The sequence below is a fragment of the Delphinapterus leucas genome, chromosome 10, assembly GCF_059928025.1.
Source record: "Delphinapterus leucas isolate spDelLeu-1000000601 "Yukka" chromosome 10, BTC_Dleu_Yukka2, whole genome shotgun sequence".
Lineage (NCBI taxonomy): Eukaryota > Metazoa > Chordata > Mammalia > Artiodactyla > Monodontidae > Delphinapterus > Delphinapterus leucas.
Genome location: NC_143138.1, coordinates 61454376 through 61597582, shown reverse-complemented (window position 1 = coordinate 61597582; position 143207 = coordinate 61454376). Strand labels below are relative to the sequence as shown.

Below are 143207 nucleotides of genomic sequence, written 5' to 3'. Positions count from 1 at the left end.
GGGATCTTGGAGGGAGGAAGCTAGTCAAGCTGAGGCAGCTTCACAGGAAGGAATCCAGAGGATTAAATACCTGATGTGGTCCAAATAGATCCAAATAGGCAGAGCAGGCTGGAAAAGGGTTTACTCTAGAGGGGTAAACTGAAGCTCTCTGGCATCACCATAGGTAAAATTCCAAGTAATACGAGTTCACAATCAAAAATCAAAACACACATGGAACTGAGCCAGCATGGATCAGAATTAACCAAAAACATCAAACCTCAAGACCGGACCCATGAGGACTTTGGATACAGAAATTGTAAATAAAGACTATAAAATGAGTATATTAATATATTTAAAGAAATAAAGAAAGATAGTGGGATATGATGAAGAAATACAAGGCCATGGAAAGCAGTTTGTGTGATATAAAAACCAGTAGATGTTCTGGAAATAAAAAATACAAAATGACTGAAAATATATAAAATGCAACAGATGAGTTAAGGTTAAACTCAGGAGAAGAAGAATTTGTGAACTTTAAGAAAGATCTGAAGATACTACCAGAATGCACTGCAGAAGGACAAAAGGGGAGAAAATATGAAGGAAGGTTAGGAGGCGTTAAACACAGAATGAGGAAGTGTGAGCCTGTGTCTAACAAAAGTCTCAGAAGACTGTGGTGGGTAGACTCGAATATGGTCCAATTATCCCCCCTCCTGCTATTCACACCCTTGTGTGATCCCTTTCTCTTGAGCTGGGCAAGACCTGCAACTGGATTCTAACCATGGAATATGGATGTGGCAAAGGTGATGGGATATCATTTCTGTGAGTTTTGTCACAGTAGATCGTACTGTCTGTCTTGCTAGCAGACTCTCTCAATAAACTCTTTCCCCACAGGGTCTGATCAGGAATGGCAGCTGGTGCATCTTGGAAGCTTGTCATAGTCTATGCTTGAAAGTTCAAGGACAGAAGAAGGTGAAAATCACCTCAATTTCAAGGTGTGATGAGCAGCTGTTTCTCAGTGGGGAGGGGAGAGGACAACACAAGACATGGGTAAGATGTCCAGTGCCATCTCTATGTTTAGGAACCACGAAACAAACAAAAGATTGAAAAGGATGAAACAGTCATACTTTGAAAGAGGGTCTGAAGAGCAGCAGGATGGGGTGCTAAGCCTGAGATTTCCAACGCCAGGTGCACACACAAACTTTCACTCTCTGGTATAAAAAATGAATCATAGCAATGAGTTGACAGCTTATTAACAGGTGGGATTCCACTCCATCCACGGGCCATTGTTAATATCATTATGGCAGAGTGCCATTTTTGAGGTGTTAGCGAACCAAACTTGGGTCCCCTAGCTCCTGTGCAGTAAAGCCAATCTACTGACACTGGGTTGTGGTGAAGGAAAGTGCAGTGTTTATCGTAAGATGCCAGACAAGGAGTCTGGGGCAGCTAGTGCTCAAAAAACCTGAACTCCATGATGGGTTTCAGGGAGGCATTTCTAAAGGCCAGGTGAGGGAGAGGGTGTTGAGGGGTGTGTGATCAGCTCGTGCACAATTCTGTGATTGGCTGATGGTGAGGTAACAGGTGGTGTCACAGGAGTTAACATTATCAATCCTCAGGCTCCAGTAAGTCTGGGGCCTACGTTTTCATGGTCATCAAGTAGTTAACTTTTTCCATTTGGTGGTGGTTTTAGCATCGTAAAACCACTCAGGAAATGTGCAGCAAATACTGTTATCTAGGTACTTCAGAGGGGAACTAAAGCAGAGGACTTGCGGGGAGGGGTCTGTCCTGGGAAGGCCCCACAGGGTCCTGCTCAGTTACAGAGAGAATATAGTTTACAAAAGCAAAATCTTCTCCCAACCCAGAAAACTTCTCCACAAAGGTAGCAGAGGAAGAAAGCAATTTTATTATTGAATATACTATATTAAACCAGAATGTGATCGCATAACAGACAATCCGCAAAGAGACTGCAAAGATGGAAAGTAATCGCACCCCCCTACATAGCCAAGCAGATACAGCCCATTACACACACTTTCTCAAGGTGAACAATAACTAGTCCCCTAGTAAGAGGAGCAGTACCTTTTGTCACAGGTAGTTGGTTCCAAATTTACCTAAGTAATCGGGGAGACCCCTTGTGTTGGCTTTAATCAGAAGAGAAACGAACTTCTCATTGCAAATTGGAACAGAGACTACCAAAGTTAGGTTCTTATCCTCCCACAGAAACTGGGAGATGGTTTGCATTTCAGAAAGATGGCTCCCAGGTCCTCAGGAAATGATCCTCAGTTATGAGGTCATTATAAAGATTTATGTACATTTGAAAAGGAAAAGAAATTCTGAAACAAAAGGGAGGGGGAGAAAAGTCTCCTCCCTTATTTGCAACAAGGAGAGTTAACCCTCTATTTTTATTCTGTATTTGATCTTAACACCATCCAGTGTATTTTCTGTGGCCATTTTCCCCCTCATAGTTGACAACATATATGTACTTTGATTCGTTAATTCCACATTTAAGAATCCCCAGGAGATGTTGAAACATGTTTTTAAAATGTATGTTCAAGTGTACTTTTACAACATTATTTACGATAGAAAAAAATTGAAATCAACGCAAATCCCAAATTCCAAAATAAGGAAGCAGTTGAAAAAAGTTAGAGACTTCTGTATGATGAGGTATTATGCATTAAAATGGCATTTATGAGGAAGTTTTCAATGACATGAAAAAACCCCTAGGACCTAGAAGTCCGTATACACTGTGTTGTCAACTATGAGGACCTGGGAGCCATCTTTCTGAAATGTTATATGAGCTTAAAGGAGGTGGGAAGGGAAAGAGAACTAAATCCTTAACTTCCTCAACAGCAAATCAACAGAAAATAAAAGTTATGAACTGAGAAGTAGCAAGATAAGCCTACTATTTAGAAATTTTGATGGTAAATACCAGAGGGGGAAAAACAACTAAAAGTATCTTTGGTGATCTTTTTTGTAGTGGGGGGCTGGTGTGTGTGGGGGACAAGGGACAGCTATGTTTTGTTATGAACTTTGAATACTGTTTAAATTTTTTGCATATATTATAGGGCTAAAAGTAAAAATTAAGTACAATTTTAAAATCCCCTGCCTACCACTGTTCCCCCCGACCCTAGAAAAAACATATGAACTTTTCCGTATTTCATAGGTCAGAAAGCTATTTTTATTTCTGTTCTGCTGTTTATCTGGAAATGAAACTATTTTGATGTTCTCAGTGAACCCTGTGACTCATACCTGGAGAGGTATTAGCATTTACGACCTCAGAGATTTCTCCATCTCTCCTGCTCATGTGAAGGACTCTGTGGTCCTCCTCTCCCTTCTTTGAATTTCCCACCTCCTGGCAGTTATCAGGGGCTGAAGAGAAAGCCTATTCCTCACCAGATGGTGGGCAGTGTTTTGGTAAGAGTGCTGAGATATGACTTAGTTATAAAGGGGTTGGTTAGGGTAGGGTTGTGATCTGTAGCAGGTTCCCTGGTGTTCCCTGAAACCTAACATTTTCACAGAGCTTTGGTGCCTGGGTTTAAGCTGATCTTGCCATTTATTAGCTCTGTGACTTTGGACAAGTTACTTAGCTGATTTAAGCTTCTGCTTCCTCATTAACAAAGTGGGAATAATAGTAGAAACCCATCCTCCTTAGAGTTTTGATGATAATTAAATGGAACACTATATGTGACCATGTATGTAGTGTACCAAGTTGGAGTGTTCAATACATTGGCTGTGATCAGTATTATCTATTAGAACAATGTTGATCCTCTGCAAATCATGCCGTTAGCCTGAATCGTACTGAAAATAACTCAATTCAGTGTGTGTGTGTGTGTGTGTGTGTGTGTGTGTGTGTGTGTGTGTGTGTGTGTAATTTCCCTTGAGACTTTCTCTTTGACCCATGGGTTATTCAGAAGTGTGTTGTTTACTTTCCAAGTGTTTGGAAATTTTTCTGTTACTGATTTCTAGTTAAGTTCCATTATGGTCAGAGAATACACTCTGTATGATTTAAATTCTTTTAAATTTGTTGAGGTTTATTTTATGGCCCAAGATATGGTCTCTATTAGTATTTGGTCTTTGAACACTTAAAAAGAATGTGTATTCTGCTGTTGTTGGGTATTCTATAAATGTCAGTTAGATCCTGTTAGTCAACAGTAGAGTTGAGTTCTTCTGGATCCTGATTTTCTGTCTAGTTGCTTTATCTATTGTTTAGGAAGGGTTGTTAAAGTCCACAATATCATTGTTGCTGTGTCTTTTTCTCCTTTAGTTTATCAGGTTTTGCTTCATATATTTTTCAGCTCTGTTGACTGGTGCATACACATTTACAGATGCTATATCTTCTTAGTGGATTGACCCTTTTATCATAGCATCTGTAAATGTGTATGCACCAGTCAACAGAGCTGAAAAATATATGAAGCAAAACCTGATGGAACTAAAGGAGAAGAAGGCACATCAACAATGGTAATTGTGGACTTAACAACCCTCCCTCAACAGTAGGTAAAGCAACTAGACAGAAAATCAGGATCTAGAAGAACTCAACTCTTTTGTAATAGCAGGAAGAAGATCCTAAAGAACAAGCAGCATGGTTAATAAGCAGTGGGTGCTTTTTCTGCACCCAACAGCCTAAGGCATATCTATGAACTCATTTTACAGGTGAGAAACTTGTGTACTGGGTCACAAGATCCCACAGGTGGAATGTGGCTGAGCTGGGATTCAAGCTCAGGTTGAGAGCACCTGAAGGCATGATTCTTCATTCCCATCTCTTTTCTTATCCATTTGTCTCTTGCCAGTCACTCATTTCTGGTGAAACCTGTGTCCTTTCATGTCTGTCCCCTGGCAGCTGTTTCACAGCAAGGCCTTGTAAGGTGGAGGTTAGAGGGACCCACACTGGAGCCACGCTGCCTGATTCACATTCCTGTCTGGATTAGCCAGGTGACCTCAGCAAGTTACTCAACCTCCGCTCCCTCATGTTCTTCGCTTATAAAACAGGCATAATAACGGACTTGCTTCATAGAGCTGTTAGAAAATTAAGTAAAATGATATTTGTAAAGCTCCTAGAACAATGCCTGGCACAGTCAGTATTCATTAAGTCCTTGCTGTTATTCCTTCCACAACACTACACAATCGGTCCCTTTTCCTGGAACCGTCTTTCTCCATTGTCAACCATATTCAAGATTTTTTTTTTTTTACATTTATTTTGTGGCTTAGAGTGCCTCTGGCCCACTGTCACTTGTCACCAGGTATATGTGTATCCAGTTTGAGAAACGAGAATGTGTACTGGGCTGAGCAGGAAGCCTGGACTCTCACAGGTGCTTAGTAAATGATTACAATTTTGAGCCATTAGGGAAGAGGACTCCCTTTAATTCTCATAAGAGTTCTATGAGGGAAATCCATATTTGTTATTCCCATTACAAGTGAGGAATGTGAGGAAGAAAGAGGTTGAATAATTTTGCCCAAGGGCGTATGGCTAATCATAGATAGGGTTTTGAATTAGGCCATCTGGCTCCCGTGTGTGTCCCCTCACCCCTGCCTTACACTACCTCCCCAGGAAATAGCCTGTGCAGAACGGACCAGAAAGTAGACGGTGTCACCCGGGTGAGGGTTGTCAAGGAATGAGTGACTGGGGAGAGTGAGGACGCTATCACAGCAGTTCCAGTAAGAGATGCTGTGGATTCAGATATATTTTGAAGGTGGAAGCAACAAGACATGCTAATGGATCGGAAGTACGGGGTGAGGCAAAGAGAGGAGTTAGTGGATTATGTTTTTGGCTTGAGCAACTGGGGATGTAGATGTCATTCATCCAGAGGCAAATTCCACCAGGTTTGTGGAAGGTGAATCAAGAGTTTTATGTGGGATACGTTTCACTTAGATGCATCAAATGGAACTGTTGAGTAGGCTACTACATGTACAAATCAAGTTCAAGAAAGAAATACAGGCTAGACTAGAGAAATTAATGTGGGCATGACCAGCCTGTTGATGGTATGAAAGCCATGGGAATGAGTGACTGCACCTAGTTGGGTGGACAGAGAGGAGGAGAGGTCCACGGGCTGAGCCTCCTGACACAGACTGAACTTGAGTAAGGGGTGGCAGTGTGTGAAACAGCTGTTTTGACTGATTCTAGTTTTTCAGTGAAATCAGAAGCAAGACCATTGATTGGCTGAGGATAGGGACAGAGTATCGGGGTGAAATGGCTGTTTGGGAGGCTGGGAGGCTGAGTTGATCAGGGACATTGAGTAGAATCGCCCGGCAATGAGGAAAGCCTGCTTGAGGCTTGTTGTCAGAAACTAAGTGCAACTAGGCAGGAGGTAATGTGTGTTTCCACCAGGAGCTGCTGAGTGGAGCAGACAGACGGTGGGCTTAGGAGAGCTGAGGTTCAGGTGGGTGAGTGTGAGAGAGAGAGATGGCGGGAGGTTCCCTGAATCAGCCTCCTTTCTGCTCCCTGAGACCTTGGTCCTATTTTCAATGCTGGTTGAGTTTTCTCTGGTGCCTTCCTCGTCTCTTTGCCCCCTGTGCCTCTCCCTGCCCTGCTCACCCACTTCACCCCTCCAGGCCTCAGCCATCCTCCTCCACTTCCTCTCCTGCCCCCTCCTTCAGTTTCTCATCCTGAGGAAATCGAGCCCACAAGCCAGCTCAACCAGAGCAACTGGAACCAGTCCTTCAGAAGGGCTCAGTAATAGTGACTTTCTCTATTTAACAAAGATTCCTACCTGCATGCCAACACCAGGGCTGTTTTTCTTAGAACCCATGCTCATTGAAGTCAGAGGAAGCAGCTTGTCCACCCATCAACAAATGTGGCCCAAGGCATACTCGTTGTTAGGTCCATTGTGAGATGTGAAGGTGGTCTCTGAGCCGTTCCCTCTGCCGTCCTCCTTAAGGAGCTTGGTGGCCGGCGGCAGAGACTGACCCAGGTGGAAAGGACTGCAGTGGACATTGGGATGTGCCCCTGGTCTCCCTTCAGACTGAAGGACTTATTCCCCCAGCTTCTGGGGGTGCTGCGGGCAGGTGGTCCCCTGCTGTCAGCCATCTCAGGAATTGTTTTGGTTGAAGAAAGCCCCCTAGCCAAAGGTCTAGCCTGCATCAAATGACTGATCTACACCAGGTTATAAAGACCCAACTTTCTCAACCCAAATTCGAGGCATCTCAGAAGGGTCATTCCAGTTTCAGAGCTCCCTGGGAGGGTGAGCTGAGGCCTTCAGAGCTTCACCTCTCTGTCTCCCCAGTTCTTGCCTCCCTCTACTCCCTCTCACAGATGTTGACCCCTTAATCAACTCCCAGCACCCTCATCTCCCTCTCAGAGTCTGCTTCTGGAGAACTCAACTTGCAACATTTGGTGCCGGGAGTGACCCAAGAAAGCAGCCACTAAGATGGAATTGGTTTTCTTGGTGTAGCAGTAACACCACACCAGGACTCTAAAATAATCCCTTCCCTGAATTCCTCATTTTCTACAAAATCATAATCGCATGTGTCACCCTCTGGGCCCAAAGCCCACGTCCTTCCTCTAGTGTAAATTGTACCCACACTTTCTCCTCTGCTCCTCCAGTCTCCAGGCCACAGCCCTGTTTCATGGGTAGGCATGATGACACGGGGGTTTGTGCCTACTTCTGTCATGCTGGCATCTTGTGTTCTGGGCTGAGAGGTCAGAACTCAGGGCTTCCAGAGCAACTGGAAGCTGTGGGAGCAGGAATGCCAGGAAGGAGGGAGCTAAAGGCAGAGCACTGAAATCTATGTGAAAACTACCCTCCTGGTCTCAGCCCATCTCTCCTCTATGGGCTTCTTTCTTTCTTTTTTTTAATCTTTGTATCATTTAATGTTATGAAAATTCATCAGGATCAGTAAGAATAGAGGTACAATATCGTTTTGAATGTCCATGTATTCCATTGTATGGATATACTATAATTTAACTAATCCTCTACTGTTGGGCATTTGGAGTGTTTCCATTTGTTGTTAAGGTTAATTTTTGTGTATGTGGGCTTATTTCTTAAAACTGAAGGAAGACCATTTATGATGTAATTCTGTTCCCAGTGGGAAGCAGGGCTCCAGTGTTGCCAGGACTATCCCATCTGTTGGGTTTGTTTGTGCTGCTGGCAGCATGACAGGCTCAGGGCCACAGGGGAAGGGAGGGCTGCCGCCAGGGGGGAGCCAGTTTATGATCAGGGAGACTGATGCCTAAAGGCAGGATTGACTAAAATACCCAATCCTGTGAACTTCACTCCCACCACCTCAATGGTAGATGAGGTGACAGTTGATAAGGAGACACGGGAAATGGTCTTGGGTTCCCAAGAACCAGACCTGAGACAAGGACTAGGGTGTAGGTAGTTTATTGGGAGGTGGTTCTGATTTTGGTGGTGAAAAGCTGGGAGAAGGACCTCGGTTCTTGTCTTCTTTGAAGAAAGAATTCAGCAAAGAGACCAAGACTGTGAAAAAGATATAAGTGTTTATTAGAAGCATGTGAAGGAACACACAGGTGAACTCGGAGTGAGTTTTGTGCAATGGGACAGCTTAGGTTGCTTAAATAGGGGCAGTCTTCAGGTTTTTTTCTGGCCAATCATCTCCATATCTGGTTCTGGTGTGGGCACGCATCTCTCAGCCAAGATGGATTCCAGCTGGCGTCTTCTCCCTCCTTTTGTCCTTCCCCTAGACTGAGGACCTTCTCTGAGCATGTGTCAGGCCAGGAAATCCATGAGAATGCACCCAATCAGGGCCCAATGCTCCCGCTGGTATCCCAACTGAAGCATCAGCAGGAGACCAGCTGCAGCTGCTCAGCCTGAGGCCTATATATCCCCTGCCTCAGTTCCAGGCAGCAGGGATGAAGAAGTCAGGACGTGAAACAAGGGAAAGAAACTGACCCAATGTTACTGAGTAGCTTCTGCTGTGAGGACCTGAGGCCTAATCCCACTGGGGACCCTCTGAGACAGGGCCAGGACTCGGGTGACGCACTCAGCATGCCAAATTAAGGAGAGACCCACTCTCGCATGACCCTGGTAGGTGCCGTCTAAAATTTTACACCCTGGTGCCTCTCTTGCCTTGTCCTAGTCCCTGCCCTACTCTGAGAGACTGTGCAGAACTAACATCACAATCGTCCCACCAACAACTGGGAGCTGAGGCATCTCGGCGCTGACCCCATTCTCCATTGATTAAGCGTTGCCCCTGGGTTGTTAAATCCTGGCACTTCCAGCCCTGAGGCAGAGAGTTAGAGGGAGGAAGCTTCTGGTCCTCCAGGAACTGCCCACCGTAGGTGAGATGAACTCAGGTTGGCTGAGAGCACACAGGCCTGGGCACCCATAGCACCTGCAGTGGACGGAGAGGATGTGTTTAGAAACAGTTCAGGGAGCCTGGAGTATTTCCCTTCTCTCCCTGGGGCCCACCCCCTTCTGCTTCTTTGACGTTTGAATCCATTAAAGGAAAATTTCAAGAGAATCCCTTAGAGAACTAGACTATGTCTCCTGGAATCCGAAGGTGCCAGAACTGGTAGCCTCCTTATGTCTGTGAAGTCCTCAAGGTGAGGCGTCTCTGTGGCAGAGCAAGAGGTGGGTAACCTGGGAAGGTATCACCCAGGTCAGTGGTGGGAGTTTCTAAAACAATCCACAGAAACACTCCATGGGAAAGAGGCAGCCTCAGGCACTGCCACACGGAGGGCATCAGTGCCAGGCTGTGACCAGAGCAGCCCTGATATACCCACTCTGCTCTCCACCTTTCCTCCCCATCTGAACCCAGCCCTGGAGGAAGAAGGGCAGCAGAGTGAGTGGTGAGGGGGGAAGGGAAGGATGAGGAGGAGAAGCCACCCACTCCCCTCCCCCAGGACAGTTTCCTCAGCCTGAGGAGGCCCAGGTTGGAGGACCAGGAAGCGTTAAGTGGATAAGAGGTCGATGCTTTGATATTTTATTGGGCTGAACTTTTTAAATACGTTCAGAAAAAAGAGTATTAACAGCCAAGTGTGCCTCAGAAAGATGTGGGGTTTCCACGTAGGGAAGAATGAGTCAACAGTCAGCAGTACGGGTTTGCAGGGGCAGTGGTGGGAGAGAAAAACGTCATTTTCTGGTGTTGTCCTCCTGGGTTCATTCATTTGTTAAACCTATGTCCTCTATTCTAGCTTTGCCCAAATGTGCTAAAATGGTGCTATTTAAAAATTCTGTCTGTATTTCTAGAATTTGTTCAGAATTTGGAAGAGAGTTGTGGTTAATTGGCACACCCCCTGCCCCCACCAGCCAGTGAGGGCCCGGCCCCTGTGTGCTGATGCTGTTTCCAAAGCAAGGGGACTGTTGGGAGCCAAGAAGCCACCCCAGTCGTGCCTGTTGCAGCCTCTCCCCCCAGAAAGGCCCCAGAGGTTAAGATATTGATACAATCACAGTAGCCAAGACAGGAAGCTCTAAGAACTAGAATATTAATAGTAAGACCAGAATTGACATTCATCCAGGACTCAGTGTTACTGCTGTCCCAGCTGCCTATGGCCAGCATTGTTATTAAATAGCTTGAACATCATCTCCGAGAAAAGCTGGACACCGCCCCCCCCTCCCCGCCATGCTTGCTGATGGCTCCGTGTTGGATACCAAAGGGATTCTCCTTCTCACCCGAGGCGATAGAAGGAAGGGTCAGTCTTGATGTAATGTGCACACAGATCACCTGGGCTCTTGTCAAAATGCAGTCGGATCCGGAGTAGGGCCAGGATTATGCATTTCTAACTAGCTCCCAGGTGGTGTCAATGCTTTGGTGCATGACCACATTTCCAGCAGCAAAGATCCAGAACAGTGGTTCTTCACCTTAGCTGCATATTAGGATCACATGGGGGAATTTGCAAAAAACTCAGATTCAGATTTCATTGGTCTGGAGTGGGATTCTGACCCTGATGTTTTTTAAATTTCCCTTTAACTCTATAAACTGCTAAGGTTGAGAAATACTGATTTAGAATAAGAATCATAACTGTTATTTGCTTATTTCATAACTGTTATTTATTTATGGACGATAAATGTGGTTGAGGAGTTAATGCCTGCATGGACAAAGGATGATGATTCTTCTAATTCTCTCCAGGTGAGGGTGAAAATGCCGAGGAAGTGTCACCCCATCTGCACCCTGATACCTCAGTGTGCAGGAAATGGCTGCTGATAAAATCACCCTTCCACCCCAACCTCACCCAGAAAGGCTAGGACAGCCCCATTGAGTGGATTGTAGTTGCTCTGAATTGTCTGTGCAGAAAGGAGGGGAGGGAGGGTACATGTGAGTGCGCGTGCTCGAGAGACATCGATGCATCTGTGATGGAAGTTCAGCATGAGCACGTAGACCCAAATGTCCCTTGGTGCGTAAAGCCTTCCTCCCTCAAGTCCCACAGTTTAAAAGTAGTTTTTTTCATTTGATGCGAGGCGATGATGACAATGCCTTGAGACCAGTCACTCTGTAAAATTCTTTATATATGTGTATATATATATTTTAAAAACTTTTTTGGCCGTGCCACATGGCTTGCAGGATCTTAGTTCCCCAACCAGGGATTGAACCCAGGCCCTGGCATTGGAAGATTGGAGCCCTAACCACTGGACCACCAGGGAATTCCCTCTGTAAAATTCCTAAGTGCTTTTTGTATTAACTTCCCAGGACTGCCATGACAAATTACCAAAGACTGGGTGGCTTAAACAACAGAACTGTATTCTCTCACAGTTCTGGAGACCAAAGTCCAATATCAAGGTGTAGGCAGGGCCATGCTGTCTCATCATTCCAATCTCTGCCTCCGTCATCCCATGGATTTCCCCCTGTATCTATTCTCTTATTCTAAGGACACCAGTCATATTGGATTAAAGGCTCACCCTACTCAAGTGTGACCTCATCTTAACGAATAACATCTGCAATGATCCTATTTCTAAATAAAGTCACATTCTGGGATTCTGGGAGGAACATGAATTTGGGGGAGGATACTATCCAACCCAGTACACTCTTCTTACCTAAAGATGGAAAGATTCCTAAGGCCATCACAGGTACATATTAGAAATACCTTACCCAAATACCTTGCAAGTGGGAGTTCTCTGTTTTACACCAGAGCCCAGCCTGTTCCATTTCCAGCAACTTATCAGGCAGTGCAGCATAATGGAAAGAATGCAGAACATGGAGCCTGGTGGACCTGAGGTCGAATCTCCACTTAGCTGTGTGACTTTGGTTAAGTTGCTTATACCCTCTTGGGTTGCATGATTTGTAACACGGGGCAATAGGGCAGATAACCAAACATCTGTGGGCACTTTCTTCTGCGTGATACACCATATAAGAAGCTTTATAGATGTTATTTGATTAACAGAAATATCCTCATGAAGCTGTGAGGATAAATTAGTTAACAGAGCCTGTACCTGATACACCGTAGGTGATGAACAATTAGTTCTCTTTACGTTACTCCCCACTTCAGGGGCTGGCAATTTCTGAGATTCCCTAAGCAGAGCCACCCAGATAACCCTCCCTTGCATTTCTGATAGGCAGCCTGGAGCAGGAGACTTGGGAGTCAGCTCTGCCAGGAGCTGCACCGTGACTTGGGCAAGCCACTTAAACTCTTTCCATCCAGTGGTTCACACTGCTGCCTACTCAAGAATGAGCAGCATCTGAGAGCAGCGTGCCAGTGTGGGAAGTGGAGCCCAGGGCCCGGCCGGTGAGAAGGTTCATGGGCTGTGGAGCTTTCCTGTCCTGAGTTGGTCCTGAGCTCACCTGCTCCATCCCGCCATCTGTCCCTCCGTGCACCTGCCCTAATCTTTACTGGGCTGTGTTCTAAGCTCTCTGTGGATCTGCCAAGGGTTAATTGGCTTCTGGCCTTTAAAGAAAATGTGAAACTAACAGAAGAGCCCCTCCCTGGGTTTGGATAATATGTGTGTGTGTGTGTGTGTGTGTGTGTGTGTTTCCTTGCTCTCTTGCAGGACTTCCTGTTTCTGCAGATTCTTCCCTCACCCCATTAGCTCTGGAAGTGGCAGGGCACTCGTGCAAATCTGTCAGCTACCACATCACGTCCTTGATTTGCTGTCTTCTTCTCCAGGGACCTCTCTGTTGAGGGCTGGTGTGTCCTCCTGGCACAGCTGACACTTCCGTTGGGCTCAGCTGCCAAATTGCTGGGTGTGATTATTGTTTTAGGTGTCAAGTGGTGACAGGGGATCCCACTCCCAGTTTATTGGGCAAGCCTTGGAACATCCCAGCTCCACAGTAATAACAACCCATCATATTCTTTTTTTTTTTAACAACCATAGAAGTATTATTTATAATAGTAAAATATTGGCAACTTCCAGCATCCATACAGAGGAGAAATAAATTGTCATACCTATAATGGAATTCACATAGCAGTGAAAAGGAATGAACTCGAGCTACATGAATCAATATGGATTAATTCCACAAATATAAGATTGATCAAAAGAAAGCAAGTTGCAAATGAATTTTTGCAGTATGATATCCACAAGAAAGTTCAATACACACAACAATTCTATTAATTGAACAGGGAGAAATATATATGGAAAGGAAAAAAGAAATGCAAATAAATGAAAAACCTCCAAAATCTGGACAGATTTCCTCCTGGGTAGAAAGAAGGAAGAGAAGGAACCTTGGAGGACACTGTAAGGGGGATTTAACTATGTTGGCAATGTTATATTTTTAAGCTGGGTGATGAGTTGTTGTTCTTTGTTTTTTTGGGGGGGTATAGTTGTTTTACAATGTTGTGTTAGCTTCTACTGTACAGCAAAGTGAAGGAGAGTTCCCTGTGCTATATAGCAGGTAGTCATTAGTTATCTATTTTATACATATTAGTGTATATATGTCAATCCAAATCTCCCAATTCATCCCACCACCCCCTTCCCACCTTGGTGTCAATACCTTTGTTCTCTACATCTGTGTCTCTATTTCTGCCTTGCAAACCGGTTCATCTGTACCATTTTTCTAGATTCCGCATATATGTGTTAATATGCGATATTTATTTTTCTATTTCTGACTTACTTCACTCTGTATGACAGTCTCTAGAGGTCCATCTACATCTCTACAAATGACCCAATTTGGTTTCTTTTTATGGCTGAGTAATATTCCATTGTATATATGTACCACATCTTCTTTATCCATTCGACTGTCGATGGACATTTAGGCTGCTTCCATGACCTGGCTATTGAAAACAGTGCTGCAATGAACATTGGGGTGCATTGTGTCTTTTTAAATTATGGTTTTCTCTGGGTGTATGCCCAGTAGTGGTATTGCTGGGTCATATGGTAATTCTATTTTTAGTTTTTTAAGGAACCTCCATACTGTTCTCCACACAGGCTGTATCAATTTACATTCCCACCAACAGTGCAAGAGGATCCCATTTTCTCCACACCCACTCCAGCATTTATTGTTTGTAGATTTTCTGATGATGCCCATTTTAACCAGTGTGAGTTTATACCTCACTGTAGTTTGATTTGCATTTGTCTGATAATTAGTGATGTTGAGCACCTTTTCATGTGCCTCTTGGCCCTCGGTATGTCATCTTTGGAGAAATGTCTTTTTAGGTCTTCTGCCCATTTTTCGATTGGGTTGTTTGTTTTTTTTGATATTGAGCTGCATGAAATGTTTGTATATTTTGGAGATTAATCCTTTGTCCGCTGATTTATTTGCACATATTTTCTCCCACTCTGAGGGCTGTCTTTTCATCTTTATGATTTCCTTTGCTGTGCAAAAGCGTTTAAGTTTCATTAGGTCCCATTTGTTTATTTTTGTTTTTATTTTCATTACTCTAGGAGATGGGTCAAAAAAGATCTTGCTGTGATTTATGCCAAAGAGTGTTCTTCCTGTGTTTTCCTCTAAGAGTTTAATAGTGTCCGGTCTTACATTTAGGTCTATAATCCATTTTGAGTTTATTTTTGTGCATGGTGTTAGGGAGTGTTCTAATTTCATTCTTTTACATGTAGCTGTCCAGTTTTCCCAGCACCACTTATTGAAGAGGCTGTCTTTTCTCCATTATATATTCTTGCCTCCTTTCTCATAGATTAGTTGACCATAGGTGTGTTGGTTTATCTCTCGGCTTTCTATCCTGTTCCATTGACCAATATTTCTGTTTCTATGCCAGTACCATATAGTCTTGATAACTGTAGCTTTGTAGTATAGTCTCAAGTCAGGGAGTCTGATTCCTCCAGCTCCGTTTTTTTTCCTCAAGATTGCTTTGGCTATTCAGGGTCTTTTGTGTTTCCATACAAATTTTAATATATTTTTGTTCTAGTTCTTTGAAAAATGCCATTGGTAATTTGATAGGGATTGCGTTGAATCTGTAGATTGCTTTGGGTAGTATAGTCATTTTCACAATATTGATTCTTCCGATCCAAGAACATGGTATATCTCTCCAACTCTTTCTGTCATCCTTGACTTCTTTCATCAGTGTCTTATAGTTTTCTGCATACAGGTCTTTTGCCTCCTTAGGTAGGTTTACTCCTAGGTATTTTATTCTTTTGTTGCAGTGGTGAATGGGATTGTTTCCTTAATTTCTCTTTCTGATCTTTTGTTGTTAGTGTATAGGAATGCAAGAGATTTCTGTGCATTAATTTTGTATCCTACAACTTTACCAAATTCATTGATTAGCTCTAGTAGTTTTCTGGTGGCGTCTTTAGGATTTCCTATGTATAGTGTCATGTCATCTGCAAACAGTGACAGTTCTACTTCTTCTTTTCCAATTTGGATTCCTTTTATTTCTTTTTCTTCTCTGATTGCCGTGGCTAGGACTTCCAAAACTGTGTTGAATAGTAGTGGTGAGAGTGGACATCCTTGTCTTGTTCCTGATCTTAGAGGAAATGCTTTCAGTTTTTCACCATTGAGGATGATGCTTGCTGTGGGTTTGTTATATATGGCCTTTATTATGTTGAGGTAGGTTCCACCTATGTCCATTATCTGGAGAGTTTTATCATAAATCAGTGTTGTATTTTGTCAACAGCTTTTGCTGCATCTATTGAGATGATCATATGGTTTTTATTCTTCAATTTGTTAATATGGTGTATCACACTGATTGATTTGCATATATTGAAGAATCCTTGCATCCCCGGGATAAATCCCACTTGATCATGGTGTATGATCGTTTTAATGTGCTGTTGGATTCTGTTTGCTAGTATTTTGTTGAGGATTTTTACATCTATATTCATCAGTGATATTGGCCTGTAGTTTTCTTTTTATGTGATATCCTTTTCTGGTTTGGGTATCAGGGTGATGGTGGCCTTGTAGAATGAGTTTCGGTGTGTTCCTTCCTCTGCAATTTTTTGGAAGTTTGAGAAAGATAGGTGTTAACTCTTGTCTAAATGTTTGATAGAATTCACCTCTGAAGCCATCTGGCCCTGGACTTTTGTTTGTTGGAAGATTTTTAATTGCAGTTTCAGTTTCATTACTTATGCTTGGTCTGTTTATATTTTCTATTTCTTCCTGCTTCAGTGTTGGAAGCTTGTACATTTCTAAGAATTTGTCCATTTCTTCCAGGTTGTCCATTTTATTGGCACAGTGTTGCTTGTAATAGTCTCTTATGATCCTTTGTGTTTCTGTGGTGTCAGTTGTAACTTTTCCTCTTTCATTTCTGATTTTATTCATGTGAGTCCTTTCCCTCTTTTTCTTGATGAGTCTGGCTAAAGGTTTATCAATTTTGTTTATCTTCTCAAAGAACCAGCTTTTAGTTTTATTGATCTTTGCTATTTTCTTTGTTTCTATTTCTCTTATTTCTGCTCTGATCTTTATGATTTCTTTCCTTCTACTATCTTTGGAGGATTTTTTTTTGTTCTTCTTTCTCTAGTTGCTTTAGGTGTAAGGTTAGATTGTTTATTTGATATATTTCTTGTTTCTTGAGGTAAGATTGTGTTGCTATAAACTTCCGTCTTGGAACGGTTTTTGCTGCATCCCATAGGTTTTGGGTCGTCATGTTTTCGTTGTCATTTGTCTCTAGGTATTTTTTGATTTCCTCTTTGATTTCTTCAGTGATCTCTTGGTTGGTTACTTAGTAGTGTACTGTTTAGCCTCTATGTGTTTGTATTTTTTACATAGTTTTCTCCTGTAATTGACTTATAATCTCATAGCATTGTGGTCAGAAAAGATGCTTGATACAATTTCAATTTTCTTAAATTTACCAAGGCTTGATTTGTGAATGAAGATGTGATCTATCCTGGAGAATGTTCTGTGTGCACGTGAGAAGAAAGTGTAATCTACTGTTTTTGGATGGAATGTCCTATAAATCAGCGGTCCTGATCCTTTTCAGCACCAGGGACCGGTTTTGTGGAAGACAGTTTCTCCTTGAATGGGGGGTGGGGGTATGGATGGTTCAGGCAGTAACATGAGCAATGGGGAGCAACAGATGAAGCTTCACTCGCTCACTTGCTGCACACCTCGTGCTGTGCAGCTAGGTTCCTAACAGGCCACAGACCATTACCAGTGGTTGGGGATCCCTGCTATAAATATCAATTAAATTTATCTGGTCTATTGTGTCATTTAAAGCTTGTGTTTCCTTATTAATCTTCTGTCCTGATGATCTGTCCATTGGTGTAAGTGGGGTGTTAAAACCCCCACCATTTTTGTGTTACTCTCGATTTCCCCTTTTATAGCTGTTTGCATTTGCCTTATGTATTGAGGTGCTCATATGTTGGGTGCATAAATATTTATAATTGTTATATCTTCTTCTTGGATTGATCCCTTGATATTATGTAATGTCCTCCCTTGTCCCTTATAAAAGTCTTTATTTATTTACTTATTTAAAAATTTTTAACATCTTTATTGGAGTATAATTGCGTTACAATGGTGTGTTAGTTTCTGCTTTATAACAAAGTGAATCAGTTATACATATACATATGTTCCCATATCTCTTCCCTCTTGCATCTCCCTCCCTCCCACCCTCCCTATCCCACCCCTCTAGGTGGTCACAAAGCACCAAGCTGATCTCCCTGTGCTATGCGGCTGCTTCCCACTAGCTATCTACCTTACCTTTGGTAGTGTATATATATATGTCCATGCCACTCTCTTACTTTGTCACAGCTTACCCTTCCCCCTCCCCATATCCTCAAGTCCATTCTCTAGTAAGTCTGTGTCTTTATTCCCGTCTTGCCCCTAGGTTCTTCATGACCTTTTTTTTTTCTTAGATTCCATATATATGTGTTAGCATACAATATTTGTTTTTCTCTTTCTGACTTACTTCACTCTATGACAGACTCTAGGTCCATCCACCTTACTACAAATAACTCAGTTTCGTTCCTTTTTATGGCTGAGTAATATTCCATTGTATATATGTGCCACATCTTCTTTATCCATTCATCTGTTGATGGACACTTAGGTTGCTTCCATGTCCTGGCTGTTGTAAATAGAGCTGCAATAAACATTGTGGCACATGACTCTTTTTGAATTATGGTTTTCTCTGGGTATATGCCCAGTAGTGGGATTGCTGGGTCGTATGGTAGTTCTATTTTTAGTTTTTTAAGGAACCTCCATACTGTTCTGCATAGTGGTTGTATCAATTTACATTGCCACCAACAGTGCAAGAGGGTTCCCTTTTCTGCACACACTCTCCAGCATTTTTGTTTGTAGATTTTTTTTCACACACACACACTGTATTTTATTTTTACAAGAGATAAAGAAACTGACACCAAGCATTGTAAAGGGATGACCACAACAAAAGCAACAATGATTGCAATTACCAAACACAAAACACACTCATACTATGTCATAATACTGACATTCAGTCCAGTAATCCTCCACTGTAACAGCTTCTTTACTTTGCAGTGAAAATTGATTTGTATATTTTTTTGCCTCAGAGTCCTTGTGGGATTTTTTATTTTTATTCAAACAGAAGGTCACAAAAATTATAATCATCCTCATCAGTTCACTCAGTCCCATGTAATTAATTTTTTTATCTTGATCTTTTGTTAGAACTTTTATGAATTCATCAGTTTTCCATTAGAGTTCTGAAAATGCTTATTCATTCAGTTCAGCAGTATAGTCAGTTACCAGAAACCTGTATTTGTCAGAGTCTTTTCCATGAACTCCTTGAAGATGAAACCCTTTTATAGAAACATTTTTGCAAAAGCATCAGAGTACACCCAGAACTGCCTGTAAATGACAGAAGACTTAAAAATGACCACAGTTAAAGATTTGATGAAAGTTCATAATAATGCAATTGACAAGGAAATTTAGTTATTTCTGAGATATACATTTTAAAGTAATAACTAGAATTATGACTTATAACATTATACCAGAACATATAAGATTTTTAGAAATTTCATGTAATGTCTGAAACATTTATATTAACATATTTCCATACAAATAACCCAAGGAAGGTTTAGTATTAGTTGTTTTTTGTTTGTTTCTTTGTTTTATTATACTGCAGGTTCTTGTTAGTAATCAGTTTTATACACATCAGTGTATACATGTCAATCCCAATCGCCCAGTTCAGCATACCACCATCCCCACCCCACCACGGTTTTCCCCCCTTGGTGTCCATACGTTTGTTCTCTACATCTGTGTCTCAACTTCTGACCTGAAAACCGGTTCATCTGTACCATTTTTCTAGGTTCCACATACATGCATTAATATACGATATTTGTTTTTCTCTTTCTGACTTACTTCACTGTGTATCACAGTCTCTAGATCTATCCAGTTCTCTACAAATGACCCAATTTCATTCCTTTTTATGGCTGAGTAATATTCTATTGTATATATGTACCACAACTTCTTTATCCATTCGTCTGTCGATGGACATTTAGGTTGCTTCCATGACCTGACTATTGTAAATAGTGCTGCAGTGAACATTGGGTTGCATGTGTCTTTTTGAATTATGGCTTTCTCTGGGTATATGCCCAGTAGTGGAATTGCTGGATCAATATGTAATTCTATTTTTAGTTTATTAAGGAACCTCCATTCTGTTCTCCATAGTGGCTGTACTAATTCACATTCCCACCAACAGCACAAGAGGGTTCCCTTTTCTCCACACCCTCTCCAGCATTTGTTGTTTGTAGATTTTCTGATGATGCCCATTCTAACTGGTGTGAGGTGATACCTCATTGTAGTTTTGATTTGCATTTCTCTAATAAATAGTGATGTTGATCAGCTTCTCATGTGCTTCTTGGCCATCTGTATGTCATCTTTGGAGAAATGTCTATTTAGGTCTTCTGCCCATTTTTGGATTGGGTTTGTTTCTTTAATATTGAGCTGCATGAGCTGTTTATATATTTTGGAGATTAATCCTTTGTCCGTTGATTCGTTTGCAAATATTTCTCCCATTCTGAGGGTTGTCTTTTCATCTTGTTTATGGTTTCCTTTGCTGTGCAAAAGCTTTGAAGTTTCATTAGGTCCCATTTGTTTATTTTTGTTTTCATTTCCATTACTCTAGGAGGTGGATCAAGAAAGATCTTGCAGGCTTCCCTGGTGGCGCAGTGGTTGAGAGTCTGCCTGCCGATGCAGGGGACGTGGGTTCGTGCCCTGATCCGGGAGGATCCTACATACCACGGAGCGGCTGGGCCTGTGAGCCATGGCCACTGAGCCTGCGCGTCTGGAGCCTATGCTCCGCAATGGGAGAGGCTGCAACAGTGAGAGGCCAGTGTACCGCAAAAAAAAAAAAAAAGATCTTACATTTCGGTCTCGAATCCATTTTGAGTTTATTTTTGTGTATGGTGTTAAGGAGTGTTCTAATTTCATTCTTTTACATGTAGCTGTCCAGTTTTCCCAGCACCACTTATTGAAGAGACTGTCTTTTCTCCATCGTATATCTTTGCCTCCTCTGTCATAGATCAGTTGACCATAGGTGCGTGGGTTTATCTCTGGGCTTTCTATCGTGTTCCATTGATCTATGTTTCTGTTTTTGTGCCAGTACCATATTGTCTTGATTACTGTAGCTTTGTAGTATAGTCTGAAGTCAGGGAGTCTGATTCCTCCAGCTCCGTTTTTTCCCCTCAAGACTGCTTTCGCTATTCAGGGTCTTTTGTGTCTCCATACAAATTTTAAGATGATTTGTTTTAGTTTCGTAAAAAATGCCATTGGTAATTTGATAGGGATTGCATTGAATCTGTAGATTGCTTTGGGTAGTATAGTCATTTTCACAATATTGATTCTTCCAATCCAAGAACACGGTATATCTCTCCATCTGTTGGTATCATCTTTAATTTCTTTCATCAGTGTCTTATAGTTTTCTGCATATAGGTCTTTTGTCTTCCTAGGTAGGTTTATTCCTAGGTATTTTATTCTTTTTGTTGCAATGGTAAATGGGAGTGTTTCTATAATTTCTCTTTCAGATTGTTCATCATTATTGTATAGGAATGCAAGAGATTTCTGTGCATTAATTTTGTATGCTGCAACTTTGCCAAATTCATTGATTAGCTCTAGTAGTTTTCTGGTGGCATTGTTAGGATTCTGTATGTATAGTATCATGTCATCTGCAAACAGTGACAGTTTTACTTCTTCTTTTCCAATTTGGATTCCTTTTTCTTCTCTGATTGCCGTGGCTAGGACTTCCAAAACTATGTTGAATAATAGTGGTGAGAGTGGACATCCTTGTCTCATTCCTGATCTTAGAGGAAATGCTTTCAGTTTTTCACCATTGAGAATGATGTTTGCTGTGGGTTTGTCATATATGGCGTTTATTATGTTGAGGTAGGTTCCCTCTATGACCACTTTCTGGAGAGTTTTTATCATAAATGAGTGTTGAATTTTGTCAAAAGCTTTTTCTGCATCTATTGAGATGATCATATGGTTTTTATTCTTCAGTTTGTTAATATGGTGTATCACATTGATTGATTTACGTATATTGGAGAATACTTGCATCCCTGGGATAAATCCCACTTGATCATGGTGTATGATCACTTTAATGTGTTGTTGAATTCTGTTTGCTACTATTTTGTTGAGGATTTTTGCATCTATATTCATCAGTGATATTGGTCTGTAATTTTCTTTTTTTGTAGGATCTTTGTCTGGTTTTGGTATCAGGGTGATGGTGGCCTCATAGAATGAGTTTGGGAGTGATCCTTCCTCTGCAATTTTTTGGGAGAGTTTGACAAGGATGGGTGTTCACTCTTCTCTAAATGTTTGATAGAATTCACCTGTGAAGCCATCTGGTTCTGGACTTTTGTTTGTTGGAAGATTTTTAATCACAGTTTCAATTTCATTACTTGTGATTGGTCTGTTCATATTTTCTGTTTCTTCCTGTTTCAGTCTTGGAAGCTTATACCTTTCTAAGAATTTGTCCATTTCTTCCAGGTTGTCCATTTTATTGGCATGGAGTTGCTTGTAGTAGTCTCTTAGGATGCTTTGTATTTCTGCGGTGTCTGTTGTAACTTCTCCTTTTTCATTTCTAATTTTATTGATTTCAGTCCTCTCCCTCTTTTTCTTGATGAATCTGGCTAATGGTTTATCAATTTTGTTTATCTTCTCAAAGAACCAGCTTTTAGTTTTATTGATCTTTGCTATTGTTTTCTTTCTTTCTATTTCATTTATTTCTGCTCTGATATTTATGATTTCTTTCCTTTTGCTAACTTTGGGTTTTGTTTGTTCTTCTTTCTCTGTTTCCTTTAGGTGTAAGGCTAGATTGTTTAAAGGTGTGATGTTAGATTGTTTATTTGAGATTTTTCTTGTTTCTTGAGGTAGGCTTGTATAGCTATAAACTTTCCTCTTAGAACTGCTTTTGCTGCATCCCATCCCATAGGTTTTGGATCATCGTGTTTTCATTGTCATTTGTCTCTAGGTATTTTTTGATTGCCTCTTTGATTTCTTCAGTGATCTCTTGGTTATTTAGTAACGTATTGTTTAGCCTCCATGTGTTTGTGTTTTTTACGTTTTTTTCCCTGTAATTCATTTCTAATCTCATAGCGTTGTGGTTTGATTTGTGACGCAAGATGTGGTCTATCCTGGAGAATGTTCGATGCGCACTTGAGAAGAAAGTGTAATCTGCTGTTTTTGGATAGAATGTCCTATAAATATCAATTAAATCTATCTGGTCTATTGTGTCATTTAAAGTTTCTGTTTCCTTATTTATTTTCATTTTGGATGATCTGTCCATTGGTGTAAGTGAGGTGTTAAACTCCCCCACTGTTATTGTGTTACTGTCGATTTCCTCTTTTATAGGTGTTAGCAGTTGCCTTATGTATTGTGGTGCCCTTATGTGGGTGCATATATATTTATAATTGTTATATCTTCTTCTTGGATTGATCCCTTGATCATTATGTAGTGTCCTTCCTTGTCTCTTGTAACATTCTTTATTTTAAAGTCTTTTATCTGATATGAGTATAGCTAGTCCAGCTTTCTTTTGATTTCCATTGGCATGGAATATCTTTTTCCATCCCCTCACTCTCATTCTGTATATGTCCCTAGGTGTGAAGTGGGTCTCTTGTAGACAACATATTTACAGGTCTTGTTTTTGTATCCATTCAGCCAGTCTATGTCTTTTGGTTGGAGCATTTAATCCATTCACGTTTAAGGTAATTATCGACATGTATGTTCCTATTACCGTTTTCTTAATTGTTTTGGGTTTGTTTTTGTAGGTCCTTTTCTTCTCTTGTGTTTCCTGCTTAGAGAAGTTCCTTTAGCATTTGCTGTAAAGCTGGTTTGGTGGTGCTGAATCCACTTGGCTTTTGCTTGTCTCTAAAGATTTTGATTTCTCCATCAAATCTGAATGAGATCCTTTCTGGTTAGAGTAATCTTGGTTGTAGGTTTTTCCATTTCATTACTTTAAATATATCCTGCCACTCCCTTCTTGCCTGCAGAGTTTCTGCTGAAAAATCTGCTGATAACCTTATGGGGATTCCCTAATATATTATTTGTTGCTTTTCCCTTTCTGCTTTTAATATTTTTCTGTGAATTTAATTTTTGATAATTTGATTAATATGTGTCTCAGCATGTTTCTCCTTGGATTTATCCTGTATGGGTCTCTCTGCGTTTCCTGGACTTGGGTGGCTATTTCTTTCCCATGTTAGGGAAGTTTTTGACTTTAATCTCTTCAAATATTTTCTTAGACTCTTTCTCTTTCGCTTCTTCTGGGACCCATGTAATTCGAATGTTGATGCATTTAATGTTGTCCCAGAGGTCTCTGAGACTGTCTTCAATTCTTTTCATTCTTTTTTCTTTATTCTGCTCTGTGGCAGTTATTTCTACCATTCTATATTCCAGCTCACTTATCCGTTCTTCTGCCTTAGTTATTCTGCTATTGATTCCTTCTAGAGTATTTTTAATTTCAGTTATTGTTTTGTTAATCACTGTTTGTTTGCTCTTGGTCCTTGTTAAACGTTTCTTGTGTTTTCTCCATTCTATTTCCGAGATTTTGGATCATCTTTACCATCATTACTCTGAATTGTTTTTCAGGTAGACTGCCTATTTCCTCCTCATTTTTTTGGTCTTGTGGGTTTTTACCTTGCCCCTTAACCTGCTGCATAGTTCTCTGTCTTCTCATTTTGTTTAGCTTACTGTGTTTGGGGTCTTCTTTCCATAGGCTGCAGGGTGGTATTTCCTCCTACTTCTGGTGTCTGCCCACAGTGGATGAGGCTGGTCCAGTGGCTTGTGTAGTCTTCCTGGTAGGGGGGGACTGGTGCCTGTGTTCTGGTGGGTGGAGCTGGATCTTGTCCCTCTCATGGGCAGGGCCATATCTGCTGGTGTGCTTTGAGGGGTCTGTGAGATTAGTATGACTTTAAGCAGCCTTTCTGCTTATGGGTGGGGTTGTGTTCCTGTCTTGCTACTTGTTTGCGGTGAGGTGTCCAGCACTGGAGCTTGCTGACTGTTGGGTGGAGCCGGGTCTTAGTGAGTTGTTTTTTTTTTTGTCTTTTATTTAAACATCTTTATTGGAGTATAATTGCTTTACAATGGTGTGTTAGTTTCTGCTGTATAACAATCAGCTATATGTATACCTATATCCCCATATCCCCTCCCTCTTGCATCTCCCTCCCACCAACCCTATCCCACCCCTCTAGGTGGTCACAAAGCACTGAGCTGATCTCCCTGTGCTATGCGGCTGCTTCCCACTAGCTATCTATTTTACATTTGGTAGTGCATATGTGTCCATGCCACTCTCTCACTTCATCCCAGCTTACCCTTCCCACTCCCCATGTCCTCAAGTCCATTCTGTATGTCTGTGTCTTTTTTCCTGTCTTGCCCCTAGGTTCTACAGAAACTTTTTTTTTTTTTTTTTAGATTTCATATATATGTGTTAGCATACGGTATTTGTTTTTCTCTTTCTGACTTACTTCACTCTGTATGACAGTCGACAGTCTCTAGGTTCATCCACCTCACTACAAATAACTCACTTTCGTTTCCTTTTATGGACGAGTACTATTCTATTGTATACATGTGCCACATCTTCTTTATCCATTCATCTGTCAGTGGACACTTGGATTGCTTCCATGTCCCGGCTGTTGTAAATAGAGCTGCAATGAACATTGTGGTACATGACTCTTTTTGAATTATGGTTTTCTCTGGGTATATGCCCAGTAGTGGGATTGCTGGGTCGTATGGTAGTTCTATTTTTAGTTTTTTGAGGAACCTCCATACTGTTCTCCATAGTGGCTGTATCAGTTTACATTCCCACCAACAGTGCAGGAGGGTTCCCTTTTCTCCACACACTCTCCAGAACTGTTTGTAGATATTTTGATGATGGTCATTCTGACAGATGTAAGGTGATACCTCATTGTAGTTTTGATTTGCATTTCTCTAATGATTAGTGACATTGAGCATCCTTTCATGTGTTTGTTGGCAATCTGTATATCTTCTTTGGAGAAATGTCTATTTAGGTCTTCTGTCCATTTTTGGATTGGGTTGTTTGTGTTTTTTTGATATTGAGCTGTATGAGCTGCTTGTAAAATTTGGAGATTAATCCTTTGTCAGTTGCTTCGTTTACAAATATTTTCTCCCATTCTGAGGGTTGTATTTTCATCTTGTGTATGGTTTCCTTTGCTGTGCAAAAGCTTTTAAGTTTCATTAGGTCCCATTTATTTATTTTTGTTTTTATTTCCATTTCTCTAGGAGGTGGGCCAAAAAGGATCTTGCTGGGATTTATGTCATAGAGTGTCCTGCCTATGTTTTCCTCTAAGAGTTTTATAGTGTCTGGCCTTACATTTAAGTCTCTAATCCATTTTGAGTTTATTTTTCTGTATGGTGTTAGAAAGTGTTCTAATTTCATTCTTTTACATGTAGCTGTCCAATTTTCCCAGCACCACTTATTGAAGAGGCTGTATTTTCTCCATTGTATATTCTTGCCTCCTTTATCAAAGATAAGGTGACCATATGTGCATGAATTTATCTCTGGGCTTTCTATCCTGTTCTCTTGATCTATATTTCTATTTTTGTGCCAGTACCATACTGTCTTGATTACTGTAGCTTTATAGTATAGTCTGAAGTCTGGGAGCCTGATTCCTCCAGCTCCATTTTTCTTTCTTAAGATTGCTTTGGCTATTCGGGTTCTTTCGTGTTTTCATACAAATTATGAAGTTTTTTGTTCTAGTTCTGTTAAAAATGCCCTTGGTAGTTTGATAGGGATTGCATTGAATCTGTAGATTGCTTTGGCTAGTATACTCATTTTCACAACGTTGATTCTTCCAATCTAAGATCATGGTATATCTTTCCATCTGTTTGTATGTATCATCTTTAATTTCTTTTATCAGTGTCTTATAGTTTTCTGCATACAGGTCTTTTGTCTCCTTAGGGAGGTTTATGCCTAGGTATTTTATTCTTTTTGTTGCAATGGTAAATGGGAGTGTTTCCTTGATTTCTCTTTCAGATTTTTCATCCTTAGTGTATAGGAATGCAAGAGATTTCTGTGCAGTAATTTTGTATCCTGCTGCTTTACCAAATTCATTGATTAGCTCTAGTACTTTTCTGGTAGCATCTTTAGGATTCTCTATGTATAGTATCGTGTCATCTGCCAACAGTGACAAATTTACTTCTTCTTTTCCAATTTGGATTCCGTTTATTTCTTTTTCTTCCCTGATTGCTGTGGCAAAAACTTCCAAAACTATGTTGAATAATAGTGGTGAGAGTAGACAACCTTGTCTTGTTCCTGATCTTAGAGGAACGAGACAGTTTCAGTTTTCACCATTCAGAACGATGTTGGCTGTGGGTTTGTCATATATGGCCTTTATTATATTGAGGTAAGTTCCCTCTATGCCTACTTTCTGGAGGGTTTTTAATCATAAGTAAGTGTTAAATTTGTCGAAAGCTTTTTCTGCATCTATTGAGATGATCATATGGTTTTTCTCCTTCAATTTGTTAATATGGTGTATCACATTGATTGATTTGCATACATTGAAGAATCATTGCATTCCTGGGATAAACCCCACTTGATCATCATGTATGATCCTTTTAATGTGCTGTTGGATTCTGTTTGCTGGTATTTTGTTGAGGATTTTTGCATCTATGTTCATCAGTGATATTGGCCTGTAGTTTTCTTTCTTTGTGACATCTTTGTCTGGTTTAGGTATCAGGGTGATGGTGGCCTCGTAGAATGAGTTGGGGAGTGTTCCTCCCTTTTTTGGGAAGAGTTTGAGAAAGACAGGTGTTAGCTCTTCTCTAAATATTTGATAGAATTCACCTGTGAAGCCATCTGGTCCTGGACTTTTGTTTGTTGGAAGGTATTTAATCACAATCTCAATTTCAGTGCTTGTGATTGGTCTGTTTCTATTTCTTCCTGGTTCAGTCTCAGAAGGTTGTGCTTTTCTAAGAATTTGTCCATTTCTTCCAGGTTGTCCATTTTATTGGCATAGAGTTGCTTGTAGTAATCTCTCATGCTCTTTTGTATTTCTGCAGTGTCAGTTGTTACTTCTCCATTTTCATTTCTAAATCTATTGATTTGAGTCTTCTCCCTTTTTTTCTTGATGAGTCTGGCTAATGGTTTATCAGTTTTGTTTATCTTCTCAAAGAACCAGCTTTTAGTTTTATTGATCTTTGCTATTGTTTTCTTTGTTTCTATTTCATGTATTTCTGCTGTGGTCTTTATGATTTCTTTCCTTCTGCTAGCTTTGGGGTTTTTTTAGTTCTTCTTTCTCTAATTGCTTTAGGTGTAAGGTTAATTTGTTTATTTGAGATGTTTCTTATTTCTTCAGGTAGGATTGTATTGCTATAAACTTCCATCTTAGAACTGCTTTTGCTGCATCTCTTAGGTTTTAGGTCATTGTGTTTTCATTGTCATTTATTTCTAGGTATTTTTTGATCTCCTCTTCGATTTCTTCAGTGATCTCTTGGTTAATAGTGTATTGTTTAGCCTCCATGTGTTTATATTTTTTACAGATTTTTTCCTGTAATTGATATCTAGTCTCATAGCGTTGTGGTCAGAAAAGATACTTGATACAATTTCAGTTTTCTTAAATTTACCAGGCTTGATTTGTGACCCAAGATATGATCTATCCTGGAGAAAGTTCCATGAGCACTTGAGAAGAAAGTGTATTCTGTTGTTTTGGGATGGAATTTCCTGTAAATATCAATTAAGTCCATCTTGTTTAATGTATCATTTAAAGCTTGTGTTTCCTTATTTATTTTCATTTTCGATGATCTGTCCATTGGTGAAAGTGGTTAAAGTCCCCTACTATAATTGTGTTACTGTTGATTTCCCCTTTTATGGCTGTTAGCATTTGCCTTATGTATTGAGGTGCTCGTATATTGGGTGCATAAATATTTACAATTGTTATATCTTCTTCTTGGATTGATCCCTTGATCATTATGTAGTGTCCTTCTTTGTCTCTTGTAATAGTCTTTATTTTAAAATCTATTCTGTCTGATATGAGAATTGCTACTCCAGCTTTCTTTTGATTTCCATTTGCATGGAATGTCTTTTTCCATCCCCTCACTTTCAGTCTGTATGATTCCGTAGGAATGAAGTGGGTCTCTTGTAGACAGCATATATACAGGTCTTGTTTTTGTATCCATTCAGCCAGTCTGTGTCTTTTGGTGGGAGTATTTAATCCCTTTACATTTAAGGTAATTATCGATATGTATGTTTATATTACCATTTTCTTAATTGTTTTGGATTTGTTATTGTAGGTCTTTTCCTGCTCTTGTGTTTCCTGCCTTGAGAAGTTCCTTTAGCATTTGTTGTAAAGCTGGTTTGGTGGTGCTGAATTCTCTTCGCTTTTGCTTGTCTGTAAAGGTTTAATTTCTCCATTGAATCTGAATGAGAAAAAGAAAAAAATAGTAGTAATAATAATAATATTTTCTTGTGACCTCAGCTGTCAGTGGCTTTGTCCCCACAGTGAGCCACAGCCAATCCCTGCCTGCCCAGGAAGTCCTCCAGTACTTCTAGGTAGGTCTCTGGACCTGCTGTGGGCACTGTGGGGCCAGCTCAGACTCTGATCTGGCCTTACTCCCACGTGTACTTGCCTCCAAAGTCCACAGTTGCCTCCAGAGTCCACAGTTGCCTCCAAAGTCCACAGCCTCAATTGTGGGAGCACTCATCATCTATTGAGATATTTCACAGATGCAGGGTCTAGCATGCTGATTGCAGGGATTTAATCCGATGCTCCTGCGGCTGCATGGAGAGATTTCCCTTTCTCTTCTTTGGTAGCACTGCCCCTGGAGCTCAGCTTTGGCTTTGGCCCTGCCTCTGCATGTGTGCCGCCCTCAGGCATCTGTTCTCCGCCCAGGCAAGAAGGGGTGAAAGCAGTGGCTGATTAGGGCTCACTTGCTCACTCAGCCCAGGGAGAGGGAGGGATACGGCAGTCACAGTTGGGATGTGCAGGAGTGCCTGCAGCAGCAGAGGCCAGCAGGAAGTTGCTACAGCCTGAGGCGCGCAGTGCATTCTCCTGGGGATGCTGGCCCAGGTCACGGGACCCTTGGCAGTGGCAGGTTGCACAGGCTCCCGGGAAGGTGTAAGCAGTGACCTGCGCTTGCTCACAGGACCCTTGGTGGCAGCGGCGGCAGCATCGTGCCTGCCTCTGGGGTCTGAGATAACAGCTGCGGCTCGCGCCTGCCTCGAGCTCGCACAGGCCATGCCCTGCCATCTGTGAGCGCACGGACCAAGAAGCTCCTATGGCGGACCCACGCCTCGCCTTGTGTGCTCCGCAACAATGGTCTCTTGCCTCTCTGGCGGGCCCAGGCTTTTTCCCGGACTCCCTCAGCTGTGGTGCACTAGCCCCTTCACGCTGTCTTTATGCAGCCAACCCCAGTCCTCTCCCTGGGATCTGACCTCCGAAGCCCAAGCCTCAGCGCCCAGCCCCCACCTGCCCCGGCGGGGAGCAGACCATGTCAGGCTGGGGAGTGCTGGTCGGCACTGATCCTCTCTGCGGAATTCTCTCCACTTCGCCCTCTGCACCCCTGTTGCTGCTCTCTCTTCTGAGGCTCCGAAGTTCCCCCCATCCCCACCAGTGAAGGGGCTTCCTAGTGTGTGGAAACTTTTCCTCCTTCACAGCTCCCTCCCAGAGGTACAGGTCCCATCCTGATTCCTTTGCCCCTTTTTTTTCATTTTTCTTTTGCCCTACCCAGGTACGTGGAGATTTTCTTGCCTTTTTGGAAGTCTGAGGTCTTCTGCCAGCGTTCAGTAGGTGTTCTGTAGGAGTTGTTCCACATGTAGATGTATTTCTGATGTATTTGTGGGGAGGAAGATGATCTCCACGTTTTACTCCTCTGCCATCTTGAAGGTCCTCCAACCCATCATATTCTTTTATTTAAAATTAATTAATTAATTAATTGATTTTTTGGCTGTGTTGGGTCTTCGCTGCTGTGTGCAGGCTTTCTCTAGTTGTGGTGAGCAGGGACTACTCTTCGTTGTGGTGCATGGGCTTCTCAGTGCAGTGGCTTCTCTTGTTGTGGAGCATGGGCTCTAGGCACGTGGGCTTCAGAAGTTGTGGCACGTGGCCTCAGTAGTTGTGGCTCGCGGGCCCTAGAGCACAGACTCAGTAATTGTGGCTCATGGGCTTAGTTGCTCCGCGGCATGTGGGATCTTCCCGGACCAGGGATCAAACCTGTGTCTTCTGCATTGGCAGGCAGATTCTTAAGCACTGTGCCACCAGGGAAGTCCCCATCATATTCTTAAGGTCACCCAAATTTCCCAAGCACATTCATGCATATTATTGCATTAAGTCTCAACATCCTCATGGAGGCTTTGTGCTCATTTTATAGATGAAGATCCTAACCCCTTGTCAGAATGTGATCTGCAGACTAGCAGCATTGGCATTGCCCGGGAGTTGGTTAAACATGCAGAGTCTCAGGCTCTGACCTGCTGAATCATGACCTGCAGTTTAAGATGATTCCCAGGTGATTCATATGCACATTAAAGTGTGGAGGCACTGGACTAAAACTCAGAAAGGTTCAGTGACTTTCCCAGGGTTCCAGGACAAAGTGGTGGCTCAGCTGGGATGAGAACTCAGGCTCTGAGCCTCCAAGAGAAATGCTTTTCTGACAATAATGCTTCACTCTGTGCTCGAAGGCACAACCATCCTTTAGGTCAGTTCCCGGGTCATGTCCACATCCTTACCCTAAAGACCCAAGCAGAGTCAGACACCCCTGCTTTTGCTCCTGAAGCCCTTGGTGAGCTCCTCTGTACAGTGGTGAAGGCACTAAGCCTTGTAACGAGGAGAAGAAAATCAAATCATCAAGCATCTTCTCAGGTCAGTCACTGGATTTGTCTGGAAGAGCTCCATACATCATTTGAGTGGGCATACCTGAGCAATGGGGCAGCAAAGGGAACAAACTGCTGTGCAAAAGGAGGAATTTGTGTTGATCCTGAGAATGAAGACCAAGGTGGGAGAGAAATTAGGAGGAGAAAAGAGGAGGGGAGAGTGCTAGAGCCTTGTAGGAGGAGGTACAGTAATGCTTCTAAATTCTTGGTGGGAATGGATAGCTTTTTGTGTTTTTTTGGTTTTTGGTTTTTGTTTGTTTGTTTTGTCCATGCCACGCAGCATGCAGGATCTTAGTTCCCCGACCAGGGATTGAACCCGTACCCCTACAGTGGAAGCACAGAATCTTAACCACTGGACCTCCAGGGAAACCCTTGTTTGTTTGTTTGTTTGTTTGTTGATAGTGGTGAATGGGCTGTGTTTTACCCAAAATAGAGGCTTGGATTGACACACTGAAGCTGAGAACTGAAGCTGACACACTGAAGCCAGAGGGGTGTGAGGCCTCAGTGGGCCCTGGGACTGCATAGTGACTGGTATGGGCCAGCTTGTTTCTTGTGCTTCTTGGAACCCCCAAGACCTAGCCCAGTACTCCCAAAATGTTTCTCGTATGAATGAATGAAAGCCAAAGAAATCCATAAATATTATCCAGTCCAATTCCCTCTTTTTTGTTTCTGTATATTTGTCGTTGACTTTTCATTTTTTATAAGATACATTAAATAGTCCAACATGAAAATACAAATATACAGTTTAAAAAATAACAGTAAAATGAACACCAATATACTCACCATCTGAATCAAGAAACAGAAGAGCAAAGGTTTTATAGTTTTTCCTCTCATGTTTACATCTTTAATCCACCTGGAAACATTTTCTTTTGTAAGGTATGAGGTAGGAGGCTAAGTATTTTTTTCATATGGATAATCAATTGACTCAGCATTTCTTGAAAAAAATTTTCCTCTTCTCACTGAGCTTGCAAGACCAACTTGGATATAAAACAAATTCCAACTATGAGTGGGTTTATTTCTGGGTTCTATCTTTGGTTCCTTTGATCTGCCTATCATTTTCAGTGTAAAACTATGTGATCTTAATTACCAAAGCTTTATAATAATTACTAATATCTGACATGGTGAGACCCCATGTTGTTCTTTTTTAGCAGTTTCTTGGCTGTTTATAGGCATTTGTATTTCTAAATAATTTTTAGAACCAGTTTGTCAATCACAAAAAAATATTGTGAGGTTTTTTATAATTATATGGAATCCTTAAATCAATTTGGGAGAGAACGCACATCTCTTGATATTTAATCTTCTAAAACATGAACAGGAAATTTCTCTATAACTCTTTAGAAATTCTTTTATGTATTTTAATAAAGTTTTATAATATTTTATAAAAAGGTTATTGTTCACTTTGTGAGACTTATGTATCAACACTTCATATTTATTGATGCTATAATAAAAGAAATCATTTTTTAAAAAACTACATTTTATATATGTTTGTTGCTGAAACATAGAAATTCAGTGGAACTGTGTGTTATCAACTTTTCATTCAGCAATGTTATTAAATTCTCTTGCTAACTTTAATATTTTGTCTGTAGATTCTTTTGGATTTCCTAAAGAAATTTGTAGAGTTGCTTGGGTTTTCCCCTTATGTCCTCTGTAAATGATATCTTTTTTCTTCTTTCCTAGTCCTTATGCCATTTATTTTTTGTCTTTGACTTATTATACAGGTGGGTATCTCTGGTAACAGGTAGAAATGATGATAGAGAAGGCATATTTTTCTTATTTCTAATTTCAAAGGGATCTGTTTTGACATGTCCTCATTGATGGTGATATTTGATTTGTTTTTGTTTTGTTCAGGTTAAAGAAGTCCCATCTTTAAGAATTATTTTTCATGAAGAGATGTTCTTTTTTTTGTCTTAAAAATAAAGTGTAGAAGGAGAGTCAAGATGGCAGAGTAGGACGACAGAGAGTTTGCATCTCCTCACAACTAGGGCACCTAACAGAGACTGGTGGGGGACTTTGACACCCAAGGGGACAGGGGAAACCCCAGAGCGACCAGGTAGGATGTGGAGGGAGTGAGGAGAGAGGAGAAATGGAGGCGGGATGGGACCTGTGCTCCTGAAGGGCAGCTGGGAGAGGGGAGGGGTTCCCACACCTGGAGAGGCCCACTCACCATGAGGAGATCAACAGGGACGGGCAGAGAACCTCAGAGGTTCAGAGGACCGGAGGGGAATGCAGCTAGTGTTTCCCCTGTCCACTTAGGCCCCAGGGAGCCTGCTGGGGTCCCAGGCCTTGTCCTCCACCCTCTGAGGCTCCCTATGGCTGCGTGGGTCCTGGGGGTGTGGGAGGGAGGGGTGAGGAAGAGTGGAGTCAAATGGGAAGAGACCCTCGGGGATCGAAGGATGGGGGGGAGCACAGCTAGCATTTTCCCTGACAACTTGGGCCCCGGCGAACCTGCTGAACTTCTGGGCATGATCCTCCCCAATCCGAGGCCTGAGGCACTCCGGGGCTGCCTCTGGCTGCGCTGAGCATAGGGCCCGCCCCCACCTAACCTCCACCCCATCTAAGCACTGCCCCCCAACACACACAGCCAAGGCCTTTTCCAGCTTTTTCTTTTTGTTCTTTCTTTTGCTACTGCGGTTCTGATTTACCTTCTGGTTGTTGTTTTACTATTCTAATTTTTTTGTTTGTTTTATGTTTTTGGGGAATTTTTGCGGTACGCGGGCCTCTCACTGTTGTGGCCTCTCCCATTGCAGAGCACAGGCTCCATATGCACAGGCTCAGCGGCCATGGCTCACAGGCCCAGCCGCTCCACGGCATGTGGGATCTTCCCGGACCGGGGCACGAACCCGTGTCCCCTGCATTGGCAGGTGGACTCTCAACCACTGCGCCACCAGGGAAGCCCTATTCTAATTTTATTTTATTTTTTATTCTTTGTTATTGTTCTCCTTTTTTTTTTTTTTTTTGCCGCACCACAAGGCATGTGGGATCTTGGTTTATGGGCCGAGGGTCAGGCCTGAGCTCCTGTGGTGGGAGCGCTGAGTCCAAGCTGCTGGACTAACAGAGAACTTCAGGTCCCAGGGAATATTAATCAGTGTGAGGTCTCCCAGAGGTCCTCATATCAGCACCAAGACCCAGCTACACCCAGCTGCCTACAAACTCCAGTGTTGGATGCCTCAGGCCAAACAATCAGCAGGACAGGAACACAGCCCCATCCATAAAAAAAACTGTGATGACAAAAAAATATGTTACAGACGAAGGAGCAAGGTAAAAACCTACAAGACCAAACAAATGAAGAGGAAATAGGCAAGCTACCTGAAAAAGAATGCAGAGTAATGATAGTAAAGATGATCCCAAATCTTGGAAACAGAATGGAGGCATGAATTGAGGAAATACAAGAAATGTTTAACAAAGACCTAGAAGAACTAAAGAACAAATAAACAGAGATGAACAACACAATAACTGAAATGAAAAATACTCTAGAAGGAATCAATAGCACAATAACTGAGGCAGAAGAATGAATAAGTGAGCTGGAAGATGGAATGGTGGAAATAACTGCCGAGGAGCAGAATAAAGAAAAAAGAATGAAAAGAATTGAGGACAGTTTCAGAGACCTCTGGGACAAATTAAATGCACCAACATTCGAATTATAGGGGTCTCAGGAAAAGAAGAGAAAGAGAGAGGGTCTGGGAAAATATTTGAAGAGATTATAGTTGAAAACTTCCCTAACATGGGAAAGGAAATAGCCACCCATGTCCAGGAAGCACAGAGAGTCCCATACAGAATAAACCGAAGGAGAAACACGCTGAGACACATATTAATCAGACTATCAAAAAGTAAATTCAAAGAAAAAATATTAAAATCAGCAAGGAAAAAGCAACAAATAACATACAAGGGAATCCCCATAAGGTTCCATAAGATTATCAGCTGATTTTTCAGCAGAAACTCTGCAGGCCAGAAGGGAGTGACAGGATATATTTAAAGTAATGAAATGGAAAACCTGCAACCAAGATTACTCTAACCAGCAAGGATCTCATTTGGATTTGATGGAGAAATCAAAAGCTTTACAGACAAGCAAAAGCCAAGAGAATTCAGCACCACCAAACCAGCTCTACAACAAATGCTAAAGGCACTTCTCTAAGCAGGAAACACAAGAGAAGAAAAGAACATACAAAAACAAACCCAAAACAATTAAGAAAATGGTCATAGGAACATACATTCACCTTAAATGTGAATGGATTAAATGCTCCAACCAAGAGACATAGACTGGCTGAATGAATACAAAAACAAGACCCGTTTATATGCTGTCTACAAGAGACCCACTTCAGACCTAGGGACACATACAGACTGAAAGTGAAGGGATGGAAAAAGATATTCCATGCAAATGGAAATCAAAAGAAAGCTGGAGTAGCAATACTCATATCAGATAAAATAGACTTTAAAATAATGATTGTTACAAGAGACAAGGAAGGACACTACATAATGATCAAGGGATCAATCCAAGAAGAAGATATAACAATTATAAACATTTATGCACCCAACATAGGAGCACCTCAATATATAAGGTAAATGCGAATAGCTATAGAAGGGGAAATTGACAGTAACACAATAATAGTGGGGGACTTTAACACCCCACTTACACCAATGGACTGATCATCCAGACAGAAAATAAATAAACACAGGCTTTAAATGACACAATAGACCAGATAGAGTTAATTGATATTTATAGGACACTCCACCCAAAAGTGGCAGAATACACTTTCTTCTCAAGTGCACATGGAACATTCTCCACAATAGATCACATTTTGGGTCACAAATCAAGCCTTGGTAAATTTAAGAAAACTGAAATCATATCAAGCATCTTTTCTGACCACAATGCTATGAGATTATAAATCAATTACAGGAAAAAAAGTGTAAAAAGCACAAACACATGGAGGCTAAACAGTGTGCTGCTAAATGACCAAGAGATCACTGAAGAAACCAAAGAGGAAATTTAAAAATGCATAGAAAGAAATGACAACGAAAACATGATGACCCAAAACCTATGGGACACAGCAGAAGCAGTTCTAAGAGGGACGTTCATAGCAATTCAGTCCCACCTCAAGAAACAAGAAAAATCTCATAAACAATCTAACCTTACAGCAACTAGAGAAAGAAGAAGAAGAACAACAACAAAAAACCCGAAGTTAGTAGAAGGAAATAAATCATGGAGATCAGAGCAGAAATACATGAAATAGAAATGAAGAAACAATAGCAAAGATCAATAAAACTAAAAGTTGGTTATTTGAGAAGATAAACAACACTGATAAACCTTTAGCCAGATTCATCTAGAAAAAAAAGGGAGAGGATGCAAGTCAATAAAATTAGAAGTGAAAAAGGAGAAATTACAGCTGACACTGCAGAAACACCAAGGAGCATAAGAGACTACTACCAGCAACTCTATGCCAATAAAATGGACAACCTGGAAGAAATGGACAAGTTCTTAGAAATGTACAACCTTCCAAGACTGAACCAGGAAGAATTAGAAAATATAAACAGGCCAGTCACAAGTATTGAAATTGAAACTGTAATTAAAAATCTTTCAACAAAAGTCTAAGACCAGATGGCTTCACAGGTGAATTCTATCAAACATTTAGCGAAGAGCTAACACCCATCCTTCCCAAACTTCCAAAAAATTGCATAGGAAGAAACACTCCCAAGCTCATTCTATGAGGTCACCATCACCCTGATACCAAAGCTAGACAAAGATAGCACAAAAAAAGAAAATTACAGACCAATATCACTGATGAACATAGATGCAAAAATCCTCAACAAAATACTAGCAAACAGAATGCAACAACACATTAAAAGGATCATACACCATGATCAAGTGTGAGTTATCCCAGGAATGCAAGGATTCTTCAATATATGCAAATCAATCAATGTGATAAATGATATTAACAAATCAAAGAATCAAAACCATATGATCATCTCAATAGATGCAGAAAAACCTTTTGACAAAATTCAACACCCATTTATGATAAAAACTGCAGAAAATGGGCAGAGAGGGAACCTACCTCAACATAATAAAGACCATGTATGACAGACCCACAGCAAACATCATTCTCAATGGTGAAAAACTGAAAGCATTTCCACTAAGATCAGGAACAGGACAAGGGTGTTCACTCTCACCACTCTTATTCAACATAGTTATGGAAGTCCTAGCCATGGCAATCAGAGAAGAAAAAGAAATAAAATGAATCCAAATTGGAAGAGAAGAAGTAAAACTGTCACTGTTTGCAGATGACATGATACTATACATAAATAATCCTAAAGAAGTCACCAAAAACTACCAGAGCTAATCAATGAATTTGGTAAAGTTGCAGGATACAAAATTAATGCACAGAAATCTCTTGCATTCCTATACACTAACAACAAAAGATCAGAAAGAGAAATTAAGGAAACAATCCCATTCACCATTTCAACAAAAAGAATAAAATACCTCAGAATTAACCTACATAAGGAGGCAAAAGACCTGTACTCAGAAAACTATGAGACACTGATGAAATAAATGAAAGATGACACAAACAGATGGAGAAATATACCATGTTCTTGGATTGGAAGAATCAATCTTGTGAAAATAACTACTACCCAAAGCAATCTACAGATACAATGCAATCCCTATCAAATTACCAATGGCATTTTTCACAGAGCTAAAACAAAAAATCTTAAAATTTGTATGGAAACACAGAAGACCCTGAATAGCCAAAGCAATCTTGAGAAAGAAAAATGAGCTAGAGGAATTAGGCTCCCTGACTTCAAACTGTACTGCAAAGCTACAGTAATCAAGGCAGTATGGTACTGGCCCCAAAACAGAAATATAGATCAATGGAACAGGGTAGAAAGCCCAGAGATGAACCCACGCACCTGTGGTCACTAACACCATACACAAAAATAAACTCAAATGGATTAAAGATCTAAATGTAAGACTGGACACTATAAAACTCTTATAGGAAAACATAGCAAAAACTCTCTGACATAAATCACCACAAGATCTTTTTTGACCCACCTCCTAGAGTAATGAAAATAAAAGCAAAAATAAACAAGTGGGACCTAATGAAACTTAAAAGCTTTTGCACAGTAAAGGGAACCATAAACAAGACGAAAAGACAATCCCCAGAATGGGAGAAAATATTTGCAAACAAATCAACAGACAAAGGATTAATCTCCAAAATATACAAACAGTTCATGCAGCTCAATATCGAAAAAACAAACAACCCAATCGAAAAATGGGCAGAAGACCTAAATAGACATTTCTCCAAAGAAGACATACAGATGATCAAGAGGCACATGAAAAGATGCTCAACATCACTAATTATTAGAGAAATGCAAATCAAAGCTATAATGAGGTATCACCTCACACTGGTCAGAATGACCATCATCAAAAAATCTAGGAACAATAAATGCTGGACAGGGTGTGGAGAAAAGGGAACCCTCTTGTACTGTTGGTGGAAATGTAAATTGATGCAGCCTCTGTGGAGAACAGTATGGAGGTTCCTTAAATAACTAAAAATAGAACTACCATATGACCCAGCAATCCCACTACTGGGCATAAACCCTGAGAAAACCATAATTTAAAAGGGCACACGTATCCCAGTGTTCATTGCAGAACTATTTACAATAGCCAGGATGTAGAAACAACTTAAACGTCCATCAACAAATAATGGATAAAGAAGATGTGGTACATATATACAATGGAATATTACTCAGCCATAAAAAGGAACGAAATTGGGTCATTTGTAGAGATGTGGATGGACCTAGAGTCTGTCATACAGAGTGAAGTAAGTCCAAAAGAGAAAAACAAACATTGTATATTAAGGCATATATGTGGAATCTAGAAAAATGGTACAAATGAACCTATTTCCAGGGCAGGAATATAGACTCAGATGTAGAGAACAGATTTGTGAACACAGCGGGGGAAGGGGAGGCTGGGACAAATTGGGAGATTAGGATTGACGTATATACACTACCAAGTGTAAAATAAATAGCTATTGGGAACCTGCTATAAAGCACAGGAAGCTCAGCTCAGTGCTCTGTGATGACCTAGAGGGATGGGATGGGGGGTGGGGTGGGAGGGAGGTCCAAGAGGGAGGGGATATATGTATACATATAGCTTATTCACTTCATTGTACAGCAGAAACCAACACAAAATTGTAAAGCAATTATACTCCAATTTAAAAAAATGAAGTGTAATATACATGTAGAAGATGCCTATGTCATAAACGTATGTATTTCTACAAACGGAACCCTCTGTGAGACCAGCACCCAGATCAAGAAATAGCGTATCACCAGCTCCCAAGTCACACCTTTCCATCTTATCACTCAACCCACCAAGGTAATTTTTTTTTTGCAGTACGCGGGCCTCTCACTGCTGTGGCCTCTCCTGTTGCGGAGCACAGACTCCGGACGCACAGGCTCAGCGGCCATGGCTCATGGGCCCAGCTGTTCTGCAGCATGTGGGACCTTCCCGGACCGGGGCACGAACCCGTGTCCCCTGCATCGGCAGGCGGACTCTCAACCACTGTACCACCAGGGAAGCCCGGTAACCAATCTTCTGATACCATAGATTAGTTTTACCTGTTTTTTAGTCCCTTATATAAGTGGAGTCATAGTATGCTGCCTTTGTGTCTGGCTTCTTTTGTGCAACATTATGTTAGTGGATTCACCTATACTATTTTATACAATTGTAGATCATCAATTCTCATTGCTTTAGTGTATTTTGTTGTGTGAATATACTGGAATCTATTTATGCTACGATTGATGGGCATTTTGGTAGTTTCCAGTAGTCTATTATGAACAGTGCTGCCATGAGTATTCTAATACATGTCTTTAGTGAAATATATACATTTATGTTGAATATATACTTCACGGTAGAATTGATAAACCATTGAATATGTGCATGTTTCACTTTAGTAGAAAAATGCCACACCATTTTCAAAAGTGGCTGCAATGGTTTTCACTCCCACCAGCAGAGTTGGAGAGTTTCACTTGCTCCATATACACGCTGAATTTTATCGATTTTCCTGCATCTATTGAGATGACCATTTGATCATCAGATTTTTTCCATTGATCTATTAATGTGGTGAATTACACTTATAATTTTTTTCTAATGAAAAAGGAACCTTTCATTACTGGGATAAATCCAACTTGGTCAAGATGTACAAACTGTACATTGCTTGACTCTGTGTGGTATTATTTTGTGTAAGGTTTTTTTTACCTCTGTCTTCATTGGTGAGGTTGGCCTATATTTTTTATTTGATAATGATCCTAGTTCCCTGAAAGTTTATGAAGGCTAAGGTAAACTCTTGACACCCTCCATATCTAACAATCTTTGACTCCCCGATTTGCAAAACTGCACATTTGATTTCCTCCTTGTTCTCATGACAAGGGCTTAGCTCATGCATTCCCCAGGCAGAGGAATGAAGCATGGCTCCTACAGTAATCCTCCCGGGAATCTTCGGTGATGTGTGCATGTCTGCTAAAGCCCCCAGATTAGATGAGTCTCACACACTCACAAGGAATGGATGGAGAGCAGGATTGTAGGGGCAGAGGAAGAAAGCCTCTGTGTTCATGAACCTGAGGCCCACTCTACTGTGTAGGCATGGGATGTCTCTAGCACACCTCCACTTTGTTGCTGGAGGCTTCTCTCCTGGCCCCCTGGCCCCACCCTCTCTCTGGTGTTGGTGCAGGATGGAGAGCTCCTGGACCACAAGGCTCCAACTTGCCCACCCCTCCCTGAGTCACTAACCACAAGGCTTCCACACAGGAAATTGGTGAAAATGAGAATTCATGCCTCTTGAACCCAGGCAGTACAGACCTTTTTCAATGTTTCATCTCTGAGAGAACTTATTCTGCAAAAGCTTCCAGAACAGCACCCCTGGGAGTTTGATGGGAAATGGGATATCTACATGATCTCAAAGAATCTCTCACAAATGGCTTATTAAGTAAAGGGAAAAATAGCAACTTTACTACTGGTGGACATTTGAATGAAGTGAACAAGGTTGATATCACGAACGCTGGGCTAATGGACATCATGTGTCCCCTGAGAAGGACTCATCATTTCTGTGGTGTTCCTGCCAAAAATGTTTAACCTGAACCTAATCACAAGGAAACATCAGGCAAATCCAAATTGAGGGACATTCTGAAAAATAACTGGTCTTTATTCTTTTAAAAATGTCAATGTCTTAAAAAACAGAGAGGCAGAGGCACAGTTTCCAACCAAAGGAGAGTAAAAGGACTTGACAGTACAATCCTTGCATGACCCTGGGTTGGATCCTGAACCAGGGGATGAAAAGGTACTATAAAGTTCATTACTGTGACAATTGGTGAGATTGTAAAATAGACTTCTTAGAGAGTAGTACTGTGTTAATGTTAAATTTCTTGATAACAGTACTACAGTGACGTAAGAGAATGTCCTTGTTTTTAAGAAATTCACACTGAAGGGTTTAGGGATGAAGAAACATGATGCCAAAATTTTCAGCTGATTTAGAAAAAAAATATGTATATATCACATATATAGAGAGAGAAAGAGCAAGTGTGTCAAAATGTTAACACTTGGTGAATCTTGGAGAAGAATATAGCAATTCTTTGTATATTCTTGCAACCTTTCTTTTCTGGATATTATTTCGAAACAATAAGCTAAAAAATATTTACTTCCATGCCTAGCAAATGGAAAACCACGAAGGTAAAATGATAAGGATCACCTTGGTGGTTAATATAAAGTGTAGTTATTAACACATACTTGGTGCTAGATGTCTTCAGAGGAAATTGCTTATCTTCTTAACCTTTTGAGAAAGGGATCATCACCGACGTGTACAGATGAAAATGATGAGGGCTACAGAGGTGAAATAAAACACTCAAGCAAATCGCTGAGTGGGATTTCACTCAGGTCTGTGTGACTCCAAAGCCTTCAGGTGCCACAAATTCCCTGGGATGTGACCCTGACAAAAACTGACCAGAAGAGAAGGTGACACTTATATCCTCTTTGTTGTAAGCTGTTGGGTCTAATTCATCCTGCCTTTTCTAAGACCTACCTCTTGCTGCCTGCCTTGGAAGTAGTGAGTGGAGACCAAAAAAAAAAAAAGGGCAAGATGTGAGTTGAGTCTGGTGAGGAAGACAGTCCAAAGAACACGAGGGTGGATGTGGACAAGATCTACAGTGAGAAGCAAGGGTTTCTGGCAGCCCAGAGGAGAAGGAAGTTGATTCTGACTGCCCTGATGGCTTTGGGTAGCTTACTCTATTTCTGATGAGGATTGATGGATGTGAGAGAAGGGGCACTGGTGTCCAAGTGGACAGTATAACCTGGATTGGTACCAGTTCTGCCTCTTAGGAGCCGTGCAGATCTTGGAAAAGTTGGCTAAAATATCTGCAGGGTTGATCTGAGAATTGGATTTAGTGTAAGTGAAATGCTGGTGTGACTGGTTCAGCATCTCTTTTAGGAGCTGGTTTGGCCTTTTGGGGTCTGGGAGTAGCTAAAAAGAAAACAGAGGTTGGTGGAGATCATATTGATGTTACTGTGTCTTTGGTCATCAAGGAAACTAGAATAGAGGTGTCCCCAGCCTGGTTCCAAAATGGATATTCTGAACCAAGCTTTAATACAGGAAAAAAACAAAAGAGGAATAATGCATTATTTCATAAACTCCTCTTATATGCAGGGAACAGGAATGAATGGTATCAGGAGAGAAAAAGAGAAGCATCTTAACACTCTACCTTCACCCTTAACTTGGGAGTACTTTTCCTGGGGCAGGGGAGGAAGTCCTCCTAGCTTCCCTTTAAGAGTTCTCCATACGCCCATGAGCTGCAAAGCATCCGTCTTTGCCAAACATCCTGGTCCCTAGGTTCCTCCCACAGAATTTGGAACCAGTAAAACAGACAATACCCATAGGTACAGAGATGCAAAGGTGCCCACCCTAAGACAACACAGCCTGAGCACAGGTTTCACCAGCGATGGAAGTGTCCACTGCCTGAGGGCTAGTGCTCAGTCTTGGAGCAGCCTCAACCTCAGTCTCAACCTGAAGCTTAAAAGAGGAGCCCAGGGCACTCCCATAACCCCACCAAGGGCGAAATATATAAGCTATGGCTGACTCATGAGGGGTACTCACAAAATGGAGATATTATTAAGTGAAGTCAGAATATGCCACCCCAAAATATGCTACTTTGGTATAAGGATTATTTTCAGTTAAAGGCAACTGAGAATCAATCAATACAGGAAGAGTTCTCTGCCCTTCCCTCGTATACCAAAATCAGGGCATACATTTCCCTTTGAGAAAGGTGCCCACTCTGTACCAGAAAAAGAAAAATGCCTCTTATTATCAAAGATAAGAAGTTGACACCAAGTTTAGTTTGCATAAACAGACCTTATTAAAATAGCTCTTATCTTCTATTAGTTCTCTCACATATTTCCTTGTCACTTTACCACAATTTATCATCCTTTGAAGCCCAAACCTCCTTTCCTTTGTTAAAATGGTACATAAGCCCCCAAGTCTAACTGCTTCTTTGAGTTTCACTCCTTTCCTGTGAACACCCATGCACCTAAACATTAATAAAAATTATGCCTTTTCTCCTCTTAATCTGTCTTTTGTTAGTTTAATTTATAGACCTTCAATTACTGAGCCTAAGAGAGTAGAAGAAACTGTTTTTCTCCCCAACATATGCTTAATAATGATAAACTCAGACTTGCCTTGTATACGACTTCTTGTCATGTAGATGCTTTTTGTCATTGGGAGAATTCCAAGTGTGGATTAGTAAATTAATCTACAACTTAATCAGTTACAAAATGGAAACTTACCTGCTTTAAATTTGTCACTGATAGCCACTTTCTATTTCCTAAAAACTTATTATTGAAAAGACAACATATTATTTTTAAAATATTTATTTATTTATTTATTGGCTGCATCGGGTCTTAGTTGCAGCACATGGGATCTTTCATTGCAGTGCGCAGGCTTCTCTCTAGTTGTGGCGTGCGGGCTCCAGAACGTGCGGCTTATTAGTTGCGGCCAGAGTGCACGGGCTCCAGAGTGCATGGGCTCTGTAGTAGTGGCACGCAGCCTCCAGAGCTCATGGGCTCTTTAGTTGTGGCACGCAGGCTCTTTAGTTGTGGCACGCAGGCTCTTTAGTTGTGGTGCACAGGCTTATTTGCCCCGTGGCATGTGGGATCTTAGTTCCCTGACCAGGGATCGAACCGGCATCCCCTGCGTTGCAAGACGGATTCTTAACCAATGGACCACCAGGGAAGTCCCGACAACATATCATTATTAAAGAAAACTTTCAAAATAAAGAACAGTCTAATATTTGACTTTAATTTCTGCCTGTTTCATTCTAGAATATGATCACATCCATCCGTGTCTTGGCACGGACAAACGTAGCATATATGCCACCTTAATCTGCTTTTCTAATCATAAAGATTTTCCTGGATTTCTACATAGTTTTCACAATGACTTTTTCCTTTCATTATTCATCATTCTTCAGAGAGCCGTTACCTCCTGGGACTCCTGTGATGAAAGTACCATTGTTTGCTAAACCCCTAAAGGGGGGAATCATATAATTTCACCTTTTTATCTCTTCTAATGACTAGAGCAGTGCTGGGAATATGCTAGGTCCTCAGTAAGTGTTTGTAGTGTTGAAAAAAACAAAAATGTTAGTAGAAGGTAAATTCTGGAATAAAGAACCCTGTTACAGGCTAAGAAGTCTAATCAGGTCATGCATACAATATAGCATAAGTTTCCTGAAAATGCAACTAAAAGTACATATATTATACTATTAACCACACATGTGTCTCCATGTTCAACACTTCAAAGCAATATTGCAGTTGTACCTTTGATTGTATGCAGGCAATGTTCCTGACCACTCTTATACAGGAAATAAATATTTATCAGTAAGAAAAAAAATCTATTTATTGTAGCTTTTGGGGGGGGTAATCTATGTGGAAAATTAAATTATATAGATGGCAAAAAAGTTTCCGATAAACTGGCTTTATTATCAATAACACATATGCTTTTATTAAACTCAGGTTTCTGTCTACCACTTTTTGTTAAGCAAATGCTTTTGTACCCTGAAAATCATGGGTGGACTTATAGTTGGAAAAAGTAGAAAACCCAAAAAGATTCCCCCTACTTTTATCCACAACTCTGTAATACTATCACATGAGAATTTTTAAAATACAGTGTCATGTGAAAAGAACCCTAGGCTATGCTTCAGAAGACCTGAGTTCTGTCTCTGGCTCAACCACCAACTTACTGAGTGTTTTTGTGGGGAGTTACTTCCTTTCTGGGCTTAATATTCCCATTTATAAAGAAAGAGTTAGATTTGATGACCTGAGGTCACTTTCTGCCCAATGCTCTATGGCAAGTATATGTGATAGTACTAATTTATGCATTTACACTGAGAGTTGACTTAAACACAGTCTTTTCTTTCTTTTCATTTTGGAGGAAAGGAGATAGAAGATGCTGTGATCTATTATTTGTCAAGTGGAGAATTGATATCCTATTGCAAGGTAACTGCCTCTGAGGAGGTTATTGTAAGATCTTAAAGTGAGAGAAGGCTAGCCTAGTCTGCTAGAGGAGGTGGAGCTGCTTCTGATAGCAAAGGAGGCTCAAGGGGAACCAGCTGTCCAAGGTTGTCAGATATCTAGGAAGATAACTCACATTTCGGAAGATGTCCTCCCATCTTTCCTTTAAAGGAGTTCTGACTCTGTGCTGACGCACATCTGGGGACTGCATGATTGCATCTCTAACATAAAGCTCAGGCTAGATCTCTTTGCCAGATCAATTTCCTTGGATGCACAAATCAAGCAAAATATCTGTAACTGCCTGTTAGTTTGTTCCCATGAATCCCATGATTAACCCACTTAGCCAGAGACATTGGCCCAACGTGTTGTCCCAATCTGTGATTAGCTTGCCCACCCCACACTCTGTCCTAACAACGGCAGTAGTTAGCTGTCCTGCCTCAACACCCCAGGCTCTTACTGTCCCCACTGACTGTGGTGCTGTGAGCCCATTTCAACTATAGTCAGTCCCCAGCACAGCACTTTATAAGAATTTCGGGGTTTCCTTCATCAATCTTTTTCATTCTGAGGTGAAGGGAAGTCTTCTGGACTCTTGGAGGGACATGACAGAGTTGGACTTACATGGGACTTCTCTGGTAGATCCAATCTAGCATTTCTGTGTCCTAGAGAATTTAAATTCTTTCTCTTACCTCTGTCAAACGTTTTTTTTAAAAAACATGTCCATCCCTGAGGGTATTCCTTCCAGAACCTGGTGAATGTTTCCGTGCAACAGAAGGTGGACTTGGAAAGACCATTGATTCTGGGGGCCTTACATGACCTTGTCTGTGTAGTTTGGTACCTTCTTCTAGGATGCTAGGATCCCTGCTGTGTGCCCAAAGGTGAGGAACGAAGGTTTCTCTTTAACTCTGTCACAGTCTGTGTCTTTAAAGCCAGGGTATAGTAATTTGAATAAAGGCCACCCACAGATGTCAAGTCCTAATCTCTGGAATTTGTAAAAGTAACCTTATTTGGAAAAAGGGTCTTTGCAGATGTCATTAGGTCAAGGATCTTAAGATAGGGAGATTATCCTGAATTATCCAAGTGGACCCTAAATGCAATCTCATAGTAAAGACTCCTTGGTGTATAAATGAGCCCCAGAATCACCTCTTCCCAAGTCAAGTCGCTCAGTCAAACTTGGCCTCTACCAAGTGGCCCAGTTTTGTGGAGTTGAGGAAACATGCAGGATGGAGGCCAGCCCACTCCCCCTGACTTCCCTCAGCCCCTACTCAGTTACCCTGCATAAAGCAAGGACATCTGCGCCAAGTCCCATGCTGTCATTCTAGCCCATCCTGGAATTCGGCTTTGGGAGAATTCCACCAAGTCCCTTAGGCCTGCTTGGCTGAGCTGGGGAAAGGTCCACGGCTCCTTCCACAACTTCAGGTGAAACACGTATCATAGTCCCCGCCCTCGTGAAGTGAATCACCAATATCTGTGGGCCCTGAGTCTCACTTTCTGTGAACCATTGATCTTTGCTTATCACATACAAAACTCTTATAAAAGATCTGAGGTTTCCCCCAAACTGCATCAGCATGTAAATGATGTGGGTGAGGGGAGTTACTTAGATATGAACTCAGGCACCAGCAGATATTTCTATGAGATGAGATTGCAGACAAAAGAGATTGGATGTAGAGGTCATGAAACAAGGCATACAGGAGTACATAAGCATTCTAAATTGCATCTAAAGAAAGAAGTTGAAGTGTAACAGTGATGGGCGTCATCTGCATGTGAGAATTCTTACCTCGCGCCCTGTGTTTCCACGAGGAACTTCCACATCCCTCCAGGAGGGGGAGCAGTATTGGAAAGGACAGCTCTGGTTCCACCTCTCTCCTCACTTCCTGCTCCTCATTGGAGGGTGATGAGCACCTATGATTGGCAGGTGGGGAGAGTTTGTCACTTGTTATCTGTTGGACCACAAAAGCCAGAGGGATGGGCCCCCTTTCTCTGTTGCCTTCCTGGGACAGCCTGAACGCCACAGTAAAGGTGTTTGTGGCTGTAGACCTTTGTGTAAGTTAACCAAGTTGGTCTGGTTTTGTCAGGCCCAGTTAGGTTCTTGCCTCTCGATATTGAGGCAAGAGACTCTCTTCCATGCAGATGACCGAACTTATCCCACTGGCCTGGTCTCAACCAGCAGAAATAAACCATGTGTTCATCACTTCACAATTCTGTTCCTGAAACACCTCTTCTTGCCACCGTAAGGAAGAATCTGTTGCGTTTCTACACACGAAAAATGAAATATCAGAAAGAGAAAGTTTAAAAAATTACTATTTAAAATTGCATTTAAAAAACACCTAGGAAAGAGGCTTTCCTGGTGGCGCAGTGGTTGAGAGTCCGCCTGCCGATGCAGGGGACATGGGTTCGTGCCCCGGTCCGGGAAGATCCCACATGCCGCGGAGCGGCTGGGCCTGTGAGCCATGGCCACTGAGCCTGCACGTCTGGAGCCTGTGCTCCGCAACGGGAGAGGCCACAGCAGTGAGAGGCCCGCGTACCACAAAAAAAAACCAAACACCTAGGAATAAACTTTAACCAAGAAGGTGAAAGACGTATACTCTGAAAACTATAAAACATTGATGAAGGAAATTGAAGATGATTCAAAGAAATGGAACGATATCTCGTGCTCTTGGATTGGAAGAATCATCCCCCTGCCCCTGAACCCCGGACAACCACTGATCATTTACTGTCTCAATCGTTTTGCCTTTTCCAAAATGTCCTATCGTTGGAGTCATATGGCATGTAGCCTTTTCATACAGGCTTCTTTCACTTAACAATATACACTTAAGACTTCTATTTGTGGCTTGATAGCTGGTTTTCTAAAATCACTGAATAACATGCCATTGTATACATTACCACAGTTTGTTTATCCATTCATCTATTGAAGGGCATCTTGGTCAATTCCAATTTTTGACAATTATAAATAAAGATGCTATAAATATTCATGCTCAGGTTTTTGTGTGGATATGTTTTCAACTCATTTCGGTAAAAATCAGGAGCATGATTACTGGATTATATGGTAAGCCTATTCTAGCTTTATAAAAAATTACCAAACTGTCTTCCAAAGTGATTATACCAGTTTGCATTTCCATGAGCAATAAATGAGAGCTCCTCTTAATCTTCTCCCTCTCCAGCATTTGCTGTTTTGATTTTAGCCATTCTTCCACATCACAAGTGTGTGGCAGTAACTCACTGTTGCTTTAATTTACAATTCCCTAGTGAAATAATGTTTTATCACATGCTAATTTGCCATCTGTATGTGTTCTTTGGTGAGATCTATTTTTTAATTTTTAGTTTTTTTGTGTGTGCTGTCACTATATATGATTTTTAAGCATTTTTTTAAAAAAAGAAGTATAGTTGATGTACAATATTACATATCACAGGTGTACACTATAGTGATTCACAATTTTTAAAAGTTAGACTCCATTTATAGTTATTATAAAATATTGGCTGTATTCTCCATGTGTACGTGATATCCTTGTAGCTTATTTTATACCTAATAGTTCATACCTCTTAATTCCCTACCCCTACATTGCCCCTCCCCACTTGCCTCTCCCCATTGGTAACCACTAGTTTGTTCTCTATATGAGATCATCTTTTTAAACTTTTTAAATCACTGCAGGGTGCGATAGTAGACCCACCCCTATTCTGCCACTCACCACAGATAAGATACCTGCAGAGGAGCTGTTCTCGTCTGAGCAGAACACATGACAGCGCAGACTCTGAGAAAAGGGAATTAGCAACACTGAAAACCTCTGGAAAGAAGGCTCTAATTAAGGTATGTATTACTAAGCATCCTTGGGGAAGAAGGATGTACGAAGCAGGGACAGTTTTATGTCCCTGGGGGCAGGCAAAGGGAACACCGTGACTTCAGAAATCTGGCACAAGAGGTGACTTTTTTTTTCTTTGCATATCCCCAGAGTTTACAAACCCTGCATATGTCTTAATAGCTGTCCGTGGCTCTGGTGGAGGAAAGAAAGCCATGCCATTTTTCTCTGCAGGATGCTCGGAGGGTGTCAAAGCCCCTCCAAGAGTGGGAAGGTGGATAAGAAAAGATCCCTCCTGTCACCAGGCATCTGGGGAGGAATCTGTCCATTTGCTGTGTACAGTGCATCTGTGAGATAACGGGAAGACGTGTGGGTATTGTTCTCAAGGAACAAAGCTGGCAGGCAAACGTTCATCCCTAACTAGATGCTAACTTCAGTGACCTCAGGCACGTCCCACCAACCCCTGAAAAGCATTCTTAGCCCCCTTCCACAGAGGGGAACCTGAAACTCAGTTTGAAAAACAAGTCCAAGTTTACTCTGCTACAAACTAATCTAGAACTTGGAAGTCAGGTGGTCTAGATTCTAAAAGGTAAGAGCTTTTTACTCTTTTTTTTTTTCTTTAAACACACGAAATAGAGAAATATGGAAAAGAACAAGGATTGGAGTAGACAGATGTGGTTTTTGAGTCCTGGCTCTAATCTCTCACCCCCTGTGTAACTTCAGGCACTGGACAGAAGCTGAGATTCGGTATAATCGTAACTGCAGGAATAGAAAGGAGATATTAGTGCCTGCTTCATAGGGATTCAAGAGGAATAAATGAGGTGATGCATCTAAAATTCCTGGTCCACTGTGATAAGTGGTAGAGCTTGCTAATACTTTCCACAGATTTTAAGGATAAAAGAGCACGGGGGAAGTGTGGAGTGGGCGTCAGTAGGAAGGATCTGGGGAAGCAAATGAGTTGAAGACCTCCTCATAGTCCAGGATCTTAGGAGAGAAGAAGAGAAGGACCATGAAATGGAAATTGTTTTTAAAAATAACTGTAAAAGACAAGTAGGGAGGAAGATGTAGGAGGGGAGACTGTTGTTTTGAAAGTTGCTGGCCACATAAAAAAAAGACCCACCTCCGTACTTCAGAAACTGTTTTAAAATCTATTTTGCGTACATAGTGAAATTAATATTTTTTAAATGGCTAACTTGCTTGGCATTTCAAGTTATAGAAATGTGCCATAGTGGATAGGGATGTCTGAATGATCAATAATCAAATGCCTCGGAAAAATAATAAGTTTAGGTTGAAATTGCCTTGAATATAAATATCAGTTTGAGGAGAATGATCATGTTTTTGTTTGTTTGTTTGTTTTCTGAAATGAATTTATTAATGTCTCTCTGTAAGTGGATGTACAGCAGCAAGAAACAGAGCATTGAAAATCAGCTATACCCCATTATAAAGGAAATTAAAAAAAAAAATCAAACACAGTGAGAGACAGATAAATACTTACAAAATACATTCAGGGGGTGTGATGCAACCAGGATTGACCACACTAAAACCACAGCTGGATGAGACCTAAGGCTGGGCACTGGTGGGGCTGAGAGAATTGGTGAGGATGGGTCAGCAAATGTAGCCACTTAAGAGTAATACCGCCTGCCCCCCATTCCATGGGTCCCAAAACTCCAGGTGCAGGGGAACTGTCCTACCGCTGAAACATGCATGGGACACCCAGGGGATGGTACATCGTCTGATCAGGAAGAGTGTGGAAAAGTTGCCTCATCTCCTCGTTTCCTGGTGCTCACATTCTCCCCACCGGCCTCTTTCCTAACAATCTCCCCACTTGGAGAATGCGCACCTTCAACATCCTGTTTCGAACAGCTTGGAATCTGTCCGGAGGATGAAGGGGAATGGGGGAAACCAATGAGAAACAAGCCCTAGGTGTTTGGACAGGCACATGTCACTCTAATTTCCAATCAGGAAGACGAATTGACCAAAGGCTCAGCTTGCCCCTGGAATCAGATTAGGGCTTGCAGCAATCCTGCTGTTTTGGGGCCAGTTCCTACAAAAGCAAGTTAAAAAATGGAGGTCAGGGGCTTCCCTGGTGGCGCGGTGGTTGAGAGTCCACCTGCCGATGCAGGGGACACGGGTTCATGCCCCGGCCCGGGAGGATCCCACATGCCGCAGAGCGGCTGCGCCCGTGAGCCACGGCCGCTGAGCCTGCGCGTCTGGAACCTGTGCTCCGCAACGGGAGAAGCCGCAGCAGGGAGAGGCCCACGTACCGCAAAAAAAAAAAAATGGAGGTCAGGGGTACTGCAATTCACAAACCTGCAGGGTTGTAAATGATACCTATCGTCGAAAAATGGCTTGAGGAAAGTCATCGAAAGGGGCTTGAAAACAAGGCAGAATTGCAGGAAAGGGATTTCAAGAGGTTGATTCGAGTCACCATTGAAGCACATGAAAAGCAGCTGAACTTGGCCATTGCTGCAGTTGGCCAAAAAGGGCATATGCGTCTTTCCTGAATATAAGAGAATGATCATGTTTTAAATGTTGAGTCTTCCTTTCACTTTATCTCCATTGTAGAAGGAAGGAAGGGAAGAAAAGGAAAAGAATCAAAAGCAAATATGGCAGTATGCTAGCAATTGCTAATTCTGAGGGGTAGAAATATAGGTATTTAAGTTTTCTTTGCAAAGTTTGGCTTTTCTTATCCCACACAACCCCTCTGTATTAGTCAGCCCAGGCAGTTTTCAGCTTTTAAAAAGCGCTAATAGGCTGTACTTTTTAGAGAAGTTTTAAGTTTACAGAAAATTTGAAAATTTGGGTAGAAAAGGCAGAGAGGTCCCATGTAGCCCCTGTATTAGTCTGTTTAAGCTGCCATCACAAAATGTCACAGGCTGGGTGGCTTAAATGACAGGGATTTATTTTCTCACAGTACTGGAGGCTAGAAGTCCAAGAGCAAGGTGCTAACAAATTGGATTTCTGGTGAGAGCCTCTTGGGCTGCCTTCACACTTTGTCCTCATCTTACAAGGACACCAGTCCGATTGGATTAGGGTCCCATCTGATGATCTCATTTAACCTAAATTACCTCCTTAATGGCCTGTCTCCAAATATAGTGACATTGGGAGTGTCTTGGTCAGTTTGGGCTCTTATAACAGAATACCATAGACTGGGTGGCTGACAAACAACAAATTTATTTCTCACAGTTCTAGAGTCTGGGAAGTCCAAGATCAAGGTACCAGAACAGTCAGGTTCTGGTGAGAGCCCTCTTCCAGACTGCAAACTGCCAAATTCCCATTGTATCCTCACAAACCCTAGAGCAGAGAGAGGAAGCAAGCTCTCCTGTGATTCTTATAAGGGCACTCATCCCATTCATGAGGGCTCCACCCTTATGACCTCACCTAATCCAATCACTTTGCAAAGGCTCCACCTCCTAATACCGTCAAAATGGGGGTAGGGTTTCAACATACAAATTTTGGAAGGACACAATTAGACCATAACAGGGCTTTAGAGCTTCAACACATGAACTTGGGAGGGGCGAGAGGCACAATTCAATCCATACTTTTAAATAAAAATATTGTTAAATGAATCTCTCTTAGGTGCCTCTGTAGCCAAGTCTTCCTGCCTTGATGGATTATACACTTGAGCCCAATGTGACAATAACTGACTACTACTATCCTGATATCATCTCAAGCCCCTGCGATGGGGAACTTATCCAAAGAGATAGCAAGTTGCTTCTTGCCATCTTTTACTGCCTCCTGTTTGTATTCGGTCTTCTGGGAAACAGCCTGGTCATCCTGGTCCTTGTCACCTGCAAGAAGCTGAGGAGCATCACAGACATATACCTCTTGAACCTGGCCCTGTCTGACTTGCTTTTTGTCTTCTCCTTCCCCTTTCAGACCCACTATCAGCTGGACCAGTGGGTGTTTGGGACTGTAATGTGCAAGATGGTCTCTGGCTTTTATTACATTGGCTTCTTTAGCAGCATGTTCTTTGTCACCCTCATGAGTGTGGACAGGTACCTGGCAGTTGTCCGTGCTGTATACGCCATGAAAGTGAGGACGACCAGAATGGGCATAGCCCTGAGTCTGGCAATGTGGCTGATTGCCTTCGTGGCCACCAGCCCGTTACTAGTATTTTACCAAGAGGCCTCTGATGATGGTGTTCTACAGTGTTATTTGTATTACAATCAAGAGACGCTGAAGTGGAAGATCTTCATCCACTTTGAAATGAATATCTTAGGCCTGTTGATCCCATTCACCATCCTTATGTTCTGCTACATTAGCATCCTGCACCAGCTGAAGAGTTGCCAAAGCCACAACAAGACCAAGGCCATCAAGCTCGTGCTCGTTGTGGTGGTTTTCTCTTTACTCTTCTGGGTCCCGTTCAATGTAGTACTTTTCCTTACTTCCCTGCACAACATGCACATCTTGGATGGATGCGTCATGAGCCAGCGGTTGATCTATGCCACCCATGTCACAGAAACCATTTCCTTCACCCACTGCTGTGTGAACCCTATTATCTATGCGTTCATGGGTGAGAAATTCAAGAAACACCTCTCAGAAATATTTCAGAAAAGTTGCAGCCACATCTTCCTCTACATAGGGAGACAAATCTCTAGGGAGGCCTGGGAAAGGTCATCCTCCTATCAGCACTCCTCCCATTCCTCCAGTATAGACTACATTTTGTGAGGCAGGTGCCTTAGAGCAGCCTTCTGCCTCCATCACCCGTCTTCTTTCAGGAGACAAAAATGATTCACACTGGAATCTGAGACTATGTGAAGGGAGACTCTTAGAAATTTGGCTACAGATACAAGACTTATTTCATGATATTCAAGGAATTCCTACTATTGCAAATCAATCTTCTCAACTTTCAAAAACTTTGTTACTATTTTCTGAAAAGAGTCTATATATTTCACTATGAATTGTAATGTTAGCTCTAGGGATTTTTTTCCCCTTAGTTTTTGGAGTATCTTTATCAAATACCAACTTAAATTTTATCAAATGCCTTTTCCTTATCTATTGAAGTGATCATGTAGTTTTCCTCCATTATTCTGTTAATTTGGTAAACTATATTGATTGATTTTCTTATTTTAAATCAACCTGTATTTTCCCTGGAAAAAATGACCTCATGGTTATGATCATTTTAATAAATAATTGGATTCTCTTGGGATTTTCGTATCTGTGTTCATGAGAGACCTTGTCTTGTAATTTTTCTTTCTTATAATGTCCTGGCCAGGTTTGGCCCCCAAAACAAAGGGTGGATTGTATTATACGTCAATTAAAACGTAATAAAAAAATGCAAGTCCCCCTCCCCCACACACAACAAAACCAACCAACCAACTCGACAACTCTTCAACAGGGCCTGTAATACCCCACAAAGATTGTCTCCCTTTTCTCTTTACTTGTGCTGGTCCAGCCACTCTGGCCTCCCTTCAATCCTGGGAGATTGATCTCCACGATTTATTCAAATGGTTCTTCCTCTCAATTTGTGTGTGTGTCTTTTTCTCCCTGAACTCTAGTTAACTGAGTGTTAATATTTTTCTTATCCATATCTTATAGCTTTATTTTATATTTTCTGTTTTTTAAAGAGTTCTTTAATTTGCTCTTCCGATTTTCTAATTCATGTTTTAGCTATATTCCATCTATTATGCTCTCATTTCAGCTATTATATATATATGTGTGTAGATATATATATATGTATATAATGTGCTCCTTATTTCAACTATTATATTTTTCATGCTGGCACAGTGATGGCCTTGATACTTGCTGGGTTGAAATGATGAGGTCAGATAGAATCATGCTGTGTGTAGCCTTTTTTTAAAAAAATTTTTATTGGAGTATAGTTGATTTACAATGTTGTGTTAGTTTCAGTTGTACTCCCCTCTGTTTCTTTTTCTTTTTTAAAAAAATTATTTATTTATTTATTTTTGGCTGTGTTGGGTCTTCGTTGCTGCACACAGGCTTTCTCTAGTTGCGGCGAGTGGGGGCTACTCTTTGTTGCGGTGTGCAGGCTTCTCATTGCGGTGGCTTCTCTTGTTGCAGAGCATAGGCTCTAGGCGAGCGGGCTCAGTAGTTGTGGCTCATGGGCTCTGGAGTACAGGCTCAGTAGTTGTAGCGCACGGGCTTAGTTGCTCCACGGCATGTGGGATCTTCCCGGACCAGGGCTCAAACCCGTGTCTCCTGCATTGGCAGGTGGATTCTTAACCTCTGTGCCACCAGGTAAGTGCCCCATCTGTTTCTTGAAAGGAATTCCTGACACCAAAGTCAGCCCGGTGGCTTTGTGTGTTCCTTGCTAAGGCAAGCCTCTACTCTTTGCCATTAGCTGTATGCAAAAGGATTTATATATTTGAAACAAATAATCAGCTGAATACTGGGCTATGTTGAGTCAGATTTAGATGACTCTGCTCAAGCCACATGCATGATGGCAGCTATCCTGTCGACGTAATAGATACCAAGATCAAGCCACAGCAAGTTCATTTAAGAGCGTGAACCAATTTCTAAGTATTTTGACAGATATACTTGCAGGTGAGATGATATAGGAGAAAATAATTATAATACATGAAAAACATGTTTTGAATTTTATAAAAGGCATTATAATTGGCCCTCACGTAGCTCTGCTAATGGAGGAAACATATATAAATAATCTTAAATGGCAAAAGCAAAATGCCGTTAAACCCTAGGTCTGAAGTGCGTTGGAATTTACTTTCTCAAAGCAATAGCAAATTACCTTTCTGATAATAGATGGTTTTATTAAATATTAAAAGTGGTTCGTGTTTACTTGAGTTCATCCTGACTTGTCCTGATACATCCTGAGTGGCAGGGGAGTCAACCTGAAATGGAACATTTGCTGGAAATAATCCACCAAACAAAGAATAATCCATATGTGTTTCATCTAGAGATTACTATAAAAAAAATGAAATGATGAGCTCAGGAGGGATATGGAGAAGGGAACAGAGGGACATTCACATTTTTGGGCACCTACTCTGAGCTGAGCACTTAACTGGAATTTTCTCATTAATCTACAAAGAGCCCTTCAGGATGATCATTGTTAACCTAAGAAGCTGCCAAATCAGAATCCCAGAGCATGATGTCTCCAAAGCCAGAGTTCCCCCCTACCTCCTGCAAGTGCACTGTCTTCTCACACGTGCCCTGTGCTCCTCAGCTGGGCTGCCCCGCTGCCTGGCCTGGAGTAGACTGAGTTCTGCAGGACACAACTCTGAGTTCAGCCAGCCCCTCGGAGGGGCCTCCACCTAGGGCACCACCAGAATGGACCAGCTCGATGGTCGGGGTGTGAATTGGGGAGGGGTCTCCCCGACGTGCTACTGGACTGCTGTCTGCCAGGATTTTTCTCTCTCCAACCCAGCAAAGACCATTTGGAGGGGCCAACACTTGTGAAGTGGGATGTATCTCTGGATCTTGAACCATGCTGGCCTTTCCTGATAGGACATTGCAGGGGATGCCTCAGAATTCCTGTCCTGGACCCTGCTCCTCACTTACAGGCCAGCCTGAAGTAACCTCTCTGCGTGTCAAGGCAGTCGTGTATAAGATGAGGTTGAAGATGGTGATGATGATGCTTTCTGTCTTGCCTTCTCCATAGGAACGCCTGATGTCCCACCTGTAACCTGTAAACATCTTTGTACACATAAGAGGTTAATTATTATTACTATAATAAAAATACACAGCACATAGCCTTCTACTAGCTGTGCAACTTTGGACACCTTACTTTAACTGTTGTGTGCTTCAGTTTCCCTACATGTAAAATGCAGATAGTAATAATGCATACCTCTGATTTCTGTGAGATGGTTGGTTATACAGGGTTATGCGCTGTGTCTAACGCCACCTACCGTTCACTAGCTGGCAGTAACAAGAGTCTCCTACAGCAAGATTGAAAGAATGGGAGATCATTCCTGTGTGTATCTGGTATATGTGCTTGGTATGTTAAGAATGTGTCTGTCAAGGAAAGGCTGAAAAACTGTTCCAGATTAAAGAAATATATGATCTTAAATTGGATTCTGGATCGAGGGGAAAATGCTCTGAAGGATGGTTTAGGAACAATTGGTGAAATTTTAATTTGGACTATTTATGAGATAGCATTAAGTATTAAAAGCGATAAAGCAGGGCTTCCCTGGTGGCGCAGTGGTTAAGAATCCGCCTGCTGATGCAGGGGACCCGGGTTCAAGCCCTGGTCTGGGAAGATCCCACATGCTGCAGAGCAACTAAGCCCGTGCGCCACAACTACTGAGCCTGAGTGCCTAGAGCCCGTGCTCCACGACAAGAGAAGCCACCGCAATGAGAAGCCCGCACACCGCAATGAAGAATAGCCCACGCTTTCAGCAACTGGAGAAAGCCCATACACAGCAACAAAGATCCAACGCAGCCAAAAATAAAATAAATAATTTTTTTTTAAAAAAGGCGATAAAACAGAGAAACAGAACAGTGCCTGGGTACAGAAAGCACAACAATTAATGTTACTTGTTATTACCAACTGGGATGTAAGCCCCATGAGGTCATCGACTTTATCTGTTTTATTCACTGCTGCATCCCCAAAGTCTGGAACAGTTTCTGGCACACAATATGTGCTTAATTAATATTTGTTGGATGAAGAAATGAACTGGTTCCTGAAACAAGACACAGTTAAGAACTGGGGTGAGGTATCAGGGCCATCTGTCCTCACACGCAGAGACTGAGGTTATCCACTCTGGTTCCTGGTCATTGTTTGCGACCCTGGTGACCCTGGCTTGCAAAACATTCTGAGATTGATTCAGTTGTTCCAGGCACATGGTTCACACAAACAAAAATTCATCTGGCAGCTCCCGAAATCAAATGCATTTGTAACTTACTAACCTGTGATTACCGGATGTCCCTTCTAGTTCTGCTCCCCACTGCTTTGCCTGGCAGTGGGAGAGGGACTTGGGATGCCCTGGCTGCCATCCTCTCTCTGCCCCTCAGGGGACCAACACAGGCTCTGATTGGCTGAGTCTGAGCCTCAGGCCAGTGCTCATCTACCAGGAGGAAGGCTTGCCTTTGTAAGGAGGTTCAGTTGGCACATCTCAGCTGGACATCATGCTGCAGAGAGGTCTCAGGTGGCTGGTGAGGCACCGACAGGCAGCACCCCTTCTCCCAGCCCTGGCTGGCCAGCCCCGGATGCTCAAGTCAGACTGGATGCCAGCCCCCACACATCACCATGTGTACCCACATCGTGTACAGGTGCGGGCAGCTGTGAGTGTGGTCAGAGAGTCCCAGATTGAGGGAGGTGGAAGGAACCCTAGACTCCATTGACAGATGAGAAATCTGAGGCCTGGAGATACAAGATGGCCTTCCCAAGGCCACAGCAAAGCCTTAGAGCCAGGACTCCTGATTCTTAGAAGATGCTCATTCCACTTGGCCATTTCGTCCTATATTGAGGGGTGGACCCTCAAACTGGGAACTTAGAGACAACATCTGGAGGCTCCTCCAGTCTTACTGACCCTGCTGAACATTTCCCGTATGGGAAAGTTGGGTTGCTGATTCCCCAGAACAAGCAGAATCAGGGAAAGAGAATCTGATTAGTGGCAACTCAAGGGAGAGCAGTGATGACAGTTTAATGTAGTGTTTTCTGGACCAAAAAATAAAGGGCATAATTAAAAGTGAATTGTGGCAAGAGGGAGGAGATTTGGAGATACATGTATATGTATAGCTGATTCACTTTTTTATAAAGCAGAAACTAACACACCATTGTAAAGCATTTATACTCCAATAAAGGTGTAAAAAAAATACAGTTTTAAAAAGCACAAGCTTTGGAACCAAATAATATTCACTTTTTAAGTCTTCAGTTCAAAAGGAGATCACAGGAAGTTACAAAATACCCAGATCGTGGGTAGATCTTAACGGTGCTGAATGGAAAAAGTAATAAATACAATGAAGACCTTAAATTTAAAAAAAAGTGAATTGTGGAACAGAGTCAAGATGGTGGAATAGGAGGACATGGAGTTTGCGTCTCCTCACAACTAGGGCACCTACTAGGAACTGATAGTGGTCCTCGGACACCTAAGGGGATGGGAGGAATACCTGCATGACCAGGTAGGATGTGGGAGGGAAGGAAAGAGGAAAGAAAGGTGGAGGTGTGACAGTACCCTGCGGGGGGCTGGGGAAGGGGGGAGGGTCCCACACTCGGAGAGGCCACTCACGGCGAATGGATCAGCAGGGATAGAGAGGGACCTTAGGGGGATCAGGGGATTGGAGGGGAATGTAGCCAGCCTCTCCCCCACCCACTCAGGCCCTGGCAAGCCTGCTGGAGTCCCAGGCCTGAATCCCCACCCCCTGGGGCCCCCTCCGGCTGGGCAGGTCCCAAGCCTGACCCTCCTGCCCCCCCAGCCCCCACCCCCACCCCTACCAACACCTCTCCAGCTGTGCCGGCCCCAGCGGGGCCGCCCCTGACAGGGATTCCTCTGGCCATGCATGTACAGGTAGGTCAAGTGCCGCCTCCTCCAAGGCCTTCTCTGGCTGTGCCAGCCCCTGCGGGTGAGCCTGTGGAGGCCTGTGCCCCAGCTGACCTGCATGGGCATGTGTGCTCTGGGCCAGCTCCAGGAACAGACGCTGGTGAGAGGAACACATGCAGAGCTGGGGCTGGCAGAGTGGGTCCAGATATCTACCTAGAGGTCTTGGAAGCCTACTGGGGAGGCAGGGGTATGCTGTAGCTCACTGTGGGGGCAAGGACACTGATAGAGAAGGCACCAGGGAATTTTTTACTTTTTAATTTAAAACATTTTTCATTTTCTTTATTTTCTTTTTTCTTTCTGCTGTTCTGGTTCTGTTTTGTTGTTGTTTCACTTTTATTTTTTTCTAATATATTTTTTATTTTTCTAATTTTATTTAATTTTTTATTCTCTGTTACTGTTCTGCTCTTTTCTGTTTGTTTTATGTTTTTGTTTGTTTTTGCTGTGCCACATGGCTTGTGGGGTCTTGGATCCCAGGACGGGGGTTGGGCGTGAGCTCCTGTGGTGGGAGTGCTGAGTCCAAGCTGCTGGACTAACAGAGAACTTCAGGTCCCAGGGAATATTAATCAGTGTGAGGTCTCCCAGAGATCCTCATCTTGACACCAAGACTCAGCTCCACCCAGCTGCCTGCAAACTCCAGTGCTGGACGCCTCAGGCCAAACAATCAGCAAGACAGGAACACAGCCCCACCCATCAAAAAAAATGAGATGCCAAAAAAAATATGTTACAGATGAAGGAGCAAGGTAAAAACCTACAAGACCAAATAAATGAAGAGGAAATAGGCAACCTACATGAAAAAGAATGCAGAGTAATGATAGTAAAGATGATCCAGAATATCAGAAATAGAATGGAGGCATGGATCGAGAAAATACAAGAAATGTTTAACAAAGACCTAGAAGAACTAAAGAACAAACAAACAGAGATGAACAGCACAATAACTGAAATGAAAAATACTCTAGAAGGAATCAATAGCACGATAACTGAGGCAGAAAAACGAATAAGTGAGCTGGAAGATAGAATGGTGGAAATAGCTGCTGAGGAGCAGAATAAAGGAAAAAGAATGAAAAGAATTGAGGACAGTCTCAGAGACCTCTGGGAAAAAATAAACGCACCAACATTCGAATTATAGGGGTCCCAGGAAAAGAAGAGAAAGAGAGAGGGTCTGAGAAAATATTTGAAGAGATTATAGTCGAAAACTTCCCTAACATGGGAAAGGAAATAGCCACCCATGTCCAGGAAGCACAGAGACTCCCATACAGGATAAAACCAAGGAGCAACACTCTGAGACACATATTAATCAAACTAACAAAAACTAAATTCAAAGAAAAAAATATTAAAAGGAGCAAGGGAAAAGCAAAAAATAACATACAAAGGAATCCCCATAAGTTTATCAGCTGATTTCAATAGAAACTCTGCAGGCCAGAAGGGAGTGGCAGGACATATTTAAAGTGATGAAAGGGAAAAAACTATAACCAAGATTACTCTACCCAGCAAGGATCTCATTCAGATTCAACAGAGAAATCAAAAGCTTTATAGCAAGCAAAAGCAAAGAGGATTCAGCACCACCAAACTAGCTTTACAACAAATGTTAAACGAACTTCTCTAGGCAGGAAACACAAGAGCGGAAGAAGAAAAAGACCTACAAAAACAAACCCAAAACAATAAAGAAAATGGGAATGGGAACATACATATCAATAATTACCTTAAATGTAAATGTATTAAATGCTTCAACCAAAAGACACAGACTGGCTGAATTGATACAAAAACAGACCCATACATATACTGTCTACAAGAGACCCACTTCAGACCTAGTGACAGATACAGACTGAAAGTGAGGGGATGGAAAAAGATATTCCATACAAATGGAAATCAAAAGAAAGCTGTAGTAGCAATACTCATGTCAGATAAAATAGACTTTAAAATAAAGACTGTTACAAGAGACAAGGAAGGACACTACGTAATGATCAAGGGATCAATCCAAGAAGATATAACAATTATAAATATTTATGCACCCAACATAGGAGCACCTCAATACATAAGGCAAATGCTAACAGCTATAAAAGGGGAAATCGACAGTAACACAAAAATGGTGGGGGCTTTACCACACCACTTACACCAATGGACAGATCATCAGGACAGAAAATTAATAAGGAAACACAAGCTTTAAATGACACACAGAACGATAGATTTAATTGATATTTATAGGACATTCCATCTGAAAGCAGCAGAATGCACTTTCTTCTCAAGTGCACACAGAACATTCTCCAGGATAGATCACATCTTGGGTCACAAATCAAGCCTTCTTAAATTTAAGAAAATTGAAATTCTATCAAGCATCTTTTCTGAAAACAGTGCTATGAGTTTAGAAATCAATTACAGGGAAAAAAAACTGTAAAAAACACAAACACATGGAGGCTAAATAATACACTACTAAATAACCAAGAGATCATTGAAAAAATAAAAGAGGAAATCAAAAAATACATAGAAACAAATGACACTGAAAACACAAAGACCCAAAACCTATGGGATGCAGCAAAAGCAGTCCTATGAGAGAAGTTTATAGCAGTTCAATCCTACCTCAAGAAACAAGAAACATCTCAAATAAACAACCTAACCTTACACCTAAAGCAACTAGAGAAAGAAGAACAAACAAAACCCAAAGTTAGTAGAAGGAAAGAAATCATAAAGATCACAGCACAAATAAATGAAATAGAAAAGAAGAAAACAACAGCAAAAAAATCAATGAAACTAAAAGCTGGTTCTTCAAGAAAATAAACAAAATTGATAATCCTTTAGCCAGGCTTATCAAGAAAAAAAGGGAGAGGATTCAAATCAATAAAATTAGAAATGAAAAAGGAGAAATTACAACTGACACCACAGAAATACCAAGGATCCTAAGAGACTACTACAAGCAACTCTATGCCAATAAAATGGACAACCTGGAAGAAATGGACAAATTCTTAGAAACATACAACCTTCTAAGACTGAACCGGGAAGAAATAGAAAATATAAACAGACCAAGCATAAATAATGAAATTGAAACTGCAATTAAAAATCTTTCAACAAACAAAAGTCCAGGACCAGATGGCTTCAGAGGTGAATTCTATCAAATATTTAGAGAAGAGCTAACACCCATCCTTCTCAAACTTCCAAAAAATTGCATAGGAAGGAACACTCCCAAGCTCATTCTATGAGGCCACCATCACCCTGATACCTAAACCAGACAAAGATGTCACAAAGAAAGAAAACTACAGGCCAATATCACTGATGAACATAGATGCAAAAATCCTCAACAAAATACAAGCAAACAGAATCCAACAACACATTAAAAGGATCATACGTCATGATCAATTGGGATTTATCCCAGGGATGCAAGAATTCTTCAGTATACGCAAATCAATCAGTCTGATACACCATATTAACAAATTGAAGAATAAAATCCATGTGATCATCTCAATAGATGCAGAAAAAGCTTCTGACAAAATTAGACACCCAATTATGATAAAAAAAAAAAACTCTCCAGAAATTGGGCGTAGAGTGAACCTACCTTGACTTAATAAAGGCCATATATGACAAACCCACAGCAAACATCATTCTCAATGGTGAAAAACTGAAAGCATTTCCTCTAAGATCAGGAACAGGACAAGGATGTTCACTCTCTCCACTCATTCAATAGAGTTTTGGAAGTCCTAGCCACGGCAGTCAGAGAAGAAAAAGAAATAAAATGAATCCAAATTGGAAAAGAAGAAGTAAAATTGTCACTGTTTGCAGATGACATGATACTACATGTGGAAAATTCTAAAGTAGCCACCAGAAAACTACTAGAGCTAATCAATGAATTTGGTAAAGTTGCAGGATACAAAATTAATGCACAGAAATCTCTTGCATTCCTATACACTAACAATGAAAGATCAGAAAGGGAAATTAAGGAAACAATCCCATTTACCATTGCAACATAAAGAATAAAATACCTAGGAATAAACCTACCTAAGGAGACAAAAGACCTGTACTCAGAAAACTATAAGACACTGATGGAAGAAATCAAAGATGACAGAAAGAGATGGAGAGATATACCATGTTCTTGGATTGGAAGAATAAATATTGTGAAAATGACTATACTACCCAAAGCAATCTACAGATACAATGCAATCCCTATCAAATTTTCAGTGGCATTTTTCACAGAATTAGAACAAAAAATTTTACAATTTGTATGGAAACACAAAAGACCCTGAACAGCTAAAGCAACCTTGAGAATGAAAAACGGAGCTTGGGGAATCAGACTCTGAGAGTTGAGACTATACTACAAATCTACAGTAATCAAGACAGTATGGTACTGGCACAAAAATAGAAATATAGATCAATGGAACAGAACAGAAAGCCCAGAGATGAACCCACACACCTAAGGTCACCTAATCTATGACAGAGGAGCCAAGAATATACAATGGAGAAAAGACAGTCTCTTCAGTAAGTGGTGCTGGGAAAACTGGAGAGCTACATGTAAAAGAGTGAAATTAGAACACTCCTTAACACCATACACAAAACTAAACTCAAAATGGATTAAAGACCTAAATGTAAGACTGGACACTACAAAACTCTTAGAGGAAAAAATAGGAAAAACACTCTTTGACATAAATCACAGTAAGTTCTTTTTTGACCCATCTCCTAGCATAATGAAAATAAAAACAAAAATAAACAAATGGGACCCAATGAAACTTAAAAGCTTTTGCACAGCAAAGAAAACCATAAATGAGATGAAAAGACAACCCTCAGAATGGGAGAAAACATTTGCAAACAAAGCAACTGACTAGGGATTAATCTCCAAAATATACAAACAGCTCATGCAGCTCAATATCAAAAAAACAAACAACCCAATCAAACAATGGGCAGAGGACCTAAACAGACATTTCTCCAAAGAAGACCTACAGATGGCCAAGAGGCACATGAAAAGATGCTCAACATCACTAATTATTAGAGAAATGCAGATCAAAACTGCAATGAGGTATCACCTCACACTGGTCAGAATGGCCATCATCAAAAAGCTACAAACAGTAAATGCTGGAGAGGGTGTGGAGAAAAGGAAACCCTCTTGTACTGTTGGTGGGTATGTAAACTTTTTTTAATTTATTTTTTTTCAAGCCACTGAATAAATTTTTTACTTTATATTGGAGTATAGCCAATTAACAATGTTGTGATAGTTTCAGGTGCACAGCAAAGCAACTCAGCCATACATATACATGTATCCATTCTCCCCCAAACTCCCCTCCCATCCAGGTTGCCCATAACATTGTGCAGAGTTCCCTGTGCTATACAGTAGATCCTTGTTGGTTATCCATTTTAAATATGGTAGTGTGTGCATGTCGATACCAAACTCCATAACTATCCCTTCCTCTCACTCTTCCCCCCTGGTAGCCATAAGTTTGTTCTCTAAGAATGTAAATTGATACAGCCACTATGGAGAACAGTATGGAGGTTCCTTAAAAAACTAAAAATAGAGGTACCATATGATCCAGCAGTCCCATTCCTGGGCATATACCCTGAGTAAACCATAATTCAAAAAGACACATGCACCCCAATGTTCATTGTAGCACTATTTACGATAGCCAGGACATGGAAGCAACCTAAATGTCCATTGATAGATGAATGGATAAAGAAGATGTGGTACTTATACACAATGGAATATTACTCAGCCCAAAAAAAGGAACGAAATTGGGTCATTTGTAGAGACATAGATGGACCTAGAGTCTGTCATACAGAGTGAAGTAAGTCAGACAGAGAAACAGAAATAGCGTATATTAACGCATATATGTGGAATCTAGAAAAATGGTACAGATGAACCTATTTGCAGGGCAGGAATAGAGACGCACACATAGAGAATGGACATGTGGACATGGGGCTGGGAAGGGGGGATGAACTGAGAGATTGGGACTGATGTATGTGCACTGCCATGTGTAAAACAGATAGCTAGTGGGAACCTGCTGTATAGCACAGGGAGCTCAGCTCGGTCTCTGTGGTGACCTAGATGGGTGGGATGGGGTGGTGGGTAGGAGGGAGTTCCAAGAGGGAGGGGATATATGTATAAATATAGCTGACTCACTTCATTGTACAGCAGAAAGTAACACAACATTGTAAAGCAACTATACCCCAATAAAAAAATGAATTGTGTGCAAATTAAGTGCTCAAAAGTAGCATCGATTGGATGTCACCCCTTTCATTGTTTCATAAGATGAGTAAACTCATTCCAAAATATTTTGAGTTCAGGTTTGGTTTCATATGATCAGTACCAGGAAAGAATTCTTTGGAATCAAACTTGAGAAGGAGAGACTTTTCCTGTTGGATTCAGATGAAACTAACATCTTAGAATGCTTGCTCTGGGCCAGGTACTGAGCCAGGTACATTCCAATATCATGACCGCATGCAGTCCTCACAGCAACCTACAGGGCAGGTGGTATTATTCTCATTTTACAGATTTAACAACTGATGCTCAAAGCAGTTAAAGGACAAGTACCATTCAGTGCAGTGTATTAACGGGAAGAAGTTAGGGAGACAGAATTCAAATGCCACTCTACCCTCTACTAGCTGGCAAAAAGCTCCCTGCAAGAGGGCAGTAAGGATCGGGGACCATTCCTAGGTATTAGGCTTTTCCCCCTCTTAAAAGCCTGTCTGTCTATAAATAATATAAGAATCTGTATTTTCTCCATCTGTGTAGGTAGGTAAGAGCGTATACAGGGAACTGTGAGTAAGCCAGTAACTAAGCCAGAAAAAATGTAGAAACTGTACAAGAGCAAGAAGGACTGATTGGCACTGATGATATGAACAGTAGCCAGGTGGAAGGTACAAGAAAATGTTGCCATATGATGGATTTTCCAAAACCCTGGGAGGAGGGTTGGCCACGTAGACCTGGTCCTCCTCTCCTCTGTCTGCCGGAAAAGGGAGTCTCTGGTGGAGCCCCCAGCTGTAATGGGACAGTAAAGAGGCCTAATAAACCAGAGAGTCAACCAAGGTGAACTGTGTTGGGAGAAGAGCCTGGAGGACATGGGAGAGCAGGAGAGGGAAACAGCCGGGAAAAGACCGTGTCTTTGAATTGTTTATCAACCAGGCTCCCAATGTCATTGAGGCTTGACCAGACTACAGGTTCCCATGTGCAAGTAGGAATCCTTCTAACAAGGAAATCTGACCATTTCATTCTCCTGCTTATAGCTCTTCTGTATAAAGCCCAGATTCTTTAACATGGCAGCTTGGGCCCTAGCTTTTCTCTCTGACCTCCTTCCTTGCCCCCCTTCCCTACCACTAGACCTTTCCCCTTGCACAGTTCTGGGAACATGCTCTCTCTCATCTCTGGGCATTTATTTGTACAGGCTCTGCCTGGTGAAAACTGCCCCATCTATTAAATACATGCATAAATGAATGAATCAAGTTGGAATTGGATCAGGCATAGTCAGCTACCTCTTTTGGATTTTCCAGGTCTCAAGTAGCCACCTCCATTCCAATACAAAGGATTATTCCCTACCCAACGCCAGCTGGAGCCCAATCATGGTGAGGCTGTACAATGAACACATGGAGAAGATGGTGGTTGGGACGGGGACGAGACTTCCAGGTTATTTGCGCTCTTTGCAGTTCCTTAAAGACTTAGCTAGGATCACTAAAGCTGTCCCTGGTAAGTTCACATCCCTGTATCAGGAGCACTTAACCTCGGCTGGAGCAGGGCTCTGGTTAGTGCAGGACTGTTGGCAAATCTTTGCTTATGTGTGTGCATTTTCCTCGAGGAGCTCTGTGCCCCAGCCCAGTTCCAGCACCTCCTGTGTGGGCTGCATTAGCCTGAGAGTCAGGTGCAAGGCAGTCTGGGCATGGTGATCCTAGACTCACACAATATTAGGCCAGAAAAGGAATGTGGAGGCCACCTTGTTCAACCTGCTCATTTTACAAGAGAGAAAACTGAGGCCTAGATAGGTGATGAAGTGAGTTTTTGTCAGAGCCTGGACTAGAATCAGGAATTCCTGACTCCTGGGGTAGTGCTCTCTCCACCCATGTCTGCAGTCACCCCGGCATCTCCTTATACCTGCCAGCCCCATCCTCTCTTGTAGACCAGACAGGTGCAGTCTCAGTGAGGAATTGGGAAGAGGCAGTGCCTGGGATTAAGGACCAGTGCCTTTACCCTGGTACACACAGGGTCGGAAGCTCAGTGATGCAGCCAGGGGGCAGTATCTTACTGACCCCTGAGGCCAGAAGCCAGAACCTGTTATGGACAGGACTCATGCTCCCTCTAGTGGTCAGTTTGAGCTGAGCTCTTGAACCAGTGAAGGACATCAGATGGAAAACAAACACAGGATCCCGCGTTGCAGAGACAGGAGCCAGCCGAAGTCTTCTAATTTTATATACCTAAGCTGTCATTCGAAATTCTGCTTTGAGATTCATGGTAAAAATGCAGGTGTTTGACAAGTCTTGGATTTTATATATTGGAGGCTTTACCTCTAATTAAGTCCTCTAAATTATCCCCAATTCAAGTCATACTGTATAGACAAATTTCTCTGAAATCTCAGACCTGTGGCAGTGAGAGGGGACATATATATTTAATTTACAGAAAGGACTTTTGCCTGCCTATTCCTTGATCTGCCACAATCAATGCATTCAGATTAGTATTTATTATTCAGTTGATAGGAACACCGGTGTCCCAAATTCACAGGCAGTTCACCCCTCACTGTCCCTCACACTGCTGATCTCATCCCTTCCTTGGAAGCTGCTCGTCTCCTTCAGAGGTTTATGGGGCCATCCTGGGGGGTGCAGATGGGAAGCTGAGGGCAGTGGGTTTCCTGAGGACCTCCTCCGGTTGGATGCTTTCTGCCCTGGAGACCGCACCGTCCCAAGGGTCAGACTCCAGCTCGACGTCTTTCTCACCGACTCAACTCTACTCTCCAGTCCAAATGGTAGAAGACACCCACCACTTCTTCTGGATCACAGAGATGAAGAAACTCGGCTTTGAGTATGTCATCTTCCACAGTGCCTTGGAAAAGAAGTGCATCTGCTTGCTCCAGCCTGAGCCCCTCCTGGAGGGGCTGCCTGGGTGAGGCACAGAGAGCCATCCCAGCCAGTAGCTCAAATGGGCTTTTTCTTGGTCAAAGAGCAGGGGGGGGTGGGGGTGAGAGGACAGTTGGTGGGTCCATGGCTGCCTTCAGCAGGTTCTTGGTTACTGCAGCTTTATTCTACTGACTCCCTGGTTAGGGAGGCTCTGCTAGCCCCTCGGTCACCCACCCGAGGTGTAGCCTCTCCCTGTTAGGGACTTCCTGAACCTCCTAAATGGCAGTGGAGTAAGCAGTGGACATTGGAAATAAGAAGGGGGAAAAACTATTCTTGTTCAGTGGCCAGTATATGCCAGACCCTGCACATGGAGATTTGGCTGTCTTAATTTAATGCCCACAAAAATTCTTAGGAGATATTCCTATCTTATGGATGAAGAAACAGATGGCCCAAGTGGTTCTCTGACTGAGGTCACATGGCTAGAAATGTGAGATTTAGAGTTAGGTCTCTCTGCCTGCAAAGCCCATGCTGTTTTCACTGCACCTTTCTAGTTCCCCCTGAGACCAACCCAAGAGGGAACACAAGATTCATCACACTTTGTGGTTGGAGCTGGTTGTGGGGTGGGGAGTTTCTTCTGCTTTAATTTATTCTCTTCTAAGCAGGTGTAACTTGCTTCAGACAGCCTTGTTTGCTTCCCCTGCATTTCTTTGCTCTCACATCTCCGCTCTCTACCCTGAGCGATGCAAGAATCTTGTTCTGGATTGCAGGGAACCCTTCAGCATGTCACCACACTGGAACCTCGCCGTGCAGAGTGGAGTCCTGGGTGACTCTTTCCCTTTCTCCCCTCGTCTGCCCCTGCAGGGTTATCCATGGTGGCGCACTGGGGACCATGACAGACACGTTTTTCATGACGGTGTTCAACAGTGCCAATGCAGTCTTTACAGGAACCATGACCATCACCTTCAAGAGGTCTGTTTCCTTGCCTGGGTTCAAGTTAGGAGTAAGCTGGCATGGGGTTATTCCATGTGTTGCGATGGAAGATGAGGGCTCATGTAGCAATCCTGAGTGCAAAGAGGAGTTTCTACTTTTGCTTTTCTCATGGACCAATCTAAACTTGTTAGATGTTCCGTTTTCATCCAAGGACAAGGTGATAAGCTTGAAGATGGGTTATGTGTTCCAACATAAAGATATTCTACATAGGGTGATGATGAACTACTTTTGGCTGCCTCTGATTTAGAGAAATCCAGCCCATGTGCCTGTAAATATTTACTTCAGTCCACAAATAATTATTGGGCCCCTACTGAAATGATAATTCCTGATATTTGACTAGTCTCTTGCGAAACACGCACACATTATTTTGTTCAATCTTTACTATAATCCTGGGAGGTCAGTACATTATCTCCAACTTGACAGATGAAGAAGCTGAGGTGAATACACAGCTAGCAGGTGACAAATGCAAGGGCCCCTGATATCTTGGAGTAGAACCCCAGGACCTCCACTCCGGCAGCCTCATCCTCCCACGGGGTCATCCCTCCCTTTCTCAGGAGACCAGCCCACCAGCCACTCTCCCCCATTGCTCTCTCCTAGACCACTCACCCTTAGCTCAGTGGTGAGGCTGAAGGCAAAGGTCACTGGCATGGAAGGAAGAAAGGTGTTTCTCTCTTGTGAAACCCAAAGCAGTGACAGGACCGTCCTCTTCGCCAAAGCTTCTGGTAAGGCCATTAGAATTCTTTTTTCCTCCTGTTTGCGCCCATCCTTGTGACCGGGCACAGAGGGTGACTTTCCACACTGCTGAGGGCACTGCCTACCCTGGGAGGCTCTTAAGGCTGCATGTTTGGGGTTGGAGGGGATGCTCTCATGGAGAGGAGCCTCTATAAGTTGTAGGATAGAGGCCATCATAACACACCCATTCACCTCTCTGGGAGGCCAGTGTTGTCCAGTAGAAAAGTAGTTCAAGCCACAGGTGCAATTTTTAAAAATTTTATTGAAGTATAGTTGATTTACAATGTTGTGTTAATTTCTGCTGTACAGCAAAGTGACTCAGTTTTACATACATATGTTCTTTTTCATATTCTTTTCCATTATGCTTTATCACAGGATAACAAGTGTAATCTTGTGTTCTAGTAGTCATATGAAAAAAGCAAAGAGATAAAATTAATTTTAATAATTATTTCACCTAATTCAATACACCCAAAATATCATTTCAACACGTAATAATGTAAAAATTATTCATGAGATTATTTTATCTTATTGTCACGTCTTAGAAATCCAGCGTGTGGATAACTTACAGCACATTTCTGGCACGAAATTTTCAGCGTTTAAAGGGAAATGTGGATCTGCCAAGACAATAAAGTTGTGTTTAATGGAAAAATATTCCACACTGCTTCGGGTTTTAATACAAATTAATTATAATTAAATCAAGTTTAAAATTCTGGTCTTCAGTCACACTAGCCAAACTTCACGTGCTTGATAGCCACAGTTGGCTACTGGCTACCGCATTAGGCAGAGCGAGTCTGGGCTGTAACTACCTTCAGACGTGGCGCCCAGAAGCATACCTCCCTGCAGACGCCCGATGCAGCTCCGGGCGCAGGGAAGCCCCGATCCTGCAGTTCCGGAGGTCTCCACGAGGTAGCACTAAGGAGCACACCCTCGCCAGCGCGCGACCCGCGTCCAACCCCGGAAGCTAAATTCCGCCGTTATATCTAGTTCCTCCGGCTTTCTCCACTCCCGGATGAACCCTGTCTAATACTCTTAAGTCCTGAAGACGGCGACGGGACAGGATGGGCAGGGCAGCAGAGCCTCGCAGTCGGCTGAGCTAGTGAAGAGCGGCGCCTGGAGCCACTCACGTGCGGTGGGCGCGCAGGTCCCGACCCCCGACCAGCGCAGACTGCAGAGGAGCCGCGCGGTAGAACGCGTCGCCCGGCTACCGTCATCGCGTCGTCTTCTCTAGAATCGTCAGGGCCGGGCCTGAGCTCCCACCGACGGCACCCCGGGCCCAGTGCAGTCGCAGGCCTCCCCTCAAATGATTCAGAAGTCACGCCCGGCGCTGCTGCAGCCTCAAGATGTCGGAGACAGGGTGGAAACGCTTATGGTAACCTGCGGGGAAGGGAAGGCAGGGGTTCCGGCATTGCCGGCTCGGGGAGGGAAATTCGGAAGGTTGCCGAGGGTCAGCGGCCCTCGGGGAACCTTTTCTGCCTCCGGGATGCGCGCATAACTGGTTGGGGACGTGGCGGCAGAGATGGAGTTTGACTAAGGGATTAAAAGAGGGGAGGGAGGGAGGAAGGAGAGAAGTTGCAGTCCAGTCCTTGGGATAGGCAAGCAAAGGTCTCGCTCCTGTATTGGTAATCTAGGTAGAGGTAGGCGGAATTGCCGGGGCCTTGGCCGGTGTCGGGGGGGAATGTGCCCGCGTGGTCCAGAGAGAGGTGCGAGCGCTACGGGACGTTGCTTTGAGTTGGATGCCTAGAATGACGAGTGGGAGGACACCTGGGTAGATATTTGGACCATTGCAAAGCCCGGCAATAACGCTAAGCCTGAGGAGAGATCGTTGCACGAGCGAGGTGGGTTAGGGCTGCACAGCGCTCGCGGGCTGGACCAGGTGGACTCTCCCGGGAACCAGGGCGGTTTGCCCTCGCCACGAGGCCACGCCCCTCCCGCGCCTGGATTGGCTGCTATGTTCGCGCCGCGGGGCTGCCATTGGTGGAGGCGGAGGCGGAGGCGGAGGCTGGGCTGGGCCGAGGAGGATGGTCTGGCTGAGTTGCTGCTAGCGGTGGGTGGAGGCGGGGTTGCGGCTTCGCTTTAGGCCGGGAGGGGCAGTTGGCCGTGGCTACTTTTCTCCCTGAGGTCAAGGTCATGGCCCACCTGCGCCGGGGACAGGACAGGGGTGTGGGGTTTTTTGTTTTGTTTTTTATCTTTAACAAAGGTGGAGGCGGGGACCGCTCTACGTTTACATCTTATAACATGTGCTTAACGTATTTCTTTTTGGGTCCTCCAGCTCTGGCCTGGAGATCTGAATTGGATTTAGGATATAGTTTTTTTTAAAGGGGAGTAGGAGTGGCTTGTGGAACCTGTTTGCTAACTATTCAAGTCTGCTTATTGCCTTTATGTATCTATGTATCATTGTTTGGTTGTTTTTGCCCTACCCCCCCTCAAAAAACAAAAAACAAACAAATAAACAAAAAAGCCAGCTGTATTATTCGTTTTATTTACCTTGAATAAATTTGGGCTGTTTAGGAAAAAAAATCAAGCATGCCTTAAAGGGTATGCCATCCACCATTGACAATATCTTAAAAATGAAAAGTGTAAATTCTATTTTTTTAAAACAATTATGTTACCTGTTTTGTTTTGTTTTTAACTATCAGAGGTTAGTCTATACTGCTGGTTTATATTTTGCATCTGTTCTATGCTAATGGACCTGGAAAATTACAAAGTTAAAAAAGTTATGGGCTCTATGCATGTATCCACAAATATTTATTTAGCCAATAAAATGTTCAAGCAATGTGCTGTAAAAATAAAAACATTAATAGTTCCTGCAATGGAGGACAGTGTGTTGGGCGTTGGGGAGCAGTATACAGTAGTTCCATACACAACCTGTGAGAGCGTTAGAGAGGCAGCTCCAAAGAGAACTGCTTAGAAGCTGTAACTGCAGGCCATTCCTACAGCCTTACTGGAGTAAAGGGCTGGGGGGAGCCAGGGGAGAGTCTCCTGTCCAGGGATGTGGCCTGCAGGGCCCTCTAAGCTTTATCCTGTGGAATTGTGCTCAAGGGAGAGCCATGTGCAGATTTCCTGTTAGATGAAGTGATTCGTTCATTCTTTTTTTTTTTTTTTTTTAATTTATTTTTGGCTGCGTTGGGTCTTCGTTGCTGTGCGAGGGCTTTCTCTAGTTGAGGCAAGCGGGGGTACTCTTCGTTGTAATGAGCGGGCTTCTCACTGCGGTGGCTTCTCTTGTTGCAGAGCAGGACCTCTACGCGCGCGGGCTTCAGTAGTTGTGGTGCGTGGGCTTAGCTGCTCCGCGGCATGTGGGATCTTCCTGGACCAGGGCTCGAACCCGTGTCCCCTGCATTGGCAGGCGGATTCTTAACCACTGCGCCACCAGGGAAGTCCCTGATACATTCATTCTTGATTGTTGAGCACCTGCTGTGGACCAGGCTCCGTGGTCAGTGCTGGAGGAACCACCATGAACAGGACAGTCCAGGCCTCCTCTGTCCTTGACCCTCAGTCATAAGGCAGGTGGGCTCTGGTGCCGTGGAAGCACTGAAGAGGAGCACTGAACGCGAGTGTGGGGTTAGGGTAGATCAATGGCAGGGTGTTCATTGGGATGGAGTGCCCTGGAGGAGGGGCACATGGGGGGTGAGGAAGAAAGATGAGTTCAGGTTTGGAAATGTCAACCCACGGTGCCTGTGGGACGTCGGATTAAGTGGATATGGGAGTCTGCAGAAGACAGCTTGCAAGTGTGGACAGAAGGGTGGAAAAGAAGAGGCTCTGCATGTGAAAGCAGAGAGGCCGGGGAAGTGGGAGGAAGATCAGGACAGTGTTAATCCCGGAAGCCAGAGGCAGAGCACATTTCCAGAAGGAGCTGGTGGTGGTCAACAGCCAACAGCAGAACGCTGCTGAGCTGCCTGGGAAGTGCCCTGGGCTGTCACTTAGACTGGGAGGAATGGTGAAAAAAAGCATGAACTTTGAGTCTTAGCCAATAGCTTCAAACCCTGTGACTTAGGATACATTGTCATCCCTGTGAGCTCCAGTTTCATCTGGAAAATGGGTTTGAACATCTAGCTCTTACGAGCATTGTGAGATTTCGAGGTGCTGTATATGGATGCCTCACCCTAGGCTGCTCTGGTAGCGGGGGTTGGCACTGCTGAGGCTGGAGACCCCCAAGGAGATCACTAGGATGGATCAGTGGGGGTCAGGCTCTGGGAGGAATGAGGGGTCATCAGTAGGAGTTGGTCATGAAACAGTAGGTAGACCAAGGAGTCTTATTTGTCTCCCAAATGTCCTGCTGGGACATGAAGGAGAGGCAAGCGTGTGGAGAACCGTGGACAGAGTTTCCATTAGGGGATGTTGAGTTTGAGATGCCTACAGGCCATTCGAGGGGAGGTGGGGGAAGCATGGGGACAGTGGACTCGGGAGAGAGGCTGAAGTGGGCTGGAGGTGTGGGCGTTGCCGGCATGTGTGCGTCGAGCATGGTGTGGTGTGGAGATGAGGGTGCCCTGAGAGGCCGCAGCTACGGGGAGATAAGAGGAACAGCAACATCTGTGGCTGGGGAAAGGAGGCTTAGAAGGGCAGCCAGAAACCACAAAGAGAGGAGCGGCGATCAGCTGTTTCAAATGCACCAGAGAGGCCAAGTAAGAGAAGGCCACAGATGGGAAAGGGGTCCTGGGATATGGCAGGTCCTTGGTGAGGCAGCTTTAGTGGAGGGGCTTTACCTGGATGGCAGACTGGGGAACCTGAAGGGTGGCTAGTGAAGAGGGAGTGGAGATGATGTGGCATCAGGTTGGAAATATGGGGGGCTTTCAAGCTTGTTCCAGACAAAGGAGAAGATGTCAGTGGAAGTAAGAGGCTGAGTATGCAGGGAAGAGAGGCTCACTGATGCCACAAAGGTTCGGATGAGGCTGAGAAACAAAATTCGTGGGAATATGGGTTAGCAAAAGGAGCAGGACACACATCTGATGAAGCTGTTCCCATCTGGCTTGGTTGTACTAGTGGTCTTACCTTTGATGCTTGGAAGGCTATTTGAACGTGGTTATAAGCTCCAGTATTTATTATCTGAACTTATTAAGTCCTTTTAAGGAATTCCAGTTATAAATTGAGACTTGCTCTTTTGGTGAAACGTGGAATAATCTCTCTTCTCTGTGAAACAAATACCACAGATTACAAACATTTTGGTTCCGGGTAGGTACTTTTTTTGACGTGTATAACAGGCAACTTCATCTTAATAGCATTTTAGGACTATAGTATGCCATTTATTAAAAAGTAATAGTGCAAATGCCATTTAATGAGAAGAGAGACGATCTTTGGATGGAGTTTGCCAAGTGTCTCCTTTGGAAAAGAGGACATTTGTTTCCTGCTTGGATTTTTAAAAGTGTGTTTTCACAACCATTTGATTGCGTCTGGATTCCGGGGCGTGCTGTGGGGCCTCTGGAGTGCGCTTGGGGGAAACACAGTCAGTCTGCGAGGCAGTCCTGCCCTCCTGGATGCCGCCTCTCGATTAGACAGTGTGTGTGACTCTCCCGGCTTAGAGGACAGCCAGCAAACCCAGGAGTGGCTGCTGGCCTTGTGGTGCCCCTGCGATCTGTTTAGGTCCCGGTGAGACGAATGGGTATATGACGGGGAAAGTTTTACATTAAGGAAATGCATGGGTTTTACAGGAAGTGGCACAGACGTTTCACATTGTACCTGCTCACTTATGGTTTCACTTCCTTTGTCTTACTCCTGTAAATAGCCTGCAGGCCCTACAACCAAGGGAACCTGAAACCAGCAGTTCTGAGTTAAAACACTGTTCAACTGATTTTTGCTTCTGTGACGAGAAGGAGTTGGCCTATAACTTATCGTCAAGACAAGTAGGGAGGTGTGGTCAGTGGCATAATTCACAGATGGAAATTACTATGTTGCTCAGTAGGAGCAAAGTTATCCATAAGTTTTTAATTATCAGTAATTACTAAAGTTGTTATCAGTAAGACCAGAGAGCTACCTCTTGGAGTATACTGTGTTCTCAATAACATTCCAACACTGTTCGTTCCTGGCTATGCTTTTCCCTTCTGTGAAGTCTGACGCTAATACAGGGTGCCACCAGGCGAGTTTCTAAGAGATCCTTACAGAGAACTGACTGGTCCCTGTGTGACGAAGGCTGGGACAAAGCTGCTGACACACTGTTCTCTTGCCCTGCAGTTGCAGCCCGTGATCAAAGCTTTCCTGTGTGGCTCCATCAGTGGGACCTGCTCTACCCTCCTTTTCCAACCCCTGGATCTCCTCAAAACACGCCTGCAGACCCTTCAGCCCTCAGCCCATGGGTAAGGCCTGCTGCCCCGTTCCCCCGCCCCCTCCCCCCCTTTTCACTGAGGACCTGGTTTCAACAACTTCTCTCAGACACTGGCGCATCTTTACTGTGTTCAGTCAACTTCCATTCTGTTGGATGAGCAAAGAGAAACACAGGCCAGGCCGAGCTTTCATGTGTTTTATATATACTCTTAATTAAGTGGGGTCCTTCCCTGAGTAGCTTCCTGGGATCTGCCTTGGTGACGTTTGCATTTTACTGTGCCAGCCTGTAATGTCATAACTGTGCTGCCTGGCACAAGCAGTGGGTGGTTTTCTGGAAATAAGATAGGTATTGAGTGTATCTTGTGTGTCCCCTATTGGGCTCAGCCCTGTGGGAAGTGCACAGAGTGTATGTAAAATGAGAAGTTATCCCATTGCTTGCAGTGTGAATGGACAAAGAATCATGCACCTGCCACATCATGAACGCATAGGAACTCAGTAACTCCAGGGTGCCTTTTAGAGATTCTTAAGTGTTCTAGAAAGGAGTCCATACAGAGAAGTCTGTGAGTGGGGAGTTCTTTCACAGGGATGTGGTCTAAGTGATTTTTCCTTCCTTGCCTCCGTTTTGTCTGCCTTCAGATCCAGACGTGTTGGGATGTTGGCTCTGCTCTTGAATGTGGTTCGCACGGAGAGTCTTTTTGGCCTCTGGAAAGGGATGTCCCCCGTAAGCTGCCTTTTGGGTCTTGTCTTGTACCCCCTCCTTTAATAACTAGCCGTCTCTCATCCACCTCACACCTCCTCTCTTTTAAGGGTACGTGAGGTTGGAGGCGGTGGGAGGGCCTTTCTGGTCTTCCTGTCCGTCCCTCTCACTGTCGCTGGCTTCCATTTGAGGGCCCTGGGAATAGCACACCTGTGCATCCTGGGCACGACTTCTTAGTGCAGCATGAAGTCCTAGAGCAGAGGCAGCTGGCGCCCCACCTGTCAACAGACCTTGCCCTTACCCCTCCAGTGCCCCCACACCTGCATTTCTTTGCCTAGACAGCTTTTTCTGGCCTTAGGAACTCACTTTGCTGGAAATGGCAGGGAATTCACGCTCACCCCAACCCCGCAGCAGCCCTTAACCAATGAAAGACGAGAGCTGATGTTTAAAACTTCCCTCCCTTCCTCAGGTGGCAGGGTAACCTAGGATACTGATTCCCAGAGTTCCCCAGAGGGATTCCGTTGCCCATGGCAATAACTGATGAGATGACACACTCTTTGTTGGCTGCCTTCTCTCCCATCTCATTTCCCTACTCTCCCATTGGTGTTCCCTCCACACCTTAAATCGACTCCTTGCATGCAAATCCTGGGTCTTCTTTGGGGAAATCCAGCTCAGACAGGATCTTACATGTTGGTGTTTGATTCCGTTCCTCCCTCCGACTTGTTCTGCAGTCCATCGTGAGGTGCGTCCCTGGCATTGGAATCTACTTTGGCACTCTCTACTCTTTGAAGCAGTACTTCCTGCGAGGCCATCCCCCCACTGCCCTGGAGTCAGTCATACTGGGGGTGGGCTCCCGCTCTGTCGCGGGGGTCTGCATGTCACCCATCACTGTGATCAAGACACGGTACGAGGTGAGTGGGCAACCGGAGACACCGGGCTCTTGAGTCAAGTGGTCACTGATGCCACCTCCCGATTTATAACCTAACACAGGGTTGATGTGGTCGGAGAACTCATCTGTGTAGTCAGGCCAAGCACATGCAAACCAGAGCCGCCAGGGCTCCGGTAATGCACCCTGAGGATGGCTTCGTTCAGTGCGCAAACCCAGGGCCACTGTGCCAGCCATTGGTTCTGTGCTTCCTTTGCAGAGCGGGCGGTACAGCTATGAGAGCATCTACGCGGCCCTGAGGAGCATCTGTCACAGCGAGGGGTACCGGGGTCTCTTCAGTGGCCTGACAGCAACACTCCTTCGTGATGCCCCCTTTTCCGGAATCTACTTGATGTTTTACAACCAGACCAAAAACATTGTGCTTCATGGTACGGGTAAAGGAAGGTGTGGTGGGAAGAGATATCCCTTGAGAGATCACATCCTCATCACTTTCTCTGAGATAGGAGACTATTCGTTGTTCTTAGCAGCTCCAGATTCTTATCCTAGTTTTAGAAACCGAGCCATATCTGCATTGTGTCAGGCATGGGACCCGGTGCTGGGATGCGAGGGCGGCCATGAAGACATGGTCCCTGCCCTTTTGAGTTTATAGCTTCCTAAGGCAGACTACTGATAGTATGTAATTCTTGAGTCGGGGAGAGGGTAGGATAAAGCTCATTTTGCATAGGTTTTGCAGCAATACTTCCCACATTTGCCTGATCTGGGTCCTACCCAAGGCATCCTAAATCAGAAGCTTTGGGGTAAGACCTCAGAGACTGTATTTTTCAAGAAGCACTTGTTGTGATTCTTATCAGACAAGTTTGGGAAATCCAATGGCTTAGGAGCTAGAAGAAAAATATTTTCATGTCCCTTGCTGTGCTCTTGGCTAACATTGTTTTGAGCCCTCCTTTCGGTTGGAGAGAAAGATGCCAAACCCCTAGCATTCTGGCAGGCCCACGCTTCCAGAAAGCTCGTGTTGTCAAGACATGGGCAAAATCGACAGGCAGTAAACATCCACCCAAGCAGAGCCAGGCATTGATAGAAACACATCCTATAAAGTGAACCTGCATTCAGTAAGGCGTCTATGGATAATGTGAGCAAGGAATTGCAACCAAAGTTGTTTAATTGGGAAAGCCAGAATGCCACCCCCAAGACAGTGGTGTCAGTTGGAGTGGTTTGGGAGATTTGCTGCTTCTCCCCAGGTGCCAGAAGGTGTGACACTACAGGTCACAGCCTTACCTTACAGGAGAAAGTTAAGGCAATAAGAGGGCTTGGATATACATTTTTAACTTCTTCATCCATCCTAAAAATTTTTTTTAATTTGGTATTTAGAAATCATTTTATGCTTACCAAAAAAGCCACAAGAATAGTACCTATAACTCCATAGCTCATTATTCTCTTTCTATTGTATAATTGTTTTCCTCAAACCATTTAAGAATAAGTTGCAGACATGATGCCTCTTTACCCTTAAATACATCAGTGTGTACTTCTTAAGAACAAATGCATTCTTGTATAACCATCGATAGTTCTTTCATGTATAGTCTTGATTTCTCCAATTTTCCCAATAATGTATTTTGTAGCAATTTTTATTTTTTATTTTCAAGAGTATAAGCCAGTTATATAACCTCAGTGTGGGTTTCCCTGATGTTTCCTTTCAACTAGATTCATTTATACCTTTCTAGCAAGAGGAGCACATAACTGAGGTTGTGTCTTCAGTGCCTTATATCAGGAAGCTCATGACATCCGTTTGACACACTGTGGGTGATGTTAACTTTTTATCACTATAAAAATGGTGTCTCCACTGAAAACTCAATTGTTTGTTCTTTTGTAATTTCTAAGTATCTCTGTGGCGAGATACTTTGAATATATAAATCTATATAACACTTCCTGTCCTTTCATCCATATATTTTAGCATCAGTGAATGACTCTTGCCTGAGTCAATTATGCTGATGGTTGTAAAAAGGTGAACTTTTCCATTATCCTACTTACACTGATTAGTTTAGATTTTGAATTCTTAGCCTTGTTTGAATCCAGACCCTTCTGGCTTTCAGGAAGAATTAGTGGGCAACTTGACATGGATATCTGATGAATGTGGGATTTATTTATAACTGAATGTTGCCTTTGTCCTGTTTCAGACCAGTTGGATGCAGTCCTTGTTCCCGTTGTAAATTTCAGTTGTGGGATATTTGCTGGGATTCTGGCCTCACTGGTAACTCAACCTGCAGATGTTATCAAAACTCACATGCAGCTCTCCCCAATGAAATTTCAGTGGATTGGCCAGGCAGTGACACTCATTTTCAAAGTAAGGCTTTAGAATAAATATTGGTTCATATTGTGGTTAAGGCTTTCTCTCTCAGGCAGTAGCTCTTATCCTTTACATGGTAGAAACACCTGGGAAGCTTTTAAAACAATCCCGATTCCCAGCTCATAACCTGGGCTTATCATATTAGAATCTCTGGGGGAGATGAAACCCTGGCATCAGTATTTTAAGTTCCCTGGTGATTCCAATGTGTTGCCAAGGTTGAGAATCACTGCTAAAAATCTATGGTTGTGGGATTTTTTGTTATTGTTGTTGTTTTGGTTCTGTTTGTTTAGGGAGGGAGCCTGACATTAGGACAACATGTGATATTTGTTAAACATGCATATTGTTGGGCTCTACCCCAGACCTACCTAGTCAGGAGATCTGGGAGGACTCCTTAACCTAAACAAGGATCTAGGAGAAAATGTAGTCAGAAAAAAATCACAAGCACATTGTTTTGTTTCCAGGAGTTCGCACTAATGCAAATGGACAGATGGTATTGAAGATAAAAAGTACAGTAATTGTAAAGTACACTAAAATGCTATTTAAAAGCCACTGAGTAAGCCCTTTGGAAACGTACTGTTATCAGATATTCTTTTTGAAAGTAAATTTGTCACCTAGATCTTTAGATGTTTCTGTACTACTCAATTTTTGTATGTAGCACAGGAAACAAGTAGGCATCTGCAGCAAGTATCTGCCTTATCCTAGATATAAGCAAGTATTTGTGAGTCGGATCATACTCATCACACTGCTTAGGTTGCCTGCTTCCTTATTCTCTATACCTAAAATCATGAAGTTTGAAAAGAGAGTCTTCAGTATATGTGAAAATGGTAAGATTTTCAGCTAAGAAATAAATTCCCCTGGATGGAGCAAGCCTAAAAAAAGATAAAGCTTAGCAACTACTCCAAAAAAATTTTTTTTTAGTTTATTGCCTCCTTGGACCCAGTATTCGTAGTTTTAACATTATTTATAAAAGTCTAAAAAGTAAGACTTAACAATGGGGTAATGCAGAGAGAGATCCTCACTCTCGTGCCAGGTATATAAGTGTATTGCTGCTTTAGTCCCAGAGTTTTGGCCTCCATTTTCCTCCTAGGATTATGGGCTGCGTGGCTTCTTCCAAGGCGGTGTCCCCCGGGCCCTCCGCAGAACTCTGATGGCAGCCATGGCGTGGACAGTCTACGAAGAGATGATGGCCAAGATGGGCCTGAAGTCCTGACCGAGCCAGGACCAGGCAGAGATGGGATCTGTCGCCCTGCCTGTTTTCTGCCAAGAACCTCTTCAACTCACTACCCTGGAGTAGGACGAAGTCCTATCTGGAGAGGCAGGCAAACACGTCACCTTCGGTTACCCAGCTCAAGAAGAGAATAGGTGGGTCCGACTCAAGCCTTCCAGACCTCCCAGAAGAGGAGTCACTGACATGGACATTATATTGGGGAATTAGGAGAAGGGTTTGCATACCCTGCAAGGCTACTTGAAAAGGCATTTCCAGAGAGTGCTCTGTCCGGTGTCTCTGCTCAGCCACCCACTATACCACAGTGCCTCTTTGGATCTGCTCTCAGGCAGTGCAGCGCCAAGGATGCTGTGGGCCGCCTGCAGTGGCGGAGGAGTTCCAGCAGCCAGGCTGGATCTGCTGAGAGAGGAGTCACTGTCACCAGGCTGAAGACTGCCTCTGAGGTGATGTTAGGATGCGGAAGAACAGATGTCACGACTTCATTGGTTCCTCATCGACTTCTCAGAGGCTCCGGAGAAGGGGGGCAGTGGCTTCCTAGCCCCTAAGTGTCCAAATAATATTGTTTGATCTTGGCTCCTGCACTGTTTCAACTCCAAGTTACTCTGGCTTTTTTCTGCAGCTAAAGTTGGATAAATAAAGTGAAGCACTTTATCATTGAAAAACCTCAAGTGCCACGACTCTGCTCTAAAATAACAAAATAGTCTAAGGTGGCTGACTCTTGATCTGTATAGGTCCTCAAACCTAAAATTTAAAAAAATAGCTTTATTTTATATATCATACAATTCATCCATTCCAAGTAGACAATTCTGTGATTTTTTTAGAAACTTTACTGACTGGTGCAGCCATCACCATAAATCAGTTTCAGAACACAGTCACCCCCCCGCCCCCAATAAGATCTCTTATTTACAATTAACCCTCGTTCCCAGCCCCAGCACAGCCCAGGCGGCCACTGAACTGCTTTCTGTCTATAAATTTGCCTTTTCTGTGCACTTCCTACATAGTCATACACTATGTAGTCTGTTGTATCTGGCTTCTTTCACTTAGCATAATGTTTTGGAGGTTCATCCATGATGTGGCATGTTCAACACTTTATCCTTTTTTTATGGCCAAATAATATTCTATTGTGTGCCTATTTATCCATTCATCAGTTGATGAATGTGTGAATTGCTAGCACTTTTTGGCACTTACGAATATTGTCACTATGAACATTCACGTATGAATCATTTGTGTGGACATACATTTTCATTTCCCTTGTGTACATGCCTAGGAGTGGAATTACTGGATCATGTGGTAACTATGTTTAACCATTTGAGAAACTACCAGACTGTTTCCAAAGTGGCAGCACCATTTAACATCACCACCAGAAGTTTATGAGGGTTCTGATTTCCGCACACCCTCCTCAACACTTGTTATTGTCTGTTTTATTTATTGTAGCCATTCTAGTGGGTTCTATCAACTTTCAAGCTTAGGAAGGGGCTGTTGTTTTATCCAAACAGCAGAAGGGGGAAGTTTGATCTCCTGGTTAAGAACATGGCCTGTGATTCAGGTGGCCCAGGTTAAAAGGCTGGCTCTCCACCTACTTAGACACATTTGAAGTTGTCCCCAGGGGATGGGGATAGTAATATTTCCTACCTCCCAGGGTGGTGGCAAGGGTTAATTGAGCATATGTTTCTGGTGCATTACATTAGTTTCCTAGGGCTGCCACAGCAAACCACCACAAATCGGGTGGCTTCTAACAAATTTATTCTCTCAGTTTGGAGCCTACAAGTCTGAAATCAAGATGTCTGCAGGGCCATACTCTCTGAAGGCCCTAGGGGAAGATGGTTCCTTGTCTCTTCCAGTTAATCCCATGGTGGCTGGCAGTTCTTGGTGTTCATCAATCCAATCTCTCTCTCTGTCTTCACAATGCTTTCTCCCCCGTGTGTCTCTCTGTCCAAATTTGCATCTATTTTTAAGGGCACCAGTCATTGGATCAGGGCCCACCCTACTCCAGAATGACATCTTGATTACATTGCAAAGACCGTATTTCCAAATATGGTCATGTTCATAAGAACTGGGGGTTAGGACTCCAACATATCTTTTTGGGGGACACAAGTCAATTCATGCATATTAAGTTTAATTATTTATAAGTTTAAGTTTTAGGTTAGAATGCCGTATTCCAAATTATAATGTGGAGAGGAGTATGGGAGAAGTCAAACTAGGATCCTAATCTCCTAGTGGTACCCAAGCCACCAGTGCTTGGTGACCTATGTGTGTGAGGCTGTGTGCTGGGGAAAGCAGGGGAGCACCTATGGCTGGAAATGGTGTGCTTGGGGCAGCAATGCAGGGCAGGCAGCTTAACACAGATGGATGGAGTGCCTGCCGCCTAAGGACTTAGCCTCTGAGGCAGGATGTTCAGGTTTCTTGGCCTCTTCAGTCTCCCTGACCCTCATCTTGGGCTCTGGGAGCCTAATGCCAGTGGGGCCCGGCCAGGGGCTGCTGGGAGTGGAGGGGCAGAGATAAGCCCGAGAGGTGCAGGCTTCATCCCAGTGCAGATTTGCTCGCCTTATACACAGCTGGTGAATTTCAGCCACCAGAGGCCCCTCCCTGCTCTTCATTTGTTCTGTTGGGGGCAAATCATCTTAAAATTTGGAGAAATCGTCTCATTTTCTCTAAATATGGAGTAAAACCGAAATTTGCCATTATGAACTCTGATTCCAGAGGCAAGTGGCCCTGGAGTCTACATATCCGAGGCCCCCAGAATTTTTTTCCTCTCCCGTAGTCTCCCACAAGTGTTAAAAGTTCAGAAAGGAAGTGGCTAGTGAGCTTCAGAGGGCTTTGGAAACACTGCGCAGTGCCCTCCCCCCACTTTTTTTTTTTTTTTTAAATTGATTCGTTCTTGGCTGCCTTAGACTTAAAGCAAATTATATAGGGGCGGAGCTTTGTGGGAGTAAACAGTCATCTGGCGCTAGAGATAAGGCCTAGTAAGGCAGGAGGCAAAAAGGACAGAAGCAAAGCTTTCAAGCTGCTATACTCAATTTCCAAGAATATGTTATGAAATATCTCAATCACAAGAGTAGAATAGATGGTACATTGCCCCTTCACTCACATCACTCAAATGGAACAATTATCAGGATTTAGCCACTTTTGCTTGTCTTTCCCCTCTCCCCCACCTCCTTTTTTCTTTCCTTAACTGAAGCTTTTAAAAGCAGATCCCACACATCGTACCATTTCACCCTTCCACATTTCTATATGCGTATCTAAAAATTATGGACATTTTTCTTACGTAACTACAACGTTATTATCCTACTTGAAAAGAAGTTAACATTTTTTTTTGCTTATCAGCCAATACCCAGTCCATATTCATGTTTCCCTGATTGTCTCAAAAATTATTGTTTACAGTTGGTTTATTTGCATCAGGATTCAAACAAGTCCTAAGATTCTTTCACCAGCTGTTGGAAAGGGTAAGTAATTTTGAGGCAAACCACGGTTAAAGTGAGTCATCACTTCCTGAGGGCCCAATCAAGTCAGGGAGCCTAGCAATAGGACTCTGGGGGGTTGCAAAGCTGAGATCTGCTCTCCAAGGCAGTGCTCCTTCCATGCCTCCAGGCTGAGCAGTGTGCCCTTCCACCTCCTTGCTGCCTTCAAATTCTCAAATATCAGCTTTTGTCACCATGTCCTCTCTAAAAAAAACTGGCTCAATGCCATAATCTGTAGGTGTTCTTTCACCTTCCAAGTTCTTCCCTGCTCCTTGGGAACTACTGGCTTAGGTAGCTGGTAAACGCTCTAAGGTCAGTGGTTCTCAAACTTGGCTGCACACTGGAATCATCAGGGAGCTTTAAAAACCACTGATGCCTTGGTCGGCCACCCAGACGTTCTAATGTAATCAGTTCAGGCTGTGGCCTGGGCATGATCGTAACGCGTGCCAAGGCAGAGCACCTCGGAGTAGCCCTGCAGGGCGGGCACCACTCGGCTCTGCTAACCCAGGCTCCAAGGGTTAAAGAAGGAGCTCTTGTGGGCGGAGCGGGGCCTCCAGGGTGCGGGGCGTGGCTCCGGGGCGGGGGCGGACCTCGGGCCCGAGAGGACGGAAGGCGGGACCTCGCAGGCAGACGGCGTCCAGATCTCCGGGCTTCAGAGGACGAGCGGAAACGCCTCCAGTTTTCAAAACAAAGAGGAGAAGCGGGAGGCGTGTGAGGCGCGCAGGGCTCAGATTGGTCCCTCCCGCCCGGTCGCTTCAGCATCATTGGGTGACAATGGAGGGGAGCCCGGGAATCGGCGGGCACTCGGGGTCTGACGGTTCGCGGGCGCCTCCGAAGATCCCGCCGGCCATGGAGGAGCTGCAGAGCCGCTTGCAGGAGACTCTGGACCTTCTGTCCTCGCAGGAGCTGCGCAGCTTCCGCGACCACCTCAAGAAGGTGGAGCCGCGCGTGAGCCAGGTGAAGCTGGAGCTGGAGGGCCGCAGCCCGTCGGGGCTGGCCAGGCTCCTCGCCAAGCAGTACTACCCACCGGCCGCCGCCAAGCGCGTCCTCGTCCAGGTGCTGGAGCAGCTGCCCCGCGCTGACCTGCTGCCGCGCTGGCAGAGCGCCGCCGCCGACGGCCCGGGTGAGCGCGCGGAGATTCCCGGGGTTGGGGGGACCGGAGGGGGTGCTTGGTGACCGCTGGGTTTGGCCCTACCGCCCGGGGATTCCCGGATTGGCGGAGGGAGGACTGACCGGGATTCCTGGGCAGGGGCAGGGGGTACTGACTGGAGGGAAGGGGGACTGGCGGGGAGGGGGGTGTCCTAGGTGAGTGCCGGGTTAGGCCTGGGGCACAGGTGAGCGGCGGTGAACCGAGCTTCAGTAGGGTGGGGTGGGGGAAGTGGAGCAAGGAGGATGCGGGGGTCGAGGGACCAGTGAACGCGCAGCGGGAAGTGGGAACCGGGGGATAAGCGGGCAGGAGAGAGACAGTTCCCAGGCACGGAATCGAAGTGACCAGTCCAAGAGTAGCCATCAGGGTCTACCAGTTCATTCTGGGGTGGGTTGAGAAATCAGATTGACTCAGCAGGCCTGAGATGCATTTTTAACAATTACCTCCAAGTGATTATGATGGAGGAGGTTTTTAGATGATGCAGTGAGAAACCCCGTGTTGGAATCCACCATTAGAACATTTGCCATAAATCTGGGAAGATGTGGCTTAAGGTCAAGAAATGTAACAAGTTGGGGGCGGTTAGGGTTTCCCCTCGTAAGTTTAATAAATGTATGTGTGTATAATATGTGAGCGAGTTTGTGTACATAGAGAAAGAGAGAATGAGAAAGAAAGAGAAAGCACTTCTACTGGGCACACTGAGGTAGACACTAAAATATACAGTTGCTGGTCTCTGCCGTCGCATGCTTATGATCTGGTTGAGTTTTTGGTTTTTTTTTCCTTTTTAATTATTAAATCAAAAGTACGACCACTACTTAACTCTTAACGTTTTTTAAGGAATAACGTAATGAGTCATTACGCCAAATTCCTGGCTAATAGCTCTCCAAAAATTTGAGAAAAATCACGCGGAGGGGAAGAGTAAGCTGGGACGAAGTGAGAGAGTAGCATTGACACATATACACTACCAAACGTAAAATAGATAGCTAGTGGGAAGCAGCTGCATCGCACAGGGATGTCAGCTCGGTGCTTTGAGACCACCTAGAGGGGTGGGATAGGGAGGGTGGGAGGGAGACGCAAGAGGGAGGGGATATATGTATACATAGAGCCGATTCACTTTGTTACACAGCAGAAAGGAACACAACATTATAAAGCAATTGTATGCCAATGAAGATCTGGTTGAGTTTTGAGGTATGTTGCTTTGCTGACTTTTAGATTCCTAATGGGTGACAACTGTAAACGACCTCAAAACATGGCCTGTAGGCAGAATACTGGCCCCACGAAGCCTTTGATTCTCCCTTGACTGCATCTGCACAGCACTTATCATAATGTCTCTCCAGGCTTAGTGGTTAATGTATCACACTTTTGTTATCACCCCTTTAAACTGTGAGTCTCTTGCAGTTGGTAAACTGGGCTTTTTTGTTTTTCAGAATCAACCAAACTACCCGGTATCATGACTACACACTGTAGGCACTCCAAAAATATTTGAATTGAATGCTAAGAGTTTGTTTAATTAAAAAATTAAATAGGGTCTAGTTCCTTTAACTTCGTTTTTCTGTTTATTGATGTCTTGGTCTCCTTTTCTGGAGGTGCATGTTCACTAATGTTCATTGGTGCTTCTCCTTTTCATCTCTGGCCTGGCTCTCCCTGCCCCTGAATCTGACTGGGGCCTAAGGGAGTTCTGTTAAGTTTTCGTCCTTATGAGTTTGGGAGAGGGTTTTCAGAATCCTAGAAACCTGTTTTAAAACATAAGAGGCAACTGATATCCTTGGGAGGTGCTTCCTGTTAACAGGAATGACAGCAGATCATGCTAAAGAAGAGGAAAAAGAAAAAATATGTTCTTTTCTGTTTTGTCTTTTCATGAAAATTCATTCAGTGATTCCACGAAAGATTCCAAAGAGAAGCTATGACTGTGTGGAAGGTGAACTGGTAAATATCTGGACTCTTTAAGATAGTATTTAGTCACCATTTGAACATTTTTTTGTGCTGCTTCTGTTGGATTGGAGGTGGGTATCTGTGTCATTGTCTCAAGCGGTCAGATCTTCCTGCTTTCCGTTGTAAATAGGAAAAGCAAAACATTAGCCAGATAAAACCACTTTGCACGCATTAACCAAATGAGGTTAGTTAGTATCTGCATTTTACAGACGAAGGCATTGCAGGCTGTGTGGCCTCTCGAAACTACATAAATTGCTGGCTTCCGGCCTTTTTTTGCTTGTTTTATTATGGACATTTAAAACATAAGCTAAAGTAGAGAGAAGAGAAAAATGAATCTCCAGACTCCAGCCCAGCCTACTCTTTGCCCTGATTCAACAATTAGCAACGTGGCCAATCTTGTTTCATCTGCTCCTCCCCCCACCGCCCCATTATATTGAAGCAAATTCCCCAGCTACCATATCACTTTCATACATACGATACTTGAGTATGTATTTCTGAGAAAGACTTTTTCCAAACATAGCCATGATACCATTATTCTACCTAGAAACAAATTCCTTATTGGCAGTCAGCCTTCAGATGTCCTTGGCTGGCTCTTATGCCTTTTACAGTTGGATTGAGTCAGGGTCCGACTCACGCAAGGTCTACACAGTTACACTTGATGGTTTGTCTCTTAAGAGGCTTAATTTATGATACGTCTCCCTTTGACCTCTTCTCTTGTTTGTTGACGAAACCAGGTTATTTGTCCTGTAGAATGTCCCACATTCTGGATTTTGATGACTGCAGCCCTGTGTTGTCATTTACCATTTTCCTTAAACGGGCAGTTCTGGCTATGTATAGGAATTTAAAAATGAAATTGGCCTATTCGTCCTAGTTTGAGAAAGGTATTTGAAAAAATTATAAATGAAGTCATGATGAGAGAGGAAATCAGTGTTGTGTCCCTGCTCTGAGCTGGGAAACGTCATCATTAACTCCAGAAGAAACTCATTTCACATATAAGGTGTATTTGGATTTGGTTTGGTTTAAATATTGTTTCTTGGCTTTCCTTGAAAACAGGACCGTTATGACCTGAGTGGCAGGCGGAAGGCCTTCCTCATGTGTGTGAAGAGAAACAGGCTGGGCGCTCACCAGGATGTCCTACTGATGGAGGACTGGCTTGACCAGTGCCAGTTCGAAAATACGTTGTGCATCGATCCCGACAAAATGGTACCAAGTTAAAAACAAAAATGAAAATCTGTGGCTCGGGACTTCCCTGGCGGTCCAGTGATTAAGACTCCGTGCCTCCACTGAAGGGGCGCAGGTTTGATCTCTGGTTGGGAAACAAAGGTCCCACGTGCCTTGCGGCACAGCCAAAAAAAAAAAAGAAGAAGAAAAATTGTAGCTTGGATATTATAATTTTCCTTCCTTTTTAAAAAAATTGGGTTTTATTACCTGGTTAGGACCAGGGCCTGCTGAGCAATGGATGTGTATGTCCTGATGAAATTCTTACCCAGCTTACCTGTTGGATACAGATGCTTTTGTCATGTTAAGTGTGTGATGATACTCCAGCTTCCCTTCTAGTCAAGCAGGGACCTCTTGGGTCCCTGCATTTGAAGAGGGAAGGGAATCCAAGAAGGTGTAAAAGTGAGTTGGGCAAGGAGGCCCAAGGACAAGCTGTGAGTCCAGAGTAGGCAAGGTCCAGAGCATTTGGAAACGGGAAGACCAAGGGGACAGCTTTGAGAGGTCATCAAGCAGCCAGGCCAGAGGAATCCCAGCAGCATTGGAGCCCAGGGGCTTTGGAAGATCCTGGTGGGACTTGCTTAGAACCATGGGAGGGGTGGGGAGAGGAGTTGCTGAGAGCCCTGGGCAGAATTGCATTGTGATTTAACTCGAGGACACAAGAAAATGAGGTGGAAGAGTGGTGGTGGTGGGTGGGAACTGCATTTTGACTTCTCTGACCCCAGCTGAGTCCTGGCCTAGCCCTGCGCATGTTTTGGGATAATAACAGGAAAGTCCTTCATAGACCCCAGGAGGCACTGCTCGTGAATATCAAGGAACAGCATAGCAGAAGGGCTAGGAAAGCAGCACACACTGACCGGTGGAATCTCGTCTCTTACTAGTTGTTACCTTAAATCTGGTTCTCAACTGAGGGTGATTTTTGTCCCCCCAGAGGACATTTGACAATGTCTGGAGACATTTTTGGTTGTCACAACTGGAGGGTGCTATTGGCATCTTGTGTAGTTGCCGAGGTAGAGCCAGGGTGCTACTGAACACCCTACAGTGCACAGGACGGCCCCCAAGGCAAAGATTACCTGACACAAAATAATAGTGCAAGAGTTCTAGAAATTCTGTCTTAAATTAATTGACTACTTTCTTATCTCTAAAATGGAGGGGGGTGGTGATAGTAATTTATCTTGTAGGGCTATGGTGAGGATGAAATGAGCTGCGTTATGTAAAAGTTCTCAGAATAGTAGCTGGCTTATAGTAAGCGCTCAATAAATTTTGATTTTATTATTTCAAAGCTAAAAACAGACTCCTTCATGTTTCCCAAGGATTGTACCAGAATCTCTTCCAATATTATGTGATTTTTTAAATCCAGTCCTTTCCATTCAGATTACAGATAATTGCCAGGGTTCTTCTGGTTTATTCTCCCAAAAGTCCAGAAGTGGCCTCTTTCTCTACATCTTGTCAACATTTATTTGTAAATATTTAGCAACTTTACTGGTAAAATTATTTCACTGTTTCATTTTCCTGATTATTAGTTTGGTTGAACATCTTCTGGCCATTTTTTTTCTTCTGTGAATTATTTGAATTACCTGTTTGCCCTTTTTTCTTACTGGATTTTCTTTTTCCTTTTTGTTTTGGCTGTGCCATGTGGCTTGCAGGATCTTAGTTCCCCGATCAGCAATCGAACCCGGGCCCTGCATTGAGAGCACGGAGTCCTAACCACTGGACCACCCTGGATTTTATTTTTCTTATTCTGTAGTTCTTTTTCCTGAATTTTAGACAAAATAGAGTGCAAATATTTTTCTCCTGCCTTGTTACTTGCCTTTTGACTTTTTGTTATCTTAAGTCAAATGGAAGTCTTTTTTATTTTTTTTTAAAATTTATTTATTTTATTTTTTTATTTTTAGCTGTGTTGGGTCTTCGTTGCTGCGCATGGGCTTTCTCTAGTTGTGGCGAGCGGGGGCTACTCTTCGTTGCAGTGCGCGTGCTTCTCATCACGGTGGCTTCTCTTGTTGCAAAGCACAGGCCCTAGAGCACGTAGGCTTCAGTAGTTGTGGTGCGTGGGCTCAGTAGTTGTGGCACGTGGGCTTAGTTGCTCCATGGCATTGCAAGTCTTTTTTATTTATTTATTAAATTATTTATTTTGGCCTCACCATGCGGCTTGTGGAATCTCAGTTCCCTGACCAGGGATGAAACCCAGGCCACGGCAATGAAAGTGCCAAATCCTAACCTCTAGACCACGAGGGAACTCCCCTGGAAGTCTTAGTTTTTGTGAGTAAACTTGTCAGTCTTTCTGTTTGTTGCCTTCTTGGCTTTTATGTCTTGATTAAACCCCATGATTTCCCAACTTAAAATTTTTTAAAATTATTTTTCTGTAACATTTTTATAGTTTAAGGTTAGCCTTCTACTCACTGGAATTATATTTTTTGGAACAGTGAGGTGGGAGGTCTAACTTTATTTCCAAGCCAGTCATCTCATTTTGTTGATGATACATCCTTTCCCCACATATTTGAATTCCATTCTTATCATAAACTAAATCCTTATATATATATTTGGATCAATTTCTGTATTCTAAAATATTCTATTCATACATTTGTTTATTCTTAAGCTGGTATATCAGTGTTTTGTTCACCATGATTTTATAGTACCTTTGGATGTCTGATAGGACCTATCCTATGGGGATTCATTGTTTTTTATGTTTTTTTTGCTTTTTTTTTTTTTTAAACCTCTGAATGTTCTTTGCTATTCTTGAGCACTTTGCTGTTCCTGAGCATCTGTTCTCTGTGACCTTGAGAACCATCTGGTTAAGTTTCACAGAAATCCTTTGAGATTTTAATTGACATGACATTGAATTGAGATTAATTTAGAGTTAACTGGCAAATTAATAGTATTGTGTCATCTCAGAAACATCGGTATGTCATAGTTTATGTTGCCTCTTCACTAAAGTTTTTTTTTTAATAATTTTCTTCACTTAGGTAATGTGCATTTCTTGTTAGGTTTATTCCTACGTATTGTTTTACTTTTTTTATGACCATGAATGGATCCCTTTTCCATTATGTGGTTTACATTATTATTCCTGGGTAATTGGGGAGCTATAGATCTTGGTAAATTAACTTTGTATCTGGTCAACTTGCTGATCTCTAGCTCTAGTAGTTTTTAGTTGATTATATTTCTAGATAGTCATATTATGTGTAAGTTGATTATATTTCTAGATAGTCATATTATCTGTAAGTAATGAGTTTGTTTCCAATGTTTAAACTTCATCTAATTTTTTACTTTACTTTGTTGAAATGGCTAGGATCTTTGTTACAACATGTATGAGGCTAGTGAGGACAGCCCTTCCTGTCTCCTCTTTTCAGTGGGATTGATTCTGATGACGTCTCCTGATAGATTCTGGCAAGTAGATATGATTGGGTAGACTCCTCCATTCCCTTCCATTTCTAGCTTATTGAGGGTATTAATTTTATGAGATAATTTTATATATTAAAGTAAGTTAATAATATAGCATTGAAATACATTAACCCTTTGGGGAGCTATAATTCTGTTGTATTTTGTGGTAGAGAATCAGAAATACCCTAATTTTGTCAAACAAGAACCACCAGTGGTACAAGAAGAAATCATATGAATTCCGAAAGCAACCAAAAGGGAAGTGACAAGTTATACTGACTCTGTTAGAGATGCAGGTATTTTCATATTTGTCGTCTCATTGGATCACCTTGTAAAGGAGCCATCTCTGGGATTTCTGGGTTTTCCTACTTGCAGTTCTTTTTAATACGTTTTCCTATTTTACAGGAGTTACTTGGAAAAATAACATCATTTCGAGATGGACTAAATGAAATTAAAGATGACATTGGCTGTTGCCTTGTTGCTCTTATGTCCCACGGAGAAGAAGGCTTTATCAAAATGAAAGATGGTGAAAAAGTCAGCCTGGAAGGCATTTTTGAAATGTTTAACAATAAAAATTGTCCAGCACTTCAAGAGAAACCAAAAATCTTTATAATCCAGGCCTGCAGAGGAGGTAAGTGGAGACCTCTTTGTAATAGTTCTGTTTCTAGGAAATTCTCATATTGATGATTGAGGAAAGAAAACTGAGTTTTAAAAAATTATTTTACATTAGCGGACGCTTAGCTGATGTAACTTTAGTTATGTAGTATAGTAGGGACTTTGAGCTGGGAGGAAAGAATGAAGGGAAAGCTTTCCTGGGATAGGATAGTTAATTTAGGCTCAGGAAGGGTCTAAGTCTTTAAATTCATGAGGTGGGTTGGGGAACCTCAAATTCTGGGAGAGAGGTGGGCAATCTCCAGGGGATGTCCCACCGTTCATGTGATTCCAGGTGGCTTGTGGGACTAATATCTGATTTATGTTAACTTTGGTGGATATTTCTCTCTCTTATGGAGATACAAGCTTGTTGTGACTTTTATTAAAGATTACTGGTGTCAGTGGTGTATTATCGTAGTTTGCATTTTCACTCCTCAAAAAATAGAGAGAAGAGACAGTGGTGTTGAAACGGATGATGAACCCATGGACTCGGATGATGGATCAGAGAAGAGGAGGCTGCCTACATTCAGTGATTATTTCATCATCTATCCCACCCAGGCAGGTAAGACAGTGAGATGCACATTCGTCCAGAGAGTTTAGCTTATTCCTAATGATTTTGAAAATCTTTTTATTTTTTTTAGCTGTGCCACGTGGCTCATGGGATCTTATTTCCCCGACTAGGGATTGAACCTGGGTCCTTGGCAGTGAGAGTGCTGAGTCCTAACCACTGTACTGCCAGGGAATTACTGAAAATCTTTTTAAAAAATATTATCTGTGCTTTACAGGTTGATGTACATAAGGAGAAATTTTCACTAACCTATCCATCTTCAACTGTTCCACTTTCAGAGATGGCAGGTTTGCATCTGACTGTTCATGTCTTCCAGGAGGATGCCATCCTTTTAGCAAAGTATCACATAGTAAATGAGATCATCAGCTCTCATGTGAAAAAGATCTTGGTCCAAAGCCAGCTCTGCCACTTGCTGTCTTTGAGACCTTCAATATTTCTTAGCCTCTAGATATGTCAGTTTCTTTATGCAAAAGAAGAATGATAAAATATACTTGTGTCACTGGGATGTTATATAAATTAAATTATGTAGTGCAGGTATTGTGCTTATCATAATAACTGGCATAATAAGGTAAAAAAGAAATTAATATTATTACTAATATATTATGCTGATTACATTATTATCCTTATTATTACTATACTATTAATACTAATAAGTTAAAATCCAAAAGAATCTTGTGTGCTGAAGGGGTGAACTTGATTCAGTTGTGAAAGGGAAACAGGAAAATGTAGAGAAGATAGAAATAAATGGTCAAGGGCATTTATTTAGCTGTTATTATCTTGACTTTCTTCAAAAAGGATTAAAATAGCTTATGTGTGTGTATATATACATATACACACGTATATATATATATATATATATATATATATGCAATTCAAGATAAAATGTTAGTGAAGAAACGGAAGCAAAAAACAACCCAAATGATCAACAGGTGAAAGAATAAACAAATCATGGTATATCATACGTGGAATACTACTCAGCAATAAAAGAAATGAGCTTCTGATGCATGCTACAGCACAGATGAGGCTCAGAATAATCCTGCTGACTGAAAGGAGTCAGACAGAATAAAGCAGATACTGTGTGGTTCCATGCATATAAAATTCTAGAAAATGCAAATGAGTCTATAAGACAGCAAATCAGTTGTGTTTGGAGATGGGAGTGGAGAGGGAAGGAAGGATTACAGAGGGGCATGAGGACATTGGAGGGGGCTGATTGGATTCATTATCTTGGTTGTGATGGTTTCACGGAAGTATACATATGTCAAAACTTATTAAATTGTTTGCTTAAAATATGTGTAGGACTTCCTTGGTGGTCCAGTGGTTAAGAATCCATGCTTCCAATGCAGGGGTCATGGGTTCAATCCCTGGTCAGGGAACTGAGATCCCACATGCCGCGTGGTGCCGCCAAAAATATATATATATGCAGATGCTTGTCAATGATCAATCATACTTTAATAAAGCTGTAAATTTTTTAAAAAGTTAGATGTAAGACAGGCATGCCCACTCTCACTCCTACTGTTTGACATGGCATGGGTAGTCCTAGCTAATTCATTAAGATAAGAAAAGATGTAAGGATCAATATTGTAGAAATCAATAGTTTTGAATATCTAGCAGTAATCACTTAGAACATATAATAGAAAAGAAAAAAGATACCATGTTATTTTTTCTTGCTTTAGTGAATGATGTCTAGGAATGACTAACAAAAGATGAGCAAGAACTTTATTAGAGAAAATGAGAGAACATTCCGGAAAGGCATAAAGAAAGACCTGAATCAATGGTGGGAAATACCATGCTCATGGTTGAGATTTTCAATACCATGGAGATGACCTTTTTTTCCCCAAATGAGTTTGTAAATTGAATTCTACGTGTTTTTTCGTGGAATTTGACAAACTAATCACAAAATTGTTATGGAACAGTTAAGGGTCAAGACGAGGAATCTTGAGCTCCGATTTTGCTGAATGAATGAATTTCATGACTATATGCTGGCTATTTCTGTTGACGACTAGAGATTCAGTATTGAACACAAGAACTAAAAATCTCTGCCTCCATGGAGCTTATGTTCTAGGGGAGGAGACGACAGTAAGCACATACGGAAAACAGATCCTGGGTTGCTTTATGATTCCATGTCTATGAAGTTCAAAAACAGGCAAAACTAATCTATGGTGGATGGTAGAAGTCCGGGTGCTGCTTGTCCTCAGGGTGCACAGTGTTTGGAGTGGTTATGACCAGAGCAGCAAGAGGGGACTTCTGGAGTACTGGTATCATCGTGTTTCTTGATGAGGGTGCCAGTTATGGGGGTGTGTTCATTTTATGAAAATTTATTGAGCTATTATATATCCATATGCTTTGCATACTTTTCTGTATGATGGTTACCCTTCAGTGAAAAGTTTACCAAATAAAATGTTAGATGGTGATAAGTGCTATGGAGAAAAGTAATGCAGGAACCGGGGAGAGGGAGTATTGAGGGGTAGAAGTGGAGATTATAATTTTTTTGTTTTTTTTTTTTTGGCTGCATTGGATCTTCGTTGCTAAGCACAGGCTTTCTCTAGTTGTGGCAAGCAGGGGCTACTCTCTTGCGGTGCGTGGGCTTCTTATTGCTGTGGCTTCACTTGTGGAGCACTGGCTCTAGGGTGTGCAGGCTCCAGTAGTTGTGGCTCACGGGCTCTGGAGCTCAGGCTCAGTAGTTGTGGTGCACGCGCACGGGCTTAGTTGCTCCGCGGCAGGTGGGATCTTCCCGGACCAGGGATCTAACCCATGTCTCCTGCATTGGCAGGTGGATTCTTAACCACTGCGCCACCAGGGAAGTCCCGAGACTGTGGTTTTAAAAAGAGATGTGTAGAGATGTTTCCACTGAGAAGGTGATTATTGTGTAGAACTGAAGGCCATGAGAGTGTGAGCTATGCAGATATTTGAGAAAATGTGTCTTCTAAGATATGAATACTTAGTAGAAAGCAATAACAAAAACTCTATCAGCCGGTACATAGACAAACAGATCATTGGGATAGAATAAAGAATGTAGAGGTAGACCCAAATATATAGGGAAACGAGACACATGACAAAGAAGCCATTGCTAATCAATGGTGAAAGGATGGACCGTTTAATAAGTGATGGGAAAACTGGCTTCTCAACGGGAGAAAAGCAAGTTTATTTTCTTTTTTTAAAAAAGTTTTATTTATTTATTTATTTTTGGCTGTGTTGGGCCTTCGTTGCTGTGCGAGGGCTTTCTCTAGTTGCGGCGAGCAGGGGCCATTCTTCATCTCACCGTGGTGCGCGGGCCTCTCACTGTCGCGGCCTCTCTTGTTGCGGAGCACAAGCTCCAGACGCGCAGGCTCAGTAGTGTGGCTCACAGGCCTAGTTGCTCCGCGGCATGTGGGACCTTCCCAGACCAGGGCTCAAACCCGTCCCTTCTGCATTGGCAAGCAGATTCTTAACCGCTGCGCCACCAGGGAAGCCCAAGTTTATTTTCTTATTTCTTGTTGTAGGGTTCCTTGTATCTTTAATCACGTGGACTCTCTATCTGTAGTTATGTTCCCTTCTTTACCTCTAATATTTCTGGCTTTCTTTTTTTTCTTGATCAGTCTTGCCAGTGGTTTATTTATTTAGTTAAGAACCCATTTTTAGTTTTGTTAATCCTCTCTATTATTATGTTTGTTTCTGATTTCATTAATTTGCCTCATATTTCCATTTTTCTCCATTTTTTAAGGGTTTATTCTACTCTTAATTTCCCAGCTTTTTCAGTTAGGTACTTGGGTCATTATTTTCTACCTTTTTTAAAAAAAAAGCATTTTTAAACCTATAATCCCCCTCTAATTACTGCTTTCACTGTATCTTTTATATTTTAGTATGTAACATTTTTATCCTTCAGTTTCAAGAATTCTTAAATTTCCATTATTCTTTTACCCATTAGTTATTTAGAAATATGCCTCTAAATTTTTCTGGTATTGAAATTTTAAAATTTATCCTTTTATTATTATTTATCCTTTTATTATTGATGTCTAGTTTATTCTTGAGAAAGAATATCAACTATACCAATCTAAAATCGGTTGAGACTTGATTTATGTCTTCATCTGTAGTAAATTTTTTTTTTACGATACTCGGGCCTCTCACCGTTGTGGCCTCTCCCGTTTAGGAGCACAGGCTCTGGACGCACAGGCTCAGCGGCCATGGCTCAGGGGCCCAGCCGCTCCGCGGCATGTGGGATCTTCCCGGACCGGGGCACGAACCCGTGTCCCCTGCATCGGCAGGCGGACTCTCAACCACTGCGCCACCAGGGAAGCCCTGTAGTACATTTTTTAATGGCTATTGATCTATCATGAATATTCTATATGTGCTTAAGAATATGTGTTCACTTCTTGAATACAAGGTTCTATATATTTCTATTAATTGAGCTCAGTTGTGTTGTTCCAAGTCTCTACTAAAGGTCAAGCAGACATATTTAGTAATTTGTCTGCTTGACCTGCCAATAACTGAGATAATGTGTTACTATGTCATGTTATCCTGGTGGATATGTCAGTTTCTTCTGTAGTTCTATTATCTATTTTTCTTTTCTTTATATATTTTGAGGCAACTTTAGTAGAGGCATATGATTTTAGAATTGTTACACTTTGTGGTGAAATAAATATTTTAATCATTGTTTAGTGAACCTACTATCCCAAATAGTGCTTTTTTTTGTATTAGTTTTTCTCTGATATTAATATAGATACCCCAGTATTCTTTTGGCCCATATTTGCCTGGTATATCTCCTTCAGACCTTTTTCTATTAACCTTTCTGGGCCTTATGTTTTAGGTGGTCCTTTAAACAGAATATAACTGGATTTTGTTTTTTAATCCAGTCTAATATCAATCTTCTTACTGGTGAGTTAGGACAATTTATCTTTATTGTGACTATTGATATATTTACATTTTTACCATTTTACTTTGTGCTATTTACTTTTATTTGCTTTTCTCCCCTCCTTTATTGCTCTTTTTTAAAAAAAATTGAAGTATAGTTGGTGTGTACAATATTATGGTAGTTTTATTGCTCTTGTTTTTGATTGATTGTGAGTTTAGTTTGTCATTCTTACATTTTATCCCTCTACTGACTTGGAAGATATGTGTTTCGCATCTCTTCTTCTCCTGGTTCCCTGTGAAATGTTATAAGTAAGTAAGCTTATTTTTACTCCCTGATGATACACAGAACCTTAGAACACTAATTCTCATCACCTTCCACACTTAAGCGCTATTGTTCAACATTTACTTCTAACTTTTATTTTTTGTATCTTTATTTATATGAAATTATTTATGTATTCTTACACTCCTTCTCCTTCCACCCTAATTTTCTTCTAAATTAGGATATTAACCCAACACATTTTCATCAGATAGGTTGGCATGCTCTAGGGTGACAAGCACTATGCTAGGTAATGCCTATTCCTTTTTTAAAACCCCACAATTTAGAACACTTTTGTAATATTTTATACAGTGTATGTTTGTTTATATTTATGCATGTGTTTACCATTTTCTTCTCTATCTGTCCTGAATCTCAGACCATTTTCTTTCTTCATGAAGTATATCCTTTAGAAATTCATTTAAGGAAGATTTATAGGTGGTAAGTTCACTTTACACCCAAATCTGACCGATGATGTAACAGTGTCTTTGCTTGTTCTTCCTTGTGATTCCATCATTTATTTCTTTAAACATTTCATGCACAGTTATTTTATATTTTTTACCTTATACTTTCAATATCTAAAGTCTTTGGGGATCACTCTTGTGGTCGTTCTGTTGCCTGTCACTCATGGGGGTTTGTTTCTTTGTGTGTCTGAACTCTTAGCTCATTTATTGAATCTTATTCTGTGATACTCCTGGGGGCATAATTCAGTTATGCTTTCCTTTAGAGAGGATTACCACCCGCACGTGGACCTCTGTAGCTCTGCTCAGGGTCACATGGTTAATGCAGGATCTTAAATTCATCTTCCTATCTCCCAGGTACACCTTCCAGACTTGACATTTCCCCTTAGACACAAGCGCAACTCTGGTTTTCCCGTTTGCTTTCTGCTTCTAGCTCAAGTTTCAGCTTCCTCGTTTGGAGGAATGGCATGCCTTGGGGATTTCCATTCATTCCTATCAGCCGAGAACAGTATTAAACTTTTGCTTTAATCAAGAATTAAGATTTATACCTGGAGGGATATTTAAAGTACCCAAAGTGCCCAAAGTGGAAAACTTGGAATATGTGATAAAATTAATCTTTTGGATCACCAATTTTTTTTTGCATGATCCCAGTTCTTTTAATTTTTAATTTTTTTTTTTTTTTTTTGACAGGAAAGTAGGATTTATTGGTGGGCACGAGTAAGGAGGGGACAGCACCAAGGCTCTCGTGAGTGCAGGGCCCGCCATTTGTCCAGAGGGCCGCAGTTAGGGATGTATATGACCCTACAGCCATCCGGGATGAGCTGCTTTTCTGCCATCATGTTTTCGAATTCGTCTGCATTAAACTTAGTGAATCCCCACTTCTTGGAGATGTGGATCTTCTGGCAGCCAGGGAACTTGACCTTGGCCCTTCGGAGGGCCTCAATCACATGCTCCTTGTTCTGCAGCTTGGTGCAGATGGACATTGTGACTTGGCCAATGTGGACCCTGGCCTCTGCACCTTGGGGCTTTCTAAAGGCACTGCGCATACCCGTCAGGAGCCTGGACTGGGGACAGCATGCCAGTCATTAATGTCCACTGGAAAGGGCTGTCTCCAAGGTGCCTTAGGGCAACCCACACAGGCAACAGGCCGCATACACTACCGAGGAGGCTGCTGTTTGCAGCCATTGCACACAGGGCCCCCATGGGGAAAAGAGCACAGTCGGCTTAATTGGCTGCAAATATTTTTTTTAATTTTCAATTGATTTATTTTTTATTTTGGCCGTGCCACGCGGCATGTGGGATCTTAGTTCCCTGACCAGGGATCAAACTTGTGGCCCCTGAAGTGGAAGCTTGGAGTCCTAACCACTGAACCACCAGGGAATTCCCTTGGGTCACCCATATTTACCTGATTGGATGAGACAGTACCAAATATGTGTGGGGATGGGGGGCAACGGGTACTTCCATATACCATTGATGAGAGCAAGTTATAATGCCTCTTTGGAGAGCAATGTGTGATACCTAGAAAGTTTGTTTATTCCACGACCCAGCAATTTCACTTCCGGGTATACACCCTAGTGCTGCGGTCTCCAGATCAGGGGGCCACAGTGAAGTCACACAGCTATACTTAATTCTGTGAACCACCAGCTCAGGTGAGGTATGGTTCCAAAAATTAGATTGTGCTGTGTTCTTTTTGATATCATATTTTGGTGGTATCTAGGTTTTGGAGGTTCGCTGAGCTAAAAAGCAAGTACCATGGTGGTATCCTAGGTTGAGAAGTCATGCAGTGTCCAAAAGGGGCACACATCCCGTTAGTAATTGTGGTTATTTAAGAATGAGGGAATTCCCTGGCAGTCCAGTGGTTAGGACTCTGTGCTCTCACTGCCGAGGGCCTGGGTTCAATCCCTGGTCAGGGAACTAAGATCCCATGAGCTGCTCGCACAGCGCGGCCAAAAAAAAAAAGAATGAAAAAAATATTTTTTTATCAATTTGTATGACCCTCACCTTTCAATTTTTTTGACCATCTATTCATGTGCCTATTGGCCATCATGTATCTTCTTTTGCCCAATGTTGTATTGGGTTGTTTGTTTTCTTATTAAGCTGTATATATTCTGAATACAAGTCCTTTCTCTGGTACGAGTTACAAATACTTTCTCCCAATCTGTGACTGGCTTTTCATTTTCTTAATGATGTCTTTCAAAAAGCAAAACTTTTATAAGCATTGATGGTTCAGTGGTAGAATTCTCACCTGCCAAAAAACAAAAGTTTTAGATTTTAAGTCCAATTCATCATCTTTTTTTCTTCTATGGCTTATGATTTTTGTGTTGTAAGAAACTTTTGTCTACCCTGAGGTTGAAAGATGTTCCATGTTTTTTCTGTCCCAACCCAGGTTTACTATGAGAGCGTGCAATCTTAATATTCCCATTGAATTTCCATACTATATAGACATATTTCATGTTTTTCAGCCTAATAATAAAGATAATTTCAGTAAACTCTTGAATACCACCAAATAAATTCCATATGGTTGTATTTAGGGCGATTTAGCTTAAAATGCTAGAGCAAAAGTCAGCAATAAAAAAAATAGAAAAGGAATAAATAAAGCAAATACGACAAAATGATAACTCTTGGATCTGAGGGATGATTATATGGGGGGTTGTTAAACTTTGCTTTCTACTTTTTTGTATATTTGAAAAGTTGTATTTTAAAAATGCATATAAAAAGAATGTCCTCTTGAGAGGTTATGTGCTATTGGTCACATGAGTTCTCTGTGATTGTATCTTAATGCAAGTGTTTCTATATTCTCGATTCAAAGCCATTTTCCAGGTTTTAACTATGGGTCAAAGCACAAGTTTGCTGTAAGTTAGAGGAGGAAAATGGATGAAATGACTTTTTTCCTTTGTAGATCATGTGGCTTTACGGGACCCCCGCACCGGCTCTGTGATGATCAAAGCAATGACCGAAGTCTTTAAACAGTATGGAAATAAGTGGCACATTGCTGACTTCTTCACCAAAGTAAGTAAATTCCAAGTGAACATGTGCTCCATTCTGTCTAAAGCTAATGCACTTGATGAGAACATTTTCACGAGAAGATTGACTTAAGCCCGAGAAAGCGTGAGAGATGGTGAGAAGTTGTTTGGAAACAGCAGGCTGATGGTGCGTTAAGAGGACTGTTGCAGAAGTCGTGGCCGAGCCAGGTGCGAAGGGAAACTGATAGTGACACTTCATTCATTGGTACGTGAGTGAGTTGGATTTTAGGTGAGCTTTGAAGTTCTGCCTGCTCTCCAGTTGCTGTTCCCTGCGCTTCACAGATACTAATACATTGAGTCTTTCAACAGCTCTCAGGCAGGTACTGGGATTCCCATCTCCTATTACAGATGGAAAGCAGCCTTGGCTTTCCAACCCAGGCAGAGCACTTCTAGAGCTCATGGCTTAACCACAGTTATATAGGATTACTTACTCCTTATCTCCCCAAGTTACAGTAGCTATTTTTATTTCTTTTAAAAAATTGTTTAATGCTTTACATATGATGCTTAACAGCTTTCAAAACTCCTTTTCACCTCATTTTTATTTTTTAACATCTTTATTTGTGTATAATTGCTTTACAATGTTGTGTTAGTTTCTGCTGTATAACAAAGTGAACCAGCTATATGTATACATATATCCCCATATCCCCTCCCTCTTGCATCTCCCCCCCACCCTCCCCACCCCACCCCTCGAGGTGGTCACAAAGCACGGAGCTGATCTCCCTGTGCTATGCAGCTGCTTCCCACTAGCTATCTAGTTTACATTTAGTAGTGTATGTGTGTCCATGCCACTCTCTTACTTTGTCCCAGCTTACCCTTACCCCTCCCGTGTCCTCAAGTCCATTCTCTTCGTCTGCGTCTTTATTCCTGTCCTGCCCCTAGGTTCATGAGAACTTTTTTTTTTCGATTCCATATACGTGTGTTAGCATACAGTATTTGTTTTTCTCTTTCTGACTTACTTCACTCTGTATGACAGACTCTAGGTCCATCCACCTACTACAAATAACTTAATTTCGTTTCTTTTTATGGCTGAGTAATACTCCATTGTATATATGTGCCACATCTTCTTTATCCATTCATCTGTCGATGGACACTTAACGTTGCTTCCGTGTCCTGGCTAATGTAAATAGTGCTTCAGTGAACATTGTGGTACATGTCCCTTTTTGAATTATGGTTTTCTCAGGGTATATGCCCTGTAGTGAGATTGCTGGGTCATATGGTAGTTCTATTTTTAGTTTTTTAAGGAACCTCCATGCTGTTCTCCGTAGTAGCTGTATCAATTTACATTCCCACCAACGGTGCAAGAGGGTTCCCTTTTCTCCACACCCTCTCCAGCATGTATTGTTTGTAGACTTTTTGATGATGGCCATTCTGACCGCTGTGAGGTGATACCTCATTGTAGTTTCGATTTGCATTTCTCTAATGATCAGTGATGTTGAGCATCCTTTCATGTGTTTGTTGGCAATCTGTATGTCTTCTTTAGAGAAATGTCTATTTAGGTGTTCTGCCCATTTTTCGATTGGGTTGTTTATTTTTTTGATATTGAGCTGCATGAGCTGCTTGTATATTTTGGAGATTAATTCTTTGTCAGTTGCTTCGTTTACAAATATTTTCTCCCATCTGAGGGTTGTCTTTTCATCTTGTTTACGGTTTCCTTTGCTGTGCCAAAGATTTTAAGTTTCATTAGGTCTCATTTGTTTATTTATTTTTTATTATTTTGTTGTTGTTGTTGTTGTTGCAGTACGCAGGCCTATCACTGTTGTGGCCTCTCCCGCTGTGGAGCACAGGCTCCAGACGCGCAGGTTCAGCGGCCATGGCTCACGGGCCTAGCCGCTCCGCGGCATGTGGGATCTTCCCGGACCCAGGCACGAACCCGTGTCCCCTGCATTGGCAGGTGGACTCTCAACCACTGAGCCACCAGGGAAGCCCTATTTTTGTTTTTATTTCCATTTCTCTAGGAGGTGGGTCAGAAATGACCTTGCTGTGACTTATGTCATAGAGTGTTCTGCCTATGTTTTCATCTAAGAGTTTTATAGTGTCTGGTCTTACCTTTAGGTCTTTAATCCATTTTGAGTTTATTTTTGTATATGGTGTTAGAAAGTGTTCTAATTTCATTCTTTTAAATGTAGCTGTCCAGTTTTCCCAGCACCACTTACTGAAGAGGCTGTCTTTTCTCCATTGTATATTCTTGCCTCCTTTATCAAAGATAAGGTGACCATATGTGCGTGAATTTACCTCTGGGCTTTCTATCCTGTTCCATTGATCTATATTTCTATTTTTGTGCCAGTACCATACTGTCTTGATTACTGTAGCTTTGTAGTATAGTCTGAAGTCAGGGAGCCTGATTCCTCCAACTCCATTTTTCTTTCTCAAGATTGCTTTGGCTATTTGGAGTCTTTTGTGTTTCCATACAAATTGTGAAATTTTTTGTTCTAGTTCTGTGAAAAATGCCATTGGTAGTTTGATAGAGATTGCATTGAATCTGTAGATGCTTTGGGTAGTATAGTCATTTTCACAATGTTGATTCTTCCAATCTACGAACATGGTATATCTCTCCATCTGTTTGTATTGCCTTTAATTTCTTTCATCAGTGTCTTATAGTTTTCTGCATACAGGTGTTTTGTCTCCTTAGGTAGGTTTATTCCTAGGTATTTTATTCTTTTTGTTGCAGTGGTAAATGGGAATGTTTCCTTAATTTCTCTTTCAGATTTTTCATCCTTAGTGTATAGGAATGCAAGAGATTTCTGTGCATTAATTTTGTATCCTGCTCCTTTACCAGATTCACTGATTAGCTCTAGTAGTTTTCCGGTAGCATCTTTAGGATTCTCTATGTATAGTATGATGTCATCTACAAGCAGTGACAGTTTTACTTCTTTTCCAGTTTGGATTCCTTTTATTTCTTTTTCTTCTCTGATTGCTGTGGCTCAAACTTTCAAAACTATGTTGAATAATAGCGGTGAGAGTGGGCAACCTTGTCTTTTTCCTGATCTTAGAAGAAATGGTTTCAGTTTTTCACCATTGAGAATGATGTTGGCTGTGGGTTTGTCATATACGGCCTTTATTATGTTGAGGTATTCATCTCATTTTAAGGTAAGCTCTTGGGGGAAAAAATGTTAAATGGAAGGAGTATAGACAATTTTGACAGTCATTCTAACCATATTTCCAAATCTCTTATATTGCTCAATTTCTCTCTTTAAGAAAATAGTTTCTCGTCAGCGTCTCAATAAAATGTAATAATAAAGACAGATTTAACCTACTGTAAGTAGAAATCCATTTTAGTTAATGCTAAGTGAAAGTTGTTTTGCTGACTGGTGTTCATTAAGTCTTTATTGAACAGCATTCTCTTTTTAAAATTGAAAGCCAGTATTTTTTAACTGAATGAAAGATTCTTTAAATTCTATAGTGCTTTACAATTTTCAAAAGTTTCACACATGTTTTCATATAACCCCATAATAACCCTTCTCCCCCCACACCTACATTACCCCTGCCCCCTTCCCTCTCCCTACAGTAACCACTAGTTTGTTCTCTATATCTGTGAGTCTGCTTCCTTATTTTTTAATTCACTTGTTTGTTGTGTTTTTTTTGGATTCCAAATATAAGTGATATCATATAGTATTTGTCTTTCTCTGACTTATTTCACTTAGCATAATACCCTCCAAGTCTATCCATGTTGCTGCAAATGGCAGAACTTCATTCTTTTTTATGGCTGAGTAGTATTCCATTGTGTGTATATGTGTGTGTGTGTGTGTGTGTGTATCACATCTTCTTTACCATTCATCTGTTGATGGACACGTAGGTTGTTTCCATACCTTGGCAATTGTAAATAATGCTGCTACGAACATTGGGGTGCATGTATCTTTTCAAATTAGTGTTTTTGTGTTTTTCGGGTATGTACTCAGGAGTGGAATTGCTGGGTCATATGGTATGAACAGCATTCTTTTTTTTTTTTTTTTGAAATGTGGGATCTTAATTCCCCGACCAGGGATGGAACCCGCACCCCTGCAGTGGAAGCGTGGAGTCTTAACCACTGGACCGCCAGGGAAGTCCCAACACTGTTCGTTTTTAAAGCACTTGCTAAGTAGACACTGGCAAGAAAGTCCAAAAGTGAGCATGATGCGACCTTTGCATTAAAGGCACTTAGAGCTTAGTGAGGCAGCAGATGGTAGGGTTACAAGCAGCACTGGAATTAATAGAGCTATTGGATACTTTGGACAAAACATAATCCAATGCTTTCATATGCCATGAGTTACCAAGGGTCAGAGGAGGTTACTATCTTGCCTGATGTTACCTAGGGGCAAGTTGACTTGAACCCGGGTCTGTGCACGCAGCCACTCGATGCCTTCAAGCACTTGGTGGGTGGTGTCTGCATTGTTTTCCTGGTGCAGTCAGAGAATTCTGCCATCTCCTTCTGTGGGCTTTACTAAGAGGCTTTTGCTGAGGGCTTTACATTCTTTTGGACAGTTTGTGCTTTTATCTTACAGGTGAATAACAGAGTGGTGCACCGTGAATTTAATCTTCGTAATGAACCAATAAAAGTATCACTTGTAATGGAGTCAACTTTAACTAAATTTGTATACTTTTGACATCAGGAAGATTAAAAAAACAAGGACTGCTTTACAGTAGAGTTTGAAAAGAGCTGTGAGCATTTGTAGCATTGTACTAATGGTTACCATTTTGCATTATTTTTGTCAATGGTTGTATTTGTCCAATTTGTTTTGTATATATATATATATATACATATATATTATTTTTCTAAGATTTAACTATGCTTACTTGATACTTGTAAGTAATTTGACTTTTTTTTTTTAAAGATCACTGTTTTCTGAAAAAAACGTTTCCTGAACCGTTACCAAAACATGGACATCCAGCTCCATTTGTGTACTGTTTTTATCCTGTGTTTCTCTTGGTGATTACACCCTACCTTCTCCACTCTCAGCTTGATGCTGGTGTTAAGCCTCAATTTCTTGGCTTAGTCAAGAACTGCCTGTGTGTGGTTTTGTCCTGTGTTTCACCTTATTTACCCAGATTGTTTTCTGCAGTCAGTCTGATCTCCTCTTTGACTCCGTAAGCCATTCTCAAGTCTTACCTGGATGTCTCTGTGCCCTTGAGGCCTTCATGTGTTCCACCTTCCATCCATTTCCCCACTTCCTCCTTGCTGCCTCATACCTTTGAACTGCTGTTTTCTCCACCTGGAACCCTCTGTTCCACCCCACATAGGTAAGTCCTCTCCATCCTTCAGAGTTTGGTTCAAGCATCACTTGCACAGGGAAGCTTTCCACAGCCCCTCATGCTAGGTCAGCTTCTTCTAAGTGCTCAGATACCCTCTGCTTCTCTTCTGTAACATTGAAATGACTGTCTAGTGGCTGTTTAATCTCTCTCTCCAGTTCAGTCGTAAGATCCGAGAGGCAGAGGCTGTGTGTCTCATTCATGGCTGCATCCTAGCTTCCACCTGTGCCTTAGGACACAGAGAAGCCATGCAATGAGCGTTGAGTGAGTGACTGATCCCTGTCTTTTAATTATTTTATCCATCCCTCAGACCTCTGTGCATATCTAGCCACTTGCTACTTAACCCCACACACGTGGATGTCTCATGGCTACTTTAACTCAACGGGTTGGACGTTAACCTGAGTTTCCCCTAAATCTCTTTATAAAACCCATCCCATTGTTAATAATCCTTTGAATTCCCACTGCCTGCTGGATATACCCCAAAATCCTGTAGGAGAGTATTGCAAGTCTTTCTCCGTCAGGCTTAATCTACACTACTCTTTTATTGCCTGTTTGTCCTCGTAATTCGCCCTCCCCTTAATAATCCTGTCTCACAGAATCGGGCTTGTGGATCAATGACTGTGGATAAACACTCTTGGATATGTTATCATATCAGAGTTCAATCTCTCCTTTCTGTCTGAAATGCCCTTCATTCTCACTGTGTGCTTCCTCTATACTGAGTATTCTTTAGGGTGCAACTTGGGTCCCCTCTCACTATAGAGCAAAGCTGTATGTAGACTAGTGTTTTTAGAGTAACAAACTGTGGACTGAGCATGACTGATGGGCCTGTACGAGGATGCAGGTGTTTGGTGAGAATGCCCTGAAGACTGAGAGCCAAATTGACTGAAGCAATCCAGAATCTCCAGGCCTGTCTCCATTTCAGGGATTATTGTGTCCTTTTTAGTTAATGTGATTTCTTAAGTGTAAATACATGTGATTTAATTTTTAAGCCTTTGAGTTCTGATATTTGATATGTAGCTTTGTTTTTGTATAGAGCATTAAAATGTCTCTGGTTCATAAAATATGAACATCAGGTGATCCTTCTCTTTCACTTGGATTCTGGAGGATTTCTAGGCACAGAGGCTCGTTTCGGGGGGACAGCAGCAGCTGAAATATCAACAACTCTTTATTTCCTGGGAGAGGTTGAGTGACTTGGTCAGAGTCACAGCATGTGGTGAAGCTGGGATTCCAAACCATGAACTAATTCAAGACATGAAGTGCCAAGTGATAGAGAAAAGTTTTAAGACAGAATGCTTTTGATGGACAGAAGGGACCATTCCATTACCACTTCACTGATGGAATGAGGGCTTTGGGACAAAGGAGGGAAAAGTGATTTTGGAACCCTGCTCAGACCACTACAGGTAAGGGTCACGGAGAAAACTGTAGGACAACTGCATACCAGACAAACAGGTGAAGAGGAGCAAGGAAGAATTCTGGTTAGAAAGGTAGGTGGCCCAAGATGAACTTGATGCCTGGGGCTAGCTAACTGCCCCATATTCTCTCAGCTTCAAATCAGTAGAGACTGTCCTAGCCATCCAATGCCATGTGAAATATAGCCCAAAAAAGTAGTCTCTGGCACAATTTTATATTTGAAAAGAAATTTTAAGCCCAGTTTATTTATTTTTTAAAAACAGGAACCAGGAACCAAAGTTGGCAAAAGGAAGCCTCTGAGATTTTTTTTTTTTGCGGTACGCGGGCCTCTCACTGTTGTGGCCTCTCCCGTTGCGGAGCACAGGCTCCGGACGCGCAGGCTCAGTGGCCATGGCTAACGGGACCAGCCGCTCCGCGGCATGTGGGATCTTCCCTGACCGGGGCACGAACCCGCGTCCGCTGCATCGGCAGGCGGACTCTCAACCACTGCGCCACCAGGGAAGCCCGGCTCTGAGATTTTTATTAAAAATGTGTATGAATAAAAAATAGTGGAGAAACTTGTGCAGAAGACTAGGAGGCTGAAGTGGGGAGGAGAACACGTGGCTGGGGAGCTACAGCCGTTTGACAAGTGCCTCTTAGGCCAAGGGCACCTCACCATGGCTTATTATCACTACAGTACGTTTTCACCTTTGGAGTTAACTCACTTCCTTGCCGAATATTTTCATCATGCAGATCACGTCTCAAGGACAAAGTTATTTTGCGGGAAAAAATATTTTGTGGAGAAACCCTAAATTTAATTACAGTACCATTTCCTAGTTGTCATAATGGAAGTATTCTGGAGATTCTATGGTACACAGGGGAGGGAGCTGCTGAGATAGTTTGGGAGTGCCCCAGAATGCCCTCCAGAGAAGTCCTGCAGTGATAGAACACTGTCCCTAAAAGCCAGCCATACCTTTTAAGTCTTCCTTTTTTTTTTTTTTTTTTTTTGCGAGCCAAAATGTCTACAGATATTTTCAGCAGTTTCTAAGGATGCTTAAAGCCATGACTAAATTTACTCCTTTCCTTGTATGTCAGCTCTTTATTTAAATGCAGTGAGGTTTGTTTTGTTTCAGTTTAAAAACCTGTGTTCCTCATAGAAAATTTCAAGAAACACTAAAAAAAATGAGGCCAAAAACCTACCCAGTTTCTCTACTTGTATATCCGTAGTTCTCACCCTGGCTGCACATTAAAATTATCTAGATTCTTGTGGTTTGGAGTTGGGCATATGTTTAAAAGCTCTCCAAGTGATTCTAAGCGCAGCCAGGCTTGAAACCTACTGTATAACTAATAATCTGGCTCTTGGTGATTTGTTTACAATCATTTAATGCCTAGGGCTTCAATTTTTAAAAATAATCGCCCCATCCTGCAACTCCTTTTTGTATTTTAATTATTTTTTAACGGCTTCATAGTATTGGGCGGAATAAATATTAACTAGTAATGGATATTGCAATTTTTCTCCTATGAGAAAGAAATTCTCATGCAAACCACCTGTGCAGTCTTCATTTTATTTTATTTTTCCGGGAAACTTCCTGTAAGATTTTTTTTTTTGGCTGTGTTGGGTATTTCGTTGCTGCGCGTGAGCTTTCTCTAGTTGTGGTGAGCGGGCTTCTCATTGCAGTGCCTTCTCTCGTTGCAGAGCACGGGCTCTAGGCACGTGGGCTTCAGTAGTTGTGGCACGCGGGCTCAGTAGTTGTGACTCACGGGCTCTAGAGCACAGGCTCAGTAGTTGTGGTGCATGGGCTTAGTTCCTCCGCGGCATGTGGGATCTTCCCAGACCAGGGCTCGAACCCGTGCCCCCTGCATTGGCAGGCGGATTCTCAACCACTGCGCCACCAAGGAAGCCCTAAGGTAACTTTTTAAAAATCTGAATTACACAGTGCTAACTTGTCCTCCAAAAATGCAAAATAATTTCTCCAGCTTTTATTTATCCAATATAGGCTTGTGTTCAACACCCCTTCCCATGTAAGGAAACTGCAGCCTAGGTGCAGGACCCGCTCAAGTTGATAGGTACAAAAGGCTGGGCGAGAGTTCGAATCCATACGGGGGGCGCTGGCTGACTGCCTGGCTGACTTCCGGCCCGCGTCCCTGGTCGCAAACTGCGTGTTCCAACCGGCCCGCCCCTTTCCGCCATTCGATAGCGTCCGCGCCAGCGCTGCAGCCCGCCTTCCGGAGGAAGACCCGCCCCCACAACTCCTGCCTTGTTAGCACTTCCGCTCGCCTTTCGTTGTCATTGGCTGGAGGCGGACTATATAAGGACGTCATTGCCGCCCACGCGTTCTTTCCGCGCCAGATAAGGGTCCATGCGGCTTTGTGCTTGGTGAGTAGCTCGTGGCGTCCGGGCGTACTCCAGGGCCACCAAGACGAGCTTCCTGCCGCGACGAGTGGTGCGAGTACCTGGGTGGAAGCCCGCAGGTGGAGCGCGTCTGTTTTCGGCTCGGCGCGCTCCCCTTCGGATTTGGCGTTCTGCACGTGGCCGGGCTCGGGCCCGCGCGTTCCCACAAGGCCCCGGGAGCCCGCGGAGGTCGCGCTCCAGCCGCTGAGGGCCCGGGTTGGGGTGCCGGTGGCTGGGGGTGCAGAGAGACCGGTCTACGCAGCGCGCTACGGTCGCTTCGGGTCCCGACACTCGGCGGTAAACCCAGAGACCTAGGCTCCAGTTTTTTTCAGCTGGTTGGGTTGGTCTGTTTTGCCCGTTTGTGGTATTCCGTTCAAGAGATAAGGTTCTTGGCGAGGTTTTTTGGTGCCGGACAGGCTAAATTAAAGGTCCAGGTTATTATTCTGCTTGTCCAAAATATTTCGGATAGGGGACGCAAAGAAAGGCACCTACAGGGCCTTCCCCGGCGGTCCAGTGGTTAAGACTCAGCTGTTACACTGCAGGGGCCCCGGGTTCGATACCAGATCGGGGAACCTAAGATCCCGCATGCCTCTCGGTGTTAAAAGAAAAAAAGTTTTTTTAATTGTAAAAAAAAAAAAGAGAGAAACACAGAGACTGAGGTGTAGAGAGAAACAAAGAAGCAATTTATGAATGGGCAGAAGCGAAAGTACGCACTCGGAGAAGAATGCGGGCGTCCTCACGAGTGAGGAGCGCACCGAGGGGTTTTTCTGACCCCCACCCCCCACGCCTTTTATTTCACTTTAATTCCTTGAATGGACGCATATTTCTTTGTTTAGGGGCGGAATACTCATTGTTGGGAGAATCGGAGTGGGATTTTGATTCCACCTCGTTACATCAGTTTTTGCTCTTTCCCGTCTGCCTCCAGAAGCCACCGCACCTGCGCTGTAAGAGCCATTTTCCCTTGCTATACGAGCGCCAGGCGTGTGAGGTGGTACAGCAGTCACCTGCAGCCTGTGTGCTCGGCCAAGCTCTTTGGGTTTTATGGTCAGGGTTCCCTCTTAAGGTGTCACAGAGTTTAATCAAAAGTCTAATTTACGTTCTTGTTGTTGACGTCATTCCTCCATGCTTCATGGTCTCATTAAGTGTAAAACAAGGAGGTGGCTTTGCTTTTTGCCTAATGTCTGTTTGAGGAGGCTGTTCTTGGGTTCAGCCCTGTCTTTCCTGCCTGATTTTGAGGAAAACTAGTTGTAATCGCAGGGAGAAGTAATGCCAAAGCTCCCAGCTTCAGTCGGCTTGAAAATAAACTTCACCTTTGCTCAGCTTTAGAATAGTCTAGAACATGGCTGCTGTTCCACGTCTAAGTCCTGCGTACCTTGAGAAGTATTAAGTCTCAGTTCACTATTTTCGTTTAGTTCCATTATCTGGGTGTTTTGTCCATCTCCATAATACTCTTTAGCAGGATTTCCAGCAGTTTTACAAGGTGTTCATGTGTCTCATCCCACTAGACTAAGGCCAATGCCTGACACTAGGAGGTGTGGTCTGTGGTTAGATTGTTTATTTCAAGTTTATCAGTATTTTTTATTGAAGTATAGTTGATTTACAATGTGTTAATTTCTGCTATACAGCAAAGTAATTAGGTTATACATATGTATACATTCGTCTTTAACATTCTTTTCCATTATGGTTTATCATAGGGTGTTGAATATAGGTGTCTGTGCTATAGAAGAGGACCATGTTTATTCATTCTGTATATAAAAGTTTATATCTGCTAATCCCAACCTCCCACTCCACCTCTCCCCCATGACAACCACCAAGTCTGTTATGTCCTGTTTCTGTTTCATAGATAGGTTCATTTGTGTCATTTTAGATTCCACATGTAAGTGATATATGGTATTTGTCTTTCTGATTTACTTACTATGATAATCTCTAGTTGGATCCATGTTGCTACACATGGTATTCTTTCTTTTTTATGGCTGAGTAGTATTCCATTGTGTATATGTACCACATATTTATCCGTTCATCTGTCAAGATGGTTAGATTTAAACATTGAGTCATTTGACTCTCAAGAGGAGTTAGAATGCACCCGTTACCTCATCCCACTTGTCACTGGAGTGTAAAGGACTTTTGTTAACTATTGTTTTTCAGATTCCCGTCGTAACTTAAAGGGAAACATTAACAATGTCCGGAGCCCTTGATGTCCTGCAAATGAAGGAGGAGGATGTTCTCAAATTCCTTGCAGCAGGAACCCACTTAGGTGGCACCAACCTTGACTTCCAAATGGAGCAGTACATCTACAAAAGGAAAAGTGATGGTCAGTCATTGCTTTAGGGTTCTTTTTCTTGGTCATCCCAGCTGTAAGGACAAATTTTGATGCTTCTGTTCTGATGGGTAGTGCTGAGTGAAGTGATTTCTAAAATATCAGCCTTGGCGGGCTCTCACCAAGTAACAGATGAAACTAGATCTTTAGATGGGTAAGAAGCTTTAAAACTGAGTAGAAGTGCTCTGGTTTTTGGAAGGAAAGGTTTCTGGACTCCAGTGGAAGAGTGGCTATTGCTAGGTTATGTGACCTGGGTTGGGCCATGAAGAAGCATGATGTAAACATAAAGAGGAAGTTCGTCAGCTTAGTTCCTAATAACTTATCTCCCATGGTGCCTTACATTTTGTGGCTACTGATAACAGGTTTGTAAAGCTGAATTCTGAGAGAAAAAGCCACAGATGGGAATTTGGCTTGCTTGAATGTATCAGAAAAGGGAATGTAGGTTGTGATGAGACTATGGAAGGCATTAAGTTCTTCAGCTTAGAACCACTGAAGGAATTCTGTGTGTGAGTGGCAGGGTTTAAAGGAGTTGGGGATGAATCTGACATCAAGGCAGAAGATAAGAGGAAAAGAGTGGTAAGAGGCCAGAAGTAGGTAAGAGCTTGTTGGTTTCTGCATGGGGGGCCTGAGGGCAGGTTAGTACAGGGGAAGAGTAGGGAGAAGGTGCACTTTGCCTACTGAATCAAGACTGCATACTATTAAAGCTCAGAGTGGAGGCCAGTCTTGGCCAATGAACTTCTGAGTGTCGGAAGTGTGCTATATTAATGGCAGGATTTTCGCTAACACCAGTAGAGCTTGCCTCTATGACTGGAGTTTGATAGTACTCGCTGCCACATGCATTCAGCTTTTTAGAAGAATGTTAACTTTTAAAGCTTGGCTAGGTGTTAACAAAACCTTGTGTCTAGGCATCTACATCATAAATCTGAAGAGAACCTGGGAGAAGCTTCTGTTGGCAGCTCGTGCCATTGTTGCCATTGAAAACCCAGCTGATGTCAGTGTCATATCCTCCAGGAATACTGGCCAGGTTTGTAGAACAATATGCTTGGTTTTTGTTATAAAAACCTAAAGATGTTGTGATACATAGAAAAGCATAAGAAAAAAATAACCTGTAATTTCACTGTTCAGAAATCATTTGAAATTGCCCTGAGTCAGAGGAATTGCCAAAATTCAACCATTTCAGTATATTTATCACTTTGCATCTGACAGTATGTCACGGTTCATGTTTTCATGTCATTGTGTGTTTTCTTGTGCCACTAAATATCAAGGGATGACCCTATTAAAGTGGCTCACTACATTTTTCTGCAGTGAGCTTTTTATATTTAAAATGATGAAATACTGGGTTAAAAAAAATTAAATGTCAACTTCAGAATATTTCAGGAAGGTCTTCTGAAAGTAGGGTACCCCCAGTCTTTGTCTGATAAGCAAGAGTAATCTTTGCCAGTTTAATGAATAAAAAATAGCTTAGTATTTTTTAATGGCAAGTAAGGTAAAACTTTAGTCTTTTTTGTCCCATTTCTATCTTGATAATTATTTCCTTTTTCTGCTGAGAAAACGGGATTTTTAAAAACATGCTTTATAAAAGCATTAAAGCTCTTAAAAGGATTTCATTCACCCTGTTTCTAATTTTTAAAAATTTGACTTGGATTTTGACAGTTTTTAAATTAATGTATTGATAGTAAGATGCTCTTTTTTTAAATTGCATTTTTAAAATAATTTTTATTGTATAGTATTTGATTTACAGTGTTGTGTTAATTTATGCTGTACAGCAGAGTGACTCAGTTACATATACATATATCCTTTTTCATCTTCTTTTGCATTATGGTTTATCACAGGATATTGAATATAGTTCCCTGTGCTATACAGTAAGGCTTTGTTTATCCATCCTATATAGCATAGTTTGCATCTGCTAATCCCAGACTCCCAATCCTTCCCTCCCCCATCCCTTATCCCCCTTGGCAACTACAAGTCTGTTCTATTTTTCTCTTTCATGGATATGTTCATTTGTGTTGTATTTTAAATTCCACGTATAAGTGAAGTCATACGATATTTGTCTTTCTCTTTCTGTTTTACTTAGTGTGATAATCTGTTGGTCCATCCATGTTGCTACAAATGGCATTATTTCGTTCTTTTTAATGGCTAAGTAGTATTCCGCTGTTTATACACGCCATATCGTCTTTATCCATTCATCTGTCTATGGACATTTCAGTTGTTTCCATGTCTTGGCTATTGTAAATAGTGCTCCTGTGAACATTCGGGTGCCTGAATCTTCGAATTACTGTTTTGTCTGGGTATATGCACAGGAGTGGAACTGCTGGGTCATATGGCAACTCTAGTTTTTTGAGGAACCTCCATACTGTTTTCCATACTGGCTGCACCAGATTACGTTCCCACTAACAGGATTAGAGGGTATTCTTTTCTCCTTATCCACTCCAGCATTTTTTATTTGTAGACTTTCATGATGGCCATTCTGACCAGCGTGAGGTGGTACCTCATTGTAGTAGTGATTTGAATTTCTCTAATAATTAGCAATGTTGAGCATCTTTTCATGTGCCTATTGGCCATCTGTAGTTCTTTGGAGAAATGTCTGTTTAGGTCTTCTGCCCAGTTCAGTTGTTCGTTTTTTTGTTATTGAAATGTATGAGCTCTTGGTATAGTTTGGAAATTAAGCCCTTGTTGGTCACATCATTTGCAAATATTTTCTCCCAGTTCTTTGTATATTTGGTAGAATTCGCCTATGAAGCCATCTGGTCCTGGACTTTTGTTTGAAGGGAGCTTTTTAATTACAGATTCTGTTTCATATCTAGTAATCAGGCTGTTCAAGTTGTCTGTTTATTGATTTAGTTTCAGTGGGCTTTATGTTTCTAGAAAGATGTCCATTTCTTCTAGTTTATCGAGTTTGTTGGCATATGATTGTTCATAATGTTTTTTTGTTGGCATATAATTGTTTGTAATGGTATCAGTTGTGGTTTCTCCTCTTTCATTTCTTATTTTATTTGGGTCTTCTCTCTTCTTGGTGATCCTGGCCAGAGGTTTGTCGATTTTGTTTACCCTTTTAAAGAACCAGATCTTGGTTTTATTTTAATCTCTATTTTATTTATTTCCTCTCTGATCTTTTTTTTTTTTAATATTTATTTATTTGGTCATGCTGGGTCTTAGTTGTGGCTCACCAGCTCCTTACTTGTGGCACATGAGCTTAATTGCGACTCACGGGCTCCTTAGTTGTGGCATGCATGTAGGATCTAGTTCCCTGACCAGGGATCAAACTGGCCCCCTGCACTGGGAGTGCGTGTCTTAACCACTGCACCACCAGAGACGTCGCTCCTCTCTGATCTATCTACTTCCTTTTGCTGACTTGAGATTTTTCTGGTTTCTTAAAGGCCTGTATCGCTGTGAACTTAATCTCTAAGGAGTGCTTTTGCTGTATCCCATAGGTTTTGTGTTTTCATTGTCATTTGCCTCAAGGTTTTTTTTTTTTTTGCGGGCCTCACTGTTGTGGCCTCTCCCGTTGCGGAGCGCAGGCTCAGCGACCATGGCTCACGGGCCCAGCCGCTCTGCGGCAGGCATGTGGAATCTTCCTGGACCAGGGCACGAACCCGTGTTCCCTGCATCAGCAGGCGGACTCTCAACCACTGCTCCACCAGGGAAGCCCCTGCCTCGAGGTATTTTTTAATTTCTTGGATTCCATTGTTGACCCACTGGTTTCTTAGTAGCATGTTGTTTAGTCTCCCATGCAGTTGTTGTTTTCTTGTTTCTTTTTCGGTGGTTGATTCTAGTTTCATGCAGTTGTGGTCAGAAAAGATGCTTGGAATAATGTCTATGCTCTTAAATTTGTTGAGGCTTATTTTGTGCCCTAGTATGTGGTCAATCTCAGAGGATGTCCCGTGTGCACTTGAAAAGAATGTATATTCTGCTTTTTTGGCTCTGAAGTCTTGAAAATGTCTTAAGTCTGTTGTATCATTTAGGATCTCTGTTGCCTTATTGATTTTCTCTCTCCCAGATATGTCCATTGATATGAGTGTGGTGTTAAAGTCTCCTATTATTAGTGTATTCCTGTCAGTTTCTCCCTTTATGTATTTGTTTTATGTATTTGGGTACCTGTTGATGAGTATAGTGTCCTCTCCTTTTATTGATCCTTTTACCATATGTCGTGTGCTTTATCTTTCTATGTAGCCTTTTTTTTCAGTCTGTTTCGTCTGATGAGTATTGCGACCCGCACTTTGTTGTGATTTCCGTTTGCATGCAATATCTTTTTCCATCTCCTCACTTGCAGTCTACGTGTATCATTTGCCCTAAAGTGTGTCTCTTGTAGGCAGCATATTGTAGGCCTTTTTTTTTTTTTAATCTAATCCGCTGTTCTGCCTTTTGATGGAAAATTTAGTCCATTGACATTTAAGGTAATTTTATTGGTATTTTAAACATTGTTTTCCTGTTGACTTTACATTTCTTATTTGTCTCTTTCTTTTTGTTTTTCCTTTTGTGGTTTGATGATTTCCTTTTGTATTGTGCTTTTGTTTTCTTGGTTTTTGTGAATCTGTTGTGTTTTTGATTTGTGGTTACCCTGTTTTTCAAATATGTTAACCCCTTCCTATATCAACTTGACTTAGACTGGTAGTCATATAGGCTCACTTTCTAGAAGAAAAAAAATCTACATTTTCTTTCATCCCCCACATTTTGTGATTTTGATGTACTCTTTTACATCTTCATGTTTATCCTTTTGCTTTAAGTGGTTATCATTGCTTTTAGAGAAGTTTTTTGATTTCTTTTTAAAATCTGTTTACTGGCTTATTTTTAAGTGATTTACTTTCCAACTGTGATTTTTTTTTTTTCCCTTTCCTATAGATTCTTTTCCATTTAGAGAAGACTGCTTAGTATTTACTTTAGGGTAGGTTTAGTATTGTTCTATTCTTTTAAGTTTTTGCTTGTCTGAGGAAATTCTCCTATTCCAAATGATAATCTTGCTGGGTAGAGTTGCAGATTTTTCCCTTTCAGGACTTCGAATATATGTTGCCACTCCCTTATGGCCTACAATGAGCTGAAAGCCCTATGGGGGTTCCCTTGTAATTAACTCTATTTTTCTCTTGCTGTCTTTAGAATCCTTTTGGGGGGGCATTTTAATTATGTCTGGGTGTAGGTCTGTTTTGGTTTATCTTGTTTGGGATGCTCTGTGCTTCTTGTACCTGGATATCAGTTTCCTTCTTTAGGTTTGGGAAGTGTTCAGCCATAATTTCTTCAAATAGATTTTCAATCCCCTTTCTCTTCTCCTTCTGGGATCCCTATTATGTGTAGGTTGGAATGCTTTATATTATCCCATAGGTCCCTTATATTGCTTTCATTTTTCATTTGGCTTTCTGTCTGCTGTTCTGATTGGGTGATTTCCATTCTGTCTTCCAAATCACTTTCTTCTGAAGATCACTGTCTTACAGATAACGTTCTTCTGCATTATTCATTATGCTATTCATTGCCTTTAGTTCAGCTTTTGTCCCTGCAAATGAATTTTCTGATCTTTCTTGGTTCTTCCTTAATTATTTCTAGTTCCTTTTCACAGTAATCTGCATTTCTGTTGATAGTCTTTCTCAGTTTGTTCAGTATTTCATTATTTCCTTTTTTAACTCGATGTCTATTAGACTCAGGTCTTTTTCATTGTTTGTTCTTTCAGGGGAATTCTCTTGATCTTTTAATTGGGAGTGGTTCCTCTGTCTCCTCATTTTACTTATATTTCTCTTGCTCTATTAGTTGAGAAAGTTATCTACTGTGGTGTTGGAGGGCTATTTTTATGTGGGAATGTCATTGTATAGCCTCTTTGGGTTTAACATTTTTGGTGTGGGCTGTTTTTACTGTGGATGCCTGCTGCCTCTTTCCTCAGTGTATGGTGGCCATCATCCCCTTGACAGGAGGTGTGACTGGTGCGGTGAGTAGAGCCTGCACTGGATGTTGTTTACTCTGTGGTTGTCACTACCCTGTCAAAGGCAGGGTATCTCCCTAGTTGTTATTATAGAGTAGAAGCCCCCAGAGCTGAGCTGCAGCGTAAGGTAGGCTGGATTGGAGCGTTTCCACTGGGAGAGGAGCCACTGCGTCTTTCTCTCCTGGAGCTGTTCACTGGCTAGTGTGCTCTGTGGTGCCACCTGTCACCCACTGTGCTGTTGGCACTGCCCTTGGCCCCATCGTAACCCGGGGAATGCTGGCAGTCAGCCCTGGTGTCCTTCAGGTATTGTTTTCACAAGGCCACCCACGCAGATCCATTGAAGTCAGGTGCCAGGACAGCAGTAGTCGCACACCCGGATCCCCTGTAGGAGGCAGCTCAGACCCTGGCCCAGCCCCCGTGTGCCCGTGCCCACAAAGCCCACAGCTGCTTAGGCAAGACCCGTCCCAGTTGCAAGAGGTTGCACTGGTGACCCCACTTCTTTCGCATGCCACTTAACAGTGGCGCTTCCCTTCTGTGGTGGGCCCGGCCTTTTTCCACAAACACTCCTGGTTGTGGCTGTGCCACTCTCCAGCCCCTTCAGGCTATCTCTGCACAGCCAACACCAGTCATCTCTCTGGGTCTGTCCTCTAAACCAGCACCCAGCCCAACCTGTACTAACGGACACGCATCTCAGGCTGGGGCGTGCAGGTCTCTCTGTTATGCCTACCACAAGCCAGTTGTTGTGCCTCTGAGCCTTAGGAGCTCCCTTTCTGTCCCTGTTGATCTCCCCACCGTTGAGGGGGCTTCCCAGGGTGTTGGGAGCCTTTCCTCCTCTTCACCTCCCTCCTGGGGCACAGGTCCCATCCTGCTTCCTCTTTTTTTTCCTTTTGTCCAACCCAGTTATGTGGAGATCTTTCTTACCCTTTCAGGTGTTTGAAGTCTTCTGCTAGTGTTCAGTAGGTGTTCTGTGACAGTTGTTCCATTTGTAGATGTATTTTTGACGTAGTTGTGGGAGGAGGTGAGTTCCATGTCATTATACTCCACTATCCTGATTGGAACCCCCTGCAGATGTATGTTAACGGGGTTATTCCCCAGAGGCTGGCTTATGACGACCTCTGTGGTTTGATGTATGGCTGACAGTTTTAATTACTGCTGTAGAATGAACGTAGTGACCACTCCGTGCTTCTTCCCTCAGCGAAAATTTACTGAGTATCTAGATTGGTCCAGGCAGTGCTTGCTGAGTGCTTGGAATATAGCAGAAAAGCAGTCTATTTTTGAAGGGATAAAGGAAATAAGCTTTCTGTAGAGTTAGAGGATAAGAAAGGTGGATGTACTCCTGCTATGTATAGGTTGGCTGTGACAAAATCTGACTGGTACAGAAGTGCTTACTGGATGCTGGGCACTGTTCTGTGTGGTGTAATTTTTACAATTCTATGAGGAACTTGGAGACACGTGAGTAACTTGCCCCAGTTACTCATAAGTGACCTACTTGGTACTTGAACCAGGCTGGTTGGCTCTGGAACCTGCAGAAGTGAGGAAGTAGTGAGCCTCAGATACCTGAGGGAAGAGCATCCCCAGCAGAGGGCCTAGGGGTGGGGCCATGCTTGGCATGTTTTTTGGCTCTAATTTTGTAAGTATTTTTCATGTAATAAGTGAAGGATATAGAAGAATTACTGGATGTTTTGAATGTTTAATTTGATGGTTTCATTTTTGAGTAAGGGATTTCAGGAGGTTCTGACTAGATAGGCTGCTTCATGTGATTACAGAACTTGGTGTTGACCCATTTATAATTGCAGAACTCCTGCAATTCTGCAAGATGGCACTATCTCTGGAGCACTGTTAACTCTAACATTGATTCTTCTAGCGAGCTGTGTTGAAGTTTGCTGCTGCCACTGGAGCCACGCCTATTGCTGGCCGCTTCACTCCTGGAACCTTCACTAACCAGATCCAGGCAGCCTTCCGGGAGCCAAGACTTCTGGTGGTTACTGATCCCAGGGCTGACCACCAGCCTCTCACAGAGGCCTCTTACGTTAACCTGCCTACCATTGCTCTGTGTAACACAGACTCTCCTCTGCGGTATGTGGACATTGCCATCCCATGCAACAACAAGGTAACAATTTTATGATCTAAACTAGAGCTGGAGAATAAGTGCTCTAGAGACAGACATTCCTCTGCACATTGTTAGAGCTTGGAGTTGAGGCCACTGGCCGATGAACTCACAAGTGTAGGTAGTGTGCTACATGAGGGGCAAGTTTTTCGCTAACATCACAAGGGTCTCTGGCCCAATGAGTGGAGTTTGATAGTAATACTTGCTACAAACGTATGATTTTAATACATGAAAGCTTTAAGGAGAGATGAAAAAACATTTTTAAAATGGCCTGTGTTTTCTTCTGCTTTTCTCCATTATTTCTTACTCCTGGATCTCTCAGGCATTACTTGGCCTGTTTTCAGACTAACTTGATGTATCCTGATGTAAGATCCTAAAAAGGTGGGTTGCATATGGTTCAAATGTTACACAAAAGAATCAGGCAAAGGTTTTGTTTTGTTTTTTTTTCCCACTACCAGTCAGGCACTGACCCCAGGTTAATTCATCTTGTTGTCTAGAGTGGACTCTTGATTAATCCCCATGATTCATTCCAGAATGTGGCAGTCAAGGTTGAGAACCAGAGTTATGGAATAATCTTGTTAAATAAGTAAAGTCTTTTAAATAAGTAAAGTCTTATTTTTATTGGAGTGTATTGCCTTACAATGTTGTGTTAGTTTCTGCTATACTATAAACACTTCTAAACTAAGACATGGTATCAAGGGACCCAGCTGTTAGGTGGAATGGGAGGTGCTTGCTGTTTGGGGTTCACCGAGTATCACTTTATAATAACCTGGCACTCTTGCAGGGAGCGCACTCAGTGGGTCTGATGTGGTGGATGCTTGCCCGGGAAGTTCTGCGCATGCGTGGCACCATCTCCCGTGAACACCCATGGGAGGTCATGCCTGATCTCTACTTCTACAGAGATCCTGAAGAGGTGAGCTTCCTCCACAAAGGCTTGTGGTAACATGAACAAATTGGACACTTTAGTCTGTGCTTCTTGGCAGTAAAGTTTGTCAGTCCCTATAAACGAAAAAATTTTTTTCTAAACCAGATTGAAAAGGAAGAGCAGGCGGCAGCTGAGAAGGCTGTGACCAAGGAGGAATTTCAGGGTGAATGGACTGCTCCAGCTCCTGAGTTCACTGCTGCTCAGCCTGAGGTGGCAGACTGGTCCGAAGGTGTGCAGGTGCCCTCTGTGCCTATTCAGCAGTTCCCCACTGGTACGTATCAAGATTCAAGGGCATCAGGCTGGTGGTTTAGAACTTCTGTGTTTCCAGTGTAACATATATATGCATATGTGTGCATATATATACACACTTTATATATATACACATATATACGCACACTTTATATATACGTATACAGTAAGTCCTGTACATACAAATGAGTTCCATTCTGAGACCACGTTCGTAAGTCCAACACAGCCTAGGTACCCAACTAACACAATGGGCTATATAGTACTATACTGTGATAGGCTTATAACACTTCACACAAATAACACATAAAAAACAAAAAATAAAACATTTTTAATCTTATAGTACAGTACAACAGCTGGCATACAGGGGCTGGTATCGAGTGAATAGGCAAGAAGTGTTACTGACTGGAGGAGGGAGAGGAGGTGGGAGGGAGATGGTAGAGCTGAAAGGTCGTCAGCTATCGGAGGTGGAGGGTAATTTCACTCACACCTGACCTTGATGGCACAGGTCTGGTTCCCTGCTGGATTCAGTTCTGTCTCCTTGAAAAAAAGAGTCAGTGATGTCTCGGTAGTACTGTATGTACCAGCTACATCAGCACTGCTTTTACACTTGCTTCCGGACACCCTGGGCTTGAAGTAAAGATACTGTAACTGTGTGTGCTCTATGCAGTAGCGTACAGTACACGAAGTAAAACCACTTGTAGAGGAGGACAGTGCACAGCACACGTGTGAATTAACTTGTGTGATTGGACCTGCGAATGCACTTTCTCTTCTTTGAGAGTTCATAACTTGAAGGTTCGTATGTAGGGCACTTACTGTATGTATGTGTACATTATACGTATATACACATATACATACACTATATACACACACACACTAGCATTAAAGGGTTTTTGTCTCGGTGTGGCATAGCTGTGCTAATAAACTGACAGGTTGAATTCAGGTGCTTTTGAAATGTTCTGTCTTTTGTCTTTGTCCTTTGAAATGTGTTATCTGTTGGAATGCAAGGCAGATTGCTGGGGGTGGGGGTGGGGGTGACAAAAATACTACGGGAATGGGGCTGATGGCTTTCTCTCTTTTTTTGGTATTTTCTCAACAGAAGATTGGAGTGCTCAGCCTGCCACTGAAGACTGGTCTGCAGCTCCCACTGCTCAGGCCACCGAGTGGGTAGGAACAACCACTGAGTGGTCTTAAACTGTTCTTCCACAAACTCTTAAAATGGAAATAGGTTGATGGAAAAATAAACAGTTTCTAAAAATTGTGTCCATTTATTTCAGTTCAGTTCATGGGACAGGCCTGGGATGAAAGCCTTGCTCAGCCTGTTCCTAGTGTGTGGCTCTGGGCAAGACATGATGTTTCTGGGCCCAAGTGTCCTTAGCAGGGGATAATCTTGGAGCTGTGGTGCAGAGCAGTGTGTCACATTGTCCTCTGTTAGTGTATAATTTAAAAATAATTTTAAAGAGTAAAACGTACATGCAGATGATCATGAAAGACACGCCTGTGCATTCTTGGAGAATAGGCCGTTACACAGATTACCAAGTAGGAAGGTTCCGAGATCTGAGAAAGTCTTCGTGTTCCCCTCCCTGCTGCTTCCTGAAGTCTCAAGCTTCTCTCCTTCGATCCTTTGGAAAGGGTAAGATGATCAAATCAAGAATTCTTTAGTTAAGATGATCAAATCAAGAATTCTTTAGTTTGTTTTTGAGCTTCCTATAAATGGAATCATATCTTGTGTGACTTGCTTCTTTTCCCTTTGTTATTTTGTGCTTTTCACCCTTCTTGCCATGTTCCCAAAGAATCATCCATGACTTCTAACTGCAGTGGCCATTTGAGTTGTTTCCATATTTTGGCCATTAGCAGCAGAGCTATTTTGAACATTTTTGATAGATCCTGGTGTATGGAAATTGCCTCACTCTGGGTTTCAAACTCTAGCTTCACCAGATAATGTCAGATGATTTCACAGTCATCTATAAAATCCTCTGAAAACACAGCCACAACCCTTAGTACTAAAGCACTGTCCTTTATTCACTGCTCAGAACTGCTGCCTTAAAAATACAGGGTGTGATCCTGGCCCATCTCTTTCCCCACTGCTCTTACGACTGTCCCCAGGCCAATGCCACACAGTCTTTCCTGTTGACTGGAGTTTTATAGTCCATTCTAGCAATGGGTGGCATGGTCTTCCTGCCTTTTTTCCAAATGTTATGGTTATTGAACCTTCTGCATTGTCATATAAATTTTTTAACCTAGTGCAGCTCCAGTATAAAGCCAGTTGGGATTGCACTGACTGTAATTTAGTGACTATAATTGACTGATTCACTGTATGGAGTTTTTCAGTCCATGAACAATCTACATCCTGCCAGATTCTCTTTATTTTGTTGTACGCGGGCCTCTCACTGTTGTGGCCTCGCCCGTTGCGGAGCACAGGCTCTGGACATGCAGGCTCAGCGGCCACAGCTCACGGGCCCAGCCGGTCCGCGGCATGTGGGATCTTCCCAGACCAGAGTACGAACCCGCGTCCCCTGCATTGGCAGGCAGACTCTCAACCACTGTGCCACCAGGGAAGCCCCAGATTATTTTTATGTCCCTCAATAAAATTTTAGAATTTCTTCTAAAGAGGTTTTGCACATCTTTTGTTTGGTAAATATATTCCTAGATTCTCAAGGTGTTTTAAATTGAACTCTTCAACAATTAGGGATCCTGTTGGAATCCATGTTTAAATAAAACAGGTATGCAATGTCAAATGTCACTACTGCCACGGTGCTTCTGACCCTGCCTGAGCAATCCACACTTTTTGTGCAAGGCAAGAATGAGATTACCGAACTCCACCTGTGAAAAACCTGCTCCAAACCTACATGCCAAACATTGAACTCGTTCAGTAGAGAAGAACCTACTGCACTCCTACTACCCATGCTAAGTTCAGTGGGTTTCACTTACACGTAACCTGAGAATTTTCCAGTTCTACCTTTGCAAAGAATCTCAAGTAAAATAATTCAATAATCAACATATTAAGTGCTTACTCTGGACCACACATGATTCTAAGCACTTGGGGGTAGAGCAGTGAATGAAGCTTGTGACCCTATGGCAGTTACATTTTGATGGGTGAGGCAGTAATAAAGCTAAGTATGCCATTGTTTATAGGATCAGAAGTGAGGATGTAAATGTGAAGGTTTGCCTAAATCACAGGCATCAGGCTATAGGAGAGAAAAATGGGAGAGGATCACTGGGGGAGAACCAAAAGAGCCCAAAGAAACTCCTCTGGAAGGAGGGGTCTCATCAAGCTGGGAGAGGTTCTGCCCTCCCTCTGGGACTTGGGGCCCTTTACCAGAGACCATGGAGTCTCTTGGAGCCCATGCTGTGTGAAAGGTGTGGAAATGAGTTGGGGACCGGGGTGGGGGGGGGCAAGAAAAATCTCTAACCATACAGACATCTGTTCCAGTTCTGCTCCCTGCTGTACACGCACTGGAAGACAATGGCCCAAGGAGCACTCCGGAGCCCCAATCCCCGCCACGTGTGATGCACGCAGTCCACACCAGTGCAAAGAGCTCTCAGCGTTGCCAGAAGTGTCCACCATCATGTCCCCACTGGAAGGCCCTCTGCCACATCCTCAGCCACTGATCTCTGCATTTCCTTCCATCCAATACCCTGTGCCAACCCAAGGGGTGTCTTCCACTTAAAATTTTCAAGAGAAAGTTACAGCTTTCAGCATGGGAAAGTAGCCCTCCAGACCATCATGGCCACACAAGATTGCATAGGGGCCTTACAAGATTTCAAGACAAGGAATGACTGGGCTGGCATAACATGACGTTTGTTTCAAAATCCTTTTTGGAGGTTTTTTTCTTTTTTTGTATTTATCATTTCATATAGAAATAATTCTGTTGTAAACTGCTTCTTAAAACAATGTCTAATAACACTGCTTTTGCAATTTAGAAATGAAAAAAATTACAATTTATAACAATGGGCATATGAAACAATAAGACACTTGGAGAGGAGTTTGGTGAACTAGAAAAATATATGAAGAAATGACAGAGGGATATAACATAGAAAAGAGAAGATTAATATAGAGGACAAAATGAGAGTCAAACATCTAGTTGGGAGTTCCAGAGGGAGAAGAGAGAAAATGAGGGAAGTCAGAATTTTCTGAACTCATGAACCCACCAATTCAGGAATTCCAGTGTTTACCAAGTAGGATCAATTTATTTTTAAAAACCTATCCTTACACTGTTGAGGAATCAAGGAAACGCCAAACACAAAAGTGTTATTGAAAATAACCAAAGAAAAAGGACACCCGACTGTTCCCTATCAACAGAGACAGAAGACAATAAAATGAGAAAGAGAAGTGGTCAACCCAGCTCTGTTAGCCCAGTTAGGACACTATACTTTTCCAGAAAACAAAGTTACTAAGAAAAAGTGATGCCAGAAGGAAGCTGTGGCCAAGAGTGCTGGTGGTCGACCAGTGTCCATCCTCCCTTCTTCCACAGTAACAGATGTGCTGATTGTTAACGGTATAGGCTGAGAAGCTGGTGCCTCACATTACACGGTGATAAGATGTTCAGTCAGGTTTGGAGGCCTGCATTACTTTGGAGGGTAGACTATAATTTGACCAAATCTGTGTCATTAGGGACATGGTCAGGAAGATTTAGAATGATGGATCATGTTGCCAATTTTTTGACTGCTTTGAGCAAAGTCCTGTGAAGGAACAACTTCAGCTAAATCTAGGCAGCCTGTAAGCAGAAATGGAAGGAGACAGTTCTGCTAATACAGGCACGTTCTGTCTCTGACCTGCAATATACTCAGCCAAACGTTTCTGTACACCAAGTCGAGCAGTTATGAGCTATGCATCTGAAGGGGCAGACTCTGAAGAAGGTAACACTCTTGCTCCTTGGAAAGCTAGCACACAGAAAAATTAGGTAGGATTAAAGGTGATTTCCATTAGAAACCTGCGATAAAGAAGAAAAAAATCTGGAAAAATCAGATTATGGTAACCAGCCTTTGGAACAGGAACTCTCATACTGGCTGGTGGGAGTATAAATTGGTACAGTTTGGCATTATTTAGGAACACAAACATCTGTAACATCCCTCTTGGGGGTATGCACCAAAGACACCTATGCACATTTGCACTAGGATATGTGGACAGGAATGCTAATCAATAAACCTGGAAATAGCCCAGGGTCCATCCAGAACACAGTTCCTAAATTGCGGTATATTTATATCAAAGAGTGCCAGGCAACAGTGAAAATGAACGAAGCACAGCTACATGCAATGACGTGCATAAATTCAAGTGTTTCAGTGTCTCTGTAATCTGAGAGAGGTTAGAATATAAGAATGTCTGTCATCCACACGCCCATTGTACGACGTGACCTTCCCACAATCCCACGGGTGGAACCTATGTCCTCTCCCTTTTAACCTGAGTGGAACTTCGTGACTCCCTCAACTAATAAGGTACAGTGAGTGATGCGACGTGATTTCCAAGGATAGAGCATAAAAGTGCCACTCCCTTCTGTCTACATCTCTTGGGACATTTGTTCAGGGAACTCAGCCGTCATCCAGTGAGGAAGCCCTAGCAGATTAGAAGTCCACTTGGAGAAGCAGCAGCAAGGCCCCTCACTCCCAGGCCCCAGACCAGCAGAACTGCCAGCTGACAGCCAGCATTAACTCGCCCGCCGTGGGAGTGATCTGTACTGAAAGTGGACTGTCCAGTATCAACTAGAACCATCTCAGTTGATGCGATGTAGAGCAGATGAAAGTCACTCCTGTCAAGCTCTGTCAACAACTGCATATTCATGAGCAAAATAAATGATTATTGTTGTTTTAAGCCACTTAGCTTTAAGAAAACTTGTTACTCAGTAACAGATAGCTGATATAATGAGAAAATTCTAGAGACATTTTCACTAAAGTCAGAAACAAGACATAGATGCCCACTATTACCACTACTTTATATCATAGCAATGAATTTATCAGGGAATGCGATGAAGCAAGAGTAACTAATTATATACACAATCTATAGTCACCTGATTTCTTCATAGAATTTACCATTAGCATTTCTCCACAATATTATAGCTTTTGTATATATATTGTATGTGTGTGTGTATATATATATAGCTATTGTATATATTAACTATAAAATAAAGTATTAAGTGGCTACCAAATGCTTTGTATATGCTTTTTCCTATTTTTAATATTTTCCAAATTTCTACTTTCATAAACATAGCTATCATGAACATCCTGTGGTTAACTGGATCAAATAACAGGAATATTTTAAGGATTTAAAATAAAATCATTAAGTATTCTGGAATTACATTTTTAGTAGCAACAAAAGGGACTGCAGGCTCAATTTTATTGTCACCCACAATAATAAATAATTATTATTATTATTATCCTGGTCATGCTGCATGGCTTGTGGGAGCTTATTACCCCTACAAGGGATCAAACCCGGGACCCTGGCAGTGAAAGCACAAAGTCCTAACCACTGGACCGCCAGGGAACTCCCCACAATAATTATTAATCTCTGTTAATCTGATTAATGAAAATTTTCATTTCAGTGTGGTTTCTTTGCATTTCAATTACGTAAAGAGCAGTTCTTGACCTGCTTTGATTTGAACATCCAGAAAGAAGCTACAAGGCTTGATGTTCCAAAAGCATTTCTCCACATACTGGGAAGCTAGTCTAGATGGCATTAAGGTACCCTCTGCCAGCAATAATCTATGCATAAGATGACCAAATAAAAAAGCCACTGCCTTCCATTTTTGTTGCAAAAATAGAGGAAGAAAACAAACTGATATCTTGTAATTTTACTATTCAATGATATTTGCTAAAAACTATGTGCTCTGCACAGACCTAGGGACATGGGAACCGACAGAGAGCTAGGACCATTCCCTACCCTCCAGGAATTTACTCTGTAATTTGGAGAGAAAACAAATAGAAAGGTGTCTATTGGGACTTCCCTTGTGGTCCAGTGGTTAAGACTCTGTGCTTCCAGAGCAGGGGGCGTGGGTTCAATCCCTCGTCGGGGAACTAGGATCCCACATGCCACACGGTCCAAAAAAAAAAAAAAGGCATCTATCATGTGAAGGTGACAAAGGGCAGAGATACCTATGCTACTTATGTTTTTCTATCAAAACAGTAGGTTTATGAGTTAAAAAGATACAGACTTGAGAAAAGCGTTCCATTTTGTATTTCAAATAATTTAAGTATTTTACCTTAGCTATGCCCATAACAGAGACTACCATCTAAATGAAAATGGGAAAATAGAGGAATTTATGGCTTTACTACATCGAAATCTAGAACCCTAAGCAGAGACCTTGCCATGTCACTGTCGATCACTCTGTTAACCACAGGAGGGCAGACTTCACAGGAAAAGCTTCCTCGCCAGCACTTTTCCAAACCCTGGTGAAGATCTGTACCTTCTCCACCATCTGAGATCTGGTGCTCAGGGACCAGAACATGCTCCAGGGTGCTTAAAACATGGTTTCTCACCTATTAACCCTGCACAAGGTTTCCACCGGGAGATAGGTCAAAGGCCAGGGAAGAATGTGTCCCCTTTTGTGACATGAGATTAACAAAGAATTCCTTTGAGCCCCCTGCATCGTGCCTGTGATGGGCAGCCCGAGGGGCTCAATATTGCAGAGGGCTTTCTCCAGATCAGGTGGGTGCACGGGATGAGAAAGGCCATGGGGAACGAATGTCTTTCTTAGAGCACTTTTCTGAGGCTGGAAGGGATGTATTGTCATCACCAGCATAATTCCTGTTGTTTGAACAGGTCCTGAATGACCCTACACTTTAGTGTGGAAAAGCTTTTTGTTGTTCTTTCTCGTCTTTTGCCTTAGACTTTCTCATTTTATTCTAACTTTTGAAGATGCCAGCTAGTACATTATTTACATTATTTACCATAGCACGGACTCTAAACACTTGCTACTGTATAAAACGCCATCTACTGTTATTCAGAAAACCAGAACCTTAAATGTAAGACTTAAAACTTTCAGCAAGAACACCCAATTTTATTCTGAGCAAGAAACCTGGTGTATTTATACACCTTCCAGATTAAAGTCTGCTTTTGTGAAACAACCCAGACAAATTAATTGAGTTCTTGTTCTTGCCTTTGAAAGAATCTCTTTAGGCGGTGGCTTGGCCACTTCATAGCTGGGAGATCGTGGCTTATTACCACTCTTGGGTGCCCCCCTACCCACCCAAAGTCCATAGCTCAAGGGGCTTTGAAATATTTTTTAAGGTGGGACATCACTATGAGAGTGAACTGAATTTTTGATACATACTGAAAGAAGTTTGGAAACAATGATGTGAATAAAAGGGCAGTCAAACTGCATCCTCCTATTCGAGATGGAAAATGGAAACTGACTCTATAGGCAATGAGACCAAGTTGTTATGTGACTTCTAAGCTGGCTTCAAAGGAGATTTCCAGTGATGGGTCCTAAACATATTTTGACCACCTAAAGGGCCCTGTTCCTGTGCAAGTTTAGTCTGGAGTTTAAGGGTTAGTCATGAAACTTTACCCATATTTCCTGAAACTTTGTCAAAGGACTGCACCTGCTTTTGTAATGGCCAAACAGCTCCTATCAAATATAATCTCCCCTGGATAACCACTAAAAACTCTAGGGAAAATATTTTTTTTAACTATTGCCAGAAGCTCTTTGCTTGAGCTGACACATCCATCTTCTTCTGCTCTTGGACACAGGTGATCCTGACTTTCAGGCCTTTGGACTCAGACTGAGATTCATATCACTGCCCCCCACCCATGGCCCTATTCTCAGGCCTTTGGACCCGAACTGAATTACACCACTGTGTCTCCTCGTTCTCCAGCTTGTAGATGGCAGACTGTGGGACTTCATAGCCTCCGTAATCATTTACTATAATGAGCATCTCAAACTGGAGAATCACAGCTTTCAGCAGCACTTCACTACCTGGAAGTTCTGCATAGAAGCTATGTGGGGGAGCGAGTAGGAAAATTTGCTTTTTCCGACATGATTCCTGATTCCTGGGAGAGGTGTAAGAAAAAGAGAAACTAGTATTTTAGAAGATGGTGGAGCAGGAGGGCCTTCAGCTCACCTCTTCTTATGAGCACACCAAAATCACAATTAACTGCTGAAAAACCATTGATAAAAAAGATTGGAATCAGGACCAGATGGCTTCATAGGCAAATTCTATCAAACACTTAGAGAAGAGCTAACACCTATCCTTCTGAAACTGTTCCAAAAATTGCAGAGGAAAGAACACTTCAAAAGTCATTTGGCAGATCTAAACAGACATTTCTCCAAAGAAGACGTACAGATGGCCAAGAGGCACACAAAAAGATGCTCAACATCACTAATTATTAGAGAAATGCAAATCAAAACTACAACGAACCTCACACTGGTCAGAATGGCCATCATCAAAAAGTCTACCAATAATAAATGCTGGAGAGGCTGTGCATAAAAAGGAACCCTCCTACACTGTTGGTGGGAATGTAAATTGGTACAACCACTATGGAGAACAGTATGGAGGTTCTTCAAAAAAGTAAAAATAGAGGTACCATATGATCTGGCAATCCTACTCCTGGGCATATATCTGGAGAAAACCATAATTCAAAAAGATACATGCACCCCGATGTTCATTGCAGTGCTATTTACAATAGCCAGGACGTGGAAGCAATCTAAATGTCCATCAACAGATGAATGGATAAAGATGTGGTGCCCATACATATGTACATATATACATAAACATATATATATATATAATGGAATATTAGTCATAAAAAAGAATGAAATAATGCCATTTGCAGCAACATGGATGGACCTAGAGATTGTCATATTGATTGAAGTAAGTCAGACAAAGAAAGACAAATATCACATGATATCACTTATATGCAGAATCTAAAAAAAAAAAATGATACAAATGAACTTATTTACAAAACAGAAACAGGCTCACAGACTTAGAGAACAAACTTATGGTTACCGGGGGGAAGGGTGGGGTGGGGATAGTTAGGGAGTTTGGAGTTGACATGTACACACTACTATGTTTAAAATGAATAACCAACAAGGACCTACTGTACAGCACAGGGAACTCTGCTCAATGTTATGTAATGACCTGGATGGGAAAAGAACTTGAGAAAGAACAGGTACGTGTCTAAGTGAATCATTTTGCTGTGCACCTGAAGCTAACACAACATTGTTAATCAACTACACTCCAATGTAAAATAAATATTCTTTAAAAAGACTGGAATCTACCAAACAAAAAAGATATCCCACATCCAAAGACATAAAGAAGAAACCACGAGACAGCAGGAGGAGCGCACTCAGTATATTATCAAATCCCATACCACTTGGGTGGGCATCCCACAAGCTGCAGAATAAGTACACTGCAGGAGCTTGAGATCTCTGAGCCCCATGCCAGTCTCCCCAGCCTAGGTGTCCAGCATCGGGAGGAAGAGACTCAAGAGCATTTGGCTTTGAAGACCAGCAGGGCTTGACTGCAGGAGCTCCACGCAACTGGGAGAAACAGAGACTCCACTTTTGGAGAGTACACACAAGGTCTTGTGCACAGTGGGTTCCAGAGCAAAAACAGTGACTCCGTAGGAGTCTGGGCCAGACCTACCTGATGGTCTTGGAGGGTCTCCTGGGGAGGCAGGGGTGGCTGTAGCTCTCTCTGGGGCCATAAAAGCTGGTGGCAGACATAGCGGGGACCTACAAGACCTCTGGCTGGAGGCAGACACTTTGGATCCTAGGTACTGAGACCTGGCCCCACCCAACAGTGTGTAAGCTCCAGCCTCAGGCCAAACAACCAACAGGGCAGGAACACAGCCCCACCCATCAGCAGACAGGCTGCCCACAGCCACCTCTAGACATGTCCCTTGACATGGCCCTGCTCACCAGAGGGCCAGGACCCTGTTCTACCCACCAGTGGACAAGCACCAGCACACTGCCACTGAGAAGCCTGCACAAACCTCTAGACCAGCCTCACGCACCAGGCGGCAGACGCCAGAAGCAAGGAAACTATGATCTTGCAGAACTGAGTGCAAACACCAGTCAGAAACTACCCTGGGACCAGCTGGTCCCTGGTCCTTGGGTGATGAGAGGGAAGTGTACTGCTGGAACATATAGGACATCTCCTACAGAGGGCCACTTCTCCAAAGTCAAGAAATGTAACTAAGTTACTACATAAATAAAAATACAAATAGAAATTTAAACAAAATGAGATGGCAAAGGAGTACGTGCCAGACAAAGGAGAAAGATAAAACCCTAGAAGACAACTAAGTGAAGTGGAGATAGCCAATCTACTGGAAAAAGAGTTCAGAGTAATGATTGTAAAGATGATCCAAGAACTTGGGGAAAGAATGGATGCACAGTGTGAGAAGTTACAGGAAGGTTTTAGCAAAGAGTTAGAAAATATAAAGAACAACCAGACTTGAAAAATACAACAAGTGAAATGAAAAATACACTAGATGAAATCAATAGCTGAATAAATGAGGCAGAAGAACAAATCAGTGAGCTGGAAGACAGAGTGGTAGAAATCACTGCCACAGGACAGAATAAAGAAAAAAGAATGAAAGGAAATGAGGACAGTTTAAGAGACCTCTTGGACAACGGCAAATGCAACGACATTCTCATCATAGGGGTCCCAGAAGGAAAAGAGGGAGAGAAAGGGCCTGAGAAAATATTTGAAGAGATAATAGCTGAAAACTTCCCTAACATGGGAAAGGAAACAGTTACCCAAGTACAGGAAGCGCAGAGAGTCCCATACAGGATAAACCTAAGGAGGAACATGCCAAGACACATAGTAATCAACTGACAAAAATTAAAGACAAAGAGAAAATATTAAAAGCAACAAGAGAAAAGCAACAAATTATGTACAAGGGAATGCCCATTAGAGATAGCTGATTTTTCAGCAGAAATCTGCAGGCCAGAAGGGAGTGGCATGATATATGTAAAGGGATGAAAGGGAAAAACCTACAACCAAGAATATTCTACCCAGCAAGGCTCTTGTTCAGATGTGATGGAGGAATCAAAAGCTTTACAGACAAGCAAAAGCTAAAAGATTTCAGCACCACTAAACCAGTTTTATGACAAATGCTAAAGGAATTTCTCTAAGCAAAAAAAAAAAAAAAAAAAAAAAAGACCACAACTAAAAACTATAAAATTATGAATAGGAAAGCTCACTGGAAGGCAAACATACAGTAAAGGTAGGAAATCTCCACACACAAATATGATATCAAAACCATTAATCGTGAGAGGAGGAGAGTACAAACGCAGGATATCTGAAATGCATTTGACATTAAGAGATCAGCAACTTAAAACAATCATGTATAGACTGCTATATCAAAACCTCATGGTGCGGGCTTCCCTGGTGGCGCAGTGGTTGGGAGTCCGCCTGCCGATGCAGGGGACACAGGGTTCGTGCCCCAGTCTGGGAGGATCCCACATGCCACGGAGTGGCTGGGCCCGTGAGCCATGGCCGCTGGGCCTGCGCGTCCATGGCCTGTGCTCCGCAACGGGAGGGGCCACAACAGTGAGGGGCCCGCGTATGGCAAAAAAATAAAAAAAATTAAAAACCTCATGGTAACTGCAAATGACAAATCTGTAATACACACAAAAAAGAAAAAGGAATCCAAACAACACTAAAGATAGTCATCAAATTACAAGAGAACAAAAGTGGAAAGGAAGAAAAAAGACCTACAAAAACAAATTCAAAACAATTAACAAAATGGCAATATGAACACACATATCAAGAATTACCTTAAATGTAAACAGATTAAACACTCCAACCAGAAGACATAGACTGGCTGAATGGATACAGAAACAAGACCTGTATATATACTGTCTACAAAAGACCCACTTCAGATATAGAGACACATACCAACTGAAAGTGAGGGTATGGAGGAAGGTATTCCATGCAATGGAAATCAAAAGAAAGCTGGAGTAGCAATACTCATATCAGACAAAACAGACTTTAAAATAAAGGCTGTCACAAGAGACAAAGAAGGACACTACATAATGATCAAGGGATCAATCCAAGAAGAAGATATAACAATTGTAAATATATATGCACCCAACACAAGAGCACCTCAATATATAAGGCAAATGTTAACAGACATAATAAAAGGGAGAACTGATGGTAACACAATAATAACAGGGGACTTTAACACCCCACTCATATCAATGGACAGATCATCCAGACAGAAAATCAGTAAGGAAACACAGGCCTTAAACAGCACATTAGACCAGATGGACTTAGTTGATATTAAAGAGCATTCCATCTGAAAACAGCAGAATACACATTCCTTTCAAGTGCACAGGGAACATTCTCCAGGATAGGTCACATGCTGGGCACAGAGCAAGCCTCAGTAAATTTAAGAAAATTAAAATCATATCAAGTATCTTTTCCAACCACAATGCTATGAGGTTAGAAATCAACTACAGGGAAAAAACTGCAAAAAACCATAAACATGTGGAGGCTAAACAATATGCTACTAAGCAACCAACGGATCACTAAAGAAATCAAAGAGGAAATCAAAAAATACCTAGAAACAAATGAAAATGAAAGCATGATGATCCAAAACCTACGGAATGCAGCAAAAGTAGTTCTAAGAGGGAAGTTTATGGTAATACAAGCTTACCTCAGGAAACAAGAAAAATCTCGAACGACCTATCCTTACACTAAAGAACCTACCCTTACACCTAAAGCAACTAGAGAAAGAAGAACTAACAAAACCCAAAGTTAGTAGAAGGACAGAAATCAAAGTTCAGAGCAGAAATAAATGCAATAGAGACTAAGAAAACAATAGCAAAGATAAATGAAACTAAAAGCTGGTTCTTTGAAAAGATAAACAAAATTGATAAACCTTTAGCCAGCCGCATCAAGAAAAAAAGGGAGCTCTTGCCTTCCAAGATGGCCCACGCTCTGTCTATGGAGTGTGTATCTCCCTGAATAAACCTTCTTTCACTTTACTATGTCTTGCTCTTGAATTCTTGCCTACACAAAGCCAAGAACCCACACTTGGCGGCCATCCCAGGGACTCAGACATGACTTGGGATGTGACTATCCTCTCGCACCCCACTCTCTTTCCTGCAACATCTTTTCTGGCACCCAATGCGGGGCCTCAAAGGCCATAATCTCGATCCGCCTATTGGGCTATGGCTCCCCTCTGAAGGGTGGCTGGGACTTATCCTGAGCCATGTAGATTCAAGTAGCCCATTAAGTGGCAGCTGACGTCGCCTGCAGAATCTGGCAGAGACCAGTTCTCTGGCCGTGAAGAAGCGCACTGAGGCCAAGGCTTTTCCCCTTCACTCTTTCTCATTCTCCTATTGCTCTATCTCTTTGGACTTGAAAAGATCCACCCAGACGACCACCAAACATCCAAATTAAGGCTGCGCGGCAAGTAATTGACAACTTGGTTAGGTCTAAAGAACTCCTGCCAGGGGGCTTATCTGGTGGTGCAGTGGTTGAGAATCTGCCTGCCAATGCAGGGGAAACGGGTTCAAGCCCTGGTCTGGGAGGATCCCACATGCCACGGAGCAACTAGGCCCATGGGCCACAACTACTGGGCCTGCACATCTGGAGCCTGTGCTCCGCAACAGGAGAGGCCACGATAGTGAGAGGCCTGTGCACCGCGGTGAAGAGTGGCCCCCGCTTGCCGCAACTAGAGAAAGCCCTCGCAGAGAAATGAAGACCCAGCACAGCCAAAAATAAAAAAAAATTAAAGAAAGAACTCCTAAAAAAAAAAGAAGAAAAAAAGGGACCCAAAGAAAAAAAGCACCCAAATCAATAAAATTAGAAATGAAAAAGGAGAACATACAACTGACACCACAGAAACACAAAGGACCATAAGGGACTACTACAAGCAACTATATGCCAATAAAATGGACAACCTGGAAGAAATGGACAAATTCTTAGAAAGGTATAATCTCCCAAGACTGAATGAGGAAGAAATAGAAAATATGATCAGACAAATCATAAACACTGAAATTGAATCTGTGATTTAAAAACTCCCCAAAAACAAAAGCCCAGGACAAGATGGCTTCACAGGCAAATTCTATCAAACATATGAGAAGAGTTAACACCTATCCTTCTGAAGCTATTCCAAAAATTGCAGAGAAAGGAACACTTCCAAACTCATTCAATGAGGCCACTATCACCCTGATACCAAAACCGGACAAAGATACCACAAAAAAGAGAAAATTACAGGCCAATATCACTAATGAACATAGAAACAAAAATCCTCAACAAAATACTAGCAAACCAAATCCAACAATACATTAAAATTATCATACACCGTGATCAAGTGGGATTTATCCCAGGGATGCAAGAATTTTTCAATATACGGAAATCAATCAGTGTGATACACTGCATTGAAAAATTGAAGAATAAAAACCATATGACTATCTCAATAATGCAGAAAAAGCTTTTGATAAAATTCAACATCCATTTATGATCAAAACTCTCCAGAAAATGGGCACAGAGGGAATTTACCTCAACATAATAAAAGCCATATATGACAAACCCACAGCTAACATCATACTCAGTGGTTAAAAGCTGAAAGCATTTCTTCTAAGATCAGGAACAAGACAAGGATGTCCACTGTCACCACTTTTATTCAACACAGTTTTGGAAGTCCTAGCCACAGCAATCAGAGAAGAAAAAGAAATGAAAGGGATCCAAATTGGAAAAGAAGTAAAACTGTCACTGTTTGCAGATGACATGATATTATACATAGAAAATCCTAAAGACACTACCAGAAAACTACTATAACTCATCAGTGAATTCAGTAAAGTTGCAGGATACAAAATTAATACACAGAACTCTGCTGTGTTTCCATACACGAACAACGAAAAATCAGAAAGGGAAATTAATGAAACAACCGGATTTACCATTGCATCAAAAATAATAAAATATCTAGGAATAAACCCACCTAAGGAGGCATAAGACCTGTACTCCAAAAACTATAAGAAGCTGATGAAAGAAACAGAAGATGACACAAAGAAATGGAAAGACACACTGTGTTCTTGGATTGGAAGAATAAACATTGCCAAAATGACCATACTATCGCAGGAAACCTACAGGTTCAATGCGACCCCTATCAAATTATCAGTGGCATTTTCCACAGAAGTAGAACAAAAAATTTAAAAATATGTATGGAAACACAACAGCCACAGCAATCTTGAGAAAGAAAAACGGAGCTGGAGGAATCAGGCTTCCTGACTTCAGACTATACTACAAAGCTACAGTCATCAAAACAGTATGGTACTGGCCCAAAAACAGAAATATAGCTCAATGGGACAGTATAGAAAATCCAGAGATAAACCCACACACATACGGTCAACTAATCTATGACAAAGGAGGCAAGAATATACAATGGAGAAAAGACACTCTCTTCAATAAGTGGTGCTGGGAAAACTGGACAGCTACATGTAAAAGAATGAAATTACAACGTTCTCTAACAGCATACACAAAAGTAAACTCAAAATGGATTAAAGACCTAAATGTAAGACCAGATACTATAAAAATCTTAAAGAAAAACATAGGCAGAACACTCTCTGACACAAACTGCAGCAAGATCTTTTTTTTTTTTTTTTTTTTTTTTTGCGGTATGCGGGCCTCTCACTGTTCTGACCTCTCCCATTGTGGAGCACAGGCTCCGGACACACAGGCTCAGCGGCCATGGCTCACGGGCCCAGCCGCTCCGCGGCATGTGGGATCTTCCCGGACTGGGGCACAAACCCGTGTCCCCTGCATCGGCAGGAGGACTCTCAACCACTGCGCCACCAGGGAAGCCCGCAAGATCTTTTTTGATCCACCTCCTAGAGTAATGAAAATAAAAACAAAAATAAACAAGTGGGACCTAATTAAACTTTTTTTTTTTTAATTTTTGGCTGCATTGGGTCTTCATTGCTGCTCGCGGGCTTTCTCTAGTTGCGGAGAGTGGGGGCTACTCTTCGTTGTGGTGTGCGGGCTTCTCATTGCGGTGGCTTCTCTTGTTGCAGAGCATGGACTCTAGAGCACAGGCTCAGTAGTTGTGACACATGGGCTCAGTGTGGCTCACCGGCTCTAGAATGCAGGCTCAGTAGTTGTGGCACACAGGCTTAGTTGCTCGGTGACATGTGGGATCTTTCTGGACCAGGGCTCGAACCCATGTCCCCTGCATTGGCAGGCGGATTCTTAACCACTGTGCCACCCAGGAAGCCTGGACCTAATTAAACTTAAACGCTTTTGCACAGCAAAGGAAACCATGAACAAAATGAAAAGACAATCCACAGAATGGGAGAAAATATTTGCATATGAAGCAACCGACAAGGGATTAATCTCAAAACTATACAAACAGCTCATGCAGCTCAATATCAAAAAAAACCAAACAACCCAATCAAAAAAATGGAAGATCTAACTAGACATTTCTTCAAAGAAGACATACAGATGGCCAAGAGGCACATGAAAAGATGCTCAACATCACTAATTATTAGAGAAATGCAGATCAAAGCTGCAATGAGTTATCACCTCACACTGGTCAGAACGGCCATCATCAAAAAGCTACAAACAGTAAATGCTGGAGAGGGTGTGGAGAAAAGGAAACCCTCCTACACTGTTGTTGGGAATGTAAATTGGTACAGTCACTGTGGAGAACAGTATATAGGTTCTTTAAAAAACTAAAAATAGAACTACCATAGGATCTAGCAATCCCACTCCTGGGCATATATCCAGAGAAAACCATAATTCGAAAAGATACATGTACCCCAATGTTCACTTCAGTACTATTTACAATAGCCATGACATGGAAGCAACCTAAATGTCCATCAATGGAGGAATGGATAAAGAAGATGTGGTATATATATACAATGGAATATTACTCGGTCATAAAAGAGAATAAAATTATGCCATTTGCAGTGACATGGACGGACCTAGACATTATCATACTGAGTGAAGTAAGTCAGACAGAGAATGACAAATATATGATATTGCTTATATGTGGAATATAAAAAAATGGCACAAATGAACCTATTTACAAAACAGAAATAGAGTCACAGATGTAAAAAGCAAACTTACCGTTACCAAGGGTAAAAGGGGGGGAGGGATAAATTGGGAGATTGGGATTGACATATACACACTGTTATATACAAAATAGCTAACTAATAAGAACCAACTGTATAGCACAGGGAACTCTATTCAATACTCTGTAATGACCTATATGGGAAGAGAATCTTAAAAAGAGTGGAGATATACATATATGTATAACCGAATCACTTTGCTGTACACCTGAAACTAACACAACATTGTAAATAAACTATATTTCAAAAAAAATTTTTAAATGGATTAAAGACCTAAATGTATGACCATATACTATAAAACTCCTAATGAAAAACATAAGCAGGACACTCTTTGACATAAATCTCAGCAATATCTTTCTGGATCCATCTCCTAGAGTAATGGAAACAAGAACAAAAATAAACAAAATGGGACCTAATTAAACTTAAAAGCTTTTGTGCAGCAAAGGAAACCATAAACAAAATGAAAAGAAAACCTACAGAATGGGAGAAAATATTTGCAAATGACGCAATCCAGAAGGGATTAATCTCCAAAACATACAAACAGCTCATATAGCTCAGTATCAAAAAAACAAACAACTCAATCAAAAAATGGGCAGAAGGGGCTTCCCTGGTGGTGCAGTGGTTGAGAGTCCGCCTGCCGATGCAAGGGACACAGGGTTCGTACCCCAGTCTGGGAAGAATCCACATGCCACGGAGCAGCTGGGCCCGTGAGCCATGGCCGCTAAGCCTGCGCGTCCGGAGCCTGTGCTCCGCAACGCGAGAGGCCACAACAGTGAGAGGCCCGGGTACTGCAAAAAAAAAAAAAAAAAAAAGAAATAAAAGAAAAATGGGCAGAAGATCTAAATAGACACTTCACCAAAGAAGACATACAGATGGCCAACAGGAACATGAAAGGTTGCTCAACATTGCTAATTATTAGAGAAATGCAAATCAAAACTATGAGTTATCACCTCACACTGGTCAGAATAGGCATCACCAAAAAGTCTACCAAAAATAAAAATGCTGGAGAGGGTGTGGAGAAAAAGGAACCCTCTTACACTGTTGGTGGGAGTGTAAATTGGTACAACCACTATGGAGAATAGTAAGGAGGCTCTTTAAAAAACTACAAAAGAGGGCTTCCCTGGTGGTGCAGTGGTTGAGAGTCCACCTGCCGATGCAGGGGACACGGGTTCGTGCCCTGGTCCGGGAAGATCCCACACGCCGCGGAGCGGCTGGGCCCGTGAGCCATGGCCGCTGAGCCTGCGCGTCCGGAGCCTGTGCTCTCCAACGGGAGAGGCCACAACAGTGAGAGGCCCGCATATCGCAAAAAAAAACAACAACAAACAAACAAAAAAAACTACA

General features: G+C 42.4%; 5 protein-coding genes, 3 non-coding genes and 1 pseudogene across 10 annotated transcripts; 7 read left to right on the top strand and 2 right to left on the bottom strand.

Annotated features, from left to right (window-relative positions):
• Window positions 1–48523: 48523 nt before the first annotated feature.
• CCR8 (C-C motif chemokine receptor 8) lies at window positions 48524–58628 on the top strand. Its single transcript, XM_022563696.3, has 2 exons — window positions 48524–49800; window positions 53369–58628. Exon 2 carries the CDS (start codon window positions 53399–53401, stop codon window positions 54458–54460), a length of 1062 nt encoding a protein of 353 aa, XP_022419404.1. The 5' UTR covers window positions 48524–49800; window positions 53369–53398; the 3' UTR covers window positions 54461–58628.
• LOC111169445 (acyl-coenzyme A thioesterase THEM4-like) lies at window positions 58628–71863 on the top strand. Its single transcript, XM_089919149.1, has 6 exons — window positions 58628–58978; window positions 67708–67900; window positions 69160–69304; window positions 70120–70227; window positions 70846–70970; window positions 71523–71863. The coding sequence occupies exons 1-6, from the start codon at window positions 58835–58837 to the stop codon at window positions 71672–71674; spliced, it is 867 nt and encodes a 288-aa protein (XP_089775275.1). The 5' UTR covers window positions 58628–58834; the 3' UTR covers window positions 71675–71863.
• A 156-nt stretch (window positions 71864–72019) lies between these two features.
• On the top strand, window positions 72020–82484 carry SLC25A38 (solute carrier family 25 member 38). The gene is made up of 7 exons (XM_022563654.2): window positions 72020–72349; window positions 77143–77264; window positions 77869–77953; window positions 78661–78840; window positions 79075–79243; window positions 80987–81153; window positions 82244–82484. Exons 1-7 carry the CDS (start codon window positions 72281–72283, stop codon window positions 82364–82366), a joined length of 915 nt encoding a protein of 304 aa, XP_022419362.1. The 5' UTR covers window positions 72020–72280; the 3' UTR covers window positions 82367–82484.
• A 3928-nt stretch (window positions 82485–86412) lies between these two features.
• LOC111169443 (caspase-14) lies at window positions 86413–109567 on the top strand. Of its 2 annotated transcripts, none has more exons than XM_089919147.1 (7): window positions 86413–86962; window positions 88857–88909; window positions 89969–90118; window positions 93911–94136; window positions 94575–94718; window positions 103225–103334; window positions 107827–109567. In XM_089919147.1, exons 1-7 carry the CDS (start codon window positions 86614–86616, stop codon window positions 107926–107928), a joined length of 1134 nt encoding a protein of 377 aa, XP_089775273.1. In that variant the 5' UTR covers window positions 86413–86613; the 3' UTR covers window positions 107929–109567. The 2 variants fall into 2 exon arrangements, with proteins under 2 accessions (XP_089775273.1, XP_022419361.1); XM_022563653.3 differs by having other exon boundaries at window positions 86422–86962; window positions 94602–94718.
• On the bottom strand, window positions 101027–102138 carry LOC149748258 (large ribosomal subunit protein uL16-like; annotated as a pseudogene).
• Window positions 101429–101563, bottom strand: LOC115804034 (small nucleolar RNA SNORA70). Its single transcript, XR_004024843.1, has one exon. It is a non-coding gene; the product is annotated as a small nucleolar RNA SNORA70 (small nucleolar RNA).
• A 2661-nt stretch (window positions 109568–112228) lies between the features above and the next one.
• RPSA (ribosomal protein SA) lies at window positions 112229–125107 on the top strand. Of its 2 annotated transcripts, XM_089919148.1 has the most exons (8): window positions 112239–112337; window positions 113189–113296; window positions 114498–114663; window positions 115575–115693; window positions 122436–122681; window positions 123463–123591; window positions 123709–123874; window positions 124949–125107. In XM_089919148.1, the coding sequence occupies exons 3-8, from the start codon at window positions 114531–114533 to the stop codon at window positions 125041–125043; spliced, it is 888 nt and encodes a 295-aa protein (XP_089775274.1). In that variant the 5' UTR covers window positions 112239–112337; window positions 113189–113296; window positions 114498–114530; the 3' UTR covers window positions 125044–125107. The 2 variants fall into 2 exon arrangements, with proteins under 2 accessions (XP_022419377.1, XP_089775274.1); XM_022563669.3 differs by lacking the exon at window positions 113189–113296 and having other exon boundaries at window positions 112229–112337.
• On the top strand, window positions 115357–115507 carry LOC115804033 (small nucleolar RNA SNORA62/SNORA6 family). Its single transcript, XR_004024842.1, has one exon. It is a non-coding gene; the product is annotated as a small nucleolar RNA SNORA62/SNORA6 family (small nucleolar RNA).
• Window positions 122742–122891, top strand: LOC115804032 (small nucleolar RNA SNORA62/SNORA6 family). Its single transcript, XR_004024841.1, has one exon. It is a non-coding gene; the product is annotated as a small nucleolar RNA SNORA62/SNORA6 family (small nucleolar RNA).
• Window positions 125108–143207: the final 18100 nt, after the last annotated feature.

Bases quoted from the DNA above. Each gene is read 5' to 3' on its own strand.
- RPSA (XM_022563669.3), top strand. From the start codon at position 114,531: ATGTCCGGAGCCCTTGATGTCCTGCAAATGAAGGAGGAGGATGTTCTC. The intron at 122,682-123,462 runs GTAACAATTTTA...GCACTCTTGCAG, and splicing joins CCATCCCATGCAACAACAAG to GGAGCGCACTCAGTGGGTCT. The intron at 123,592-123,708 runs GTGAGCTTCCTC...TTTCTAAACCAG, and splicing joins TCTACAGAGATCCTGAAGAG to ATTGAAAAGGAAGAGCAGGC.
- SLC25A38 (XM_022563654.2), top strand. From the start codon at position 72,281: ATGATTCAGAAGTCACGCCCGGCGCTGCTGCAGCCTCAAGATGTCGGA. The intron at 72,350-77,142 runs GTAACCTGCGGG...CTTGCCCTGCAG, and splicing joins ACAGGGTGGAAACGCTTATG to TTGCAGCCCGTGATCAAAGC. The intron at 79,244-80,986 runs GTACGGGTAAAG...GTCCTGTTTCAG, and splicing joins CAAAAACATTGTGCTTCATG to ACCAGTTGGATGCAGTCCTT.
- LOC111169443 (XM_089919147.1), top strand. From the start codon at position 86,614: ATGGAGGGGAGCCCGGGAATCGGCGGGCACTCGGGGTCTGACGGTTCG. The intron at 94,137-94,574 runs GTAAGTGGAGAC...GTATTATCGTAG, and splicing joins AATCCAGGCCTGCAGAGGAG to TTTGCATTTTCACTCCTCAA. The intron at 103,335-107,826 runs GTAAGTAAATTC...TTTATCTTACAG, and splicing joins TTGCTGACTTCTTCACCAAA to GTGAATAACAGAGTGGTGCA.
- CCR8 (XM_022563696.3), top strand. From the start codon at position 53,399: ATGGATTATACACTTGAGCCCAATGTGACAATAACTGACTACTACTAT.
- LOC111169445 (XM_089919149.1), top strand. From the start codon at position 58,835: ATGCTGCAGAGAGGTCTCAGGTGGCTGGTGAGGCACCGACAGGCAGCA. The intron at 70,228-70,845 runs GTCTGTTTCCTT...GCTCTCTCCTAG, and splicing joins ATGACCATCACCTTCAAGAG to ACCACTCACCCTTAGCTCAG. The intron at 70,971-71,522 runs GTAAGGCCATTA...GTCACGTCTTAG, and splicing joins CCTCTTCGCCAAAGCTTCTG to AAATCCAGCGTGTGGATAAC.